The sequence below is a fragment of the Cryptomeria japonica genome, chromosome 3, assembly GCF_030272615.1.
Source record: "Cryptomeria japonica chromosome 3, Sugi_1.0, whole genome shotgun sequence".
Taxonomy (NCBI): Eukaryota; Viridiplantae; Streptophyta; class Pinopsida; order Cupressales; family Cupressaceae; genus Cryptomeria; species Cryptomeria japonica.
In genome coordinates this window covers 957,551,053-957,695,231 of record NC_081407.1, presented here as the reverse complement: position 1 = coordinate 957,695,231, position 144,179 = coordinate 957,551,053, and the positions used below count along the sequence as shown (strand labels likewise).

General features: G+C 37.1%; 1 protein-coding gene across 1 annotated transcript; it reads right to left on the bottom strand.

Moving 5' to 3' along the window:
* Positions 1-15,929: 15,929 nt before the first annotated feature.
* On the bottom strand, positions 15,930-18,739 carry LOC131035547 (UDP-glucuronate 4-epimerase 2). Its single transcript, XM_057967261.2, has 2 exons — positions 18,525-18,739; positions 15,930-17,682 (listed from the first exon to the last, which is right to left on the bottom strand). The coding sequence occupies exon 2, from the start codon at positions 17,519-17,521 to the stop codon at positions 16,193-16,195; it is 1,329 nt and encodes a 442-aa protein (XP_057823244.2). The 5' UTR covers positions 17,522-17,682; positions 18,525-18,739; the 3' UTR covers positions 15,930-16,192.
* Positions 18,740-144,179: the final 125,440 nt, after the last annotated feature.

The window sequence follows — 144,179 nt, the reverse complement described above, 5'->3', positions numbered from 1 at the left end:
AGTCCACAATATGATAGTGGTCTCTTCATAAGGTGACAACAAATGTAGTAAGATACCTTTGTAGCAATGAAGATGGTGGAAAAATCAAATGTATATGGTCATGTGAGAATCCTTGTGTGATTGAGAGTGTCCTAAATGAGAGAGTACAAAAATAGAAGTGTAGAATGCAACAACATAGTGAATGAAGTTCAAAAAGATGATTTAGAGCTAAAATGGAGATGTTTTGACAAAGGCAATCATGAAGTTGATGCAGGTTGGTAGAGGCATTATAGTATCATAACATGGCAAGTGTAATGCCCCAATGGCTAGCACAGTCATGGGTTTTTGTTGGATGCTAGCACATTGCATGGGCTATGTAGTGCACATGCATCTTAGTAAAAACCAAACCTAATAGTCAATAAATCAAACATGTGGGGTGATAAGGTATGCTTTGGAACAAGAGTAAGATTAGAGACTGTAAGTGTCTTAATTATAACTAAAGGGGAAGGTGTATATGATATGAAATTGCATGGGATGCAATTTACATTACTCTTTTCAATGGGAGAAAAGTTGTTCAGTATTTGTTGATCATCTTCAATATCTAGTGTTGAGCATCTACCAATACTACAGGAATCATTTTTGAAGAACACAAATGGACACTGAGACAGGAGTGAATCGGTGTATTTTAAAACTTTGAACTATGTGTGCAATGACTGAAACTGCAAATTAATTAAGAACATACACACAAATCAAACCACAACACAAATATACGAGGAAAACCCAATGTGGGAAAAACCTCGGTGAGAATAGTTGTTGGAGTCTACTGCTCCAATCCAGCCTCACAGTAATAACAGTTTACAATGTTTAGGCCACCAACCCATGGAACACCAACCCCTGAACTTTAGGGCACCAACCCAAGGAGCACTAACCCCTGATTTTATGAGCACCTACTCAAAGGAGCACCTACCCTTGCTCTGAGCACCCACTCAGAGATTTACATTAATGAAGAATTACAACTACATGTTGAGTACCTTGTTACATGTGACGTTTTGTAACACGTCGTGTTTTCCACACTTGAAACTGAAACTGCTCTTTTCAACTTACAGGCTTCGTCTTCTACTTTTTGATCTCTGCAATAGCTCTCTACACTCTATTTGTCTTTTCACCAACTCTTTTTATCTCTACAATAGCACTTTGCACTCTATCTTGTCTTTTCACCAGCTCTTCTTATCTCTATTCTGATCAAATATATGCTCTCTGCTTATCTCTTACTCTGCTCTACATAGTGTGAAATACACGTATTTCTCACTCTCTGTTTTCTTACTTCTCTTACGTCTGCAACAAAGCACTCAAGTTCTCCTGCTCACCATTGTGTTCTCCACGCATGTTGTAGTTGTTTCTCAGTGCTCAGTTTTTACAGTTATGTGTTCTCTGTTTTTACAGAGCTTCTTCACCTCTCTCTACATGCCGACAACTTTCCACATTGTCTACAACACATTTGTCAAAATAACTCCACTTAATAAAAACCCACTTTTCCTCTTAGAGTTTCCCCTCCAAAAGATAATTCACAAGAGATCTTTTGGAGTCTCAAAAAAAATCTTTTCAACAAATTGATTGGTTGTCGTCATTAATTTTATCTTCTCCGTTCCTTAGATCGAACTCTGAGTACATATTACTAACTTTAGTAATCTTCACCTACACACTGCAGTGATATCTTGTATGTTGAAGATCATCTATTCTTCTTGAGCCTCACACTCAGTCTTCTATAGATTCTACATTAAATGCAGTCACCTTCCTTAGATCTAGCTTCCATAGTGATCGGATTTTATCAAATGGGCCCCAGTGACAACAGTATCTAATTTGTTCTGTACATGCCACATTCTCCACGTCGTCATCATCGTCGAGTCAAAGTGTGGTCAAACATGAGCCAATTTTGTTTCGGCACCTAGTGATATACCCATCATGTTTTCAACATCGCAAACCATACATGTAGGATGGCAGGACTACGCACCTTATTCCTCCTTATTATCCCATGAGATCATCTGTCTTCAAACTTTATTGTTGCAGGTTGACGGGGCATTGTGCAAAACACGTTGTTTGATCTATTGCGCAAGAAATATCATTTTCGCCAAGACATCTCATGTTTCATAATGAAAAGATTCATATCGCTATAACACCAAGGGTCGACAAGAGCACAAATGCATTTTGCCGAAAAGCAAAGTCACATCGAAAAGGAAATCTTTATCAGTGTGACCCAAGGGTGTCGAGGAGACTTGTTGGATCTCTCACCGAAATACAAAGTCACACTGAAATCCTTGGTGATAAACACGATGTGATTTCTACACACTTTTTAGCCAGCCACCTTGGTCAACACAAACAAGTTGACCTACAAAACAGCGACCACACTTTGTTCTCTATTTGCGCATGTAGTGATAAACACATTGGGTTTGCCACAACCTATTTATAGAAACTTTATCTGTTAGGATTCCCAAAGATACTGAGAGGGGGGGTGAATCAATATCTGATCGGTATAATAATTTTCTTAACTTATAGCATGAAAAGCATATCAAAACTGTGTACCGGTAAACCAAAAATAATGCAATAAATAAGAGCAATAACCACAACATAAGAGACACACCATAACACAGTATTTTTAACGAGGAAATCCGATGTGGGAAAAATCTCGGTGGGATTTGTGACCCACAATATTCGCTTACTGGCCAATAAGAGAATATTACTGCTTACAATAGGGGCCTGCACATGCAAGAAGGCCAAGTGCCTAGAGCTCACTGCTCAATTACAAAAAGAAGTCACACTGACTTACAAAATGGATTATACAAATCCAATGTCTTGTACTGCTTCACATCAGCATCTACTATGCTAGATTCAGTACCGGTTTAAGCTCTACAATATACATAAACCCTTATCTAATATATGCCTTACAATTTGCATATTAGGTCTGCATTAATCCTTCCATCTTATATCTAAATTATCTACAATGATCTCATACTTATATGAGTCATATTACAATCTGCCAAGTCGGCTTACAAAAGATTTTACAATTAAATACAAAATACATTTAAACAAAATTCTTGTCGACCAGGGTGTCGGTAATCTTCCTTTAGGTGTCGGTGATTTGTATGTCGGTGTTGAGTCTGTCGGTGTTGGTGTCTGTCGGTATCATAGGATTGCAAGGTTGCCATCAATGACAATACCTTCAATCACCTACAATTTCTCATTGGAGTGTACATTTCCCAACAATCTCCCCCTTTGGCATTGATGGCAACACTCATTGGAAAAATCAAAAAGTGTCCAAAAATGATGTCCAAAAAGAATCTGCCAGAATATCTTACCAAAACTGTGTTGTCAAAAATGTATTCAAAAATGTATTCTCCGTATGCTCCCCCTGAGCTGATGATGTCTTCTTCTGATTATTTTTCTCATCTCACTACTCCCCCTTTGACATCAATGACAAAGGTTGTCATTCACTGTCAGTGGAGTGTGGTTCCTGCCTAGATCCTTGCAACCGGTGGGTTACAATCTGAAAAAGGTCTGCAAAAAACAAATTTAAACTGTCGCTGAATCTTTTGCTATCTGTTAGTGTTGCTTGTGTTTTCTGAACTGTACCAGTGAGTATGTGCATTTTCTCTTCTGGTGTCTTTAGTCCTTGAACAAGTGCCTCTGAGATCTCTTTTCTCAAAGAGATGAGGTAGTCCAATTTGGGACTGATTTTGCATTTAAGGTCTTTTGCCTTCCCTTTTATTTTATCTTTCTCTTTTTCAAATTTCTCAAGTTTTTCTTCAAGACTGTATATCTCCTGCTCTGTAACTAATAATGGTTCAGATGAACCAATGAGGTTATCAGCTATATTGTCAATCTCCTTTTGTACCTTACTGATTTCCTTGTCTATATTTGTTGTCAGAATGTCAGTTTTGCATGTATCCTTGTACAGTTTCTTGAAATCCAAAATTGTTTCTCCTAGTGTCGGTAATAAGGTTTCCATTTTCTCCTTATTCTTCTTCACTATTTCCTCAAAGAATTGTCTTTCTCCTTAATCATTCTCTCTCTGAATGTGTCCTCATTTATCTGATCAACTGTCAAAATGTTGTCGGTGATGTATTTAGACAATGTGTCTAGTTGACCTAAAGAATCTTTACTTCCCACAATGCACTTGGGTGCTATCAATTTAAGAATAGGAATTATGTCATCAATAGCCTTATAGGCTTGTGCATTACACTCAGTGATCTTCTTAATAGAATCCAATAATACCTCTGTCATGTTCATTGGTCTGAATTATGTCGTTGAAGTACCAGATGTCTGCCCAACTGTTTTTACAATTTTCATGTTGTCGGTTGTGGTAATAACTTTGCTTTCCTCTTTCTCAGGAGGATCTGTTTGAGTATGCATTTCTATTAGCAAAGGTTTAGGCTTTTCAGCTTTTGTCGGTGGCATTGTCTCCGTCTGAACCTGTACAGCAACCTGTTGGTGTTCCTGTTTCTGTTCCGGTTTCTCAGAGGATTTCTCTGAGCTCTCAACTGTTGGTTTTTCAAATGTAGTCTCTGTATGCACTTCCGGTATCTTTGTATTTACCTCTGATTGTTTTTCAGTTTCATTTACCAGTGCTTCAGATGGTTTCTCAGTGGTCTCCTCTGTCAGTTTCTTTGTATCTGTGCTTATATTTACAGTCTTACTAACTCCAACCTCAACATCTGTAGCTGGTGGCTCAATAGTCGCATCTTTCTTCTTGTCCTCAGTGGTCTCTTTGTCTACCACAATGTTTACCTCTTGTGTGTCTATATTCATGGTATACAAAATTTCAGACTCATGATTTGCATCCTCTTGAGGAGTCTCCATACTCTCTATAGCCGATTGTGTGTCAATTGTTTCTATCGGTGGAGTATCAGAAAGAGGTGGGGGTAAGTTATCAGTTATTTTTAGGTTCAGAGGTCCACCTTCCTTACCTTTCCCCTTATCCCAGTCCTTTTGATATACTTTGATAGTCTTAGGTCTTTTGAGTTTTTCTTGTTTCTCCTTTTCAACAAAGAATATGTCCCATTGGTTCGTAGTCTCTTCTGAAATTTCATTCATTCTTCCTGCCATCAGTGCTACATGTCGGTGACCGATTGAAAATACTATCCGGTTGGCTTCACTAATTAACTGATCTATTTCTTCAGTGGAGTTCACTGGGTGAACTGCAAGTAATTTCTCAATTTTCATTTTCTTATCCAGATCAACAATAGCTACCCTTCTAGCTTCAAGTCTTTTGTAGAGATCAGTGGGTATTTCATCAACAATTTCCATCAAAAATTTCTTGTAAATATCCAAGTGTAAAATTACACTATTTTCTATGCTTTCTTTGTCATCAGTGGAAAGTGTGTTATACAGTTTGCTAATGTTTTTCAACTTTCCATCCTCTGTTATTTCACTTAAGAGTTTGTCCAGTGGAGAAATGTCTTGTTTTACCTTCTTCTTCTTCGGAGTCAACTTCTTAACTGGAGGCCTTACTACCTGTTGCTTTTGTCTTGTTCTCCTAGGTGTGGGTGAGGGTACCGGTGAGGGTTTTCTTTTCCTTTCTACCCTTTTGAATACCGTCGGTATATCACTTTCAGAAGAAGTTGCAATCGGTGAAAGATGAGCTTTCAGTTGAAGTCCTTCCAGCTCACTTTCCTTAATACCAATTTGCTTTAATACATCTTCTATAATTGCTTTAGCTTGTCTAGTTCCCTTCCTCACTGTTTGTTCAACTTTCTTAACTCTTTTCTGTGACTGAATACCACTTTCAGTTGTTTCTGCATTTCCAAAGACTTTCTCAAAGGGTTCCTTTGGTGCTTCAAGGAGGGATTTTGCATAAGTTTCAATGATGTTATCATCTGTTTCATATCCCATTTCAGTTACCCAGATTGTCCTAGGGACAACTGCCTCCATTCAGATTTCATCTTTCTTAATTACAAAACATATTTCCTTTTGATATTTATCCACAATTGCTTGAGACAGCCTAATTCTTGTCTTCATTCGAGCCTTTAGTGCTTGAAAATGTTCATTTATGTTTTTCTCTCTGTTTTCTCCCATGTTGTTTAATGTATCCAATAGTTGCTTTCCTACCAGTATATCAAAACCAAAATCTCTCCTACCAATACCGGGTACTTGCTTAGTAATGTATAGCATTAAACATACAAGCAAATTTCCAAATCTAAAAGTTCCTTTCTTATCTCCTTTGATCTTTTTCAGATTGTCTATCAATTCATCTTTAAGCCATTCACACACATCTATTCTGGCATTATCATTAACCATGTCATATGCACTTTTAATACATAGGCTAGATATTGAGTTTAACTTGTTTGCATGTGTAGCCTTGTAGCCTAAAATCATACTGACAAATTCGACATTTATGTCCTTCACATCATTGACTCTAAGTGATCTCTTGTCAAATGTTGCGCCAGTTAGGTCCATTACTGTGTCATTGGAGACTTTTTTAGTTCTGTCAGGCCTGCTACCGGTGGAAGGTAACCCTGTTACTGCCTTAACTGCTTCTTTGGTGATCTTATGAACTGAATCCAACCAAAAGAATTCGCCATAAACTCTGCTTAGCACAATCCTTATAACATCCTTGGGAAAATCCGGGACACTGAGGATTTCAGTAAAACCTAGGGTTTCCACTATCTTATGTTCCGGTTTGATATTTCCAGATTCATCACATAAACAGTCCTATACATATTCTTGATTTCTTCATCTCCTAATTCCTATATTTGACAATGTATGTATATCCTAGGATCCTCTACATAAACTACTCCTTTAGGAATTTGAGAAAATGCACCTAGGGTATCATCTTTCTTCGCTATTTCGGGAACAAGTTTGAATATGGGTCTAGGGCGCTTGATAACCTCAATCACAGTAGGGTTTGCAATAAATTTAGGTGTGGATGAGGAAGCCATAGTTATAAATACCTCAATCTGCCTTAAGGATGAGTGCTTGGATGAACTGCTTCACCTTTTCGCTAAGGATGCCTTCGCTCGGGAATTTTCGCGCTCTTGAAGATTTGAATGCTCGGTGAATGAAAAAAGGTGCCAAAACACTCACTTTATAATGTTATTTTCTCCAACTACCACATTTAATGCTTGTCGGTTAAGTCACAACTTAACTCATCTGCCGGTAAGGAAGTAATTCCACTTCTCACCATCAATCGAGGGTATGTTAACATGTTTTTCAATTTGTTGCTAAACCCCCAAAGGATTTTCCTTCAGATGAAGAGTCTCCTGCCGATGGAGTGATACTATGTTCTACCGGTGGAGGAGTATTCCCATCAACATTCTGATCTAACTTTCTGATCCATTGTTTTGAGAATTCTTGCTTTACCTCTTCAACCTTTTCTTTACCTTTCAAGTTGGGTCCTTTGTTATTTGTCGGTGATGTCTTGCTTCTGCAAAATTTTGCAATATGTCCAATTTTGTTACAAGCATAACAAGTCACATTGTTTTTTTCTGAATAGCTTTCCCATATCCTATGCCGGTTTGTGTTCTGCATTGATTAGATAGATGTCCAAATCTTCCACAAACGTAACATCTTACATTCATTCTGCAATTTTTTGAATTGTGACCAACTTTGTTGCATTTAGAACATTGACCAGTGGGTACATTAGTGTTCTGATAATTTCTAGATCTACACCGATTTTCTCTATGACCATACTTGTTACAGTTAAAGCATTTCCCATTAAATTTGTAAGCATTAGGTTGTCTCACCGGTTTGCTATGATCATGATTGTTTGCAGTACCGAAGCTTTCACCAACTTAAAATCCAAGGCCATTTGCATCACCATTTGGTTTCTGATTCTTCAGCATGTCATCAAGTTCTTCTGAACTTTTCTTGAATTTTTCCTTGTGTTGATTTGCAGCAACCAATTCACTCTCCAAGATTCCTTTATGTCTCATGAGTTCAGTTCTATCATTTTGTGTATGCATCAAATTTGTCTTCAACGTATCATTTTCATGACTAAGTCTTGTGTTTTCATTTCCAGCATCATTCAGTCTTCTAACCAAGTCCTCTTCATTCTTCTTCTGATTTTTAGTTTCTTTGCAAAATCTCATAGTCATATCTTGCATCTCATTCGTCATTGTATTGTTTTCTTGTCTCAGTTTGTTTACCAGATCATTAAGAGTTTCTTTTTCATCTTCATCATTCTGCATCTTTTCACAAAGTTCTCTTCTCTTATTCCTTGCTATAGTGAAATTTTCTTGAAGTCCGCGAATAATATCCTGTGCAGCCTACAGATCATCCTCAAGTTTGATATTCTTCACTTTTTCTGCATCATAGTCTGAAAGAGCTGTTTCCAATTGCTTTCTCAAGTTTTCCATCTCTACCGATGTCAAGATCTTCCTCAAGTTGTTAGGCTTTTGAAAATAGAGGACCAGGCTCTGATATCAATTGTTAGGATTCCCAAAGATACTGAGAGGGGGGGTGAATCAGTATCTGACCGGTATAATAATTTTCTTAACTTATAGCATGAAAAGCATATCAAAACTGTGTACCGGTAAACCAAAAATAATGCAGTAAATAAGAGCAATAACCACAACATAAGAGACACACCATAACACAGTATTTTTAACGAGGAAACCCGGTGTAGGAAAAACCTCGGTGGGATTTGTGACTCACAATATTCGCTTACTGGCCAATAAGAGAATATTACTGCTTACAATAGGGGCCTGCACATGCAGAAAGGCCAAGTGCCTAGAGCTCACTGCTCAATTACAAAAAGAAGTCACACTGACTTACAAAATGGATTATACAAATCCAATGTCTTGTACTGCTTCACATCAGCATCTACCATGCTAGATTCAGTACCGGTTTAAGCTCTGCAATATACATAAACCCTTATACAATATCTGCCTTACAATTCGCATATTAGGTCTGCATTAATCATTCCATCTTATATCTAAATTATCTACAATGATCTCATACTTATATGAGTCATATTACAATCTGCCAAGTCGGCTTACAAAAGATTTTACAATTAAATACAAAATACATTTAAACAAAATTCTTGTCGGCCAGGGTGTTGGTAATCTTCCTTTAGGTGTCGGTGATCTGTATGTCGGTGTTGAGTATGTCGGTGTCGGTGTCTGCCGGTATCATAGGATTGCAAGGTTGCCATCAATGACAATACCTTCAATCACCTACAATTTCTCATTGGAGTGTGCATTTGCCAACATTATCAACAAGACTCGGGTGATCTTCTAGGTAGTCAAGGTATCTTGCATAAATAAGATCTCTCATCAATAAACTCAGGCGTGCAATGAGTAGTGACAAACACACTGTGTAGCCGTCATGAAAAGCTCCCGTGTATTAATGCCAACGCCTGAACCAACACTTCTCCCTTTGCATCTTGAACCTAAATCAACTCTACATCTGTGTATGTTGACATCAATGACAACTCAATGCCAACAATTTTGAGGGGAGGATGCATAGTTTCTCTTATCTTATCAATTTTTGGAGGAAGCATTTGCTCACATGGAGTTCACATTTTTTGGGGGGTAACATGACCTTCTATTCATTCTCTCTTATGAGGGGAATATTCTTGTACATTGTGATAGTAGTAGTCCTTGGGGGCTCATCATGGGTCATTCCTTCTATCACTTCTCTTCTTTAGAATTGTACATTTCATTTCATGCATCATTTCTCTTTTGGAGGAGTTTTATATTTACTAGGTTTTCTACTTATCTCCATTTTATGAAAAAATTGTATGTGAGTACCAAACATGACTTAGTAGGTAGGACTCGTCATCCTGCATATTACTTCCTAAGTTGCACTTAAGGGGTTGTTAGTGTAAATAGAGTCATCATGCACCTCGTTAGCTAATCACCTCTCTAAGATTGACTTATTCAAACCTAGCTTAAAGATACTTAGGCTATTTATCTCAATGCAAATGTGTTTTTGGAAACAAGCCTAATAAAACATATTAGGCTCCACATAAATAACCTTTCCCAAAGAGAAAGCAATGGGATGCAAAATATTCTAGCATAAATAGGGTAGGCCAAGAAACTCAAGCCATACTAGCATGAAAATTTATTTTCATTCAAGATTGTGAAGTCTCAAGTCTAGGGTTGAAAGACCAACAACGATAAGAAAGCATATGAAGGGTCATGCTTAAGGATAGCCTTAACATGGCTAGCATTAAAAAAAATGAAAAAAGAAAGAACCCCTTAGTGAGGTTTTGAACAACATCAAGCTTGACCCCATGCAAAGCACAATGTTTATTGACCCATTCTCAAAGCATGCTTTCAAGGGGATTTCTCCCCACAAAACATCTTATAAGAGTGGAATTTTCTAACCATCTACAAGTACTATCAAATTCAGGGATGGGAAAAACCACATTTGCTAGAGAATCAAAATGTGTACCTCGTGAAATACCTTAAAGACAAATTTTGGGGGAATCTTGCTTGAAGGAGCCATTTAGCAAAGACACAAAGCTACCAAAAGCAACATGAATTGTTGGGTTGAATTCATTTGAGGCCCTATGAGAGACAAACTAAAAAGAGCCACAATGTGTACAAGAGAAAAAAGAGTTTCATGTGCCAAGGGCATTGAGTGATATAAGGGAAGCCAAGAATCCAGAAAAAACACAAGCCATGGCAAAGTGTAACACAACCAAAACCCCTTTTAAAGTAGGTTTTTCATATATGTAGACCTATTCTTCACAAAGCTTTTTTAATTAATCATGATATGGAAGTTAATTTGATTGTGGATCTGAACTCTAATTGAAAATCTTATGTACCTACAAATAGAAATTCACCTTGGTGTTTGAACCTACAATAACAAACCACCAAAGTTGACTTGACACCTTTGAGAGCTTGCTAAATGAGGATCTTCTTCTTATGAAAAGCCCCAAAGTCTAATCTAATGGTTTTTAGTCAAAGCAAGGAAAATAACATGTAATGATCATATCAAGCATTGTCCTAAATGAGGGTAAATTGGAACTTAGTAATTAGAAATTGAAACAAAAAATGTAAAAAGAGAGGAGTAAAGACTAGTATGAAATTAATATTTTGAAACTTATTTGATAAACGGACAACGTAATTATAATATTGTTCACATTAAAAATCTTGTAACTAAGGTTTTCAGTCAGATTGCTTATTTTGCCTTTTCAGTTTTCCAACAGCACAAAGCGTACAAGACAATTGTCAGCTCGACATTACTCCCTCGATCCATATTTAGCGTTCAATTTTTGGAGTAATGCGACGGTGACAAATGGAAAGACGTTGCTAACTGGGCTTCTTTTTGGGGCCCACCTTTTAGCGCAGTAAGCAAGCGGTTACCCAACACCGTCATGTTTTGGCGGGTGCATTTCTGTTTGAAAGGATTTCCTAACTTGCCCCTCTGCAGTTAGCGAAATTTTATGACAGCATGAAGATCATTGCAGGCAGGGAAGGAAGTCTTGGGGCCGTTTTGCTAAATATGATCTTCAGGGCGACACGGCATGGTTTTTTGTTCAAGGGTGGTTATGCCTTTTTAGCGTGTTTGGGAGTTGTTTCCAAAGCCGCGGGCTCTATTTATTCTTGTTTTTTCCCTATTAGTAGGGGTTCAAAACTTTTCAAGAAGAACAATTAAGTTTGCTTAGTAGGAATTTTAGCCTTTTAAAACTATTATTGTTTTCTGGAGAAGGTTATTCAAACTGTGTCTGCGGCCTTTGTGATACTTCTTTCAGTATGCTTTGATGGTCTTTTCTGTGCAGTTCTATTAGAATTCCAATAACTTTGGGAATACATTTATCTAAGATTTTGCCGATTAAACTATGTTTTGCACTTGTTATCTGGTAAATGCATGATAAGTATTTCCTTATGTTGCAAAGAAATTTAATTGTATCTTGGCTATGTTCCTGATTCAAACTTGTAGATTGTTGAATGGGCTTTAAAATCATATGTACTTGGTTTTGTATGCTCATGTCTTCTAAAAATGCTTTGACGTATCGCCTCAATAGTCTAGATTTATTGTTTTAAAATTTATCTTCTTTTCCCTTTCCTCCAAACCCATAAGGAAGAGTCGGCTTCTCAATCCCGAAGGTCATTCAGTGAAACTCGCGCAACTGGTCCCCCATCACTGAATTTCCCATAAGGTTGTTCGTTTCCAAGGTAAAATTTAGAGTCAACAAATATACAATAGAGGCAAGAGTGATTCTAAAGTAATATGTGGTTTCGAAATAGCAAGTGATGAATGACTAGTAGATTGTGAATCTTAGATATTGAAATAAGCTTAAGGGTTATTGCATTTTTTATGCTTACACATAATTTAAAAGTTTTGGTACCTACCAATGTTAATGATGATGGCCATTACTTTATTATCTCAATTGCCATATAATTTCTTATGTAGGTGTGAAATGTTTATCTAAAGACTCTGGCCATCCATAAAAAATACAAAGCAATGAAACATTGATGTTACAAACATTAGGTAAAGTGTCTTAATTTACCTAAACAATTATAAAGAGAGAAGCAAAAATTAATAGAATAGAAAGAGCTCAAAAATGTACAATATATCAGAAAAAAAATACCTTTAAATAATTTATTTTTTTTAAAAACACATCACACACTAATTCAGTAAAAAAAAAAATTTAAATTACTACTATTTTTTATCAAAATTTTAAAATCCATGATTATAAGTTGGAACACTTTATATTACCTATACATCTAATTTTTCCGTTTATTTTAATTAAGTGACCCTTATCGGTACTTTAAATGATAATCCTAGAGTTGACTGATGGAGACAACCTTTAGTGCACATTTCTAGGTTTTAGTGCCTCATCATTATTATTAAACGCTATACCAAAGGTCTAATGATATGTGGAGATCATGAATAAATCCTCCATTATTTTATGTTGATGGGTAACCAAACAGAATTGACTTTCTTCATTATTAAAGGATTTTATGTACCTAATTTGATAATATTATATCAATCTAATTGAATTTACTATTCATTTCGTATATGGGTTTAGTTATCTACCCACGGATCAGATTGCATCTTTGACTATATTTTTTTCTATTTTTTAGTTAAATTAAAAATCAGAATATATATGCTTTCTGATTTTTAATTTAATTAATAAATTAAAAAAATATAGTCAAAAGCGAAGTGATGTTTGGATAGACAATGGTGTCTCAATCTCTCATATCGTGGTCAACAAAGTGGAATTTCTTGGAGCTAGTTTTGTTGTATTCTCTTTTTATTTGTATTTTATTTTGCTTAATATAAAAAACAAATATTTAAAAAAAGCTGTCAAATCTTTTAGTGAAGGAATGGTTGATAGATTTGAGAAGTGGGAGTGTTATTATGAAAGTTTGTAATGTAAATTAATGAATGGTCTTTATATCTTATATATTCCATCTTAGATGTTAAAATAATTTAATATTGAAAAGTATCGACAATATTAAACTGATCCTTGTATAATAATCATTAGCCCTCAAATTGTCCACTCCCTTCCCAGGTTTAAATTTGCACTCAAATTGTCCACTCCCTTCCCAGGTTTAAATTTGCGCTCATAGATTTAATCCCATGTAAATTTTACACCCACGAATTTTATCCATTGTATTGTAAACTCGCAGCTTGGACTCCTAAAATTTTATATTCAAATAAAATTATGAACTTGCTAAAACGACTCTTTTCGACCATCAGTACAAAGGAAGATTTGGTGGTTGTCCTCAACCAAGAGTGAAGCAACTTTAAATACTGTGCTATTTTGCTTTGTGGTTTTATATTTCTATGGTTTCTTTGATGGTCTCTTAAATTTATTTCAAGTGTCAATTTGTTAGTGGGAAAAAATAGTAGTTTAAAAGACAGTGGTAGCTTTTCTAGGTCACCTACAAGCTAGATACAATTAGGTGCATCACACCTGGCTTGTGGAAAGGATTGATTTTTTTTTTTTTGTCTTACATTTTTAATAGGTTAATAACATTAAACTCAAGACAAGGTGAGTTGGGCACTGGACTGGGTAGCAGGGATACCCTTGGCCCAGCCGAAAAAAAAAACATTAAACCCCATATCTACTCAAAAGTGCTCACCCTACCACCCACAAAGATGAGCCTTTTGTAAGGCCAATTTCACATTTCTGTGGGGTGCTTTCACAAGCCCTTCTAATGTGCAAAATCTATGCTTGAATTTCTAGTAAAGGGGCATATGGCTTGAATTTGGGACACTCTGTATTACCTTGGGTTATCACAGTTTGTAATCGATTCTGGCAGTTCACAGGAGCCTGTCTATGGCGTTAGAAATGAGAGTTCATCATGGTGGTGTTTCTGGGTTTTCTAATAATTTGGTGAGCGGTTTAAAGTGTGTAGTGATTTTAATTAACAGTTTAAAGATCCCTATCCTCTGTTGAAGAGCGTATATCTGCTTCCACCCTTTTTTAATAAATTAGATATTTTGATAAGAGACAAACGCACATGAATTGTACTTTCAATGGACAGATAAAAAGTATTTGAGAATAACTGTAAAAAGCTTATGAGAAGAATAACTGTAAAAAGCTTGTGACAGATGAGGACGGGCCTACACACGCTGACAGTTAACCTGTAAATATTGAAGTACACTGATAGCCACTCAGCATCTAAAATTCTAATACCTGATAGTTGTTAGTACTTATTTCCGCAAATCCCCACTACAACTTAGTCAACAGACTTGCTTTGTGGCAAATTAAAATTAGTACCTAATATTTCATATGGTGAATAAGTTTTATAATTAGTTAGCATGAACCAAGATTTCTTAGATATATTCACTCATGCTATTGGCAATTATGGCTATGATTCAGGAAAAATACAAGGCTTTGACAAAAATATTTTTATCGAAGAGCAAACAATCCATCGGTAATATCGGACTCTGTCAGCTTAGCTCCATGAATTGATGGTATCTTTTCTGTTGAATTTGTCCAGGGCCCACACTTAATTGAGCTGTCTATGAGACAGCTTTCTCACTAGTTGGACTTTGCCACAAAAGGAGTAAAGAGAACCAAAAACAGATGATACAGAACTAAATACAGAAGTGCACAAAATCCATTTTATGTCCTCTTCCACAAGGGAATCACACTTCATCTATCTTCTTCATTCAGAAGAATCAAAGTAAGAAGATCAAAGCAAAAATGCTGCTCAGATTTGTGTTTAACTATGTTTCTAAAGAAGAGATGTAAGCGCACAATGGACCCTATACAAAGAATCACAGCCAAAAATCTCTCTTCAAAATGCATTACAATAGAAAATACATTTAAATCTGACATTTATGGAAAGTCAAATGCACCTAGACTTGAACCAATGCCATCATGAAAAGTAAATAGACTGTCGCATTGATCTTAATAAGAGAAGATAATGAAGCATAGTAGCATAAAGGCAAGACTATCATCAACAATGACCTAAATCTTCCTCAAGGTAAAATAAACAGAACTATCATGATAAAAAGAGAACCACTAAATGGCATTCACCAGCTTAAGGCATTACAACTACTGAAAGACTTACCAAAAAGTGCCGTATGTTTAAAATGAGAAAATCTAAAATGAGTAGGCATATATATATATATATATATAAAAAAAATAATAATAATAACTCGTTAAAGGGGGAAACGACATTGGTAAACCTGTTAAAACAAATGCCGGAGCCAGGTAACATTCAATATAGAAAACTCCTGTAACAATTTATGAAAGTGGTGGTGTAATTAACACTAGATGATATGTAATGGATGTACATCCCTTAAAGTAGATGGCACATGAGAAACTACTCAATTTGAACTGTATCAAAACAATAATTACCATCGAGGGACTTAACTACTAACATATCCATAACACAAGCACGCCACAGCTTATATTGGACTAAATTTAATGAGTATGCACCAATAGTATAACCATTACAGCTGTAAACATTTATAGCCTCCGATTTTATCATATGAGTTGTGCAATTACATCCTCTGTAAATGTACAGTATAGTCTTGAAACAGATGCCAATAAGAATCAACTTCATTGGATAAAAATATGAATTCTTATACAACTAAGGCTTTAGCCTTTACAGACAAATCACCATAAAAACATACCATAAAACATATGATTGTGTGGGAGACAGGATCCCAAATAAACCTTGCACTGAATAACATTTTACATTAATAAAGACAAATCTCAGAAACAAAGATTTCTTAAGAATCAAAAATCATGAATATAGTTGGAAGAATGCTAGGATGCTAACCCACAAGATATCTGCAAAATTTAGCCTCTTGCAATCCTCCCGGGGACACCATAATAGCTCAAATACCATTTGACAAACTTCTTCAGACCTGTCTGGAGGTCCGTAGAAGGTTTGTATGCTAACTCTGCACGAGCAAGACTGACATTGGCATGGGTATATGGTACGTCTCCATTTGCCGGCATTTTTATAAGATTCCTGTTAGCATTTACCTTCAGTAGGCGTTCAAGTATGTTTACCAGATCTGGCACAGAAACAGGTGAAGTATTTCCCAAATTGTAAACTCTGAGTTGAGCAGGACCAGTCTTCTTGCCCCCAGTTCCTGTACTCTTCTCTGAAGTATCTAATGCAGCAACACATCCCTTCACAATGTCATCTATGTATGTGAAATCCCGAGAAACGTCAACATTATTAGGTCCTTGGAAGATAGGAATGGTCTTCCCCTGAATAATATCCTTGGTGAAAAAGAAATAAGCCATATCAGGTCTGCCCCAAGGCCCATACACAGTGAAAAATCTAAGTCCCGTTATAGAAAGGCCGTATATATGATTATATGTATGAGCAATTTCCTCCCCAGCCTTTTTTGTGGCTGCATAAAGGCTAGCAGGTTGATCTGTTCTATCATTTTCAGAGAATGGAACCTTTGTATTTAATCCATACACAGAGCTAGAGGATGCCCATATAATTGCAGGCTGGGGATTTGCAGATTTGCATACCTCAAAGATATTTACCAGCCCAGCAATGTTGCTATGTACATAGGAACTTGGATTTTCCATCGCATATCTGACTCCTGCTTGTGCAGCCATATGCATAACATGAGTGAATGGAACCACATCGAACAATTTCTTGAGCAAAGGTCCATCATTGATGTCTCCCTCTACGACAAAAACACCCTGTTTTTCAAGTAAGCCCTGGCGAGCTCGCTTTAGTGAAGGGTCATAATAGTCATTAAAATTATCCAGTCCCAGCACCCCATCACCTCTTCTCTTCAATGCCAGGGATACATGACTCCCAACAAACCCTGCTGCACCTGTAACCAAAACCACCACCCCATTCTCTCTCTTTACACGACAGGAATGCCTAACATGCTTTTCCCAATCATGACCGCCCCAAGAGGCACTGTGGAGAACCCTTCTAGTCTCAATAGGAGATGTGGACCTCATAAAGAAAACAACGATCAAACCAACAAAAACAACAGACCAGAAAAACAGTTTGGCCAGGGAGCTCTGCCACCGGTTGTTGCTCACTCGGCCAAAATAACCAGTTCTGTCTATCTTCACCTTTCCAGGAGTGGCAGGGAAGCCATCCTGGTTAGAATGTGATCCAGGCTTCAAATGAGAACTAAAAGACATTGCCCCTTTCTGCACAAGCGATACAAATCCAATCCCAAATCGAAATCGCCCCCAACTTGCTTAAGAATAACTGCAAACCACCTTCAAATCTACACGAAGCAAAACAACTCTTGCAATCCTCCACCTACTATTTCAAACCCATTTTGATGTCTTGGCACAAACTGCAAGAAATCAAGAAACGTCAAAAACCAAAGCAACAATCAATTACGAAACAACTTGCAAGCCTAATCCACAGCTGGATCATATAAATAAGTTAACAACCACACAACATCTCATCGGCAACCTAGATGCAATTTGCAACATAGCAGCACCACACTATAATCAATGTCATAACTTATGGCCAGAGCCGGCTCAGAAACAACCAATTTAATAAAGCCAAAACCACATGATTGCAATCAAGCAGCTTCCTCACAATGCTCACAATGCTCAAATCTAATACGATAAAAGGAAAGCATCCAAAACCCCGATTAAAAAATCAACCCAAGTTTCCCACAATTCCGATGAAATGCACCGCAGACGATATTATATAAATAACGCAACTCGATGCCGCCCCGTTACTTAAATATTAAAAACCCCAACAGCAAGAATCGAAACAGAATTTGGGGAATTTCTTTCCCACATGCTCCGCCGGCTGCCTCCAAATCCGGCAGAGCAACAAGTTAGACCAATCCAACAGAAACTTTCCACCGTCCGATTCCGCCATAGGAACTCTCACAATCCCTCTCGGCACCGGCTCAAACCTCTGCAGGCTCATGACGAATTGACGAACAAGACAGCAGGTCTATGTCTTGACGAATTTTCAATCATTTTAACTCAAAACCAAACCAAACACTAAAACTCATTCAACAATAACCAACAAAATCCTCAGCAGATCGACTCTACTGTAGTTTTAACAACCTAAGCAAAATGCGTATCTATTTCAGAAAAAATAAGTTACCAGAAACAAAAATAAAAGAAATTTAAAACAAGATAAGAAAAAAAACCATCAAAATTTCACACATACCTGAAATTTCACAACAGCGCTTACATGTGAGCACTGTGAGAGAATGTTGCATGTTTGCATAGTGCGATTCGAACCCGCGTCAAGTCATGCCCTTTTTCTTTTGCAGTAAAGATAATAGATGAAGATCGAAGGAAGCTTCATCTAGATCTCGTTACGAGAACCACAGTTTAGCCACTTAACCTAACCCTGGTTATAAGTCGGTTACGCGGCTCAGAATTTTTTATTTTTATTTTTCAGTTATGCATCCCCTGTGACAGAAGGCTTTGAACTCTAGGTAATTTTAAAACTATGAAAATTTAGGTGTGGGGCCTACCAAAGTTGGGACGACAGTATTTTCTCTCTCCCGCCTTAGATTTGCCAAAATTTGGCCTTCCTCCGCTAAATTTAGAGGCCGTACTTTGGCGCTCGCTAAATTTATCGTCCGTACCTGCACAAAATGTGGGGAAAAGGCCCTCTTAATAATTATTATTATTATTTTTTTTATTTGCATTTTACAAGGCTGGAAATTAATATAATAATAATTTTTCATTTAGTTGGATTCTGACGGTCCCATATATTAAAGCAAAACCATGCGCATAAACACCTCATGTGACCTACAAGCTTAATATTTTAATTTTTTTCTGTGCCGGAAACTTATTTGGTATTCATCCCTATGCTTACGATAAATCATTCTTGTCGTAGGGCTTTTTTCTCCTAGTTGAGATTTTGTTGCGTTATCATATCCATTTTTTTATTTTCATAAAATAGATTCATGAATGCATATAAAGAAGTACATATTAATCTAGATTTATGAAGTATATGTTATATTGATATATATTAGGAGAATGTAATTTGAAATAATAAAATATCAAAGTATAGAAACAAATGTATTTTGCATGCTCTTTTTCATCCTGATGATGGATCACAGAGTGAGATCCGAAACGTTGATGCAAAAACTCATATACAATCGAATTTGAAAACAACCAAGAACAATGTATTTAACTCTATTTAGTAAAGAATGAATAGAATTTGTTATGATCTTGAAATCTAGATGTCTCAAGATCAAGAATAAAACTTATTAGCCTCTAATTCGTCACATGACCAAATAAGTGGTATGGGAGAAGGAACTCAACTTTGCACATATTGATGCCATTTGTTATCATATCTAATTATTTACTTTCATAAAATTGATTTTTTAATTAAATATGAAAATATTCTTTTATTAGTGTGAAGCAATATAAACTTTTCTTAAACTTAATTTAGGATAACTGAATAAGATGTAAATAAGTACACATTAATCAAGTTGAGATGTATGAGTGTGTATGCATTATATTGATATATATTAGGAGAATGTGTTTTGGACTACTTAATATAAATTTCTTTAACTTTGTTAGTAAAGAAGGAATGGAATTTTGTATGTTATTGAAACCTAGATGTCCCTAGAACAAGAATAAAAGATGTTAGTCTCTAATTCCTCATAAAGCAAATAAGTGGTATGGGAGAAGGAACTCAGGTTTGCACAAATTTATGTCATTTGTTAATATATAAATGAATTGAGACACTTATAACATTGAAAATCACCTACATTACACTCTAAGTCTTGTGTTTCTACATTCATTTTAGTGGTTTTTCCCCTAGTGTATTTCAGGTCCATTTCCACTTAATTAGAGCCATTCCCATTATCACATAAATATATTGTAAGTGTCTCAAACCTTAGGAACTTGTCCTCTTACACCCTCTAAAATCTAGAATATCGTCATGGAAAGATTCTTGCACCTCCAACATAGGTATCTAGGTCACCTGCACCACCCAATGTAAGAATCTAAGTTTTTGAAATGAAAAAAATAATGTTTCTCACCCACTGTGTGCCTTGAGACTTATGTTTTCAATGGTAACTACTTCAAAAGCTTAGGATAGGTTCACTTATAAGCCTATTTTCCCTCCACTATATCATTTGTGTTAGTATGAATAAGGTTGTGTCCTAATCAATTCCTTAGTGTGGACCTTTTCAAATGTTAAGTTAACTTGGGTCCTAGGTGTCTTTCTAGAAGTCTTACTTGTCAATTGGATCATATCTCATTTAATTATTGTGCCCTAGGTAAATTTTATTTTAAGTTGTTATCTCATAACATAGAATTAAAACACATGTCAACACCTTATTTAATCTTTGTAATGTACTAAAATAGGGTTCACTAGCTTGTGCATGTAAAACTAGGAACAAGAGCTATTTCACAGTGATTGCATTAAAATAAGGATGAGCTCGATAGACTCAAAATCAATTCTATTAGGAAGAGGGTTAAATGTTCATTAGGTTCCACTCCTTTTGATTGAGTTGAAAATGAACTATGCAAATGTAAAGTGAATGCAAAATCTAGGGTAAGAAGGTACATGTATGAATTTGTGTTGGATTGAGTATGTTATTTGATACTAAACAAAACCTTCAGAACATGTATAGGAATGGAAAGGGAATCCAAAAGTGCACCTATGCTTGGAAACTAATTTGAAACTGACTAGATAAGGTAGCCTATAATGCTCGTCTTCTGATGATCCACTGCACAGAAAACATAAATCTTGACTTCTAAGACCTTGAACTACAACCCTGGTGAATTTGATGTTGTTCTAGGAGGACATTGGCACCCTAGGCACCCTTGTCTAGGACAATGGCACCCAGAACATCCTTGTCCTAGTGTTTTTGTCTAAGCTTTGGAGGTAAGGTTTGTCTCTATATCTTGAGCACTTTCTGATCTTTCATCTCTTTTGGGGACTTGATTGAACCTAAATTTACATACAAGAGGAGATGTTGGGTTGATAGGGGTTTTCCTAGCCTGTCAAACCTCGAGATTGGAATTAACCCTATAATTGAATTAAAAATGTAAGGCATTCCTTTAGAGGGCAGAAGCTAGACTTGAATTGAATTGCCTAATTGAGATTATTATACCTTCAATTGATGATGCAATGCTCTTAGGATTAGTCCTCCACGTGTTGATGCAATAACATAAGAAATCACATAAAATCCATCATGAAATCATAAACAAAAACATAATTGAAGATGCCTTGATGTAGCTTATTGTTCCTTAGACTCAAATCTACTCTTAAATTGGAGTGATAGCATAGAGGTGAGATGATAATGAGAGATGAGACGATGAAATGAATTAGGAGGGATCATGCCTTATATAGGGATCTCAAAGTAAAATCACCTTTAGGCCCACATAGAATTATCATATTTTTTTGCATCATGGATAGTTTTGGATAGGGCAGGACCGACATATTATCCTCCCAAAATTCTAATAAAAAATCATCGATTTATGGAGCTTGGGGTGATCCTATCCCGACAAATTAGGCCCAATTTTTTTAGGGTTGCGAGATAATAGGATCTTAATGCCAAAAATGTATTTTTATGAAAATATATAATGTTTAGATAAGGGAAACATGTCTTGAGATTAGATTTGGGGTAGGACTCATAATGAATTGGAATAATAAAGGATAAAGGGCATACTTTAAAATAAGGGCCCAAAAAATAAAGTGTTGATGTGTTAAAGTGAAATAGGACTCATAATATTAAATTAAATTTTAATTTAAATACGATAAAGGTCTTATAATGCATAAAAGAATGAGTAATAATTAAATGAGTGTTAGGAGAGCGTAAAATTGGACACCTTAATTAAAGGTGTACAATTTACGACACTACATTTAGTCCCTACTTTAGCGGAGTATGATCTTACGACCATACTCATGGTAAAATAGAAATGTTAAGATAGAGCATATGAGAGTGAGATAAGCCAAGGATAGGATAACGCTGAGGGATGATCAAGCTCCCAAGCATAGGATCCTATCAATTCACGCAAGTTACCTTCAAATATACACAAAGAAAACAACGTTAGTACTAAAACAAAAAGGTTCTGAGTCAACTAGTTGAAGAGACGTCAATAATCAAAATGTATCCACCACTAATATCATTCTCAACATGTTATTGCAAGAGAACAAGTGGACTTATAGGAATAACAAGGATGTACACCAATTGAGATTACAAGAAACCATGATCTTGTTGGGTGAAAATTTTCTAAACTAGGGAAGCTCACAAAATTGTGGTTTCAGCCACAGTGTGTGAGATTGAATCTCTCCTAATTGCAAGGGAAGGCTCCCCCTTTGCTTACTACTCTCTCTATTTGAAACACAAATTTAACTATGAATCATATTCTAAACTTGGGCAATACATCATCTTGTTCTCTCTTTAGAATAGATGTTATTATCTCCTCTTTTTTCAGGAAAGAATTAACAATGCAGAGCAATAATAATCAATATAACTTCAAAGTTACAAAGAAATAACTTAGAACATGTGAATGAATAATACAAATAAAGAAGAAAAGTTTCCATAAAGGCACAGAGTCCTACATTTCTTCTCTCGGATGAGAAAACAGTGTTCAAGTTCAAATTCTTGTAATCACTATAACCCACAACGTGTACCAAGATAACAAAGGAAAGCACAAAGTCTCTATCTTTATATCCTATTACAATTTTGATAATCTTTTTCTTGAAAATAATAAAATGAAGCTCAAAGTCTTCAAATCACCACCTCCTTACCAAGATAACAAAACAAAGAACAAAGTCTTCGAAATGTTATCTTATTACAATTCAGCTAACTTTTTCTCAAAATAGCAAGATGAATCTCAAAGTCTTAAAAATGTTGCCTCTTGCACTAATTACTAATTCTATCTAATAAGAGTTGAAAATGTAACACAAAGTTTACAAGCCAACACATATTCTACTCTTTAATATTTTATCAACTCAATGCTTTTATTTGATCACAATAAGATTTTATCACGAGAATGACGTAAGAACACACTCAACATAAATCACAATGAATCCAACACAAAGTCTGAATGCCAAAGGTGTCTTCTTATTTGATCAAATTTGCAGAACAACAATATGAACTCAAATTTTCACCTTTACTCTTCACTTCGGTAGAGTTTCGTTGCATAAGATTAAAGATAAAAATTACAATAAGCAACCTCATATGTATAGGTTGGGTGCAATGAGCAAATCTTTGAAAAATTATGACTAAATCAAAGAAGATTCCTACTTGACTTAGGACTCGTGCATGTTCTAGATGCAAACACTTGAATACAAAATGACACTTAAAGTGTCGAAGTTGTATTACAAAAATGCACCTATAGAGCTAGAAAATATGAAAAATACTAAGTGGAGGTGGTGCCCCTCCCTCATCAGTCCTTTGTGATTGGAGGTGTAAGATATTTATGAGACTTTTCTATGATGTTAGATTAATGTTTATGTTACAATAGAACCTGATTATGTTCCTTATGAATAAGTAATGATTAGGTTATATATATATATATATATATATATATATATATATATATATATATATATATATATATATATATATATATATATATATATATATATATACTATGAGATGCATTAAGATTTGATTTATGTCTCATGTATGATCCTGATTGTGGTGCGAGGGGGTGATGCCTTATCACTCTCTTCAAAGAGACATATGACATCATGACTTCCCTTCATCGGTGTGCGTGTTTATACACACACACACACATATATATGTATGTATATATACATACATACATACATACATGTACATATGTACACATGTATGTATGTATGTATGTATGTATGTATATGTATATGTATATGTATATGTATATGTATATGTATATGTATATATGTGTGTGTATAATATATATATATATATATATATATATATGTATGTATGTATGTATGTATGTATGTATGTATGCCATTTGGAGGAATTGATTATGTGTTGCATTGATGTTTTGTCATTGATGCCGACATTAGTTGTTTGGATGCTTTACTGACACCCTTATGGTCCTGGTAGGTTGAGTAGTTTGTGGTTCGTTTGGATTTGGCATGATCTGGTAGGCTCCGGTATGATTTGGTTATGGAATTGGCTTATTCATGATACTCGTGTTCATATTCAATCAGTTGGTTTTGGTCTAGTGATCAGATGCTATCCTATTTGCTTAGAAGCTTGGCTTGCGATTCTGGTGAGGGTTTCACCGGCAGATCTTTTGATGAAGATCTTTGATGAATTGCATAAGTGGTGTTGGTGCAACTTTTGGTGAAGTTTCAAGATGCTATTTGTGATCATGTTCGAGACTTGGCGGATGGAGATCATTGTTGTAGCGTGTGGACCTATATTGGGTCCTGGTTGGTCTAGGTTATGGACTGGTTTAATGAAGCGTGTGGATTGGACTTATTGATACGTTTCTGAGATGTCTTATGTGTTGGATATTATTTATTTGGTCTAAGGCTGACATTTTTTGTAATTATGTAATTGGTTTATTGTCTGGTGGTCGACCTGATTGTTTATGGTGGAGGGTTTGTATATATAGATGTAAGATCTTATTGTAGATTATCATATTGTAGAGATCATGGTCAAGGGATGAAATGTGCGAATAATGTAATATCATTCAGGCAGAGGATTTGGTCGATTATTGGAGATGTAGATTATCATATTGTAGAGATCATGGTCAAGGGATGAAATGTGCGAATAATGTAATATCATTCAGGCAGAGGATTTGGTCGATTATTGGAGATCGAATTGGGTTTATGTAAGAGGATTTAGTCCTTTGGTATTGAGATTAACCAAATCTGTACTCAAGCATAGGAGATATTATCTTTTGCAGTTCAACACTTCTTCGGATTGTAGTCTAGATTTCTATGTAGTCAGTGAGACTCCTTTTGTGATGAGAAGTGCGCTCTAGGTTGTTGGCCTTCCTGCAAGTGCAGGTCCCTCAATTGCAATTCACATAATTACTACAAAAGTATTATCTGATTGTGGATAGGCTTCCCACCATGGTTTTTCCCTTTACCGGGTTCTTCACGTATAAATATTGGTGTCATATGGATGGTATTTATTCTGTGATTATTGTTTATGCTTAATTGGTTTAACTGCTATTCTGGTATTTGGTTTAAGCATTATGGTATAATGTTTTGGGTTCCGGTATTAAATTTTTAATTGCTTAAGGTTCTGGTAATCTGTGACAACTGATTCACCCCCCCCCCCTCTCAGTTGTCTTTAGGTTGTTTGAATTGTCTAACAATTGGTATCAGAGCTCTGGTCCTCTCTGTAGAAAGCTTAACCGCTTGAGGAAGATCCCATGGCGACTAACAGTTCAAGTTCATCCAATTCATCTGGAGCTATCTTTCGACAAGATATTCCTAGGCTTGATGGAACAAATTACACAGTATGGAAGATTCGGATGGAGACTCATCTAAGATGTCTTAGAAAGGAGATTTGGGAGATCACACAGAATGGTGTCACACCTTATAATCTGGCATTTGGCAATCCTCCTTTGGCAAACCTAGATAAGGAGCTTGAGAATGATTGTAGAGCAAGAGAAGCCCTCTTGTGTGCACTTTCTGATCAACAAATAATGGGATTGACTGACAAATCATCTGGAAAGGCTATATGGGATAAGTTTGAGACTCTTAATGAATGTGACCCTACAGTGAATATTGCTAATCTTAATGGTTATCAGGTGAGATATGAAAACCTGAAGATGGAAGAAGCTGAAAGGATTATTGCAATCATGGAAAGGGTAAATGAGATTGGTATGGGAATTCAATGTTGTGGTGGAACTCTGAGCGATGATGAAATTGTTTCAAAAGTCCTGAGAGCCCTACCACTGGCTTACAAAATGAAGGCTATTGTAATTAATGAGTTGAGAACAATGGCTAATACATCTGTCAACAAAGATACCTTGGCTGGGAAATTATCTGCTTTTGAGCTTGAAGAATTTGGACCTTCTGGAGCTGTGAAGTCTGAACTAGCTTTTCATGCATCTGCATCATCAACCGATAAGCAAGATTGGAAAGCTTTATATGCAAAGGAATTGGAAGATATGAAGAGAGAAGATGAAGAGTTTTAACAACTTGAAGCACTATTTGCTATAAGAGTACCTAAATGACCGGTAGGAAGTAAATATAAAGGAAAAGCACCTTTTAAATATTTTGCATGTAATAAGATTGGTCATTTTGCATCTAGATGTCCTGAAAGGAATTCAAGATTTTAAGAAAGAGTTAAAAGATCATTTAATCCTAACCCTGGATATCAGAACAAGTATAAGTATAGGAAAAACATAGACAATTCATGCTAAATAATAGATGAGGAAGGCATTACTGATTCAGATGATGAACCGACATAAGACTCTGCTAGTGGTTCCGGCAATGGGAAGGAATGGGTGTTCTTGGCTATCAAGGAAGATGATCCAGCACTAGAAGAGAATGTACCTGAAGAGAAGGCACTTGTTGCTAAAATTAAAGACAAGGATGAATGGGTAATTGACAGTGGTGCTTCACATCATATGACTGGAGATAAAAGAAAGTTTCTATCTTTGCAAGAATTTGATGGTGGTCTAGTTAGATTTGGAGATGACAAAGCATGTATGATCAAAGGAAAAGGAACTATATCATTGGATGGTAAGAACAATACTGACAATGTTTATTATGTTGAAGGTTTAAGACATAATATTTTGAGTGTAGGACAATTGGTGGATAAGGGATTTCAATTACAGTTAAAGGATCGAAAATGTAAAATCATTAACAGATCTAGTTTGGAGATTGCAACTGGTACACAGACAAAGGGTAATATATTTCATTTGAATTCCGGTAAGAAGATATGTTTGATTACATAGATTGATGAGAGTTGGCTATGGAATAAAAGGTTGTGTCATGTGAATTTTGATTGCATTGTGAAGATCGGTTCAACTAAGATAGTTAGAGATATACCTGAGATTGTGAAGCCCTATAATCTAGTATGTAAAGAATGTCAAATGGGGAAACAAGTCAGAACCTCTTTTAGGAGTGTACAAGATAAATCTAATGATGTTCTTGATCTTATTCATACTGATTTGTGTGGCCCTGCTAGAGTTAAAAGTTTTCAAGGTGATAGATATTTCATTCTAATCATTGATGATTATTCTAGAATGATGTGGGTTACTTTTCTAAAACAAAAATCTGAGGCATTTGAAAAGTTTAAAATATTTAAGGCTAAAGTGGAAACTGAGACAGGATTGAAGATTAAATGTTTGAGGTCAAATCATGGGGGAGGACTCACATCCAATGAGTTTAATAAATTTTGTGAGAAGCATGGTATAAGGAGATAATTTTCTACTCCCCAGACACCTCAGAAAAATGGAATTGTGGAAAGGAAGAACAAAACTATCTTGGATGTTGCTAGAACAATGATGATGGAAGCTAGTCTACCTCATATCTACTGGAGAGAAGCAGCGAGCACAACGGTTTATACATTCAATAGAGTACATATCAAAGGAGAAACCTTTAAGACACCTTATGAATCATGGTTTGGAAATACACCTACATTTAAGTATTTTAGAATATTTGGTAGTAAATGTTATATTAGGAAAGATGATATCATTGGCAAATTTGATCCTAGATGTGATGAAAGCATATTTCTTGGTTATTCTAATGAAAGCAAGGCATATAGATGTTATAACGAGAGATTGCATATAATTGTGGAGAGTTCTAATGTCAAAGCGGATGAGTTGAATAGAAGTTGATGTTGTGGAAATGGGGACAAGACAACAACAAAGTTTAATGTTAATAAGTTAGTTTCAACCATAAAACCAAAACAAAGAACTAAAAACCATTCCAAACATATCAAAAGAGATTTCAAAAAGCATGAAAGAAGTTTAACAAAACAAAAGAAAAGAAAAGAGCCTCCCTAAGATGCTTCCATGATGCCTTTTGATGCTTCTCCTTTATTTCTCCCCTCTCCAAGTCCCAAATGAGTGTAGCTCTCAGCTTTTAGCACTAGCCATGGATACCATATGGAGATTCAAGATGGTTGGATACGATAAACAAATGCTATGTAAGTGTAGATAGTGATGCTATGAGAAAGCTCTATGCTAATACCATTATAGTAACATTACTCTAATGCTTCCTTCTTTGCTTGAGGAGAAGGGTTCTATTTATAGAAGAAATGGGGAAATGAAGGGTTAAGATTGAGTAATCTTAACAAGGGTTAGGATTGAAAGATATTCAATCCATGTGAGACTTTCAACCCAATCCCATGTTGACAAGTGTCACCATGAGGAGGCCTAAGAGGAGAGATAAGGAGCATTAAATGCTTGAGGGGACATGATGGTTACCCTAGGGGGTTGGGTTAGGGTTAGGTTAATGGATATTCCTTTTATCCAAGGGATAAATGAATGTGCAAGGGTTAAATGGTTACCTTAGTCAAAGAAGTTAAATGGTTACCTTAATCAAAGAAATAAATGCTTTGAAGAGATCCATGAGTCAAAAGGATGGTTAAGTTAGAGTAAAGTCTCTAACCAAAGGTAAAAGGTGAGTTAACCATAAATGGTTATGTAAGAGCCTTTAATGGTTTGGAAGACTTTAAAGGTTAACCATTTGAAGACATAAAGCCTTTAATGTTTATTGAAAACTTTGGAGATTTTTGAGAAGTGACTTCTTTTTATTTAGGAATGTGACAATGATTAGGATAGGATTAGGCTAAATTGGAAGTGATTAGAAGAATCTAGAAGGGGTTTAGGCATGCAAGTGGATTTTGTAGGAGAATGCAAGTGGGAGGAATTATGGGATTTTCAATTAAAATAAAATCATTTATTTCAATTAAATGGTGTAATTTGCATTTGGATAGATGTTTAAATATATATTAATTTTGTTGGTGTAAATAACTATTCATTATAGATATTATTACACTTTACTTAAAGTTAACGTAGGATAATGCTTCTCTTCGTAGTTTGGATTTGAGACACTTAGGGAAGTGTGCACATAGAGATAGAGCTTGTAGGAGAAATTCCACCTTTTGTGGTCTTATTTTGTTGTTACACTCCACATTCGGTGGGTCATCCACCTCTTGTGGAATATTATATTATTTCTCCTACCTACCCCTAGTATTTCTTACCTGCCCTTGTTTTTCATTGAGCCACATGTCATGATTGTGTGCTCGTACATCCATATGGCCTTGCCTGTATAAGAAGGCCTATATTCATTGTATGCGAATCTAGTTGATCATTTTCATATTGATGAGAATACAGTTTGTTCTTGTCATTATTTTGTCTCTATTTTAATACTTTTCATTGTGCCCTTGATCTTGGCAAAATCTCACAAATTTATTTAAATGTGAATATGAATTTTGGATATTATTTAAATAAATCGTATTTTATTTAAATGAGAAAAGGGGGGATAAAGCATTAAATGCTTGAAGACTTTAAGGGAAACCATTAAAGGCTTAAGAAAACTCTAGAAAGAAGTCATTAAGTTTGAAGACTTTAAGGAAAACCATTAAAGGCTTGAGAAGACTCTAGAAAGAAGCCATTAAGTTTGAAGACTTTAAGGGAAACCATTAAAGGTTTCAAGTGGGTGAGGATAAATAGGATTTTAAATAAATAATTTATTTATTTAAAATAGTTGTGCAACTTGCATTTGTAGGAAAATGCAAGTGGGTGGAGGATAAAGCTGATTTAAATAAATGTTAATTTATTTAAATGTGAGAGATGGGATTTTGGGGGATTTAAATAAATATTAATTTATTTAAATGTGAGAGAAGATTTAATTAAACAAATATGATTTATTTATTTAATTAATGGTCTGAATTTGGTTAAGCGAATTAAATCAAATAAATTGAATAATGTATTTAATTAAATAGGAGAAGAGGGTTAAAATAAATTAATTAAATATTAATTTAATTGTTGATCGATGGTTAAATAATCAAATAAATACTAAGTATTCATTTAATTAAGTGGATAGATTTGGGTGTCTACAGAAGTCAAATCAGAGTTTATGAGAAGGAACTGACAGTGGAAATGATTATATCTGAAATGGTAGCACCTTTACCGGAATAGAGTGTTGAACCAGTTACTCCGGCAGTATCAGAGAATTCTACAGTAACTGAAGAACAAGGAAGAGGAACAGAGAGTCAGAGGACTCCTAGGTATGTGAGATTGAATCATTCAGAAGATCAGATCATTGGGGATAAGAACAATGGTGTGATGTCAAGAAGAAGACTGATAACTAATGAGGTATGTTTAATTTCACAAGTTGAACCGGTATCAGTAATTGAGTCATGTAAAGATGAATATTGGTTGAAAGCTATGGAAGAAGAATTAGATCAGATTAAGAAAAATAATACATGGACTTTGGTTCCCTGACCTTAAAATAAGAATGTTATTGGAACTAAATGGGTTTTTAGGAATAAATTGAATGAGGATGGTCAAGTTATAAGAAATAAGGCTAGATTGGTTTGTAAAGGATATTCTCAGAAGGAAGGAATTGATTATGGAGAGACGTTTGCACCTGTAACTAGAATTGAAGCTGTAAGATTATTTCTTGCCTATACTGCTCATAAAAACTAAAAGCTTTATCAGATGGATGTTAAATGTGCATTTTTTAATGGGGATCTTGATGAGGAAATTTATATTGAGCAACCTGATAGTTTTTCACTATCAGATGATACAAACACGGTTTGCAGGTTAAGGAAAGCTTTATATGGGTTGAAATAGGCACCTAGAGCTTGGTATGCAAGGTTGGATACATATCTTTTGAAGCATGGTTTTACTAAGGGTAATGCTGACAATAATTTATATTATAAGATCACTGATGATAATATACTGATTATTGAAGTATTTGTTAATGACATTATTTTTGGAGGTGAAGATAAGTTATGCATGGATTTTTCTAACAATATGGAGAAAGAATTTGAAATGTCTATGATTGGGGAAATGAAATTTTTCATAGGTTTGCAAATTACTCAGACTAATAAAGGTATTTTCATCTGTCAAACTAAGTATGCTAAATAATTGTTGAAGAAATTTGGTATGGGAGATTCTAAACTGGTAAGTACTCCTATGGTTACAAGTGAGAAATTGACAAGAAAAGATGTTTCTGCACTGGGAAATCCTACAAGATACAAATCTATGATTAGAGGTCTACTTTATTTGACTTAGACTAGGCTTGACATAATGAATGTTGTTTGTATTGTATCAAGATTTCAGAGTTATCCTAGAGAAAATCATGAGAGTGCGGTGAAAAAGATTTTTTGATACTTGCAAGGTACATCAGAATATGGTTTGTCATACCCTAAGGATGATGACTTTACTTTATGTGCATATACAGATGCTGACTGGGCTGGAGATGTCGATGACCAAAAAAGTACTTTTGTTGGAGCTTTCTTTCTTGGAAAGAAGTTGGTTTCATGGATCAGCAAGAAACAATCATGTACTTCTTTATCTACTGTTGAAGTTGAGGATGTTGTTGCTGCTACTAACTGTACAAAGGTTATATGGATGAAGCAAATGTTGAAAGATATAAAGGTGGATTGTAATGGACCGGTAGTTATTCATTGTGATAACTCTATTGCTATTGATATAACAAATAATATGGTATTTCATTCTAAGAAAAAACACATATCTATCTGTATATGGTGAAAATGGATAACAACAATAACAATATTGAAAGGCTAAATGAATTCAACCACAAAACCCTAGCCTAACAATCAACAAAGATCCACCATAACATATGAAGATTACCTAAGATAATGCAAATCAAATGAAATCACAAAGATTATACCATCACATGTCCAATAGGGTTTTGATCTCCATTCTTCCTATCTCCATTGATCTTGCTTGATATATTTGCTCTCAGATTTTATGTGCACAAGAGCTCAACAAAGAACGAAATGTGGTTGTAAGTAGGATCGTAGTGTAGTCAATTGCATGAAAGATGATTAGCATGAATGATTAGCTCATTAGGGTTCGATAATGAAGGAAGCATCTCCTTATATAGAAGACACTATATGAAATGGAGGGATAAGATTGAGAGGTGTAAAAGGAGGTCGGCTATGATTAGAGGGTAGGTAAAAGAAATAATAAAATAATGAAAGGGGTAGGTAGTGTATGAATTAAGAGATGAATGACATGTGTCATGGGTAGAAAAGGTTAATTAGACTGGACAATTTTAGGTGTCTACATTTTGCCCCTCTTTGAGACAATGCAGCTTGTCGCGTTGTTTCAAAGAAGATAAGATGAATTGATACAGAGTTGCCCCAAGATGGGAATGATATGCCCCCTCGAGAGATTGGATGAAAATGTCTGAAAAGATTGCAGACAATCTCTCGATAAGAAAGAAAGGCTAGAATGGACTGACCGGATAAAGTGACAAAGTCACGGGATAACGAAGACTGATTCAGGAAATGAAGGCAAGGGCTAGGGTAGGCTATAAGATAGACCACGGGGGAAAATACATCCTCATTGTCATCTACACATCCACAAGAGCATATTGCAGAGCGAGAATAGAGCAGGAGCAGTCAACAGCAATGGCCTTCACTCACAAATTCGATCGCGTTCGTCGATTTCAGAGGCCAGCAGAGGCAGGAGAGCCGGTAAGTACCACCAAACCTCCTCGTACTTTGACGCATTTAATTTTTGTCATTAATGCATGTCGAATAGGGTCATAAATGCGCTTAGACTAGGGTCCAAAAAGTGTCAAAAAATGTTTAGGCGCGTCTGCGTTGGTGCCAAGCGCGTCTGTGTTCGCTAGGCACGTCTGTGTTTGTGCCAGGCGTGTCTATGTTTGTACCCGCGTCTGCGTCAATTGCGGCCGCGTCTGTGTTGTTTAGGCGCGTTTGTGCCAAGAAGGCGCGTCTATGCAGTCTTTGAGCGCGTTTATGTCATGTAAGCGTGTTTGCGTTTGAAAAGTATGAATTTGCATCTTCTAGGTCAAATCGGCAGTTCTGTGATGAACATACGGTGTCGATTGGATAAGCTGCTGAGAGGATACACTCAAGCAGGTCCTCTAGGAAGACTAGGATAGATCAAGGCACTTTGTGATGAACAGTGAGTACCAAGATAAAGTACTTTGTGATGAACAGGGAGTACGGAAAGATGAGCAGCACTTTGTGATGAACAAGGAGTGCAAATGTGAGCAACACTTTGTGATGAATAGTGAGTGTCACACACATAGTACTTTGTGATGAACAGGGAGTACCACTAGGATAAAAGCAACACTTTGTGATGAACAATGAGTGTCACTAGAGTAGGTAGCCAGATGCATTTAGATAAAGAGTAACATGTTGTGATAAATAGGGAATGCCACGATGACTGACATGATTGATTTGCTTGACTGCAGGAGTATTTGTCGATGCTAGAGTCACGGGAGAGATTCCCGTCGACGCAGAGGTTGCAACCTGAGTTGTCGCTCGAGGACAGAGCTGCCATCGAGGAGATGGGTTTGAGACATGTGCTATATGTGCCTGAGTTTCGGGCAAATATGGGTTTGCTGACTGCGCTGGCTGAGAGATGGCACTCTAAGACGTGCACGTTCCATTTGCCGATGGGTGAGATGACAGTCACCCTAAAGGATGTATACAGGATATTGTGGATACCGATCGATGGGGAGTTGATCCCATACGATCGAGATGGCGACAGAGAGGCCTTGAGACGGGTGTTCCAGGACCCCGGACTGGAGATGAGGGCAGGACATGTGGTATGGGACACCATGACAGCCACCGGGTTAGCATTGCCGACAGTGATTGGAGGGGCTATCAGTGGGTTCCTGTGTCCGGATAGGGCGACACGGGGTTTGGTTGTGGGCTGGGGAGGAGCACTGGAGACGCTGGCGACGCAGCACACCAGATATGCCTGGGGACCATGTGTGCTGGCCCATTTGTATTATGAGCTTCATCAGTTTGTTTATCATGGATCAATGGGATTGGGCTGTGGAGTGACACTGCTGCAGGTATGGGCCTACGAACATCTGTCGGTTACCCGACCGATACACTTCAGGGGCAGAGGTCATGGACGCAGCTTTGTTCATTTGTACGACATGATCACATCGCAGCCATAGATTGGCAGGCTAGAGCATTGGCGGCGGGTGATTGATGACATTGACGAGGTCATATGGCGACCATATCTGGGCTACGAGCAGTGGGAGGATGATGCAGTTGAGTTGCTGTACACCTTTCGGAGCAGGTACCTGATTGGGCGGACGCCCTATGTACTAGAGAGACAGCTTGTAGACAGGATTGGCCGGCAGTTTGGCCGGATTCAAAGGATGCCCCGGGGCTCAGGCTAGTATGCACACACAGTGAGAGATCAGGCATAGTTTGGGCCCTTGTTGTCGTATGATCAGGTAGTGACTCAGCTAGTGGAGATGATACCCCTACCCTGGGATATGTGGCCAGAGATCGAGGATGCCGGCATGGATGTCGAGTATACAGCTTATTGGGCAGAGCATCCGTTCCCACGGTTGACAGATCCAGGAGAGGCATTGGAGGGAGATGGGGGGGGAGATGATGAGGAGGGTGGAGGTGATGGGGGCAGAGGCCGACGGAGGAGGAGGGGAGTATTTGGAGAGAGGCAGGTTGTACCTCGGAGGGAGGGTGGAGAGGAGAGGCAGGCTCGGGTGGTGCGGGGTCGCGGTGGATTGCCTTTACAGGTGCCAGCAGCACAGGGTCCCAGGCAGGTACAGATACAGGGACAGGGACAGAGACAGGTACCAGTATAGGCACCAGTACAAGTACAGGTATAGGCACAGGGGCAGGCACCCGCAGAGGGGGAGCCACAGGCAGAGGCAGAGGGGGTTGACCCAGTGGAGGAGGAGTTGCTAGATCTGAGGGAGATCTGCCAGGGCCAGGCAGATGAGATTCAGGAGCTGGAGAGGGAGAGGGATCGGCTCAGGATGAGGCTCAGGGATACTAAGCGGGAGCGAGATCAGGCTATCCAGCGCTACACAGAGGTTGAGACAGCACTGAGGGCAGGGAGACAGGCAGCTGAGGATACAGTGGCAGGATACGCTTATGTCCTGCGAGCAGGAGAGGAGATAGCCTACTAGAGGGACCTCTACTATGGTGCAGTGCCAGCAGATCAGTGGGCGAGGAGCTTCCATAGACCGTCGCGTACAACGACAGCTACGGGAGGGAGCCGGAGGAGACAGGCATCTAGTGGTGGGGTTATGGGTCCTCCACCACCACTAGATAGAGGGGACAGGCAGGATGATCCTGGGGCAGGTCCTTCGGGGGCTCAGATTCCACCAAGGCCAGGGGGCTCCGAGGGAGGGAGTTCATCATAGCCTTAGAGGGCTCCCTTTGTATCAGTATTGTACCATTTTTGTATTGTAGACACCTGCGGGTGCGTTTGTAGCCATATGATTTTGACATCATTGTATCATGACACTTTATTTATATATACGAGATGATTCATTTTTGCAGCAGCTATATGCATGTGTACCTATGTGATGAGATGTTTTTATGTGATGTTTTATGCTATGGATGCAAATATGTATGTAATGCAATATTTTTGTTCTTTTATGTGTTTATATGTGTATGCATGATGCAAATGTGAATGTATGTAATGCAATATTTTTGTTCTTTTATGTGTTTATATGTGTATGCATGATGCAAATGTGAATGTATGTAATGCAAATGAATATGATAATGCAAATGCAAAATGTAATTTGTGCTAACAGTTGTTGTGTGCAGGATGTGATGCAATTGTGATATCTATATGTATGTATGAAATGCTTATATGTGGTAATGCAGGTGAAACTACATGAAATGCAAATGTTTTTGGTGTGTCATTATACTCAGTCATGTGATAGCAGGCTACGCGGACTCAAGAAGGACGATGGAAGTCGATCAAGAAAGGGGGATGAAAGATAGAAGATATGAAAGTGAAAGAGCTTCTTGTGCGTTATCATCATTGAGCTTTATTATGGCAAGTAGGTTATGACAATCGAGGCATATGTTCGACCCAGAAAGTCATTGTACCTGTTTGCATGGAGATAAGACAGTCACAAACAAGGAATGCCCCAGTTCACACTAGACTCACAGTGTCCTCATATCCTTGGACAAGTCATAGCATTACTAAGAGACAATCCACAGACAACAAAAGAAAATAGGTGACGATACCCCATCCTCGCCTTTCTAGTCAAAGACATCCTGGAAATAGAATCTCTAGTCAGAGACATCCCGGAAAAGCTAAAAGACATGTCACCAAAAGATAAAATCAAAAGAAAACCAAGACTCGACACCAACATCCACTGTAGTCCGCAAGTTTAGTGTCTCTTGTCACATGTATAAGTCTTATTTGATTGTGGTCACAATGTTTACTTTCACAGAAAGAATAGATAGCACTGAACCATATGTTGTTTGAGTCTGTTGAAAGATTTGATTTGTTGAAGCCCATTGTTGCTACTGTGTCTCATCTGAAACTGACTGAATCCATGAAACTGATACTTTATTGCGGAGAAGACGAAACTTTATTGCAGGTCTGTGATGCAAATGCTGCTTTATTACGGATTGTGCGCGGATAGACTGAAGAAAGCTGGAAGAAACTGTACTCCTCAGAACATGTGATGTTCTCAGTTCCACTCCCATTACTAGACGTAGGATTTTGCCGTAGCCACAGATAAGATCTGATTTATTATGGATGGAAAGGGATGAAAAGGGAGGTTTATTATGAATGGCTAACCAATCATAGGGAGATCAATAACAAGCCATGATGGGAATGGATAAGTTTATTATGGACGAATTGGTCGTGAGTGTGTGCAAAGTGAAAGGATGAAAGTGAATCCTGAAGGAGGGAGGAGAAATGTCTCTACGCATGGCGCTGGTGACCCAGTTTTCACCATGGTACTTGCCCAGGGAGCCACCGAAGTGGTTTTCACCGTTGGACGAAATTATTTCTCTTTACTTTTTTTTGATTCTTTAATGTTTTTTGTGTCACAAGGCACCTGTTTGCCAGGTTTTCACCAAGTAACGATTTTTTGTTTGTTTTACAATTTTATTTTATTTTGTATTTTTGATTTTTTTGTATTTTTGAATTAGGATATTCCGACGAGTTATGTGTAGAACCTGCGAAGGTGCATGTTGTTGATAGGATCCTCCAAAGGTTCACCTTATGTAGTTGAGAGCTGATATGCACCAGATCCATATGTTGTTGTAATAATGTAGGGACCAAGCCAGTTTGGTTCGAACTTGCCCTTCTTCTCTCTGTCTTGTTGATTTTTAGGATTTTCTCTGAGAACTAAGTCACCTACCTCAAATGTGTGAGGCTTGACCTTGTGATTGTAGCTGCGACTCATTCGTTGTTGGTAAGCCTTGAGATGATTAAAAGCAGTTTGTCTTCGTTCATCTAGTAGTTCCAGCTCTTGTAAGCGAGAGACCCTATAGTCTTCGTCACTGATGATGTTTTGCAAAGAAACCTGTAAAGAGGGTAGCTCGACCTCAATAGGCAAGATAGCTTCAGCGCCATAGACAAGTGAATAGGGTGTAGCTCCTATAGGTGTGCGGACACTTGTGCGGTAGGCCCAAAGTGTAGGATTAAGTTGGATATGCCAATTACGACCAGCATCGTCGACTGTCTTCTTTAGGATTTTAAGGATTGTTTTGTTAGACGCCTCAGCTTGGCCATTACCTTGGGGGTAATATGGTGTGGAGAAGCAATGAGAGATATGGAAGCGGTCACAGAGTTCACGAACATCCTGATTTTTGAAGGGACGCCCATTATCAGTGATAATGGAAACAGGAATACCGTATCGGCAAATGATATAGTTGAGGATGAATGTAGCAATCTATTTTCCAGTAACTTGTGTGAGAGGCACGACTTCAATCCATTTTGTAAAATACTCTGTGGTAGTGATAATGAATTTATGACCATTGGAAGGAGGGTGAATCTTGCCTATGAGATCGAGTCCCCATTGACAAAAGGGCCAAGGAGACGCCAGTGGTTGAAGTTCTTGTGCTGGCGCATGTATGAGGTCTCCATGAATTTGACATTGCTTACATTTCTTGACAAACTGATATGAGTCTTTCTCCATATTGGGCCAGTAATATCCAGTCCTGATGAGTTTCTTGGCCAAGGTAGGACCACTAGCATGTGGACCACATATCCCTTCATGCACTTCCCGTAATGCAATATGAGCTTCGTCGCTTTCTAAACATCTAAGAAGAGTGCCATCTAGACCTCACCGGTATAGGATATCAGCTAAAATGACATATCGAGAGGATTGGCGAATGAAAGTGCGACGTTGGTTATTTGATAGATCAGGAGGTAAAGTATTGTCATGTAGGTATGTGAAAATGGAACCATATAACTGGGATTCAGGACCGACAACACATAGCATCTCAGTAGGCATGATCTCATATGAAGGAGCCAAAAGGTTATCCACCAAGAACTCATAGCGAGTCTCGTTTGGAGGTAGATCGATCAGTGAAGCAATTGTAGCCATGGCATCTGCGGCGCGATTCTGCTCTCTCGGTATCTGCTCAAAGTCTATCTTTGTGAAGTGTTGTTTGAGATCATCCACCAGTTGTTTATAAGGCATTAAATTTTTATCTTTTGTTTGGTAATCATCAGTTGCTTGACGGATGACAAGTTGGGAATCCCCAAAAACACGAAGTTCTTGGATCTTCCATTGAACTGCAATTCGTAATCCTGTTGTTAATGCCTCATATTCTGCTATATTGTTAGTGCAAGGAAATGATAAGCGGTATGATTTTGGTATAGAATCCCCTTGAAGAGTTATGAAGAGGATGCCAGCTCCTGCCCCATGCTGTGTGTATGAGCCATCGAAGTATAGTTGCCATGGCTTTGCATGTGACATTGTTAAAATGGATTCATCTGGAAATTCTGAACTTAGAGGAACATCATCTATCATGGGAGCATCTGCTAATTGATCTGCGATGGCTTGTCCTTTTATTGCTTTTCTGTCCACATACTCGATGTCGAATTCACTTAGTATCATTACCCATTTGGCTAGTCGCCCAGTAAGTGTCGCTTTGTTAAGAAGGTATTTCAATGGTTCTATCCTTGCAACTAACTTAGTCTTATGAGTGAGCATGTAATGTCGTAATTTCTGTGAAGCAAAGACCACGGCGAGACATGCACGCTCAATTGGTGTGTAATTTAGCTCGTATCCCACCAATGTGCGACTGATATAGTATATTGCTTTTTCCTTACCCTCAGCAATTTGTTGTGCTAAGAGTGCCCCCAGTGTTGTTGGAGTAGCTGATATGTATAGTAATAGTGGTTGATCTGGAACTGGTGGCATCAGAACTAGCGGATTTAGAAGATAATCTTTGAGCATCTGGAAAGCCTGTTGACAGTTATCATCCCATTTGAATTTGATGTTTTTATGTAGCAGGTGCTGAAAAGGATTACACTTGTCTGCCAGTTGTGCTATGAATCGTCGGATGGACTAGAGTCTGCCTTGTAAGGATCAAAGTTGATTGATATTTCTTGGAGGTTGCATTTCTAAGATGGCCTTAACTTTTGCTAGATCAGCTTCAATTCCTCTTTTGGATACAATGAATCCTAGGAGCTTCCCAGAGGTTACTCCAAAGACACATTTTTTGGGGTTTAATCTTACTTTGTATTTTTCCAACCGATCAAAGACGACTGAAAGTATGTCCAAATGTGTATTTCTGTCTATTGATTTGCCTAAGAGGTCATCAACATAATCTTCCAAGGTTATGTGCATGAGATCATGAAAGATAGTAGTCATGGCTCTTTGATATGTAGCACCTGCATTCTTCAGCCCGAAAGGCATGACATTCCAGCAGAAAGTTCCCCATGGACAAGTAAATGATGTTTTGTGTTGATCCTCGGGTGCGATCCTTATTTGATTATAACCAGAGAATCCATCCATCAGTGATAACATTTCATGACCTGCTGTGAGATCAACAATCAAGTCAATATTTGGCAATGGGAAGTCATCTTTTGGGCAAGCTTTGTTGATGTCTCTGAAATCTGTGCATATTCTGATGTTGCGATCTGGTTTGCTAACAGGTACCAAGTTGGAGATCCATTCAGGATAATCAATTGGGCGTATGAATCCGACATTGAGTAATTTCTCAAGTTCTGCTTTGACTAGCAATGCCACTTGTGGGTGCATTTTTCTTAATTTTTGTTTCACTAGTTTTGCCCCCGGTTTGACTGTCAAATGATGCATTACCAAATCCGGATCTAATCCAGGCATATCAGCGTATGACCAGGCGAAGTTGTTTTGTCATTCTTTGAAGAAACTTATGAATTTTGACCTTTCGGACTCTGTCAGTGATTGAGCTAGGAATATGTTGTGTGGAACCTCTTCTGTACCAATGTTTGTTTTGATAGTTTCCTCTACCAACATGGATGACTTTTCCTCATATGATGCTGGGAGAATGTCGAGCCTTCCATCTTCGGGCACCTCGGAGAGGTTTTCACCCTCAGATACGTCCTTTCTTTTTACTTTTTTGGGGTCAGACAGCACCACAGTGTGGTTTTCGCCATAAGATCCTTGATTTGTTCTTATTTTCACATTTTTGCGACTAGAAGGTCCGACACCCTCACCAAAATATGCCACGCTATTGAGTTCTATAGTGTATCCTGCTTTATGGTCTCCAGGGGGAGATCGTCTCTTATGCCCAGATAGTCTATAAAAGCTTCATCATTTTGGAACGTATCAAACTGTGCAGGTCCTTCATGATCCCAGTCAATGAGTTGGTGGTGAACAAGGGGAAGGCCATTAGTGTCTTTGAAGTTAATGGGGCTAAGAGTGAAGATGTGGTTATATTCGGATATGTCAAGGTAATTATCAAGGTCATCGATGGCACTCTCCTCATCAGTCTCAATCGTGAGCGAATCCAAATTATCATCACTAGTAGTGCACTCTGGGACAGGTGTTCTCATCCTATGTGATTTCAACCTAGAACCTTGAGACAAGGACTGTGTAGACTCCTCATGGGTTGTTTCTTGACCAACTCTGAACTTGTTATAAAATTCCTCTTCTTCCGTGGGTTCATCTGGCTCTCTGAATGTCTCAGTGAGCTCGTAGTTACTGGAAGACTTGTCTGAACCCCATTCCCATTCGTTGGAATCTGTGGAATAGCGATTCTCTTGTTGAATTTTGGCAGCTTTAATTTGTAAGGCTTCTTTTGTCCTTTGGGTGTGGACCTTTAAGAAACCAAGTCCTTTCGAGCGTTCCTTTTTTAGGGTCAATTCCGGTTGTAAAGGTTCCATGATGCCTTCCTTTCGTAACCCCAGAGGGCTTTTTCCATCATACCCGAATTTTTGCAAAATTTTGAAGCCTTTGCCATATTTCTCACATGGTAGGTTGATGTGGTCTTGTGTTTCCTCTTCATTGTCCCTAAAAAGAATTTTGTATAAATCTTCCTCTTCTAGTTCACCCCATCTTTGAAAGGTAGTAGGGTCCCATTTGAGCATCACGATGGATACTTGCTTGTTAGGATGTGGTCTTCCATATTCTTTTGGGGAACTCATGACTTGTCTTAAGTACATGGTTTGATTGAAAGTATATTCCCCCATGCCTTTGTCCTGAAACTTGCCTTTAAGCTCACCTTGTTTAGAGGTCGAGGGTTTTAATGACTCAGGATCAATGTATGCCGACGAAGGAACAGCCTCACGATTACTGGGAATGATGGTCTCAGTCTTTGATTTCAGGTTATTGCAATATATGAATGGATTAGGATCCCCGTTAACTGTTACTTCCACTCCATTATGAGGAAAATTAATGCATTAGTGATATGTGGATGGGACTGCCCTCATTTCATGGATCCAAGGGCATCCTAGCAATATGTTATAAGTGAGATTTAAATCTAGGACTTGACGAACCACATCCTTTGTAACTGGCCCAACTCTGAGAGGTAAGATGACTGTACCCTTGGATGAATGCTCTTCATCATCATATGCTTTAATGGTGATTTTGTTTGTGGAATTCACAGCTTTATCAGAATATCCCAATTGTGTGATAGTGCTTAATGTGCAAATGTTTAGACCTACTCCTCCATCTATCAGGACTCTTTTTATTCTATGCTTGTGTATGAAGGCTTCAATGTGTAATGGTGCATTATGTGTCTGACTTACGGAGGCATCGTCGGCTTCTGTGAAAGTAAGGGAGTGTGGAACGGAAAGGTATCCCACCATGGCTTGAAATTGGTCCACGTTCAGATCAGTAGGAACGGTAGTATCTCTCAAGATTTTGTCAAGAATAGCTTTATGTGCGGGAGATATGCGTAATAGCTCAAGGATTGAAATGAGCGCGGGTGTCTTCCCTAACTGTTCTACAAGGTCATACTCAGGTTTGGTTGATGAGGAAGCGGTGTTTTTGGCTGGAGCACCTTGCAAAGTGATTTTACCTCGACGGGTTGTAACATGACATTCAGAGGTAGGTTCAGAAGAAGATCCAACACCTTTTAGGACAATTCTGGGTCTTTGGGTAGAATTCTCAGACGTTTTGTCCTTGATGATAATGGTAGAGACATAATTGTCCATCGAGATGTGATTGATGGTTGAATCATAATTATAGGATGCTCTGGTATAGTTGGTTTGATCCTCTGTGGCTTTAGCTTTTCCTTTGTCATGTTTTGGGAATGGTGCCTTAAACATCTCATGTTCTTGATTAGACGAATGTCCCTCAATCTCAATATCACCTCTATCAATGAGATCTTGTATGATGTTCTTCAGTCGGTGACAATTTCCTGTCTTATGACCTTTTCTCTTATGAAATTCACAATACTCATCATCGTTCCACCAATTTGGTTTAGCCGTTGGTTCATATGGAGGAAAATCTGGAATAGTGATTACCTTGTTTGCCACTAGCTTTTTGAAAACTAACTCAAGTGGTTCTCCCAATGGAGTGTACTTCCTTTGTGATCTGGAAGTTGTTTGAGTATTCACTTGATTGTTTGTAGAACTTGATCCTGAAAAGATGACTTTGGGTTGCACTGTGTTGGCATCAACAACACCATCATTGACTGTGTTCTTGTTTTTATTCCAAAATCTTGGCTTGTCTTTTCCTTTAAAGTCATCTTTGTTTTCCTTGAATACCTTAATGACTCCTTGTTCAATTAGGACCTTCTCTGTTGCTAAGCCTTTTTCAATGACATCCTTGAAGGTGGACAAGCAAGCTTTTCTTAGATCATAACCAATGTCTTTGTTAACATTCTGGGTGAACATTTCTACCATTTGTTTTTGTGGAATTTCACAAGAGCATCTGTTGGCTAGATTTCTCCATCTTTGTAAGAATGATGCAAAAGATTCTCCCTCCTTTTGCTTAGTATTGCACAAAGTAGTGACTGATATGTCTGTCTCTATGTTGTAGGAGAAATGTTGAATAAATGCCTTTGCTAAGTCACCCCATGACTTGATTCCAGGTGGAAGTTGGGAGAACCATTCCGTAGCTTGATCACCTAAGCTTTGTGGGAATAATCTCATCAAATATGTCTCTTCTGCTGCTACCTCAATGCAAGTTGTGAAAAATTGGCTTATGTGTGCCTTAGGATCCCCTTTTCCTCTATACTTATCAAATTTAGGCGTCACAAAGTGTGTAGGAAAAGGAGGCATTGGAATGCTCTTGCCAAATGGATAAGGACATATGTCTCTCATTGTGTAAGTTGGCTTTGGTGCATTTATGTCCTCCATTTTCTTTTGTAATTCCCTGATTTGTTGCTCCAAATTGCTCTTGGGTGGAGATCGACTTATTGGACCATATCCTATGTTTGAGGTACCCATTGGAGGAGGAGCATTGGAGGAGGAGCATGTTGCATATATGGATGATATTGATCATACACATGTTCATATGGAGGAGGTCTATAGTGATGCTGCATATGTGGACCACTTGGTATAGATTCATGTTGAGGAACACCATATCTATTTTGTGCATGTATACCATATTCTACAGGCATGTCATGTTCTATTGTATTGCCCCCAAATTTGACGCAGGGTTTCCTTGTGTCCAAATTTTGAGCATGCCTTTGCATGTCCCATTGCTTTGGTGGTTGATCCTTAGCATTGATATGTGATTGAACATGTTTTTCTCCATAAGATTTCCATAATGGTCTACGAAGGTGAGTATCATATGTTTGACCATGTGTATGTGGGACCTCTGGTTTTTGAAGCAAAGCTGATGGTGATTCAGGTACCATATATGGTCCTCTATTTCCTCCACTATCAAGTCTTCTTTGATCCATGTTGGAGTGATGTTGTTGCAAAGGTTGATTTTCCATTATTTGAGACATGTCAAAATCATGAGGTATCTTGGCTCCACTTTGTGCCATCATTTGTAAGAAGTATTGTCTATCCCTCCTCATTATTTCCTCAACCAATCGATTGAAATGGGGATTCATAATGGAATCTTCCACATCTACTGAATGTACGGAAAAGTTGTCCATATTGTCATTGTGTGTAGCATTGTTGTTTATAGTGTCCATGTTCTCAACATTTGGAATGTTTCTATAGGTATCCATGTCAGGTAATGTAGTATGATCAGAGTTGAAAAAGATATCATTGTCATACTCATAAGAACTCATGTTTGCGGACTCTTAAGCCTCTTTAGTTTCTCTCCTATATTTTTGAAGACGGGTTTCAACCATGAACTAGGTATTGACCAAGATGTGTGAGACTAGATGAAAAATGGAAAGAGTATGGAAGACCAAGAGTTGGATGGAATGTAAATGAATCTGAGGTGTACTTGCAATGTCCCAAGTGTAACACCAAGTATGTATGTAGTAGAGTAGGTGTGACTTCCAAAGAGAGGATAGTTTCTCTTGATGAGGTAAGTTGACCTTGACTCTAAGTAGGACCAAATGAGACCCAAAGGTAAGAAACCTTGATGAGGGACCACTTAGCAAAGTGTTGTTGTATGTAGTGTGTTGACAAAGTATAGTGAGGACAAGCAAGTGACCTTTTGACTCAAGTTTAGACAATTGTGAATGTAAAGTGAGATGTGGAGCAATGATGGATTTTGTGAGACCCAAAGACAGGTTGAATGCTAAATGAAACCCTGGAGAAATGACCTAGGAAGCTCAAGAATTCCGAAACTGACTGTGTTTGTTTGCTAGACGGTAACAGTTTTTCAATTCTGGACACAGACGCGGTTTCCCGACACAGACGCTGCTCTGTTTAACACAGACACGTTTCTAAGATTTTTTGCCAAATGCACTGTTGATTTTGTGGACACAGGCGCATTTCTGCCCTTCACAGACGCGGCTAGACAACACAGACGCTATTATGCCCGACACAGATGCGTTTCTGCAAATTTTGTGCAATTTTTCCAATCTATGAAGTAGTTTTGTTGTGACCAAATCTGACTGTTTGACTGTTTTTGTGACAAGAGGACACAATGCTGATGAAGACTCAATGTTTGCAAGTGTCTAGACTCAAAAATGACTCCAATGTTGTTTGATGTAAAAATGTTTTGCATACACTTGAAGACACAAAAGACACAATGTTTTGCTGTTTGGTCTTGAATGTTTTGAATGTTTAACATAAGTCAAGCACAATTCTTATGGCTAGCCAAGACAATAGTTGTTGATCCCACATGGGGTTTTACCCCCGAGGCTACGCTATTCAGAGCGGATACTTAGATGCTTGACCTCACTGGCTCCACCCTCGGCACTCACTTCTCAGGTCAGCCAAGCATCAGTCCCCACGAAAACTCCCTGTGGCGAACTTTGTATCTCTCCTAAGAACCGTATGTGTGTGGGCCGCTACCAGAGGTCCGACCTCCTGCCCCAACAACTAGAAGGATTTGGGCCTCTAAAACAAAATGGTGCTAGTAAGGGCATCCGCTCGTGTGGCCATACATGCGGCACTTTCAGCTCTGTAAATACAGAAGGCTCCCAGCCGGTAGGGGTTACGCCCTACAACTGATCAAATAAATTTGATCAAACGGGTTTATGGGGAGACATAGTGTCGGTATGAACTAATCAGCACACGTTATTCATAGTTTTCACCATGAATACATTTGTTTATAGTGGTTCGGATGAGGTGGGTTTTCCTCACTACCACTTGGGTCGTTCTCTTCTCACTAGTAGTCCTAATGACCACACAGGAAGACAAGCCCTCTAAAGATTAAACAAAAAGAGCCTATTGCTCAAGACACAAAAGACAATGATTCAATTTTAATGCACCAATGGAAGTGTTTGCTAGTCTATGACAACAAGGCACACAATAAAAATCCCAAAAACCCTTGCCAAGGACCTGCAACAAAGAGTTGTTAGTAGTTTGGAATGTTTCAAATGATTACCCCTTCCTGCAAGCACACAAGTTAGGTAAATTTTAAACCCAAAAGACTTTGTGAAAATAGGGGCCTTCAACCAAACGATTTATCTTTCAAGACAAGCTGCACCAATTTCGTTAGCTAGATCTGAAAATGTTAGCTCAAAATAAACCAGATCTGAAACCCTAGATGCGAAATCCGAAAAACTGAATCAATGAAAATCAAAAATTTTGAAACTGATAAACACAGACGCGGTTACCCTCAACACAGACGCGACTGGGTAACACAGACGCGGTTCAAGATGTCGCAGACACGGCTATAGAACACAGACGCGTCTTATGGACACAGACGCGACCAAAACCAGCGCAGACGCGACTTTACAACACAGACGCGTTTTCCTGAAACCTATAAAATAAAATAATGCCAGAACATAGACGGGGTTCAAGATGTCGCAGACGTGCCAGAAAATCAAAAACGCGATCCAAAAGTACACAGACGCGGAAATAACAAAATGCTGCCGAAAACGTCGGATTTGCAACTTCACATTACAAAATCTATAACAAGGATGTTAAATGCAAAAGGGACAAATGTCCCACCGGGCGTGCCAAAATGTATATGGTGAAAATGGATAATAATAACAATATTGAAAGGCTAAATGAATTCAACCACAAAACCCTAGCCTAACAATCAACAAAGATCCACCATAACATATGAAGATTACCTAAGACAATGCAAATCAAATGAAATCACAAAGATTATACCACCACATGTCCAATAGGGTTTTGATCTCCATTCTTCCTATCTCCATTGATCTTGCTTGATATATTTGCTCTTAGATTTTATATGCACAAGAGCTCAACAAAGAACGAAATGTGGTTGCAAGTAGGATCGTAGTGTAGTCAATTGCATAAAAGATGATTAGCATGAATGATTAGCTCATTAGGGTTCGATAATGAAGGAAGCATCTCCTTATATAGAAGACACTATATGAAATGGAGGGATAAGATTGAGAGGTGTAAAAGGAGGTCGACTATGATTAGAGGGTAGGTGAAAGAAATAATAAAATAATGAAAGGGGTAGGTAGTGTATGAATTAAGAGATGAATGACATGTGTCATGGGTAGAAAAGGTTAATGAATTAATTAAATAAATAAAGATTTATTTAATTAATAGAAGAAGTAGGATAATTAAATAAATAAGAATATTTATTTAATTTAGGAAAAGGATAATTTAAATAAATAATTGTATTTATTTAAATGAGAAATAAGGCTAGAAGAGGATAAATGAATTAATTAAATAAATAAAGATTTATTTAATTAATAGAAGAATTAGGCTTAGATAATTAAATAAATAAAATATTTATTTAATTAGACTGGACAATTTTAAGTGTCTACACTATCAAGTACAACTTTTTGAAGGAAAAGGTGGAAGCAAATGAAGTTAGACTAGTTTATATGAACACTAAAGAGCAAATTGGGGGTTTCTTCCCCTTCGATAGAAACTTGATTGTTGTGATTTAGCATCAATTCGTTATGCATTATCAGACATACTATTCATTCTGGCACTGATGTGGGGATGCTACTGCTCAGGGGGGAGTAGTCAACTTTGTGTTTCAGTGGTTTATGTTTTTGCTTTGATATTTTTGTCAAATTTTTGGCATTGATGTCAAAGGGGGAGAGATATTGATGTGAAAAAGAAACTTAAGGAGTTGTATACATTAGAGGGATACATTTATGAGCTTTTCAAAGATATCATTCACAGGGGGAGTTTGGTCTTTGTTTTAGAGCCTCATTGCTACATCTGTATGTGGGAGATTGTTAGTTGTCTTCCATTGGGGGAGACTTGTTTGGCATTTCTTGGTACTTAGATGTTTTTCACATCTAGTGTTGCCATCAATGCCAAAGGGGGAGATTGTTGGCCATTTGGAGGAATTGATTATGTGTTGCATTGATGTTTTGTCATTGATGCCAACACTAGCTATTTGGATTCTTTATCGGCACCCTTCTAGTCCCGGTAGGTTGAGTAGTTTCTAGTTGGTTTGGATCCGGCATAATCCGGTATGATTTAGTTATGGAATTGGCTTATTCATGATACTCATGTTCATATTTAGTCAGTTGGTTTTGGTCTGGTGATCGGATGTTATCCTGTTTGCTTAGAATCTTGGCTTGCGGTTTCGGCGAGGGTTTCACCGGCGAAGATTTTGATTAAGATCTTTGATGAATTGCATAAGTGGTGTTGGTACAACTTCTAGTGAAGTTTCAGGATTTTGTTGGTGATTATGTTTGAGACTTGGCGGATGGAGATCATTGTTGTAGCGTGTGGACCTATATTGGGTACCGATTGGTCTAGGTTATGACTGGTTTAATGAAGCATGTGGATTGGACTTCTTGATACATTTCTGGGATGTCTTATGTGTTGGATATTATAATTTGATCTAAGGCCAACATGTTTTGTAATTATGTAATTGGTTTATTGTCTGGTGGCCAACCTGATTGTTTATGGTCGAGGGTTTGTATATATAGATGTAAGATCTCATTGTAGATTATCATATGGTAGAGATCCTGGTCAAGAGATGAAATGTGTGAATAGTGTAATATCATTCAGGCAGAGGATTTGGTCGATCATTGGAGATCGAATTGGGTTTATGTAAGAGGATTTAGTCCTCCGGTATTGAGCTTAATCAGAACTATACTCAAGCATAGGAGATGCTATCTTTTGCAGTTCAACACTTCTCTGGATTGTAGTCTGGATTTCTATGTAGTCAATGAGACTCCTTTTGTGCTGAGCAATGCGCTCTAGGTTGTTGGCCTTCCTGCAAGTGCAGGCCCCTCAATTGTAATTCACATACTTACTGTAGAAGTATTATCTGACTATGGGTAGGCTTCCCACTGTGGTTTTTCCCTTTTTCGGGTTTTCCACGTATAAATCTTGGTGTCATGTGGATGGTATTCATTATGTGATTATTATTTATGCTTAATTGGTTTAACTGTTATTCCGGTATTTGGTTTAAGCATTCCGGTATTAATATTTTGGGTTCCGATATTAAAGTTTTAATTGGTTAAGGTTCTGATAATCTATGACAACTGATTCACCCCCCCTCTCAGTTGTCTTCCGGTTATTTGAACTGTCTAACAACATATGTATATATATATATATATGTATTGACTCCACCCGGTTTCACAAGTTTGGGCATGCCTGCATAATCCCAATGGAGGTTGTGGGAGATAGTATAATGACTCGATATCCCAACTCTAAACCTTCACTCAAAGTCAGAGCAATGATTTGAGTCTTATGTCAACCCGATTGGCTCGCCATTGAGGCAAAAACCGATAACTCTATTTGAATATGTATGTATTTGCATGAGAGATTATTTGTCATGTCTTTTGCATTTATTATTAATTGTAAACATTAATCTCATGAATTGTATTTTAATTAGTAATAATAAAATATATAAATGCAAATAATTATTTATAAACTTTATAACCTTATTATTAATAATTTAACTAGTTATAATTAGTTAATCTTAAGTATTAAATAAATATAATGTAAATAATTAAAAGGCCTAATTTTTAATTAATAACGAGTTAATTTAATAATTGATTTACCGTTCTTGGGATAGATGGTTTTAAATAGTTGAGGAAGATTTTAATCTGAAAAAAAAAGAGCTTTCTGAGAGGAGATTTCTTGGTTCAGAAAAAATAAGTAAATAAAATTTGGAAAAACGATGAGAGATAGGAGCAAGGATTGTTGATCTAGATTGAAGTTGTAGAGGGTTTGTTCGGGCTTTGGATTATTTTTGCATTGTTTCAAGTTGGTCCAATGTTTCTCCTGAATATGATTGTTGATTATCACTGTCTGTGGTTTTTCTGAACACCATAATGAAATTTAAGCATGTGTTTATGCTATGTTTGATCTGTTTGGGTGTTATGTCGTTATGTCTATTATGATAATTTTTAAATAATTCTTGTAGTCACATAAATCTGTCCATTTTAATTAAATGAATATTTCATATTTATTTGATTAAAAATCCACTAGCCATCAATTAATTAAATTAACATTTAATTAATTCATCTTCAAACATTCTCCTATTAATTAAATAAATTATTCAATTTATTTTAATTAATTCATTATACCAAATTCACAAATCAATTAAATGAATAAATCATATTTATTTCATTTAATCCCCTTTTCCTCTTTTAAATAAATTAAATAAAACATTTATTTAAATCATTTATCCCCCCACTTGCATTTTCCTACAAATGCAACTTGCACACATTTATTGAAATAAATTAATTTATTTTAAATAAAAATCCTATTTTCCCTCACCCACCAAATCCACTTGCATTCCTAAACCCCCTTCTAGATTCTTCTAACCCCTTCCTAATTAGCCTAATCCATCCCCTAATTATTGTCACATTCCTAAGCAACTTGGAGTCACTTCTCATTCTCAAAGACTTCAAAGTCTTTGAAAAGCATTAAATGCTTTGTGTGTTCAACAATTTAACCTGCAAAGTCTTCCAAACCACTTATGGCTCTTACATGACCATTAATGGTTCTTACATAACCATTTATGGTTATTTCAACTTGCACTCATGTGTCTCCTCAAGCATTTATTGCTTTGACCATGGTTATCCATTTTGCCTTTGCACAAAAGTTTACCATTGGATAAAATTTTTATTCTTTGAATAAAGAATTTATTCACTCAATCCAACCTTGACCTTAACTCCCAAGTTAACTCTTAGGTCATGTCAAGCATTTAATGCTTATTCCCTCTCCACTCAACCTATCTCACATTGACAATTGTCATCCTGGGATTGGGTTGAAAGCCTTCACATGGATTGAATATCATTCAATCTTGACCCTTGTTGAGATTACTCAATCTCAACCATCCATTGCTCCATTTTACCTATAAATAAAGCTCACATTCCTCATTTTCAAATCCTCAAGCATTTTGCATTCATAGTCATAATCCTGAAAACTTGTATGCATCTAAGTTATAGAGAATTTTATAGAGCATTTAGCATAAATCACTAATATCTTGTCACTTTGGTTTAAAATAAATCATTTTAGCATCATAGCATCTAGTATTAGCTTTTTATTCACATTTAGAGCAAATACTTCAATCTCAAACCTCCATAAGCATCCATAGTGCAAAAAGTTGTTGAGAGCTACACTAGTTTGGAATTTGGAGAGGAGAGGAACAAAGGAGAAGGAGCTAAGAGCATGTTAGGAGGCATTTGGAGATGCCTCATCATATTTACTTCCTTAGTTAAATATTCTTTCATGCTTTTAGTATCTCCTTTGATATGTCTGTTTAGAATAATCTTTTCTTGCTAACACTAACGTTTTTGCTCTTATGTGTGTGTTGTCTTCGAACAGATATTCTAACTCTTTTTGCAGAGCATCAATTCTCAGATCCAAACCTTATTATATTTTAAATTTGATTTTTTTTCCATCAGACTTATCCGCAATCCATGTCTAGATAGAAAGATTACTTAATTGTTATTCCTGATTTTTATTTATCAGCTTGAATTGTTATTTTTTTATTTGTCGTGCATGCTAGCAAATTTTTATTTTGGCCAGCTTGGACCCTTTCTTTTTGTTTGACCGTTCTGTGAGTGCGTAGTTTGAAGATGGCGGGGAGGGGGGGTTGCCTTAACGTGGGCTCTCCCATAGTAGGTGGAGACTTACCACCTGCGTGGGCCTTTCCGCGCATGGTGGGAGACCACAAGTTGTGGCTCCTCCCACGTAGTGTGGGGAACCATCCCACTTGTGTGGGGTGGAGACCCATGCTCTCCCACACATCCACCACCCTTTCCCAGTCGCAAATCCTCGCCCAACCAACATGATTAGTTTACCAGGCAATCAAATTATTTTTTGGGGTTTGGTTTTTCTATGATATTAAAATGTTGAGCATAATATTAATTTTAAGGTTCGTTATTTGTTCATATGAATGTATATTGCTATGATACTTGGCTATTATTATTTTCATTATATAAACTTAGTGGTATTATTATTGGTATATAGGTCAATCTTTGTTTTATTGCTATGGTCTGAATAAATACATTTTGATATTGGGTTTATTGTCAATTTACATATATGTGATTATTTTGTAATTGTAGGTTTGTATATATTTTAAATTAAGATTTAGTTTGTTATGTTTTGTTTTTCTTCTTTTTCGTTGGGATTATTTTGTGTAACGAATTGCCTTTTTATTAAAGTTTTAATGCAATGATGGTTAGGGTTCATGTGTTTTTCGAAAGAATTCCATTTGATATTGGAGTATTTTGTAAATTTACTTACATTTTCACTTAGAGATGTTTTGAGTAGTTAAATAGTTATTAAATTGTATTCTAGAATTGTATTATGCTTAGAGTAAATAATTTAAATTATAGATTACCTAGTAAGCTTCCTGGTTATGTCCGGGTAAAAATGAAATTGGGTTATAAGCTATGTATTCACTAAAAGATTATTGGTTGCATAGTTTTGTTATGATTTGTTATGAAATTGGGTTATAAGTTATGGATTCACCAGATTATGGTTGGGCTATGATTTTAGGTCATGATTGTCAGTGATATCATGTTCAAATTTTTGTTTGGGCTTTATTTATGGATGTCTATGTGGCTTATCAGTCTCTTCGTATTATGCCATTGCTTTCCTCAAGGGATCCAACCCTATTGTGTTCTTCGATGGAAGATATTGTACTTGAGTCTTATGGATGCAATAATTTATCAAATTTCTGCTATGAGACTCGTTGAAATCATATTATATAGTTCATTTGATGATGATCCATATTTCATCTTTTACTTGGATTAGGTTTGGGTAGGCATAGTGTCATAAGGGAGAGTGGCTCTCCATGGGGATCGAGATACTAAGTGGTTGCCAAGATAACCCATTGGGAGAGTTGATTTAATAAGTGATAACTTGAATTAATGAACATAGGGGTTTGGGTAGTATTACACATTGATCAAGATAATTAAGTTTTCATTGCCCATGTCCTAAGTGCTCGTATAGGCTTTGGAAGGGTTTGAGATGATTCTTGTCCATCTATGTGACATTTGGAGTTGGCATTGCTTGTCCGTCTAGGAGATGTTTAGAGTTGGCATTGCTTGTCTATCCATAGTACATTTGGAGTTGGCATAGTCTATCGCCTTGTCCTCATGAAAGGTTTTCAATATCGCATGTGTACCGTGGGAAGGGCCATGTGATGACACTCTTCCATTGTGAGCACTAGTGTGCTACTCTTGGGTTGTTTCTTGTAAATCCTTTGGAGTTGTCCTTGTGATGTTGTTGTTCATCTTTGTATTTCGTGTTTGCATCTTGTGGATGTAAGTAGTGGCCTTGTTTTTTTTTATCCCTTGTTTGTGTGAATGTGGGCCATATGTCTATCTCCTAGCACGGGGGATGTTCCTTCAGGGTCCACATGGTTAGGTGGAAGATGCCTTCTTCCATTGAGTATTTGGACTTGTTCATTGTGTGGTTTGGTGTTGCTTCATTCTTCAATAGTTTCTCTTGGGTATGGTCAGTGTTGTCACCAAGATTGCACCCATGATGCTTAAGCTAAAAGCTCAGCAATCTTTTGAAACATGGGACAATTTCCAGGCCTATGGGTTGCCTATGATGGAAATCAACCTCTAGAGCGAGTTGTTTCTCTTTGATGAATCTCTTGCAAACTAACCTCTAACAGGAAATGGGATAGGAAGAATACTTTGAAATAAAAAGACCTATCCTAGGAGGTGATGCACCAAATATTTGAGAAGCCTAATCAGTTGCACTAACTCGCAATACTTCTCAACAAAAGAGAGACTTTGTTTTATCACAACTCAACTAAGCATGTAAATACATAAATATTTCATAGAAAGGGTCTGATTAGAAAGCTTGTTTGAAGGAAAATAAACTATCTTCTCAACTTCAAACTTATCAAAATCAGATTACACAATCTATAACATGCTTTAATAATGCATCTTCATGAATTAATACTACTTGAAAGAGACAAAAATCAAAGGATCCCAAGAATGAATCACAGAAAAAATCATCAAATCTCTCACTCAATATAACACACAAAGTATTAAGATGGAAAAGTTGTTGTATTTATTGAAAATTCAAAGAGTTGTTGATACAACTGAAATACGTCCAAAATGAGCTACAATCTTCATGCCTTAATGTTGAAAGCCAAAAGGCAAAGAGAAAAGAACTAGTTGAGAAATGAGAAGAAGAGAACATCTTATAGAAAAAGGTCTTTCCTTGACTGGAAGATAGAACTAATCATGCCTCTTCAATCTCAGTCTTCAATTGGCTGCTTTCATCTTGAAATTATCCCCAAATTTGCATGATTGATTGGTTGGGATCAGATTTGATCTAAAATCATGCAAAAGAGGTGTCAAAATTGTCCCTAACTAACTGATAACTGCTTGAAAAGTAACCTCAACTGAATTCCAACTCATGGGAGGTCAAAATGGATGTAAAATTCATGCAAACACCTCCAAACTTCCTTTTTTTAAGGCTCAAACTATTACATGAGTACGATAAGTCCACCTTGCTTCTTCAACTGGCCTTTGAATCGATTGATGGCTTTCCAAAAGTATAGGGTCAGATATAAATGATTTTGTGTAAACAAAACCCTTCAAATTCTTTAAAAATGATTGAAAATAGGCTCATGTACATCCATAGCTGGTATTCCCATGGAACTTGGGACATTTAAATTAGAGCTCTCCTGAATAGGCTCAGTGTAAGGGTAGATTTGCTCAAGGACAAGCTCCTCAAAAGATCTAGGAGGGATCCCCTATCTGAAACTTGGAAATCTTCTTTTAGGGGGAATAGGAATGAATAGAGGCCTCTGCCTGCTTGATCTTGACCTCAAGTGCCGCCAACTACCTGATCTCCTCCTCCCTTGCAGAAGCAAACTACTCTGCAAGAAAGGCCTTGTGTTGTTGTTGAGTGTCCAACTCTTGTTGTTGTTTTAGTTGAGTTTGATAAGCAAGCTCCTCTTGTTGTTGTTGTTGGTAAAAGGCCTCCTCCTTTTGTTGCTCCCAAAGCTATTGCTTGATCTCATCAAGTTGTCCTATGTAATATATCATGGTGTCTCTTAACCCCCAAGCTTCCTGCGACACCATAGCCTTTGCAAGGAGGGCTATCTCATTCTTTCGAGATGGGCTAAGCTAATAAGAAGCCTGAGCAGGGGTGGGTGGGTGGCAAGCATTAGGGAAATACCCACCTACTGCTGGAGAAAAAGTATTTGGACTAAAACTAGGAGCAGTCCTAGTTTGTTCAAATTGGTAGGTTGGGGAGTGTTGATTGGCATTTTCACAAAATGGGGGTGCATAAAAATTGCACCCATGATATGTGCTCATATTGAAAGCATTTAAAAGATAACCTTTGTTACATGAAATGCTATGAAAAGGACAAAAGATTTGTCCTACCAGAGAGAAAAAGTGACATACCAAGATCAGCAAAATGGTTTGAAGTTAGGTTCTTGAAGAATGATTGCCTCCAAAGGCTTGAAACTAAAGAACACACCGAGTCTTCAGGTGTCTTGAGCACTGGACTGCATAACCAGTAGATTTCTTCTTTGTAGAGAGTCGCCAGGTATGTGATTTGCTGCCTCCAAAGGCTGAATTAATGATCCACACACCAATATCAACAAAGATATGACCAATGACTAAGAGTTTGTACCCCTGATGGTCATATATGAACTAAAAGTTCAACAGTCCCACCGGGCATGCCAATAAATTTTGTCACAAAAGTTTGCACCCTTGGTGCTCAAGCTTGATCACCAACCTTGTGAAACATGGAAACAACCTCTCAATTGTGGGACCTTGCGTTGTTGTGAGGTTGAATCTCCAAAGAAGGCCTACTTCCTCTTTAATTTGAAATGCAGAGTGTTGGACCAACCCAACACTTGGTAAAACTAATCTATTGATTCTCTAGGGAAAAGGGAGAGAGAGAGAAGGGAATGCATGAAAGAAGGGAAAAGGGTTTGCACCCAGACTGAAATGATGATCTCCCCTACCTATAATTGCACGGAACATCAATAAAACTACCCTAGGTATGCACTGATTTGTATCCTAATGGTCACCTAAATGTGAGTGAAGGTTAGAATTTTGAAAATGGCAAGAGGAACTAAAACTAGTTCATAGGTGCCACCCAAAGAGGAATCAACACTACACCTACAACTCAAGAAAACCAACAAGAATGTATTCAAACAAAAAGGTAAGGCATTACACAAATTGAGTGAAAAGAAATGAGGCAAAAAGACTAATTTTATTCATGAGAAGGCAAGGCAATTTTTACAAGTGCAAAGAGATAAAATCTTTCTGCAGAAGAAAAAGAAGAGGAGAAGATTCGATCAAAAGATTAAAAAATTGCCTTTATAGTTCAAGCATAACTCAAAATTGAACAACTGATGGAAACCCTAACCCCACCCGAGTTAGGTTACAAAAATATGAGAGAGGAGAAGAATATCAGATCGAGGATGATCTGATGGCATGCTGAATCTGGCCTCTGAAGGTGTCCTCTGCCTCTGAAGAAACAAAAATCCCTACAAACTAGGGAAAACCCAGCATCTGAATGCGTCTGGGGTATTGGATTGCATCTGTGGGCATAAAAAGTCTCTGAAATTCATTGAAGAGGGAATGGGTGGCGTCTCAAAATGGCCTGCAAGGTCACTTCTAAAGTAATGGTGAGCAAATCCAGTGGTTGGAGTGAGATCGGGTCCAAAATCGGGTGCCGACTGAGCAAAGAATGTCCTCGACCATCAGGTCGACAACCACCCTGCAAAAAGCATTCAAAACTCAACAGCCACTGCAAATTCAAACATCCACCATCAATCTCAGAGATTCCCGCGAAGATAGACGCACAATATCTCTCCACATAGGCATCCAACATGCCCAATTTGTGATTAAAACATGGTTGTCAGTGTCGACACTTAAAAATAATTATTTTAATTATTTTTAATTCCTCACATAATTAATTAATTAATTATGTTAATTAAAATTCTTCTCAATATTAATTAAATATAATTAATATTGTCACTATAGCATATGATTTATTTAATGAATCAATCCCTTTCTTTATTCTTCTAAAAAAATCAAATCCTCACAAATCTTCCTCTTAGCTAATTAATTTCAATTAATTAGTTAACCTACATGATTCCTACAATCATCTTCTTAATTCATCATTAACCTAATAAATTCTTCTAGAAACTCCCTAAACTCACTTAACTTTATTCTTCTAATTTTTTATTCCCTCCACTCATTCTCTCTCCTAGTCAAATTCTCCTACAAATATAAATCCCACCTAACATTTCCTCTAATCCCCCTCCTAATGAGTCGTTAATGGCTAATCATCATGATTAGCCACAAAGTCAACTCTTTGTCCTTTCATCCAGCCACTAGCTTTAAATGCTCTTTTCCTAGATGAATGTAAGATTTTCGAAATCTCACATTCCTCTAGGCATTTCCCTCTCCCAAGGAATTTTTAATTCCTTTTTATTCTTCTAATCCCCATAATATCCATTTTTGGAGAATTTTTAATTCCTCCAATGCATCTTGTAGAGTGTGGAGATACGAAATGCCTTTAAAGCATATTTCTTGGTCTCCACACCCTCTCTTGGACCTTGTGTGACCTCACAAGTAAATCTTACCCCTTCATCTCGAATTCATCCTAGCCATTCGTTTTCCTCTCCTCTTCCTATAAAATAGGGTTCCATCCCTTCATTCAAAACATCTTGAAATCCAGTAAGCTTATGCTGCCCTTTTGAGCCCAGGAAATCATCTTGGCAACTTGATCATCTCATCCTTATCATTCATCCTTATCATTTGTGCACAATATTGGAGAGCCATCCACATCCAGCAATCAAAGGAGCACATCAAGTGGAGCATTATCAAGGGGTGCCTTCACTTCATCAAGATCAATCCGAAGGAGAAGGTAAAATAGCAAGGTGAAATGGTCTTTTAATGATATTTTAGCATTCTACATGTTTATTTTGTTATGTTTTGATCAGTTTACCTTTCAAATCTATTTTCCCCTCTTCATTTTGGCACGCCCGATGGGACTCACGTCCCTGAGAACTAATGTTGTTTTTTTTTTTTAGGTTTTTGTGAGTTTTGAGACGCGGGTTCCAGAATAGCGCGATTGCAGAAATATATATATATATATATATATATATATATATATATATATATATATATATATATATATATATATATATATATATATCTTTTTTGCAGGTTCCAGAATCATGGCTCTACATTTCTGCGCGACAGCTCCTCCTTATTCTGTTTTGTTTCTATTTTTTTTTTTTATGTTTCTGCTTATGTTGTAGCACGACAGCTCTGTTATCTGATTTGTTATTTGATTTGTTGTATGTTCTGTTTTAGTATAATCTGTGTGAAAGTAGGAGAGTATGCTCTTGTCTATATAGACAATCAGAAATCCAGACCTTTCACTTTTCTATTCTGTTTAGCACGACTGTATGCTCTGACTATAGGAAAGTGTGAAAATAGGAGAGTATGCTCTTATCTATCTAGACAATCAGAAATCCTGACCTTTGACACTTTTCTATCTATGTAGTGCTACTATATGCTTTGTTAATCTGTTTAAAAATTTTAGGCGCTAACTGTAGTCTGCATTTAATTTATTTATTTCCTGTTATCTGCTCTGTTTAAATATAATCTATCCGCCCGCAGGAAAGTGTGAAAGTAGGAGAGTATGCTCTTGTCTATCTAAACAATCAAAAATCCGAACCTTTGACATTTTATATTTTATTCTGTTTAGTGTGATTGTTTGTTCTGTTAAATCTAGGGTTTTTATCTGCTCTGTTAAATCTAGGGTTTCTGTTTTGTTAAATTTAGGGTTTCTGTTCTGTTAAATTTAGGGTTTATGTTCCGTTAAATTTAGGGTTTCTGTTCCGTTAAATCTAAGGTTAAAAAAGTAAAAAAATTTCTATTTTTTCGCCATATCTTCTTTATCTTGACTCCATTTTCCTTCAAACTTCACTAGATTATCTACATTGCCATTTTCCACATTTCCTTCCTTGGAGGTCTTATCTCAAAAATCCACTTTTTCAAGCCCAAAATCTCATATTTCTCTATTTTTAGGGTTTGCCATAACTTCTTCCCTTTTCATCCAATCACCTCCAAATTTTTTCCATATTATCCATCTTCAACTTTTGCTTCTTTGTCCCTCTTGGACAAATTTTCCCATTCCTTCATCTCTCCTCCAAAATCCCCATTTTTCGCTTGCCTATCCCTTAGAAAGTGGTAAAAACCTAGTCAAACCCCATTTACCCATCAAAGCTTTCTTCAAAATCCACATTTGTCATTAGTAAAAAAGTTTTTATTCATGTTTTTCTATTCATTCCCAAAAAATAAAAAAAATTAATATTTTTGTCATTTTGTTGATTTTTGCAGGACGCTTGTTGAAGACTATTTTTCCAAACTACTAATCAAGTTGTTTTGCAGGACGCTTTTTGAAGACTCCATTTTTCAAACTACTAATCAAGTGGTTTTGCAAGTTGCCTAGCTGATTCAACCAAATATTGTGCATTTATTTAAATTAGGCACCTAGATATTAATTAAAATGGAATGAACCATTGTCTTATGTGTCTTTAAGAAAAGCGTAAAGGTAGGAAAGTATGTTCTCGTCTTACTAGACGATCAGAAATCCAGACCCTCCAACCTTTTCTTGTTTGATTGTGTGTTTACCTCTAGCAGGCCTGCCCTCCCAACTTGCTCTTTGAGAAGGTAAGAGGGGAATGACCCAAGTGAGTACACTCGGACCTAGGGTTCCCAACTCACTATAATAAATAGGCCATTGACTATGAAAGGGTTAATGGTTGGGGCTATATGAGAGTTCACTCTCACATTGGGTGCTTAGTAGGATCCTAGAGATCTCAATCATGCTTGCGTGACTAATAAGTTCTTGGTGCTTCATTGGGCTATAGGCCTCAATTGCGCTTGCGCAACTTCGAAGGGTAGCTCCTAACGGGAAGACTTACTAAACACCTTGTTCATAGTGGCCAAAAACCCTCTAGTCATTGGTGCAGGAGGTCGGACCTCTGAAGTGGCCCATATTCTTACGGCCCTTAGTAGAGACACAAAGTTCGCCATGAGGAGTTTTCATGGGAATTGATGCTTGGCTGCCCCGAGAAGTGAGTGTCGTGGAGGGGAGCTAGTGGGGTCTAGCATCTAAGTGTCCGCTCTGGGTAAGCGTAGATGGGAAACCAATTGGGATTCAATGACTATTGTCCTTGCCAGCCTTAAGAATGTTGTATATGATCATGAGTGTCTTTGAGATAATATGCATTTAATCGTTGTGTTTGCTTTGTTTGATACATACTTGCCAAGAGTAGACTAAAAACACATCACTATCCCCAAAAACTTTGCAAAAATATTTGTCAAGACACAAACAAATTGTCCAAGTCATTACCCACACCAAGTCCAAAATTGCGTCAAAACTTCGTCCATCCCATTTTTCATAAGCCTAAGAGAGAAGCTAAGAGTTTATCCTCTACGTCAACATTAAAGTTTGTCCTTTGAAACACCTACTATCGTCCAAATCAGGGTGGTCATATCCCTTCATACAACTTGTCATTTAAATAGATCCTTCATGTTCATGCCAAAGACAACCTAGTCATCAAGTTTTTCTTCTAAACCATCACCACCATACCTTCTTCATCAATCATCCTCAAATTTCTTAAGTCCTTTCATCCCCAAATTTCTTAAGTCCTTTCATCCTCAAATTTTTTAAGTCCTTTCATCACAAACTTCTTAAGTCCTTTCATCAACAAATTTCTTAAGTCCTTTCATCCTCAAATTTCTTAAGTTCTTTCATCACAAATTTTTTAAGTCCTTTCATCCTCAAATTTCTTAAGTCCTTTCATCACAAATTTCTTAAGTCCTTTCATCCTCAAATTTCTTAAGTCCTTTCATCTCCTCAAATTTCTTAAGTCCTTTCATCACAAATTTCTTAAGTCCTTTCATCCTCAAATTTCTTAAGTCCTTTCATCACAAGTTTCTAAAATCCTTCCATCACTAATTTTCTAAGTCATTTCATCACATTTTTCCTAAGTTTTTTCATCACAAATATCGTGTATGGTCGCAACTCGATCCTAAAAGAAAAAGATGGTTGATCAACAATATGGCATACCAGACATTGGTGTCCTATATGAAGATCCCACACAAGATCATACACAAAGTGGGCAACCAAGCGATCAAGATCAAAGTCAAAATCTTGACATGGTTAACCAAGATGAACTTTGTCCGAAAGTGCAAACTTTCCTAGCGGATTCTTATAACCAAGAGATGATGGAAAAGTTTATTAAACGCAATCCTACTGCACTTCTGAAAACTCTTCTTGAACATGGAGCTCAACTTCCACCTGAATTTAATAGATCCACTCTCGTCCAACAACCACAAGGAGACTTCGCTCCCACACAAAGTGTTGCACCTACTATTCAAACTCAATCAATTGCAGCCCCATCAATCATCCAAGCTCAATCAATGCCACCCGCGACACCTCCCACCATGGTCTCCATCCCGCCTTCTTCCTCCTTACCATCCATACCACTATCAAATCCAATCTCATCCATTCTCCAACAAACTTCTATACCGCCTCCTTCTATTCAACCACATATTTCTATTCCACAAACTTCCCTTTCTCCCAACAATGTCGCAAATTTTATCCATACCGCATTCAATCCCGTCACAACAATTGGCAGACCGCAACCAACTATCACACAAACCCCAGCGACATCAGTCATCATGTCCCACGTTCCCACCTCCTCATCATATCAATATATTGGTGGTGGTGCACCTTCTTTGGTTCATCCAATTCTTGCGGCAAATACAATCCATCAATATCAAAGTCCACAACAAGACCTCATCAAGGAAATTCAAGACATGAAGAATATCATCAAAAACCTGAAAGAAAAGACTAATAAAAGGAAATCTTACTCATTCGAAGAGTTTTTCCCTTGTCCTTATGACCCATCTATATCAGTTGCACCATATCCCCCGGGATTTGAGATCCCTAAATTCACCAAGTATGAAGGCAAAGGAGACCCCTGCGACCATGTCCGAGAATTCCACATCTTATGCCAAGAAGTCTCCTATAGTGACCTTTATTTTCGCAGACTCTTTCCCAAGAGTCTCACGGGAGACGCCCTGGCATGGTTCTCATCTTTACCACGAGGTTCCATTGTCTCTTTTCCAGATTTGGCAGAAAAAATTGTGGCCCACTATACATACAACATGGGTAATGATGTTTCTATGATGGACCTATGTAATAGAAAACAAAGGCCTGGAGAAAACTTCGCCAATTTCCTACAAAGATGGTGACATCTTATCAAAAAATTTCAATGGGACATGCCATAACAACATCAAATTGAACTATTTCAAAAGAACTTGGTGCCTGAACTTTCAAGACCTTTAATATCTCAATGTATCAAATCCTTCAAAAAATTGACCGATAAGGGCCTCGCCCTCGAACGTGTCTTGTTGGAGGAAGGAACCTTGAAACATTACCAGAAGTCATCACAAAGTTCTTCCTCTTATCATAACGACAAGCCAAAATTCTGGGCTAAAAATAAAAACGTGGTCAATGATGGTGTAACTGATGCAAAGCGGGTCCAAACCGTGGCCGCTCCCCCAAAATCCACCACCAACAATCAAAACAATTCAAATCAATCTCAAAAACCTCACAACAATGTCTCAATCTAGGGACGACCACCCCGATCGAATAACAGGACTCCAAGAGATTTCACTCCTCTTGCTGAGTCTATTGAAGTGGTGTTTCAAAAACTTGTCCAAGCAGGTATAGTGGTTTTTCCAATCACTCGCCCGTTTGATCCCAATCAACCTAAACCAAGATGGTATAATGAAAATGAGTATTGTGAATGCCATCGTATCAAGGGACATGATACACGAAAGCATATGAAACTGAAGATCTACATACAAGATCTCATTGATAGAGGTGAGATTGAGGTAGCAAATGCAAAACCTAGTAATAACAATGACAAACTCAAAATGTACTAGGAACCCTTCCCAAAGCATGATAAAGGAAAAGGCTCATCATCTAACGCAATGGATTATGACTACGCTAATCACGTAACCGGTTTTGATTTTTTAGTAAGTCGCATTGAACCTGCAGACAATCATGTCAATGTCATAACCATCCAAGGAGTTAATCCTCCTTCTTCCCAAAGCAGACCAAATCCGGCTAGAATAGTCATTCAAGGTGCCACGCCTTCCACCTCCCATTTCTAGAATGACTGTAATGCAACTACACGCCGAGGAAGAGTCACCATCCAAGGAGTTCCTCCCCCACCAAACCCCCCACCCATGTCTTCCACCCGCTGATATGACCTCCTTGATCAACTTGGGAAGACACCCGCGCAGATCTCCATTTTGGAACTTCTCAAGACTTCTCTGGTCCATAAAGAAATTTTGGAACAAGCCCTTCTCCAATCACGCGTTCCTGATAACATCAATGCCACCCAATTTCAAACCCTCATTGGAAACCTTGCTGCCCAGCAACACATTGTATTTAACTCCCAAGATGCTCCCGCAGATGAGGACCATAATAAACCTTTGCACATCAAAGCTCTCATCCACAAGCATAAGGTCAAACGTATCCTGATAGATGGTGGATCCAGGCTTAATTTGTGTACATACAAATTAATAAAACAATTGGGACTTTCTGAGGATCTGATAGACACATCAGGAAGGATCACAATAAAGGCATATGATGATACGGAAAGAATTTCAAAGGGCGTGATCATCTTACCTCTTCAAGTGGGCCCCATTACAATTGAAACCCCTTGCCAAGTACTCGATCTTGATCTCCCCTACAACATTCTCCTCAGGAGGCCATGGATTCATTCCTTGCAGGCCGTACCCTCCACCTATCACCAATGCATCAAATTCCCCTATAATGGAAAAGTGATCACTGTCAAAGGTGATCCCCAACCTTTTCAATATTGCAAACTATTAGAGGGGAAGCATCCGTATCATTGCCCACTAAATAGACCTTCGCCAACGCCTCCATCTGACACATCAAATGTTGCGTCCACATCATTCCAACCAAATAATCAAATCAAGATCTTGGACAATGGCTATGGAGAATACAAATTGGAGGACGTCTTATTAATAGGCAACCTCCCTCTCTCTCCTAAGTCATTTGGCAAACCAAAAGAGCTAAAAAAGGACCCAAAACCAGTCATGCAATGCCAAAACACCACCTTCCAGCAATGGGGCCCACTTGATAGTGAGAACCTCGAAGCAGATATCTCTTCATGGCTGTACCAGGAAGAGGATGATGATCCAACAAGAATATCCAAAGAAAAGTACCCAAAAGCATTTGCCATAGTTGAAAAAATGGGTTACAAAGGACACGGTCTAGGACTAGAGGAGAAAGGAAGAAAATAACTCATAAATCCTATCTCCTACAGATACAACAGAGGCTTGGGGTACACCCCGGTGCCTAAGATTACTATTGTCGGTGCCCCTTCTAGTCCTTCTTCGGATATCGAAAGCGCTGACGAAGAGGAATTCCACAAAATGCCTTATGAATACGAGAAAGATACCTTCTTCGATGCTTACATCAATACAATCACCCCCGTAACCCCTCCCACTTCACATGAGCTACATCTTGTCCATCCTGAACTCATTGACTGGGGCCAATGAGACAAACCCACTTTAGATATCTGCGCCGATGATAATGCTCTTATTGCTCTCTTAACAATGCAAAATATGGAAGATTGTAATAGAATTGAAGGTATTCAACTACACAAAAAGGGATACTTTGGTAGTCAAGTCAATGCCCTTATCCACAAAAAAGATAATAAAAGAAAAAGATATGATTTCCTAGGTGAAAACTTCCCTAAGATGCCTTTGGATGAACAAGAAATAAAAACAAAGGGCGTATCTGAAAGTGAAAACCTAGAAAAGGCACTTGATGATGAGGGATTTGACCTCCCTACCATTGGTTACCTTCCACAGGACAAATCAAATTTGTTGATAGAAGAAACATACAACATCAACATGGGCACCGAAGTCATTCCGAAAAATGTGCTTATTACCAAATCCCTCACCGAAATCGAGAAACAAGACTTCATCAACTTCCTTACAGAGGTTAAAATCAATTTTGCATGGTCCTATTATGATATGCCAGGGTTGGATCCTGCCTTGGTGGTTCACAATCTCATCGTCCGCCCAAATGCAAAACCTATAAAACAAAAACTCCACAAAATGCACCCGCATATTGCTCTCTTGGTCAAGGCAGAACTTCAAAAGTTGTTAGACGCAGAATTTATCAAACCCATAGACTACGCCGAATGGGTCTCCAACATTGTACCTATCAGCAAACCTGCTGGGGGCATCCGCATTTGCACAGATTTTCGAGATCTAAATATAGCTTGTCCTAAAGATGATTTCCCGCTCCCAAACATAGATATGATTTTGGATCTTACAGCAGGACATGAAATGCTATCGCTGATGGATGGGTTTTCTGGATACAACCAAATCAGGATAGCAGATGAGGATTAGCATAAAACCGCATTCACAACACCATGGGGTACTTTCTGTTACCAAGTCATGCCTTTTGGCCTTAAAAATGTTGTAGCTACATATCAATGGGCAATAACAACAATTTTTCATGACCTCTTGCACAAAATTATGAAGGACTACGTGGATGATCTGCTAGGAAAATCCAAGACAAGACAAGAGCACATCCCTATTCTAAAATAGATCTTCGAAAGATTGGAAAAATACAAACTACGGTTGAATCCAAAAAAGTGTGTGTTTGGAGTCACATCGGGAAAACTATTAGGATTCATTGTTTCCCGCAAAGGCATCGAGGTTGATCCCGCAAAGGTAAAAGCTATTATGGATATGCCTCCGCCAAAAACTCTCAGACAACTACACAGTCTCCAGGGAAAACTCTAGTCTGTCAGGCATTTCATATCACAGCTAGCTGACAAGTGTCATCCATTTGCACACCTGTTACGTAAAGATACAAAATTCAAATGGGATTGCCTCTGTCAAAAGGCCTTTGAAAAATTAAAAGAATATCTAGCATCACCTCTAGTTTTGATGCCACCTACCCCTGGAAAACCCCTCATTTTGTACATATGTACTATTACAGTGGCATTGGGGGCATTATTGGCGCAAACAGATGATCAAGGGAAGGAACACGCCATTTACTACATCAGTCGGACGTTGGTAGCATATGAACTCAATTACACCCCCATTGAAAGAGCATTTTTGGCATTAGTGTTCAGCACACAAAAACTATGACACTATATGCTAAATAATAAGACAAAATTAATTGCTAAAATTGATCCACTTAAATATCTCTTGTCCAAAGTTGCTCTCACTGGCAGAACTGCCAAATGGGTCATGCTATTAAGCGAGTTTGACATTGAATATGTGGATAGAAAGGCAATCAAGGGACAAGTCATTGCAGATCAGTTGGCTGAAGCTCCACTTCCAGGCGACCATCCTCTTCTCACAGAATTACCAGATGAATTCATTATGACTGTTACCACATCCTCCACATGGAAATTGTATTTTGATGGCTCCTACACTCAAAATGGATTGGGGGCAGGAATATTATTGGTCACACCTCAAGGAGATGGCATCCCCAAATCATACAAGATAGTTTTTGCATGTACTAATAACATAGCAGAATACGAGGCCCTCATCACAGGTTTACGCTTGGCTATCCACTGGAAAATAAAGGAATTACAAGTCTATGGCGATTCCCAGCTTGTCATAAAATAAGTCAATGATGAATACCAGACAAAAGATGATAAACTCCTTCCCTACCGTACCATGGTTGAAGATCTTAAGCAACATTTCATGGCAATCAAGTTTGATCAAATCCCACGAACAAACAACAGGGCTGCAGATGCAATGGCCACCATTGGCTCCCTCTTTCAAATGCCAGCACACAGTCAGAAGTGCGAGTTCTTGGTCGAGCAATTGTTTATACCGGCATATGACCTACCAGAATCTGAAATGGTGTGTGTTCTCGTTGGTCCAGAGTCCCCTTGGTACCAAGAAACCTTCGTTTTCCTCAAAGACAACACCATTCCCCCACATCTCACCAAAACCCAACAACAAACTTTCATCCGCCGATGTGCCCGTTACACCATCCTTGCAGACACCTTGTTCAGAAGGCATTTTGATGGTTCCCTCCTAAGGTGTTTAGATAAACAAGAAGCCGAATGGGCATTACGCAAAGTACATGAGGGCATCTGTGGGGCACACTCAAGTGGACTCACATTGGCTAAATTTTTTTTGAGAACGGGATACTATTGGCCTAAAATGGAAGAAGATGCATACAACTATGTGAAGAAATGCATCCCTTGCCAGCAACATGGTGACAAGATTCATGCACCGTCACAAGAATTGCAGCCATTCATTACACCATGGCCCTTCTCGCAGTGGGGGCTCGATCTCATTGGGAAAATCCACCCTTCATCTTCCAACGGACATAAATTCATTATCACCGCCACCGAATACTTTACCAAGTGGGTAGAGGCTATCCCTCTTACTTTCACCACCGGCAAGCAAATATCCAAATTCATCTTGAACTACCTAATCTGCCGATATGGCATCCCAAAAGTTATCATCACAGATAATGGTAAACAATTTAAAAACCAGGATGTCAAAGAACTCTACCAAAAATTCAACATCCAACACCGCTTCTCCACTCCATATTATCCCCAAGGCAATGGCCAAGCTAAGGCTTCTAATAAAACCTTAATAAAAATCCTCAAAAAGACAGTCAATGAAGCGGGTCGTGATTGGCACCTCCAAATCTATCCTGCATTGTGGGCCTACCGCACCTCCATCCGCACCCCCACAGGTGCCACTCCTTATTCCCTAGTATTTGGTTTTGAAGCTATCCTTCCCCTTGAGATCGAGATCCCCTCTCTAAGGGTATCACTACAAAACATCCTACCAGAGGAAGTATACAGAATTGCCCGCTTACAAGAGCTAGAATTGTTAGATGAAAAGCGCCTCAAGGCCTTGAATCATCTCCGGGTATATCAAAACCGTCTGTGCATGAGTTATCATAAAAAAGTCAGAACCCGAGAATTCCAAGTTGGTGATCTTGTCCTCATGGAGAATCAGAAAAATCTACAAGAAAGAGAAAAGAAAGGCAAGTTCAAGCCTAATTGGCTTGGACCATATGTAATCACAACGAAATATGGATCAGGAGCTTATCAATTGGCTACTCCTGAAGGTGATCCTTTGGATGATCCGATGAATATCATGCACCTTAAAAGGTTTTATGCTTAGTCCTCAAAAAGTCTTAATTTGTCCAAAAAAAAAGATCCTGAAAAAATTGTCACTTTGGTGCAAACCTGGCAAACGGGCACCTTATGATACAAAAAAATTAAGAAAAAAGAAAAAAATCAGAAAAACAATTCATGGTGCTATGGGCAAGTATCTTGGTGAAAACCTCTGTGCAGGCGCCAAGGTAAATAACAAGATCCACTGTCTATCATGTCGATACTACAAATCATCTGCCATCCAGCCCACCCATGCACAACATTCCTTCTTTTTCGCCTCCCAATAAAACATGTGTATGATGATGAGTCTTTGCCTAAGTCATGAACAAGAAATGCCCCAGTGAAACTGAGCTTTTATGCCTCTGTATAAGCTTCAAGAAGTCTTGAGAAACAATCCCAAGTCCATCCTAGTTCTACTCTTGGCAAGAGGTATCATTTGGTCGCAAGGAAGAGACTTGTTAGATTTTGTTAGATCTTTTCATATAGGCTTGCATCTTTTGCCCTACAATTGCCACTATTTATGACTGCCTGGGTTCTTCCATATCCAAGTATGTTATGATAGGTGCATACTGGGGCATATTTCATAGTATGGCATGTTTTGGATCCTTCTTGTATAAACCGGCGACCTGGTACTAGTGTTTATTAACACTTACCTTCTCATGTATAAGAGGTATCGGTGTGTTTGAGAGTTTCCTTGCACGAACCCACAACTTTGTATTAGTGTTTCTTCACACTTGCATTGTTGTGTGCAAGAAATTCCCGTTTGTCTGCAGAGTCAGTCCACGCCCTGGGTTTCTCATGGCATCCTGATTTCTATAATCAGTGGTGCAAGTCACTCAGGGCAACATCAAACTAGGTTGGCTCTCCACATTTATTGTGCACAAAATCTCACCATCATTCCATCAAATCCTAAACTCAATAATCCCATGGAGTTCTCAATTGCCCCCATTTTCCTCCACGGTCTCGCATCCCTTATTCTTCTTTCCAAATACCTCATGACTACTTCATATATCTTCCTCATTTATCCCTTCCACCCTAATTTTTCTTCCTCCATTTTTTTTTCCCTCACATAATCATTTCTGATTCATCTCTTATACAAGATGTATCCCTCCTGAAACCAGACGTTGTGATCTGATCATGTCTTATACAAGATGAATCCTTCCTGAAACCAAATGTTGTGATCTGATCATGTCTTATACAGGATGAATCCTTCCTGAAACCAGACGTTGTGATCTGATCATGTCTTATACAGGATGAATCCTTCCTGAAACCAGACGTTGCGATCTGATCATGTCTTATACAGGATGAATCCTTCCTAAAACCAGACGCTCTGATCATGTCTTATACAGGATGAATCCTTCCTAAAACCAGATGTTCGTTGTGATCGATCATGTCTTATACAGGATGAATCCTTCCTGAAACCAGACATTGTGATCTGATCATGTCTTATACAGGATGAATCCTTCCTGAAACCAGACGTTGTGATCGATCATGTCTTATACAGGATGAATCCTTCCTGAAACCAGACGCTCTTATCATGTCTTATACAGGATGAATCCTTCCTGAAACTAGACATTGTGATCAATCATGTCTTATACAGGATGAATCCTTCCTGAAACCAGATGCTTTAATCATCTTTGTCTTATACAGGATGAATTCTTCTTGAAACCAGACTAAATCTAGATCTTATCAATCAAATCAAATCAAATCTATCGGGATATCAATTTCGCAAAACTCCAAAGATCAAATACCTCAATTGATCTCCCAAGGGGGCATCACCATACCGTAATCTATAAATCAAGAGCTAGGGCATCCTATCAAACTAATATCAGCATCAAAACAAGACTATTCTTTGAATCAATGTGTCATCACACCTCGCTTCAAAGAGGGGCAAAATGTAGACACTTAAAAATAATTATTTTAATTATTTTTAATTCCTCACATAATTAATTAATTAATTATGTTAATTAAAATTCTTCTCAATATTAATTAAATATAATTAATATTGTCACTATAGCATATGATTTATTTAATAAATCAATCCCTTTCTTTATTCTTCTAAAAAAATCAAATCCTCACAAATCTTCCTCTTAGCTAATTAATTTCAATTAATTAGTTAACCTACATGATTCCTACAATCATCTTCTTAATTCATCATTAACCTAATAAATTCTTCTAGAAACTCCCTAAACTCACTTAACATTATTCTTCTAATTTTTTATTCCCTCCACTCATTCTCTCTCCTAGTCAAATTCTCCTACAAATATAAATCCCACCTAACATTTCCTCTAATCCCCCTCCTAATGAGTCGTTAATGGCTAATCATCATGATTAGCCACAAAGTCAACTCTCTGTCCTTTCATCCAGCCACTAGCTTTAAATGCTCTTTTCCTAGATGAATGTAAGATTTTCAAAATCTCACATTCCTCTAGGCATTTCCCTCTCCCAAGGAATTTTTAATTCCTTTTTATTCTTCTAATCCCCATAATATCTGTTTTTGGAGAATTTTTAATTCCTCCAATGCATCTTGTAGAGTGTGGAGATACGAAATGCCTTTAAGGCATATTTCTTGGTCTCCACACCCTCTCTTGGACCTTGTGTGACCTCACAAGTAAATCTTACCCCTTCATCTCGAATTCATCCTAGCCATCCGTTTTCCTCTCCTCTTCCTATAAAATAGGGTTACATCCCTTCATTCAAAACATCTTGAAATCCAGTAAGCTTATGCTGACCTTTTGAGCCCAGGAAATCATCTTGGCAACTTGATCATCTCATCCTTATCATTCATCCTTATCATTTGTGCACAATATTGGAGAGCCATCCACATCCAGCAATCAAAGGAGCACATCAAGTGGAGCATTATCAAGGGGCGCCTTCACTTCATCAAGCTCAATCCGAAGGAGAAGGTAAAATAGCAAGGTGAAATGGTCTTTTAATGATATTTTAGCATTCTGCATGTTTATTTCATTATGTTTTGATCAGTTTACCTTTCAAATCTGTTTTCCCCTCTTCAGTCAGATTAGGCCTTTATGAAGATCCAACGACCGAAATTGGTTAACATGGCACCCCGAGTCCATGTCTCTATGGTTGTGTTTGATCGTTGAGCTACTCTGAGAGATTGTGCAGGATAGCAAGGAACACCTTCTCCTTGTGATCTCCTACCCCACAGGCCACTTTACCTCCCAAGAAATCCCCTGTGAGATAGCGGGGAAGCATGCTTGTTCACTCTTTATCTGGCGAGGCCAAAAATGCTTCCCAAAAATCCTCGCGAGATAACAGGGAAGCCATTTGCTTCTCTTTGTTTACCCCGCACTTCCCTTTGATGCATCGCCTTTGCCATACGAGATAGCGGGGAATCCTTGTTCACTATATTCATTTACCCCACAATCCACTTTGATTTGTCGCCTTCGCCCTGTGGGATAGCAGGGAAGCCGCTCGCGCACTATTTTCTTACCCCACAGGTTATTTGTTTGCTTTATCCTTCCTCGTGGGGTAGCAGGGAAGAGACCTCCTCACTGTTCCCCCGCTATCCCATGTGCAACTTCATCTTTCTCTTTTGCCTATTCGAGGTAGCGGGGACCATTAGTTGGATCACTATCCCGCTATCTCTCAACATCATCTGTTGGCCTTAAAAAATCCAGCGGGGTGGTGGGGAGACAAACCACCATCGACTGGTAAGAGGAAAAAGGGGAACCATCCCACAAATGACAGGGGACCCTCCAGCCGATACAACTTAAGTGAGTTGACCAACCGACCCGGTCAACTCAAAAAATAGAATTTTGGATCTCGAAAAGGATGCAAGGGCCCCACCAATGCTAATGTCTTTCTAACCCCACAGGATAAGCAAAATTCTTATCATTATTTCTTATCCCACTATCCTGCATGGTCCTTTGTGAATCTGTTTTACTTCACGAGATAAGGGAAAATCCCACCCACCTTTGACTTTTCTTATCCCGTGAGACCCTGTTTCTTTTCTTCCTGTTAAGGTTGGTGATAGGAATTCAAAATATGTCTTGCAAAAAGTTTTGGTCACCTGGTAAAACTTGTTTATCGCTGGCTAAATTGGGTCTCTGTTGTACCTTTCATGGCTTATAGTTTAGGGTTCTCTTTCATTTGTCAAGCTTTTGTTTGTAGGCCCTAAGCATGTTTTATTTAGTCATTACCTTTTTGGGTTTTAAAGTGAGTTTGGTTCATTTATTCGTTGGCGAGGCCATGTTATGTCCCTAGGTTATTTATCATGTACCTCGGTCCCTTTTAGTCTTTAATTTATCCTAAGTCTTGGTTCACGACTTAGGCCTCCTGTGGTTGAAATCTCTTTAAAAAGGGACAACTTGAAGGTGTTGTTTTCGTTCCTAGGTTGAGCCCCCTTTGCATTTTCTTACCGAGTGTTTTGTGTTCTTTGCTAAGTGTCCCTGCAATGTGGCAAAGACTTTTGTTGACCATCCTATTCATTATAGCATCGCAGAGAACTTCCATCTGTCTCGGAGCTACCATGTGTCACAAAATGGGTGGCTGAAACAAATGTTAAAAAGAGCTTTTAATATCTTATTTTGTCAAAGTTCAATGTAAATAAGTTAAAGCTCGACCAACTAAAGGGTGTATCTTTTTGCATGTGCTGAAAATGGACGGAGATGTTTTAAAATCTGATCAAATGGTGCTCGAGTGTTAGCGGCCTAAGCTAAATGGTTTCCAAGGTGGATAGATTAAATATTGTTTTGATTGGACAGTCCTCACAATCCCACGATCAGAAGGTGCAAGGGTGTTAACCATCACGACATCGCGAGATGATGCCACGTGTCCATGTTGAGAGGTTAGAGATGAAGGTGGGGCCACAGGGATGAGTTGTAAGGCACATTGGTGCGAAGTCTTCTTATTGGACGAAGGTGGGGTCATATGCCAACACAGATGTCAATGTCAGATTGACTAATGAAGACTATTCGATTCGCTAGCATGGAGGCAGATCTACGATGAAGATTCAAACTCATTTCAAAAATATTTGGAGTCATTTCATCGCTCGGGCGAGCAGTAATGGTGGACGGGACGTAGGTCTGCCAACACAAGGATACTAAAAGAGAAAATTCTACCCATTTCCAATTACCAGAGGTAGTCAAACAAGAGAAAAGAGTGTTTCAAGAGCTAAAGGAAATTGTTGCAAGCTTTCAAAGCGCAGAATTAGGGTTCCCGATGTGAAAAAATTGTAAGTCAAAGCTGTAGCCTTCTTTGGTGAATTTCAAATTTTCGAGCATAGGGATTGCTTTAAATTTGTAGGGAAAGCGTTTTGATACGAACTAGGGTGGGGAATTTGAAGTAGAATTTTAATATCCTAGTTATATTGTAGTAGCTGCAAGATTTTTGAAAAGCCTTAGTTTCCTGCAGAACTTAAATCAAGAACCCTAGGTTTTCATAATGGTACCCCAAATTCCACACTCTTGTAATATTGAATATCAAAGGAGGAATCTATATGATGACTTCTTGGACCAATTGAAGCCATCAACAAATGATAAATACCAAGGGCAGAGGTTTGCACATGGACAGACCCTGGGTAACGGTTTAGTCAACAACGCTTATAAGATATCAGATGCAACGGTGCCTATGTCAGGGCTAAGCATGTTCATGATGTGGTTTGGTCAGAGGAATCTACTAGCCCTATTTTCACAAGCATGGCAATATGATTTAGGGAAGTTAGATGTATCTACTATATTCATGGATGTGGACTTATTAAAAGTAGTGGCAAATAAGTATGACCCAATCTCAAAGGTTGTGAGGGGAAGCAAAGGAGAAGTTTTGTCGAGCATCTGAAGGGAGGAGTTTCAGGAATTTTTTGACTTATGCGAACCTTCTACATCCCTGGAACCTATCAATTTGGAGGAACTGAAGAAAGAATATGAGAAGACAAGGTATTTAGTCAGAGCAAGATTGCTCCCATCTCATTTGGCTAAGGCGGCATATACTCAGTATTATTTTGGCCCAAGTGTTGAAGAGCCTTTTCCAATTGATGTCTTTGCACATTATTTCAGGGCTACCTTTTTCATGTTGTGTCAAATTTTAGGTTTCCACCCAAGCACAATAATCCCAAAAGCATATATGCACACGGCGATTCAGATTCAACACCCCAATTTTGTAATGATTTATGACTTTTCTCCATACCTTGTAGACAAGATACATGAGGGGTTGCTAAAGATTAAAAAGGGTGACACTAGTAGCTCATTCTACTGGTATTCCATGCTTATGTACATGATCTTGTACAAAAATGCAGATTTCTTTGCAGAAGAAATAGAGTTGAGAAGGGTGGTGGATGGAGAAAACATGCCAGTACAAGTTTGGAGCATGGATATGTCATGGGACAGAAAGGATGTAAGCTATGTAAGATTTGATAATTGCTTTGCATCCAGGCTTAGGGCTTAGTTGATAGTAAATCCACCAAGGATTCCAGTAGAGTTGTATGATTTTTTGAGGCCAAAGGAAAGAAGGCCAAAATTGAAACTTGAGCATAATTGGGGGGATATCATTCCTTATTATGTGAGCACAGTTATAAGAGTGTATGGCTTTCAGGTACAACTGCATGTATTTCCTTTCAATGTTCCACTTAGACTAGGATTTGCAAAAGTTATGTGGCAATTGGGCTGCATACATGAAGATGAGTTGACAAAGAGAGGTAAAGGCACCTTTTCCCCTGATTACACTATAGTCTCATATTTTGTAACTCTTAAAGGAGGATGGGTCCATTTTAAAAAGGTTATTTCTCCTTATTGCTTGAGAGTCAACACAAAGAGGCACAGTGACCCAGAGGGTTTTTATGCGATGTTTAGAAAAAGAATCAAAGGAACCCATCTGCCTCATCAATTCAATTTTCCAGAAGACTTGATCAGGAATGAATTTGATTTGGATAAACAAGAGGCTAGAAAAGAAAGATGGATGGCTTATAAGAAGTTTCTTGGTAAATTCCACAAATTGGATCCAAAGTATGATCCGTTGAAAGAATTCAATCCATTTTGTAAGAAAATTGATTATTTGATAGAATATTTTGATGAAGTCATGTATGACCTAATGGATGAGGTGGAGAAATTAGAGATAAGAAGCACCCAAGAAATAAGAGAAGAACATCCAAAATTAGTAGCCCAACAAAGGCCACTATCAAAGCCTCCACATCAAAGGCCCCGAGTACAAAAATTAGCATCAGCACTAAAAGGGGAACCAGAGGAGGAGAGACCTATTTACATGCCTCCAAGAGGGAGGGTTATTTAAAGAAGAGTAAGAGATGAAAGTGTTAATGAAGAGGAAGAAGAGATAAAGAAGAAGGGGAAGGGGATAATGAAACAAGAAAAACCCCTTGAACCTTAGCATGGGCTTCTTAAGGGGGTAATTATTATAGATCTTGAATCTCCACTTGAAATAAGTCTTTCACCTCCTCCATCTAAGAGGCAGAAAACTGACAAGCTTGAAGAACAACCTGTACAAGAGTCAGAGAAGGAGAATGTGATCATTCTTACTAATGAAGAGTTGTAGGTTGGAATCCCATCTCCACCAAGGTCATTAGATTGGGACCTTTCTCCACTGGACATACAAGGAAAATCCATATAGGATACAAGGAAAGAGGAAGGTGGCAAATTCCTAGAAGATGAGACATTTGTTTACAGCCAGGCATTTTTACAGTTGGTCTGGACAACTAAAATTGAAGGGTATAAAAATAAATGTGCTAAGAAGAAGGACCAAAATCCTAACAGAAGTGATAAGGAAGTTGAAGAAGACGTTAAAAGTGAAATGATGAAATAATTTAAGGCCATCACTCCTATAGAGGGAAGAAGAATTGTTGACCAAGTAAGGGTATTGATTCTTCCAGAATGGGATATTGCAGATGTTGTAGCTTTTGATGCAATAAGGAAATCTCAGTAGGCTTTGTATAATTAAGAGGAGGAAGTTAGATTGGCATTGCAAGGGTCTGCCTACAACCAAGAATATGCCACATTGGCAATATGGTTGTTAACTAAAGGGGCTAGAAAGCCTGACATAGCAAACATAAACCCCAATTTGATGGGAAGTCTGATTATAAAAAGAGCTTCAAAGACCTTGGTGGTGGAAGCAATTGACCTAATAGTGAATGTGGAAAGGTTGGCACAAGAAATAGCTAAGATGGAAAAGGCAAATAGAGAAGAATACCAAAGAAAATATGAACACGTATTTGTAGAGTATAACAAAGTTCAGCAGAAGAATACTGAACTAGAATTTACAATTCAATTATTGCAGCAAAAGTAATTAGAAGCCCCTACTATTTTGCCCTCAACATCTAAAACACCTTCATCCACCCCCATTGAGTCGGCTTCTAAGTCTCTAGTTGGAATTGGACCCTCTGTTTCCACATTGGAACCAATTATTGAGGAGACTACATATTTACTTGACTCGTCCAAGGCTCGGATGCTTGAGAAAATAAAGGAATTGGAGCACCAAATAAAAGACACAGACGAAAGAGCTATCTTTGAAAAGAAGGAGATAGTGAGTACAATTTTGAGCCATTTAAATGAGAAGATTGATAGTCGGTTACACAATATTCATTCATTATATTTTTTATTGTTTGAAGCCATAAATTTTTTTGACAAGGATTAAGAGGTAGTTGCGCCATTATTTGGTAAGTGGGTGCATAGAGCTAATGAACTAAAAATGATGTTCATGGCTTCCAATTTTTATGCTGATAGACCTCAAGCACTTCAACCAACCTATTTGTTGGTGAAGTCATTACAAGGATTTCAGACTCTGCCAGAGAATCTAGAGAAGAAAATCAGAGAATTCATGAAGGGTTTCAATGAACTGCAAGACACATTGTTGTGTGGGATTATGGATGAGAATGGAGATGTTAAACAATTGCAGTCATGGAAAGAGCAGGCAGAGAAGGTAATTAATTCTCAAGTAGAATTAATATGTGATAACCTTGATATAGATATGCTTGAGGATGGTATGGATAAGATCATTAATACAGGCACATTTTTTGAAATTTTTGAGAGGGAAGCCAACCAAGTAGCCGTTAAATATACTCCATATAGGATGAAGGAAGACGAGGTTATGAATTTTGAATGGCCACCAGAAGAGGAGTATAATAATTGGGTGAGAATGTACTTAAATGAAGAATAAGGTAGAAACAAATAGTTAGCTACTTATTGTTAGGAATAACAACTTGGTTCCCAGTTTTGGCATCTGGCAATGGTTATTACCTTGAAAAGTGAATCCAGAGCATCATGAGCCAACGCTAGCATAATCTTTGACAAATACTAAGAAGGTCAAGCATAAAGAATGTTTTAAGAGATAGTTAGAATATTTTGCCACTAAGGAATATTGTTGTAACAAGAATCACAAGCGGTCCAATTAGCTTGTGATGTGTTTTTTCTCAGGCCTGAAGCTTGTTTGCTCCCTTGTTTTATAAAAGGGAATCCAGGGTCGTGTATATGAGTCTTTTTTCTGGTTTTTAGAATTTTTGCGTTCTAGATGAGTCCCGGTAGAGAGTCATAGGTGAAGTTGAGAACAATTTGTTAGTCTAATATAGAGCAAATAGATAGAAAGTTCAATGTCAAATTCTGTGAAGTTGTTGAATCCTTGGAATGTATAATATTTTTGGTAGAGCTAGTAATTGAATTTAAAAAGACAAAATTTAGATCTATTTCTCTCCAATGTACAATTTTGTCATATTTTGAATGAAATAAATCAAGGGTTTCTTTTCATTCAGCTCACTGTTGTGGCATGTGTTATTTCTAATTCATGCTTTAATCTAATGGATTAATTAAATGCTTGAATAGAATTACAGATTGATAGGACTTGTGCAGGGATTTCAATAAGAAGTTTTAGGTTTGGTTATAAATGAGATTTATTGTAAGGAAATAATATCTTAGATCTATATACTGGGGTAACATTTTGTCATATATCAATATGCACTCTGTGAATCCAATCTCCTAATGGGACAAGGCACTGATCTAGGCTAAATACTACTCTTGTTATCAGTATTTTATCTATGTCATCTTTGGCTTGATATTTCTTGATAAATAATGAATGTCTTTTCATTTTTATACATGTTTGTTGTCATCTCATGCTCCAATTGGTTGAGGATCAATGCAAAATTAGCCATTTCTGCAACATTCTCCCTTTGTGTTGAGCCTTATCATATGAGACTATGTACTTTGTTGTAGTTTTATTTGCAACTATGGTGCAGAGGTTGTAGATTTGCTAAGGGATCACCCTCCCAGGTTTTGTAGAGTCGAAAATGCAAAAGGATTTGTCAGGATACTTGTCAGTTGGTCCAAGTCCTGGAGATTATTGAGTATTGGAGTTGGCTCCTCCATAGATAATTGAAAGATCAACTTGGTTGCTACATCAGATAGCATAAATCATGTTTGGAAACCAACAGTTGGCACAAAAATTGCCAACTAAAACCCTGACTCAGTCATTGAAGGACAGATCTGATGAATGTTGCAGCTTGACATATGAGAATGATCAGTTAAAGCTTGAATTGGTGCAAACAAAGAATGATGGACAAGAACTTGAAAGACAGATCATAATTCTGAGAGATGAGTTGACTACTGCTAATGAGTACAAAGAAAAATTCAAAGCTTGTTTAGCTCGGTTGGATGAGATGATGGAAAGTCAGAGACATGGAAAAGACATGCGAGGACTTGGATTTGAGAAAGGAGAATCCTCCAGTTCTGGTCAAAGCAATCAACGCCAAAAGGACAAGAAACCTCCGGTAAGATAGCCTAATGCTTACAAATTCAATGGTAAATGTTTTGTTTGTGGTAAATTTGGTCATATGGCAAGTCAATGCAAAAGTAGGATGAATAATGGAATGAAGAATAAAGTGATGAATAATGGTCCTATCTTTACCGGTCAATGTTTCATATGCAACAATTTTGGTCACAAGTCAAATATGTGCAAGATAGTGATAAATAAATTTTAAAACAAGAGATGTTATGCTTGTGGTATGTTTGGACATATATCTAACCAATGCAGGATGAGATCAAATCATATGAACTTCAAGCCTATGCATAGAAGTGTTGTTTGTCATGCATGCAACAAACCTGGTCATATTGCAAGATACTGTAGAAGTGGGAATGCTCCAATGAATAAGAACAAATTAGATGAAAAAGGAAAAGCTAAAGTGGAAGAGATCAAAGATTGACATAAGAAGATGTGGGTGAAAAAGGAAGATTCAAATGTGCAAAATGGCTCCACACCTGATTCTGGTGTAGGAACCTCATCTGGTAACTAAGGCATTTTGGCCTTAGGGGGAGATTATCATGCAGATATTTAAAACCCCCTTTAGGAGATCTGTAACCGGTCGAGGATGGTTGTAGATGATGAATATTAGTTGTCTTGTTGTTATCCAAAATATCTTGTGGCAGTTTGATAATCCAGTGAATGAATTCATGAAAAACAATGTATCCAGAAGTCATTAGGGTTGTGCATTTATTACAACTTGAAATTAGGTTTTCAAGGAATAAAAAGACATATCAATAGCTCATTATTCACAATGCAAACAAGAGAGAAGAGCAGAGCAGTAGAGAGAAAGAGTTTTAGCAGCTAAATCCGAGCTTGAAACAATTTATCAATGATTACTTGCACCCGGTTGAGAATCAAAAGGTATTTTTCATTTGCGAAGCTATCTTTTCATATCCATATTTTGAAATGACATCTACATCTACATCTGGTGTTGTGAATCTATTGGTGGTCAAAATTTTTGAGAGAGCAAGGCCCGTGTTCAAGAGGCACCCATTCAAATCCACAAAGAATCATCCGGAAGGTGCATTTTCCTCTGTCCCATATGGCGTACTTCACAACAAAGATATTAGGGCATATATACATTGCAACATTGAGGATATTGGGAATGTAGATATGCTCTCACTTTACACCAAGCACATGATGGATAGTCTGAGAAATTTGAAGCCGAAATTTAAGTCACTGCACGACAACGGTTTTATTCAATTTATTCACTTCCCTGTGTTCGATGAACCCGAATGGGTCCATACATTTTGAGCTGAATCCATGATGAATTCATGTGGCTGGATTGACCTCACAAGATCACCAAGCAATCTATCGAAGAAGTTACCTATTTAAGTGCAACCGATGAGGTCCACGGATTAAGGAAAATATAGAATACAACACTAACAAAGATAATTGGATCTCAGTTTGATAGTCGGTGATGATTATCAATGATATTATTGAGCATGATGTTAGATTTGCCTCAATGGTGACTAGATATAAGGTATATCAATCAAGCAGACATAATTGTGTATCTGACATGACTATATTTGGAGCTTATGAGATGCTGAAAGAAGGCAAGAGGTATGATCTTTGTTTAGTACTTCTTAGTGAGTTATTAAGAAACCTAAAGAAGATTAAGCAGGACAAGAAACATGTATTCAATTTTGGTTCCTTGGTAGTTTTATTGGCTCTGTATTTCCTAAATGAGATCCCTAATATTGGAAAGATTCAGTGGGGATATGATAAACTGGTGGCAGTTCAGATTAAGGAAGGATTGTAGGGATTATTTGATATTGTTGCTCATAAATCCACCTTGTGGGGATACATCAAATCCTTTCAAGAATCAATTAACAATAGGGAAATGATCCCTAAACAGATTGTAGAGAAGTATGAGAAAACTATCTATTTCATGGTTGACAAGGACCAATGTCATATGCAGGCAGTTGAGCTGAGAACTGTCTGGATCATGCCCATGGGGTATGAAGTGGATGTCGTCACACTTGATGCATATGCTCTCAAAATTTGTTTAGTCAACCGGTAGATGACAAGGAGGAGAGGTTCGATACTTATCACGAAAAAGACCTTGGTTTACACAAAAAGTTTACTAGACTTGCTAGGAAGAGGAAAGTCAGGAAAGAGGTAGAGGAGCTAGCAAAATAGATAGGTATATCCAAGAAGGTTGTATAAAGGGAAAGAGAACAAAACAATCTAAAGGAAGAATACATGTCAAAGCCAAAGAAGACTAAACCTATTTCCACCCCACTGAAATAGGCCAAGCCAAAACAGTCTTAGTCTGCACCTACTTCCAGTGTGCAGAAGCTCATTCCTCCACCCAAATCATAATCTACATCATCACCAGTGGGGCAGAGAACAGGAAAAAGGAGAAACCTAAAAGAGTGTATGTTTCTACCACTGCTGAGGACATAGAAACAGGGTCTGATGAAGTAGTAAGAGAAGTGAAAAAGACAGCCACCTATGCAAGAGTGGTGAATAAACCAAAATCCGGTGGAGCTCAGCCATCCAAGAAGCCAAGAGCAAAAAGTGAATCATCTGATAAGGCCAAGGCTAGCAAGAAGCATAAATCTTAGATTGATGCCACTCTGAAATCCGGTAAGATTGAAGGAACATTTGAAATAGTGCCCCCATTGAATTTCAAGGAGTTAATTGATGAAATTCTTAAGGATAGGAATTTGAATAATGTATCTACATATTATGAAAATTTTGATGGTAAGGATCAGAGGGTAGTTGAAGAAGCAATTGTAGAATATATGGATGTATATATTGAGACATCAATAGAACTTGCATCTATGATCCCTAAAAGTCTATATGACATTTTGGATGCAAGAAGGCTTATAGCTAGTCAAGAGGATGAGAGAATAAAAGAAAATGTGCTAGTAAATCTATCTTCTGTTACTTCTAGAGATAAGGTTATCATATTATTGAAGCTTGCCAAGGATAGATTCCAAAGCAAGAAGAGGGTGAATAAGCTTATGGTAGGGAAGAAAGATGAGGTGATAAAGGAGACTGAAACAATTTTGAGACAGTTTTTGATAGATCAAAGAGAGGATGTAAATTTGGAAGAACCAACTCAAGACTCATCTATTCTGGAAGTAAATACAGTTGTCCTTGATAAGCTAAAGGATAAGTCACCTGAGAAATCCCATCTAAAAGGATAGTCTAATGAGAAAACTCCAGTTGAAAATGTTGATGGAGCAAATGATACCTCTAGTGATGTTGTACAAGATCCTCCTGCTACAGGAGCTGTGTCAAAAAAACTAATTGAGGAGACATTGGATGTGGAGAAGGATAAGGGTGATGGTGAGAAAGATGGAAAGGGTAAGAGTGTAGAAGTTGTAGATAAGGAGAAAGGAGAGGAGAAGGAAGAGTGGCAAGAGACACTGGTGTTGTTAAAGGGAAACAAGTTGTTGTTGATCCAGATGATTTTGGTCAAGGGATGATTGACTTGAGTTCCTTATCTATCATTCAAGCACTTAAATTGACAACTCTAGCTCAAGCCAAAGCCAGTGAGGACCTACTCAAGTCCCATTTTGGAGACAAGGAATTAATATCATTGGCGGGGGATTTATTGGAGAAGATTATGCCATCTTTCAAACTGAATACATCTGATCCCTCTAGTAAGTTCAAGGGTTTGTTAAGTGTTGTTGGTTCTCAAATTTAGTCTTTGGAGAAGGCAACAAATATTAATATTTTGAATCAGTTTAATTCTATGAGGTTGAAAACATTTTTGAAGATGATTAAAGATAATTGAGTCAGTTTAGTTACTGCACTAAAGAATATTCAAGATGCAATTGATGAAGGAGGTAATATATACAGGTCATGACTGATTTTGCCCAAATTTATTATAGAAATTGACAAGAAGATAAGGGAATGTGAAGATACTCTGGCAAGTATATCACAGTCATACGCACCACAATCTGCTCCGGCTAGCAATTTTGAACCCCAAGTTTTGAGTTTATTGAATAAAATCAAGAGTCTAAACCATGAAAAGGATAGAGTTTTGGGCAAAGTGTCTGAGTTAAGAAGCCTCATCACTCCCCAGATAGATTCTTTAATGAGCAGTATGCAAGATGCTAAGGATTCTCTAGATTCCAATGTCTTGACAGATAGAAGAGGAGTTGAAACACTTGCTTATCTTTTCAGTGGGATGATCAACATTTTGGAGAGCTTGAGGAAAGTATGGGATAAACATTTATTGTCCCTTAGGACATTTTTTTGTAGATATCTTCAAATTTTTGTGAACAGTTGTATATACGTTTGTATATCAATTTTGGCGGATCGTTTATCTTTGGCATTGTTGTCAAAGGGGGAGAGAGCGAAGTGAAAAATGGTGTAAATTCTTAGGGGGAGCTTGCATACTCTTTTATATTCTTTGAGAGTTTGAAGATTTTGAAGTCTTGCAGTATTGAGTGTACAGTTCATTTTTCACAGTGTTGCCATCAATGCCAAAGGGGGAGATTGTTGGCAAGAGACACTGTTTCGGTGATGATTAGTGCATGATAGTTGCTTAGGGGTTGTCATTGATGGAAAATCAATTTGCAATTCACATCCGGTATACATAGAATTGGTTTACCAGAAGTCATTTTGATCATAGGCATAAGTCTGAAAGGTGGAACATAGTTACTGGTAGAACATGAGATCATGGTGCACATCTTGATTTCAATGATGTATTTTGGGTTGTGGTGATCAAGGCAGTTAGTTCATGGTTCGCGATAGATTACTTCGTGATCCTGATACTTGGTGTTGAATTTGTTGGCAATTGACACTCATTTGGTTTCTTATGTTATCATTGATGGTAACATTGGCAACATATTTTGGTTAACCGGCATCCGATAGACACTTTACCGACATCAAGGATTTCAAAGGTAACTAACAAACTAGGTATCGATATGGGAAGGTGACATCATTTGGAGATCTGGAAAAACATTTTATAATTTAAATATATTTGTAATGAACCGACATGTATTATCATTTTGTATGTAAGCTGACATATGGCATAATTGTTTGTAAGGTTATATAAGCCAGTCTATTAGGTCATTTAAGATATAACATTCGTGATAAGATCTGAAATGCAAAGTTTTTGTATGCGAAAGCTATATTTTGTAATGATTTGTAGATGATTTCTAAGGTACTCATAAGGTGTATGTTATTCCGGCAAGGGTTTAGGGTTTAAGAACCAGAACAGTCAGAGCCTTAACCAGATTTCAATCAGGCATAAAAGATGCATTATATGAGTTCAATTTTGCAGTTTTGTATCAGAAAGTGATTGTAGTCAGTGAGACTCTTGGTGATGAGCAGTGTGCTTTAGGCAGTGTGCCTTCCTGCATGTGCAGGCCCCCATTATATGTAATATCTCTTCATATGGACAGTGATATGATATTGTGGGTCACAAATCCCACCGTGGTTTTTCCTCATTGAGTTTTTCCACGTATAAATTCTATGTGTTATGGTGTTCATTTATGTGATTGCATTATTTGTTTCAGTTATATGTATTTATGCTTACCGGTTGATGAATGAATGCTTTGATAAGGCTAAAAATTTATATTCTAGTAGAACACTGATTCACCCCCCCCTCTCAGTGTTCTTGGATTCCAACAGAATTGTGTGCAAGTTTAGGGCTCTGATATCTGGTAATTCAGTTAGGACAAAGCTATTTTGGAGTAACGTGTATTGCGGATATGTTAGGATGATTCTGGTGATCAGTTTCGTGTTTGCGATGATTGGGTCGACTTATGGGAAGCATTTTGCCATTTTGATTTGGTTCGCATTTGGATTTGTGATCGGATTGAGCCAATTTGGTGGAACACGTTTCATGTTGCGTGTTATGTGGTTTTTGGAAGCAGACTTTGTAAATAATTAATTTTGATGATGCAGATATATAAGATTGATTTGGTTGATCATTTTAGTGTGTGTGGTGAACGAAGGAAGTCTTTATAAGCAAGTTTGCAATTTTGGTGGAGATTTTGTTGCTCTAGTATGTGACAGAACAGTTTTACATAGCAGAATGATGGATCAGTTGTAGGAGTCAATTAGAGCCTAATCGGAACTGTATTTTGGCATAGTTAGATGCTATACTTCAGTTCTCATACCATTGCAATCATTTTGTATTAGCCTCAAAGGCAATGAGCCTTCCTATGGGTTGTAGCCCCTTTTGTAATTGAGCAGTGAGCTCTAGGTAGTGAGCCTGCGTGCAAGTGCATTCCACCTTTGTAATATTGTTTCACTACTGGTCATAGTATAATAATATTGTGGGTACTCAATCCCACCATTGTTTTTCCCTTTCTAGGTTTCCACGTAAAAATCTTGGTGTTATGGTTGTGTGGTTGTTCATTTTATATTTTTGTACTTTGATTACTCTCTCATGTATCTGGTGGTATAAGAATTAGCTTGATAAGTTTGCTAAATATAAAACACTGATTCACCACCCCCCCCCCCCCTCCCCACCCACCCTCCCTCTTAGTGTTCATTGATTCCAACATTTATATCCTATTTTTACTTTGGTTTGCATGCCCAATCAACCTTTCCCGTGAGGGAAAAAATGATTAGTTTTCTTTTTCAAAGTTTAATGAACTACCACTTGTGTATTGTAATTTCCCCACGTGGGTAGTAAAACAATAGTTTGTTGGGGTTTTGAACTTTATTTATCAATATTTTAATTTTTGGATTTTAGAATAATTCTGCTTAAAATAGTATTATATATATATGCTAACATTCTGAAATAAAATATAATCGTTTAATTTTTCTAATCAAATTAAATACATTAACATATGAAAGCAATAGCACCATTATACAAAAAAAAATCTTTTTGTTTTTAACTGTCATTTTTCAAAATGAATATATTGTAAGAAAAATTGCATATCTATAAGCTATTTTTTGTCATTTAAATAATCATAAAACATAATCATCATGTAAACCATTCGTAAGACATAAGACACAACATTAACATTTAAAATGTAGGATGAATACAACTACATGTGTGTGTGGGGGGGATTTCCATCATGTCAACTATTGCCAAACAACTAGATTACCTCTACCTCAACCATGTTCTCATCTTCAACCTATTCCCTTCACTTACTCAGACTCAAATGCTTGGTCAATATGTTAGTGTACAAATTCATAATCATAATCATTTACATTTGTAATAAGTAATTCATCATCATTAAATCTAAACCATGCATTCTCAATAATCACATCTAATTACCATTCACACACATACATTTACTAATGAATCAAAAAACACATGTCAATTGCCCACTTTCCATTTATTATTAATGTTAATTTTATGCAAGCAAACATTCAAGATTTGACATTTTTGAGTGTTGAAATGTCAAGAGAGGGCTCACTCTTAGTTTCGGTTGGGTTGAATTATAAAGATCCCTAATCATCATCAATACACGTTTTGGAAGAATAAGAGGTTAGAATGGATTTAGAAGAAGCTTGGACAAATGAAACACATGGCTCCTTTGAGGCTTCATATTTGAATTGGGGGACTTTGTATTCTCCTTTAAAGGAGGGTGTAAAGTCTAATGGACCCCAATTTTTCTCTAAGAAAGCACCATCAATAGGAGATTGTGTTGTAGAAGGAATCATAGTGTTAAATAAATATATGCATCCTACTTCTTGGACACCATTAGAAGGATTAGGATTAGCCTTGATTGTGTAAAGTTGATTTTCACGTATGAATTTTATTGTGTGATGAAGAGTGGAAGGGATTTCTTATATGAAATCAATCCATGATCTACCTAGGAGAATGTTATATGTGAGATAATTAGGCATGACATGGATAGGCATGAGTAAAGTCATTGGTCCGACCATAATAAGTAATATGATTATACCTAGTTCAACTATCTACTAACATTATCTAAGCCATAGATAGAGAGGGAATTAGGTTGAATGACAGAGGTATGTATTGATTATGGCATTAGCACTGACAATGATAGCAGATCCAAGACATATCTCCTCTCTTGAAATGTGAGATCTCTTACCCTAGGGTTATGGAAGACCAAGTTTTGGCAAATCAATGGGAACAATGTAAATGTTTTCAAGGGGTTGCTAGTATTTTGACTCGTTGAGCTAGACTTGAGAAATGGAATCTTCGTATCTCCTCTTATTTTGACGATCTATTTTTGGTATTTTCTAGAACGAACTTGCATAAATCATACATAAAATAATACTACTCTAATTCAACAAGATATAATATAATGAACTATTCTAAAAATGATTATAAAATAAAAAAAAAAAGATAAGGGAGTGTGAGAGATGGGGTAAATGAAACTTGAATCAACTATTAGACAATGATAATCACAAATCAATTTGCTACACAAGACGATTAGATTATTTGTATGCCACCCATTGTAACTATAAGAAAAACTAGAACATTTAAATTAAGCAATAAAATCATATTCACATAGACTTTGAGCAAGAATATCCATTTTCAAATTAAAAATCAATGAAGGAAACACCTCTTGCAATTGAAATAACAACCAAAGTATCCATGGTAGTGATTATGGGTTATTGTATAATCATAGTGACTAAACATATAATAGAGTTGATTTTCTTCATACTAAGCTATGATTGGTAACATTGAAATTGAATACCCTTGCAATTGTATGCTATATTTCACACTCTCTTGGATGTCTACTTCTAAGGTGTTTTAGGCCATTTAGCCCTTTTTTAGGGCCTTCTCTCTTCTTGATGCCAAATACTTAGCCTTCCATCATCATTTTCAGCTAATCTAATGTCCCGAGTGTCATCCTTTTGTTATTCTATGGTGTTCAACTGATGCAGGAGCATCCCAAGTCTTTGAGCAATCTTGCATCAACCAAAAATATTTCCTTTCAGTTTTATTTTGTTCAAGTTCAATGTTTTAGTTTATGTGTTCTTCTGGTAGCTGGTTGCTTTTCATTGCGGATCATATTTTCAGTTTCTAGGCATGTTCTTATGCTTAAATCCAAATTCTCGGTCCATTTGGGTTATTTACTGGTGAGACGTGGCTTCCGGTTTGACTGTTTTGGTCCCCGAAGCAGTTTTTGGGCTAAATGGCTAATTGTTGATATTTTCTCGTGCGGAGCGATCTCTTGGTTTGTGGATCCATTTGGGGTCTTGCTCGATGATCCTTAATCCTTGGACAACATTCTTGTTGATCTGTGCTCCTTGGTTTTTCTCTTTCAGAGGAATTTCCTTTCATTTTGGGGCTGACCTATTTAAACGTTTCATTTTCCTGTCTTGATAAATGTAATCTTTTATGGCCGGCCTAGATATGTTTCGAAGGGTATAAATATTGTTATATGAGATATTTAGTAGGCAAGGAGAGGTTTATGAGTTCCTAGATACGAAATTGATAATTTGGACGTCTCTTAGAGATCCAAATGGATTGTATTCTGGCTAGCATGTAACCGGTTGTATTCTAGCTTGTTAGCCTGCATGTAACCGGTTGATTGCTAGATGATCTATGATGAATATATGGTGATGCGAAAATCTGATTCTCTAATTTTTCAATGTGTTGTTGTTGCTTCCGTTGTGTTACTCTTGTTGCATGATCTGGTCCGTTCTCCTGAGGACTCACCGAATCATGGCTGCACCAAGTGATATCAGAGAAGGTTATGAACCAGTTGGTGGAAGAGCTAGTTACGAACCTTGAGGCATTCCTTTGGGTGAACAGATCGCTGAGTGGAGGTAGGCTACGAGTGTGTTCAATAGATCACTGAGTGTGTGGTAATTGAAACTGACAGTTAGATCACCGAGTTGAGGCATTTCACCAGAGAAAGGGAGGAGATGTTGCCTAGAAGGATGAATCCCTGGAGGGTAGAGCAGGTGATGGAGGATTTCAAGAATGAGATGAGGAATGAGATCCATAAAGTATTGGTTGATTTGCGGAAGAATCCAAAGTCTGGGGATGAATATGAAGAAGCTGGAGAAGAGCTTGAGACGGAAGAAGCTGAAGGACCGGAAGACGGAAGAGAAGAAAGATTTATGAGAGTAGTGGCACAAGCAAGTAAAATACATAAAGTTGAGATTTCAAACTTTTTTGGGATGTTGAATCCGGAGGATTTGATTAATTGGATTGGAGAGTTGGAGGACTACTTTGAATTTGAGGATGTTAAGGATCAACAAAGGGTTAGGTTGGCACAAACTAAATTAAAAGGGCATGTTGCCTTGTGGTGGAAAGAGTTGCAGACAAACAGAGTGGAGAATGGTGAAATGAAGATCACCCGATGGAGATAGATGGTAGCGAGATTGAAGGCTAAGTTCATTCTGGGAGACTATGAGTTGGAGTTGTTCAAGAAGTTGCAGAGTTTGAAGCAAAGAAACATGACTTTGAAAGAGTATACTGAGGAGTTCTACAAAGTAATGATTAGATCTAGACATAGAGAGATGGATAGAGAAAAGGTGGTGAGGTACATAAATAGACTTGCATTTAACATTCATGATGAAATGAGTATGTTGAATATTTCCATAGTTGAGGAAGCTTACCAGTATGCTTTGAGGGCTGAGGAGAAGGTGAGAAGAAGACATCAAAATAACCCTAGAGGGAAGGAGAGATTCAAGGGGCAGGTGATTACAAAGAAGCAAAGTGTTGAATAAGAATCAAAACCTAAGTTGAATAAAGAACCGGATCAGAAAACACGGAGGAAAGGGAGTGGCAGTAGTAATAAAGAATTTTTGGGCAGATGTTTCAAGTGTGGAGAAACCAGACATAGATTTTATGAATGTAAGCAGGGAATGACAAGAAGTTGTATGGCAAATGAGGATCAGGAAGCTGAAGTTACCGGAACTGAATGTGCATCAGAGCAAGGAGAATCCCTTATATTCAGAAGAGTCATGATGTAGCAAAGCAGTGAAGATACCGGACCTACTCAGAGGAGTCTTTTCCAGACTGTGTGCAAATTAGGTGGTAAGTGTTGCAAGGTTATTTTTGATAGTGGGATTACTGATAATTTGGTATCTGAGAAGATGGTAGAGAAGCTTGGATTGAAGAGGCTTAAGCACCCTTGTCCTTACAAGGTAAATTGGTTACAAGATGATCAAAAGTTATAAGTAAAGGAGTAGTGTTTGGTGAGTTTTAATATTGGACCTTTTAGGGGTGAGGTCTTGTGTGATGTTGTATCTATGAGTGCTTGTCATGTCTTGTTGGGAAGACCTTGACAGTTTGATAGAGGAGCTATCTATGAGTGTAGAAGAAACCTGATCACTATTGAGAAGGATGGGTAGAAGTTTACATTGGCTTCTTTGAAGGAGAAAGAGAAGGAAATGAGGAATTTGAGTCTTGAAAAGAGTTGCAATAAGGAGAAATTGGTTGTTGAGGTTATACCAGAGGGTGGCATAGCATTGCAGAAGGGTCTGGACAATAAGTCTAATGTTAAGAAGAAACTGGATGGCAGTAAGGTTATGGTGGAAGACCAAATTAAGTCTTGTGGTGGTAATAAATTAGAGTTACAGAAGAATAAATTAGAGTTATAGAAGAAAGGGAGCATCAGTTAGAGACTGTGTGCAGGTTTGAAGCAGAAATAAAGAAATAAAGAGGGTCAGGAGTTAGAGAATCCGGTTGAGGTTCCAAAGGAGCTAAGAAAGAGATTTACAGATAAAGAAGATGTTTGGATAAGAAATGAGCATGGAGTCTATATCCCGAGTCCTTTTTGATGTTCATGAGTTGCCTCTCATGGAACATCTCTTTCTACCTGGGGTGTCTGATGCAGGAGCATCCCCGGTCTTTGAGCAATCTTGCATCAACCAAAAATATTTCTTTTTAGTTTTGTTTTGTTCAAGTTCAGTGTTTTAGTTTCTGTGTTTTTTTGGTAGCTGGTTGCTTTTCGTTGTGGAATGAATTTTTGGTTTTCAGGCTTGTTCTTATGCTTAAATCCAGATTCTCAGCCCATTTGGGTTATTTACCGGTGAGACGTGGCTTCCAGTTTGACTGTTCTGGTCCCCAAAGCAGTTTTTGGGCTTAATGGCTAATTGTTGATTTCTTCTCGTGCGAAACAATCTCTTGGCATGTGGATCCATTTTGGGTCTTGCTCGATGATCCTTAATCCTTGGCCGACATTCTTGTTGATCTGTGTTCTTAGTTGTTCTCTTCCGGGGGAATTTCCTTTCATTTTGGGGCCGACCTATTTACACATTTCATTTTCCTGTCTTGGTAAATGTAATCTTTTATGGCCAACCCAGATATGTTTTGGAGGGTATGAATATTGTTATATGAGATCTTTAGTAGGCAAGGGAAGGTTTATGAGTTCCTAGATATGAAATTGATAATTTGGAGGTCTCTCAGAGATCCAAATGGATTGTATTTTGACTTGCATGTAATCGGTTGGTTACCAGTTGTATTTTGGCTTGTTAGCCTGCATGTAACCAGTTTATTGCCGGATGATCTATGATGAATATATGGTGATGTGGAAATTTGATTCTATTATTTTTCAATGTGTTGTTGTTGCTTTCGTTGTGTTACTCTTGTTGCATGATCTGGTATGTTCTCTTGAGGACTCACCGGATCATGGCTGCACCATCAACACTAGTGTGAGGTGTATAAATCTACATGACACAATCAATTTATTTCACTAATTAACTATTTTCGATGTTTCTCTTCCCCACCACCCTTCTAGTTAGTAGGTAACCATACTAGAAATAAACTCAATGGATGCCTACCCCCTTCTTCTCCCTCTTTGTCTCATTTTGTACTATATATTTCAATCTATCACTCTCTCTTGGTAAATTTAAATTGTTTTCAAGTATTCCTCCATTGTTAACAACACTTTGATCTTTTATTGGCATTATGTGAAGAATCTTTAACGCTATCAAATATGTGGAAGTATAGAAGAAATCTTTAAAAAGTATTTTTATCTCCATTATCTCATTCAAAGTATTAGTGAGGTGACTTACATTGTATTTTTTCTCTAACTTCTTCATTTTCCTATTATTTTTATTGTTCAATCCCATTTTGTTTTACCTTTGGTTCTTGGGATCGGATTCTCCATTCACTGGAATTGGTATCCTAGTTGTTACACTCTATTTAGCATTGTTATTGTTATTTCACTCCTTAATTCACTTAGTATAAAGAGGACAAATATTTTCTCTATTAATATTGAAACCTAAGATATCTATGGAGGTTGGAAAACCTATATAGGGGCTTGAATTAGAGGTAAGCTCTAAAATAGCCACAAAAATATTTCATCGGAGAGAGGATATTTAACATTTTTGGATTTTTTCAATATCTTTCCATTTATTTATTATTTTTTATTAGTTCAATATTATTTATTCTCTTCATTCTATCATTGGTAACCTTCTCAAAAGTTTCTTACTTTATTATTGTATAAATTTGACACACTTTTCAAGATATATTTGCATTCTAGGCACATTCACCATATAGGACTATAGTGCATCACACATATGTTACGCTTAGCATTGTTGTCTAGTCCAAAGAGCTTCAACTTTTGATCCTACGTTATTCTCTATTAAGAGTTTCTAGTTTACTTTCATCTCATTAATACTATATTTTTTGTTAAACAATAATATTTTAGTTTCTTTTATAGGGTTTTTTTTTTATCGGTAATTTTGATTTGTATTATTTAATTAAGGAAGTTTACATGCTAGTTGTCCAAATTTTAGAAACAACCCAAAAAAATCCAAACCACCCTTCAAAAAACATCTTGTTTTCCAACCTACTAACCATCTAAGAAAACCACCCTGCAAAAACCACTTGAGCGCATAAAAACAACTCATTACAGTAGCCACCTACGATAATCAGTTTATATAGACTATACAAATCTTTTAACATTTCTAATAATAAAAAACAAGGATTAACCCTTGACTCAAAAAACAATGAAACAACTTTGAAGCGAGCTACCTAAAAGAAGGACTAGGGTCTGAGCGCCTCCTATTTGTCGGTCTATTCTCTACCTCTTTCATCTATGCTTCTTCTAGCACTTGGCCCTCTTCAACCGCTCTCTGCAACTCTTCCTCCACCTCCATCAAATTGACAAATGTTTTCAAAGCCTCCCAACCCACCTGTGCCTCCTCCCTGTAACTTTCTCTCGGCTAATAATCTGGCCACCTTAAAAATAGAATGTACTTATGCTTGCAATTCTATGAAAATTAACAATCCCTTCACACGGGTCGAAATCCTTACCTAGAATCGCCCACTTATACACTGTTTCCAGTCCCAGGCAGTAGTCTTTGGAAATAATGGCTTCCACCACCTTCTTAATTGGCCCCAACGACTGTTTGAATTCCAAACCCCATGCCACTATGAGGGAGTACGCATCCATGTTCGTCCAGTATTGATGCTCCACCACACCATAATTTTCACACAACAACGGTTGAATGCACTTGACCAATAACTCATCTTGATACAAGAACATACCATTTAATCTCCGCTCTAAAAATGGCTCGAGGAAAGGGCAAAGCTGCTTTTTCATTTTTAGAGTAAAATTTGCTTCCATTACTGGATTACTTCACCAACTCGCCATAGGGTAAAAACACATTCAAATTCATCGACAAAAGGAATAACACCCATCATAAATGGTGAAAAATGTGCATTTAAATCCATAAATGCCATTTGATCAGAGCGTCGCCTTTCTCTCTCAAGAGTAAAGTTTGCATGCTTCCCTAGGAATTAGCGAAAGCTTGCATTTAAAGCCTGTACTCCTCTAGAATTGAAAAACATGCCAACAAATATTTATCCATTACTCCCATTATCTCCCCTGCCTTGGTAAGTCTTTGTCTGCACAAACACTTGATTACACTTCTCGTACCTCACCTTACATATTCGAGTAGTCTCAGCCAATCATTTTAAAACACTTAAGCGCCCCATTACACTTCTTCATCTACACTACCCCACCACTTGGTCACATACTGGTCCAATCCACATGCCACATTGGACAAATAATCTGCCACCCCATTACCTTCTCTTTTGATATGTGAAATTCGAAAATCATGGAAAGTGCCCAACTTTGAGAAGATGATAGAAACGAATTTGCTAATTCATCAACATGGGGATGATCCCTTCACAATTGCATCTACAATTGCTTGTGAATCCCCTTCCAAATGTACCTTCGAGACCTTCAAATTATTATCCATTTTTACCACAAGCAAAGTTGGTTGCACTTCTGCTTCGTTATTCGTCCCATTTTGCAACCACTAAACACCCTTAAGGAGGACTTTACCTTCCTCATTACACGCCACACATCATGCACTTGAAATGTTTGGGTTTCCCCTCGAAGCTCTGTCAAAATTGATTTTAATCCATCCCTGTTTTGGTTTTGTCCAAACATCCACCGACTCCCCAACTGCACTAAGATCAACCTTAGAAATCCCATGAACGGGTCTTCTTTTATAGGGTTTTACTTTGCTTGGCTAATAATAATAATATTTCTCAATTAAATTCCATTAGATTAATTAAAATAGTATACTTTATTTATTAGTAGACTAGGTTCCTTAATTAAAAAAAGGCTCCTTAATCTAAGTGTATTTTAGCAAGATCATTTGATAAGGGAGACTAATCTTTCTTTTGTCAAGTCAAATTTTGTACACCATAGATGTGCAATATTGAATTGATTCCTACACCAAAAGAAAGAATATATTTTAGTACCTTATATAATTAGGATCTAGGCTACTTCAATGTTATAACTTTTCTAGAATTATAGTCCAAATCTTTGCTCACCATAGCCACGATCAAAACTCTCATCATCATAGCCATGATGAATCCAATGACCATGCTTGTGACCATATCAATCCTCACAAAAAACCTTTAGATAGCATGAACCTTAGTGATAGAAAGACCAATGATGCCACACATAATGTCAATGTCACTCAATATAACGCTCATGGTAGAGCTCACTCCTATCAAGGTTATCAATTTGTACCTAACTAAAATACCATTTCCGTCCACAACCTAGACACAATATTTAATCAAGAGTGTATCATAATGAAAGATATCATTAAATTACTACAAGATGGGTCCTCTAAACACTACATGATAAGTTTGAGAATTTATGTCCTTATCTACTTGATAGGTCACTCTCTCAAACACCCTTCCCTTTATACTTTGAAATCCAAAAAATTGACAAGTATAAGGAAATGATAGATCCCTGCAATCATTCTAATAATTCAACATGACATACCAATAATTTTCCCATACTGATAACTTCCTAATCCACCTATTTGTAAGAATCGTAACAGGATTAAGAAGAAATGTAATAGAATAGGTTAATAGCATAGATGGATATTTTAGAAGCACAACACTGCTCACCAAAAGTGGCCCAAAACTAGACAAAATTATAATAGAATAGACCAAAGGCACAACAAGATGATCCATAAGCACATAAGGATAGTTATTCTAGTTAGATATACAAGATATTAACCTAGAAGCACAATGTTATAGCTTATATGCATTACGAGAAAGGCTAAAACCGTAGTTTTTCTACTAAATGCAATTTTCTATATGAGAGTAATGCTCCAATAGTCAGTTAAATCACACATCTTTGTGAGAAGCTAGTTAATCATGCAAATGTCCACACATAGCGCTTCCATCCAAGAAAATTGGACTAAAAAAATGGATTTAAATACATTCTTTTATAGAAATAATATTTTAATATTATCATAGCATGATTATGATATTATATTTTCTCATTCTAAAGAGTAGATTTTTTGTAGTGTAAAATTGTAAGGGTGTGCAATTTTTGACACTACAAGTTCATATAGGATTCAATTAGGATTATGATTTAATTACAATTCAACAAGGGTAAGGGTTAAATTATGACTATGGTTAAGATTAGAGTTCAATTACAATTAAGGTATAATTAAGGGTTGGGTTTAATTAGAGTTAATTAAAATTATAATTTAATTAGAGTTTAAATTTGGGGTTATACTTTGGTTATGATTAGGATTCATAAAGGGTTCCATTAGGATTACAATTTACTTATGATTCAATTAGGTCTAAGGTTAAATAAGGGTAATGGTTGGTTTTAGGTTTAGGATTAGGATTCAATTAGGGTTACAATTTAATTAGGGTTCATAGTTAGGTATAGAATTTAATTAGGCTTAGGGTTCAGTTGAGGGTCAATTGAAATTATGGTTAGGGTTAAAGTTTAGTTAGTCTTAAGGTATAATTAGGGATAGGGTCTAATTACAATTACAATTTATTTAGGATTGAATTAGGGTTATCATTTAAATTATCATCGTTCTATTATTTAGGTTTAATTTATTAAACATGATTTTTTATATAAATTAATTAAAGTCTAATTTATTAATGTTAAAATTAAATTCACTAGTTATATTATTAAATACATTTATTAAATTTAAATTAATAAAATTAAATAAATGTTACTATTGTTCATTTAATTTTTTACGTGTTGTAACTATAGATACTATTAGCATGTATATTTTTAACAATCTATATAAAGTACTCTGAGATGTATCCATTTTTATTTTTTTTGATCGGTAATTTTGTTATATTGATTTTCAAAAATAGCTACATTCAACCAGGGCCATTCAGATTTCAACATCAGCCCAAAATTTCAGTTCAAACCAACTTTGCAGAGTTCCAACTGGAAATAGAAGTAAAAACAATACTGTGCAGTCATGCACAAAATATTACAGTCATCCAGAAATATTGTTTTTTTTAAAAACCATATAAGCATAAAACAAAAAAATAGATTTTTGGCACCGTGATCGCTCAGTCTGAATCGCTCTGGTTCGGCTTCTTCACCTCCTCGTCTGTAATCTTTGCCAAAGCTTTCCCTTTGGCTGCTTCAGTCTTCATCTTCGGAATGCAATCCAGGTTCCTAAAGTCTGGGTCACCTTCGAGGCTAGCTAGGAACTGAACCGCTCTCCCCTCCTCGAAACGGTCACGAAGCTCTCTTCCCACCTCCATGCACGCCACCACCTTGAGTGCCTTTAGGACCTCGTCTGTTTGTATCAACTTGACACAGAGCTTCATGGCTTCCCAGCCAATTCGAGCTCATTCCCTGCATTGCTCCTTTAATCGATTCTTTGGTCCTCTGACAAACGGTAGTATCCTCCGCTGCCTCTCCTTCTCGGATACGAATTCTGATCTGAGGGATTACCCATTCCAGGATGGAATCAAGATTAATAAAGTAGTCCCCGTCAACAAGCTTTTTCATTGTAAGCTTGACTTTCTCCACTTCGGGTTCAAATTCGCAAGCCCAGCCCATTATCAAAGAATAGACCTCCATGTTTGTCCTGTACCTAAAATGGATATACACCAATTCCTTCCCTAGAATTAGCCAAGCCGCACTCCACAACTTTTCTTCCTTATATTTAAAAAGGCCTTGCATTCGTTTGTCTGACACCATTCCTAGAAAAGGAACTGATTTCTTCTCTATTCTGAGAGTGAAATTAGCCTCCATCGGACCTGCTCAAACCCTATTGATACAAAAAATAAACTGCAGAGACACAACAAACCTTTATTAATCTAGTTTTTAACTAATACATTACTCAAAATTCAAAATGGTTATAAATCCGCCATCATTTGCACCAAGCCATCAATGCATAATCTGTGATATTAATGGAAAGATATTTCATGGCAGATTTACTGCCCACCACCATTGTCTCGAACAACTACTTCATGCTTTTGAACTGCCACATTAATTACGATGCCTGTGATAGTGATTACTCGTCCTTGCTAACTATCTAGCTAGCTTACTGGTTTGTGCTTCTCTCTGAAAGGGGATTAGCCCTCTGGGACCCACTAACGGGTTTAAAAGGGTTTGAACCAAGGATGTAAGCACTACAGGCCAGAAGCCCCACTATTTCTCCAAGGTTCTCCCTAGGGTAAGAGTACTCCATTTTTAACATGGTAGAGGCGAACCCGTGGGGGTTTGAACCTAGGTTGTAGGCACTACAGGCAAGAAGCCCCACCATTTCACCAAAGGGTCATCCCCCAAAAGGGTTTATGGTAACTAGTGAGAATTGAAATGGAGTTGATGCGTAGCACTAGGATCATTAGCCTAACACTACGCCTCATGACTGGCCTTCACACCAACTCGGCTACTCATGCGCCCCTTAAAAGGGTTTATGGTAACCAGTGAGAATCGAACTAGAGTTGATGCGTAGCACCGGGATCATTAGCCTAACACTATGCCTCACGACTCACCTTCACACCAACTCGGCTACTCATGCGCCCTTAAAAGGGTTCATGGTAACCAGTGAGAATCGAACCGGAGTTGATGCGTAGCACCGGGATCATTAGCCTAACACTACGCCTCATGACTCGCCTTCACACCAACTCGACTACTCATGCGCCCTTAAAGGGTTTATGGTAACTAGTGAGAATCGAACTGGAGTTGATGCATAGCACCGAGATCATTAGCTTAACACTACGCCTCACGAATCGCCTTCACATCAACTCAGCTACTCATGCACCCTTTTTCCATTTAAAGGGTTTGAACCAAGGATGTAAGCCCTACAGGCCAGAAGCCCCACTATTTCTCCAAGGTTCTCCCTAGGGTAAGAGTACTCCATTTTTAACACGGTAGAGATGAACCCATGGGGGTTTGAACCTAGGTTGTAGGCACTACAGGCAAGAAGCCCCACCATTTCACCAAAGGGTCATCCCCAAAAGGGTTTATGGTAACCAGTAAGAATCAAACCGAAGTTGATGCGTAGCACCGGGATCATTAGCCTAACACTACACCTCACGACTCGCCTTCACACCAACTCGACTACTCATGCGCCCTTAGATATATCCATATTAAGGCGTTTAATTTGTCTAAATTTAATTATGTAATTTTATTTAAATAAAATAATGAAAAAAAAATGCTTCAATATGGATATTTCTCAATACTTTATATAGATAATTAAAGATATATATGCTAGTTACCTATAACTCACAACTCATTCTAAATCTACACAATACTTTGTTAAACTCACTCTTTCTTTAAAAAGAAGAAGATATTTTTACAATTTATGAGTTCCCTTTTCAATATCTTCACACTCCTATAGATTCTTCATTCCTTATTTTATTGTAATTATTTCTTTTTTATTATGGACAACTTGATATCTCAAATCAATGAAAATATTACAATGAGAATCATCAATTTCTCATACTTCCTTGAAAGTCGATGCCTCACCTATTGCCTACTACTTCATGTGCCCATCTTCTCATTGAAAGGATACTTTATTATACTTAATATAAATAATTAATTTTAATATATATTATATAATTTTTTAATAATATTATCGTTCACTTTATATAAATCTCAAATAATTTTTTGATAATTTAATTATTTTTGAAATAATGATATTAATAATTATTATTCATATTAGTTGAATTAATTGAATAAATAAATTTATGAATTGAATTTTTTATTTTTTAAATAGGTTTTATTTTATTTTTAATTTTTAAAATTGGCTTCATATGTAATTTTTAATATAAAAGTTAAAATTTAGCTTTAACAATCCCTGAGTCTATATGACCCCCTTATCAAACTCTACTAGCATTAAATTTAGGTGAATGAAACAATGCTGATTATTTGTGGGACAATGTGTAAGGAGAATCAATGAATAATATTATCACCAACAGACAAAGTCCTAAAGATCATAGCATTGAGACACACACCACTAATGTGTGCAACAAAAAAGTACTAAAGATAGAGACAAAAAATAATTTATCATACCATTATTGAATCCCATGTAGGTGATGGACTTTATATTTAAACTCTATAAAAACCTTGTGGCAAGGTTTGTGACCTTCATTGTTTGTAGGTTTCAAGTGTTATGGCTTTCTAGAATTTTACTTTTCCACCAACATTGTTGTGATGTGTGGGATGCTTAGGAAGTGATGGGGAGGTTACTCAAAGAGAGCTTACAACTTGTCTAAGGTCAGTCAGATGTTGTCCTAGTGGGCTTCATGCTTTGTTCATATTATCTTCAAAACAAATTGGACACTTAAGCTCCCTAGGAGTGCTCCCAATACAGATGTGCTCCTTGATTGCTCAAGCATGGTTGAGATTCACCAGGGTAAATCCAACCTTATACTCTAAAACTCCTCACAAGTACTTGCAGGGGTTGTAGTAGGTGTTTGTAATGTTTTCCTAAGTCAATCGGTTGGTTTTGAGTGAGGCTTTCATTCTTTTCCCCATCGTTCCTTCTTTTTTTTGCTTTCTAGGCCTAGTAGCCCTAGAGCCCCAATTAGCCCTACCAAACCGGTTTTTGTGAATTTTCTCCCAACTTCTCCAAAGACCCACACAAAATATTTGCTGATCAGGATACCCTTTTGGAATTACTTTCCAACTTCTTAATTTAAGAAACTCAGTCTGACCGTACAAGTACAAAAACCCGAGAAATGCTTGTTTTAGGTGGTTTTGGGTTTGTTTTGGTCTTTTTTCCAAGGGTTAGGTGTCTTCCTTGATCTTCCACACTTCCAAATTCACACATATGTTCTTCCACACATCACTTGTTCATCCCAAACACTCTGCAACTCCAACCTTGCTCATTCTTGCAAACACTTGCATAATCTCATTCATTTCCTAATCGGGCTATGATTGAGCTCGCCTAGGAAATGGTGCTCATTGGCCTTTCAATGACCTCCAAAGGAAAATAAAAATTATATACACTGTACAAAGGTTCCATGGCTCGAGTCCCAAGGGTTATTGAGAAGAACTCAAAGGACTTCAAGCAGGAACCATGTATGGGCCTCTCAAACCCTTACTTAGGCCAAGAGCTAACAAAATGAGAAACTCAATCCAAACCTACAAATAAACTAATAAAATTGCTTCTTGAGTACTACAAGAACATGAAAAAAATAGTAAGCAAGGTACAACAATGCAAACAATCCATTAAGTACGGATTGCTGCTCTAATTCTTGACAAGATGCAATGTAAAACCTTAAAATTGGTCTCAAAATGTATTCCAATCTATTCCAGGCGTTGAACAACCTCATTACATTGATTCTCAAAGCTTTTATATGCCATTTTTTTCCTAACTAACTCTCCATCTGTTCTCTAACCAACCTTTTGCACCAAAAATGCAAAAAGTTGCTCAACGTTAAAAAAAGTTGTCAAGCAACTTTGACAACTTTTGCCAAAAAGTGCATTTTTGTCTTTCATGCTTGGTTCTCCCCTTCAAACCAACTAAGATGACTAAAAAAAATTACATTGACATGTCCCAATGCCAAACAAGTCTATGAAAGGCATTTTTCATCAAAATGCAAGATTTTGCCATTTCAGGATTACAAGGGTTTACAAGCCAAAATTGAGAAAATGCATTGTCCTAAGGACATTCAACCTACCAAAGCACTAAAAAAACATATTAAGACATAAGAGAAGACTATTATTCACCACTCCAAACTAAACTATGAACAAACACACCAAAATGTAGAAATTGGACTCAAAACTAGCTCAAAATTAGGTGCTCCTGCACCATACTCCACCCAAAGAAAAGAAGTCAAGTGACTCCTTGAGGCAGGAAAGAAAATGGAACTCCATGCTCAGAGAAGTATGCCTCAGGTATCCAATTAGCCTCTAATGTTGGGAGGTGTTTCCACTTGACCAAGTGCTCCATGTAGGTGGTATGCCTTGTTTTCTTCAAAATTCTTGAATCTAACACCTTCTCGACTTGGGGAATGGGTGCAGCTGGTAAGGGAAGGTCTAAGAGTTCTTGAGAGACTTCTGAAACTCTACTATCTTCTGCTGGAAGTGTGCCCTTGTACTACACCAAATCTGCTACATTGAAGATTGGTGACAAAGCCATATCACCGGGTAAGTCTACCTTGTATGCATTGTTGCCATACTTGGCCAAAACTTTGCAAGGACCTATCCTCCTCATCTGAAGCTTACTAGAGACACCTTTCTAAAGTGTTTCTTTGTTCAAATGAACCATCACCATATCACCAACAACAAATTGGATATCTTTCCTTTTTTCATCCACTTTGTCTTTGATCTTTTGAGTAGTGTCCAATAGGGTTGTCCTAACCTACTCATGAACCTCTTGCATTGATTGGGACATGTCCAAGGCATGTCCACTCTTCTATCCCTTCGTTCCCACATCTCTGAGTTCCAAAAATCCTCTAGGATGAATGCCATACACCACTTCAAAAGGACTTTTACCGGTGGACCTATTCACACTATCATTGTAAGAAAACTCAGGTTGATGGATGATCTGATCCCAAGCTTGACCATACTCTTTTGTTAGGAATCTAAGTAGGTTCCCAAGTGTTCTATTAACCACCTTAGTTTGACCATCCATTTTGGGATGATAGGCTGAACTGAAAGACAAATTAGTTCCTAATCTTTGCCACAAAATCTTCCAAAAATGACTAATAAACTTTGCATCCCTATCTGACACAATACTGATAGGTAAACCATGAATCCTAATAAATTATTTTGAAAACAAGTGAGCAATATGGCTGGCATCATGAGTGACCTTGCATGGAATAAAGTGAGCCATCTTACTAAACCTATCTACCACAACATAAATGCTATCAAAACCTGATTTGGTTTTTGGCAAACCAGCCACAAAATCCATACTTACACACTCCCATGGTTGGTTGGGAATAGGTAAAGGCTAATAAAGACCAGCATTAGAAGATGTACCCTTAGCTCTTTGACAAACCACACATTTCTCCACATATCTACTCATATCTCTTTGCATCTTAGGCCAAAAGTAGAATCTTTGGACTAGTTCCAAAGTCTTGTTCAAACCAAAGTGTCCACTCAAACATCCATTATACTTTTCTTGCATCAAGTTTTCCCTCATAGACCCTCTAGGCACACATAGCTATCCTCCTTTGAACAAAAGGCCATCTTGCAAGGTGTAGGTTGCATACTCACTGTGGAAATGGTTTCCAAATCCTTGGCGAACCTTGTAGGCAGCAGCAAAATCTTCATCTTCTTCATACAAATTCTTGAAGCTATCCACTCCAATGCTTTTGAGTTGCACTTCTTGCACTGTTAGTAACCTCCTACTCAATTCATCAACTACCTTATTACAATGTCCTTTCTTGTTCTTGATGGTAAAGGTGTATGACTGCAAATACTCTACCCATTTAATATGCCTATGGTTCAACTTTTCTTGTGAATTAAGAAAGCTAAGAGCTTGGTTATCAGTGTAAACCACAAATTCCTTAGGTAAGAAATAATGCCTCCACTTCCTAAGTGATTGGAAAAGTGCATACAATTCCAAATCATAGGAGGAATACCTTTTCTTTGCATCATTGAGTTTCTAATTGAAGAAGGCAACTGATCTATTGTCTTGTGTAAGAACCCACCATAATTAGCTCAACAAAATTTACCATTCTTTTTTTTTTGTTTAATTTAATCATTGTGTTTGATTCAATCGCATACTCTGGGCATTCATCCATTTGGATTAGGCATTCATCCATCCGGGATGAGCATCTAACCATACGAGTTAGGCATCTATCCATACGGGACATAAGATTCCATCTATCCAATACGGGATAGGCATCTACCCATATGGGGTAGGCATCTATCCAATCAGGATAGGAGGTGCTCTGGCTAGAGACTTAGACTCATCGGGACCATTTGGGTCCTGAGCCACTCACTAAGTACTATACTCTTCTAACAAAAGTGCACCGAGGTCGCCGTCCTTAGGAGTAATTAAATAACATAATACAAGCTTGAATTCTGCCTCGGAATTTGGCTTAAAGCCTCGGAAAGTCAAGCGAATCCATACGGGATTCCTTCCGAGTATGCATTGAATTACTTTTTCCATTTTAATTATCTTTCAAATTAGGATTCTATTCAATCCTTCTATACCAAGCCTAGAACCCACCCACGAACGCCTGAGTACTAGGGACAACTTCGTCCCAAGACTACCTACATACCCGTTTCAGCACGGGATCAAGGCGTAGAATATGTAGTTCTATTTTCTACTCTAAGGTTTGATGTAAACTAATTAGTGGGTACGCAACCCTTTCTAGGGTCAATGTCCCAGACAGTTTCTCTGCGGTTGCTACCCACGGTGGTAGCACTTAAACAAAGGCTCAAGATGGCCTATTGTTTGTGGCCTAAAACAATTGCATCCTAACACCTATCATAAGCGTCACCCTTGACCAAATTGTTGATCACCAATATCTCTTCAAAAATTAATTTCATAAAAGCATTTTACTTAACCAACCCTAAAGGGGGTTTACTATGGTTTAACTCAACGGATGTAAAATCATTTGAAAATTATCTTATTAGATTGTCGATCCAAGGGGGATTACCCACCCCTTGGATTTTAACTTCCAAGTGTCCCTTATTACTCCCCAACGATTTATAGGGACGATGCTATAGACGTCTTATTAGGCGTTAAGTGCAGTAGTTCAACACGATGACATTACCCGTAAGCATGACCCAGAGGCATCGTATATACCGAACGCTACTAGGTTTTGGTTTTCCAACTGCCTTTATTTAATTTTCTAACTAAGAAGCTATGAAACATCATGCTTGAAAATAATCACGAAGTGAATGTACATAATTAGACATTTCAAAGTTTAATTATTTGAACAACTACTTCGATAGCAACCAAGTACCATTTGATAAAAAGAAATATCATTCTTCTACAACTAAACTAAAATATATAATGGTATGATAATGACAATTATGAACTCAAACATGTAACTTGCATGAAGATAATGGAAAGGTAACTTGCTCATCAATGAATGCAATTTAACATATAAGCAATGTGCATGATACAAAAATAGTGACATTTACATACAACATTAAGTAATGTTTAATTTGATCGTGAGAATATTTAAATTTAGAGTTGCTAGTTCCAATTGAGTAATTAGTTTATACCTTTGGAAATTTTTGGATCAAATCATGTTAATAAGACTTATTTGTTTTTAAGTGAGCCTAAAATCACCAATCAAGTAATCCAATAAATCCTTAAAGGGATTGAGACAATAATTTAAATTTCAACCCTCTTCACAATAATCCTAATTTATTAACTTAAAATTTTACTAAAACAATTAATAGCAATTAACTAAAAATTTAACTAAAAATTTAACTAAAACAATTATTAGCAATTAATTTAAAATTTAACTAAAACTTTTATTAGTAAATAACTTAAAATTTAACCCAAGGTAATTGCTAAAATTCCAAATTGAAATTTTAAAAGGAATGTATAAAGAAAAAGGGCGAATTGTTTTTTTGTTTTTTTTATAGCAAATAGGGGGTGGGGACCACGAGTCCCATCACCCTTGCGGTCCTGCATGCGCAGGCCCGTAGGGTTGAGGGGACACCGCACCACCCCGCACTCCCCTGCGGCCACTATCCTAACAGTGACCGCAGGGGTAGTGGAGGGTACCACTGCCCCCCTCCGGTGGTTACAATAACCGCCCCCTGTACGCCATGCGTTATGCGGAATTTTTTTTGAGGCCGTGTCATATTAATCTCTGGCGACATTAATATATCTTTAACATTCGAAATAAATTATATATATATAAGAGTATTCATTTATGAAAATAAGAACATGAATAAAATAGATAATCAAACAAGTGTTTTGGATTGATTTTACAGTAACAGGAGGTTAATATTTCCAATATTCACAGGGGGGTAGTCCAATATTCGTTTCCAGTATTCACAGGAGGATTTTATTCAACTAATATTCACAGAGAGATCTAACAGGGAGATTTATTTAACTAATAATCACATAGAGATTTGTTTAACTAATAATTACAGAGAGATTTGTTTAACTAATAATCAAAGAAAGAATTATTTAACTAATAATCAGAGAGATTAAAGAATGAGATTCAGATTTCCATTCGAATAACCAGAGAAATGAATTGGAGGGAAGAGATAAAGATTAAGATTCAAATCACACAAGGAAAATTTTAATCTCAGAAAAAGAGATTTTAAACAATTAAAGGGATATAATTTTTTTTGCTAAAATCTTTGGAAAAAAAAAAAAAGCAATATCATGTGCATATTTTCTTAAGGGAAATAAAATAAATAAATAACTATCTTTTACATGCACTACATGAAAGCATTATCATTATTATTTATCCCTAAATAAAAGATTTACAATCTAATAAAAAAAATTCTTTATATAAAGGAAGATCTATAACCTTTTTTTTTTTTTGGTAATACGAATTCCTCCTAAGTGAATGTGAAATAACAAGGAGAGAACCTGGTTTATCGAGCTTGAGGTTGAATCCACTGGTTATCCTTTTGATCCTTGCTTGCAACTTGAGAGAAATCCTTCAAACAACAACTTAAAATTCCTACAACGAAAATGAGACTACGAAAGAAGATCTACTTCTAAAACTTGGGAAATTTCCTTCAAAAAAACATAATCAACTCCCTTCTTTGAAACTTGCATACAATTTTAAAAGAAAATTCCCTCCATTCCACTATCTAGAAAATGTAATTAAAAAAGAGATTCTTTTCCAATATTGGACTCACACAAATTGATTAAACTTAGTGGGGGGAGTTACATGCAAGGTGGTGGAGATTCATCTAAAAGCTTCTTATTCTTCCTACAACATGTGCCATAATTGGGAGTGGAAAATAAATAAATAAAAATAATGTATATTCTCCATGTGTGTGTGTGTGTGTGTGTGTGTGTATTATTATTTTCATTCTTTTTATAACATTTATTCAATCATTTAAATAGCTTATCCAAAAATATAATAGAATTGTATTTAAATCAAAAAGTGATAAAGGAGGGTTGTGACATCCTCCCCCCCTTAATTTGTGCATCGTCCTGATGCACTTATTGAACGCATCCAAAAGAATCTATAGTTCATGATTAAAACAAAAAAGGAAACAATTGTTGCATTTCCTTAGTATCTTCCCGCGTGGCATTCTTCTCATCATACTGGTTCCATTGTACTTTGCATTGATCAACCTCTTTGTTGTGCAATTGGCACCGACGCCTCTCCAAGATTTTGAATGGCTCTATCATTATTCCTCCCATTTCCTAGACCTGTAAAGCATCCCAATTCAAAATGTGTTTCTCATCAGGTACATACTTTTTAAGAAGAGATACATGGAAGACATCATGGATTCGGCTCAACAGGGGAGGTAAGGCCAACCGGTATGCAACTGGATCAATCCTTCCCAAAATTTTGAAAGGCCCAACATAACGAGGTGCAAGCTTAGTCTTTTTCCAAAATCTTATGGAACTCTTGTGTGGCCTAACTCTTAGGAAGACTTTCTCTCCCACCTCAAACTCCCTTGGTGTCCTGTTCTTGTCTGCATAACTTTTCTGCCTATCTGAGGCTTCCTTCAATCTCTGTCTAATTTCCTTAGTTTTCCTTTCCATCTCTTTCAACATGTCTGGCCCAATAATTACTCTATCTTCAAGACTATCCCAACTCAAAGGTGTTCGACATGGCCTACCATACAATGCTTCGAAAGGTGCCATTCCCAAAGATGTTTGATATGTATTATTGTAAGCAAATTCTACTAGAGGTAGGTACTCTTCCCATTTCCTCTCTTGGTCCATGCAGTACATGCAAAGTAGGTCTTCCATAATCTGATTTGTCCTTTCTATCTAATCGTCGGTTTTAGGATGGTGTGCAATGCTAAAATTTAGTTGAGTTCCCAAAGCTGATTGAAGAGTTGTCCAAAACCTTGAAGTGAATCTAGCATCTCTATCTGATATGATTTTCTTTGGTATTCCATGCAACCTAAATATTTCCTTAACAAAGCACCTAGCCAAGGTAGGTGCATCATCCGTCAGATTCCTTGGTATAAAGTGTGCCACCTTAGTGAGTTTGTCAATTACCACCATTATTGTATCATGCCTCAAAGGTGACGTGGGCAACTCTTGCACGAAATCCATGCTAATAACTTGCCACTTGTGTTGAGGTACATCATGTAACTATAATAATCTAGCTGGATGTCTATGTTCTGCCTTTACTCTTTGACACTCCAAACATTTAGCCACATACTTGACTATGTCATTCTTCATCCCTTACCAAAAGTATAACTTCTTTAGATCTACATAAAGTTTGTTAACCCCCGGGTGCCCTAAGTAAGGGGCATTGTGAGCCTCTGACTAGACTACTTCCCTTAAGTCTCCTAAATTAGAAATATAGATTCTATTATTTTATCTGAGCAACCCATCTTCGTCTAATGTATACCCTTCAATCTTAGGATCAGTTGGATCATTTTCTAATGTCAATTTGACTTTCTCATACCATGGGTCGGGACCCTGCTCATCCATTACTTGCCTTTTGAAAGAAGTTTTGAATGTTGCTATAGTCATCAAGTGTCTCCTCCTACTCAAAGCATCTGCCACCCTATTTTCCTTCCCCTTAATATATTCAATTTCAAAATCATATTCACTTAGAAACTCTAACCACCTTCTTTGTCTGGCATTTAAGTGGGGTTGGGTAAAGATGTACTTTAGTCCTTGGTTATCTGACTTCAACTCAAAGGGCTTCCTTAGTAAGAAGTATCTCCATTTCTATAGGGCATGCACAATTGTTGCTAACTCTATGTCATGGGGTGCATAATTAACTTCATGAGTCTTCAGCTTCCTGGATTTGTAAGCTACTACCCCTTCATCTTGGACAAGTATTCCTCCTAAACCTTCAATAGAAGCGTCAGTTACGAATGTGAAGTGTCCATTCGGATCTGGCACCTTTAGAATGGGCGTTGAAGTTAGTTTCCTTTCAAAATTTGGAATGCCTTATCACTTTGTTCTATCCACACAAACCTTTTACCCTTCCTTTGTAATGAGGTGATGGGGTTTTCTATCTTAGAGAATCCTTCCACAAACCTCCTATAGTAACCTTCTAGCCCCATAAAGCTTCTTACCTCTAAAACATTTTTAGGGATCAGCCATTCTACTATTGCCTTTATCTTATCTGGATCAACTGCTATTCCTTCCTTTGATATTATATGCCCAAGGTAGTGAATCTTTTCCTCAAAGAAGGCACATTTTGACAATTTTCCATATAACTTATGTTCTCTCAACCTTTGCAAAACAATTTGTAGGTGTACTAAATGTTCCTCCTCATTCCTAGAGTAAATCAATATGTCATCCATAAATACCAAAACAAATTTATCCAAGTAGTCATGGAGTACACTATTCATTAGGTTCATAAATGTAGCTGGGGCGTTGGTTACACCAAAAGGAACTACTGTGAATTCATAATGCCCATATCTAGTCCTGAAAGTTGTCTTCGGAATGTCCTCCTCCTTAATTCTGAGTTGATGGTATCCTGATTGGAGGTCTATCTTTGAGAAAACTGCTGCTCCTTTCATTTGGTCAAAAAGATCCTCTATGCGATGTAAGGGATACCTATTCTTTATTGTGACCTTGTTCAACATCCTATAGTCGATGCATAGCCTTAAGGTTCCATCCTTCTCTTTAACAAACAAAATTGGTGCTCCCCATGGTGATACACTTGGCCTTATTAATCCCTTAGCTAAGAGTTCCTCTAATTGCATTTTGAGCTCTTGTAATTTAGTTGTGTTCATTCGGTAAGGTTCCCTTGATACTGGTTCAGCTCCTGGTAGTACTTCAATAGAAAAGTCAAACATCCTTTTAGGGGGTAAGTTGAGTAATTCTTCTGGAAAAACATCCTTGAATTCTTGTAAGAAAGGGGTATTTTCAAAGGTCGAGGTATTTTCCTCCTTCCCTTCATCAATTTCAACCATATAGATTAGGCCTCCTCTTCTCCTTTCCTTCTTTAATTGCATGGCTGAGATGGTTTCTATATTAATGGGTTTAAGCTTTCCTTGGATTTTGACCTTTTTCCCCCCATCATCCAAACATTCAACAACTTTGTTATAGCAATCTACTTTGGCTTGATGGTCTGTCAACCAACTCATTCCAGTAATTACATCATATAATCCTAGGGGTGCCACATAGAGATCTACCCTTGTTTCACACTCAGGAAATTGTACCCTTGCCCTCGGCAAACACTTAGTTACTTCCCTAGTTGCCTTATCCCCATATTGAACCGTCCATGATGACTCCATTTGATTAACTTTTAATGTATATGTTAGAATATTTAATCTTTACTTAGCTTAGGTTTATTTTTATTTAATTTAGGATATTCCTTTGGAATTCCTACATGTAATTTGTCCTCTAGTACATGTGTGAGGACAAGTCATTTCTTTTATTTTCCTTTATTAAGGAATATTAGATTTCCTCCATAAGAGGATGTGGACACATGGCACACACATTTTATGAATGGTGGCATTCATAGATTTGGGAGTTACTTTGTAACTCCTCTCCTCATCTCTATTTAAGAGATGCCTCCTCTCTCATTTCTTCTTAATGACAATATTGTAAAGAGCTTCTCTCTCTCTCTCTCTCTCTCTCTCTCTCTCTCTCTCTCTCTCTCTCTCTCTCTCTCTCTCTCTCTCTCTCTCTCTCTCTCATTTTTAGGCATTGCCTCATTCATAATATCACAAGGGGTTTTTCTTTGCTTTTCCCCTTTCAAAAGTTCTTGTGCCTCCTTCTTCACATTTGGGTGATGCTCCAAGGTCTTTGCTTTTCTCATGGTAACAATTACTTCATCATAAACTTTCTTGGATTAATTTTCCTTTCCTTGCTCTTTTATTTCCTTTCAGTATATTTGCCTACTAATTCAGGTGAGATGAAACATTCAGATGATCTAGTGTCAATTAGAATTGAAATTGGTTGTTCAAATAGTGTACCTATAGTTTCCACGGAAACATTCTGGTATCTTCCTCTTCGATTCCTAACTATTGCATGAATCCTTTGTTGGGGCCCTTGTTAGGGTTGATTGGCCCTAATCTAGCCTTGCATCTTGGGACACTCTCTAGCAAAATGGTTTCCCCCACACATAAAGCATCCACCTGGAGGACCCCTCCTGCCTTGATTCCTAGGGGGATCATTTCTTGTTTCATTGGCCCTGGGCGGATAAGTTATCTAGTTCTGCTGGTCATTCCTATTATAGTTGCCTCTGTTATTATTACCCGTGTTATTATTGTTATTATTTCCATTCCTCTGATATTGATTAGGGGGTGGCCTTCTTTTGGAAGAATTATTCCTTTGACCTTTGTTGAAGTTAGTGTTCCCATTGAATTCCTGCTTCCTTTTAAATGAGTGGTTCCCATTATAGTTTCGCCCTGCTAATGTTTGAATCTTCCTCTCTTGCCTTAGGGACTTTTCAAGTACTTCGTTCATGTTTTTGGGTCCATGCATGTCGACCTCTGCCCCTATGTTGGTATTTAGTCCTAAAATGAACTTCCTTGCTTGGCCTTCTTCATCTTTTTGGTACATTGGTACGTACTTAAGCAATTTGGTGAACTTATCCCAATATTGTTGAATGGATAGGGGCCCTTGACGTAGATTATGGAATTCTGTCACCTTCTCATCAAAGAACAATTGAGGGAGCCACCTCTCTCAGAAGTGGTGAACAAATTGATCCCATGTGACCGTTTCCCTGCTATACCCATTTTGTTCCTTGGTATTGGTCCACCAACTAGCTGCCTCCCCTGTGAGTTGATAAGAACCCCATAAGGCTTTGGTTGTTTCGCTAAAATCTCTTAGTTCAAAATACTTTTCCATTTCATTTAACCAATTCTCAGCTCCTTCACCAATTTGCCTCCCATCGAACTTAGGAGGGGTGATTTTCTTTAGATCCTTGGAGAGTTCCAATATGTTATTTTCTTTTCTATTACTCATCATATTCCCTTGATTGCTACCAAGGTTTCCATTTTCAGTAACACTTCGATTTTCAAAGTCATTCTGCCTTGCCCTAAGGTCCTGCATTGATTGTTACAAGAAGTTTATTTTATCTCTTTGCTCAGTTAGAAGGTTGATTATAGCCTCGACCCCATCTTCATTATTTCCTGGGCTATGTTGATCCCCTTCATGGTCTTCCTCATGGTTTTCTTCATGGTTTTCCTCGTGGTTTTCTTCCCTTTGACTCCTAGTGGTACTACGTCTTCCATTACCCCTTCCTCTTCCTCAAGCCATTTTAGGTTTTTACCTAAAAGTTAAATTATGTAGTTATTTCTTGGTTTAGGATTTTAAAATTTAATTTCTACCATTGCAAAACATTCCCTTAGTTGTATAAATTGAAGTGAGCACAAGGCCTAGATTTGAACCTTTTCTCTGATACCACATGTAAGAACCCACCATAATTAACTCAACAAAATTTACCATTCTTTTTTTTTGTTTAATTTAATCATTGTGTTTGATTCAATTGCATACTCTGGGCATCCATCCATTTGGATTAGCATTCATCCATCCGGGATGAGCATCCAACCATACGGGTTAGGCATCTGTCCATACGGGACATAAGATTCCATCTATCCAATACAGGATAGGCATCTACCCATACGGGGTAGGCATCTATCCAATTGGGATAGGAGGTGCTCTGGCCAGAGACTTAGACTCATCGGGACCATTCGGGTCCTGAGCCACTCACTAAGGACTACACTCTTCTAACAGAAGTGCACCAAGGTCGCCGTCCTTAGGAGTAATTAAATAACATAATACAAGCTTGAATCCCACCTCGGAATTTGGCTTAAAGCCTCGAGAAATCAAGCGAATCCATACGGGATTCCTTCCGAGTATGCATTGAATTACTTTTTCCATTTTAATTATCTTTCAAATTAGGATTCTATTCAATCCTTCTATACCAAGCCTAGACCCCACCCACGAACACCTGAGTACTAGGGACAACTCCGTCCCAAGACTGCCTACATACCCGTTTCAGCATGGGATAAAGGCGTAGAATATGTAGCTCTATTTTCTACTCTAAGGTTTGATGTAAACTGATTAGTGGGTACACAACCCTTTCTAGGGTCAATGTCCCATACAATTTCTTTGTGGTTGCTACCCACGGTGGTAGCACTTAAACAAAGGCTCGAGATGGCTTATTGTTTGTGGCCTAAAACAGCTGCATCCTAACACCTATCATAAGCATCACCCTTGACCAAATTGTCAATCACCAATATCTCTTCAAAAATTAATTTCATAAAAGCATTTTACTTAACCAACCCTAAAGGGGGTTTACTACGGTTTAACTCAACGGATGTAAAATCATTTGAAAATTATCTTATTAGATTGTCGATCCAAGGGGGATTACCCGCCCCTTGGATTTTAACTTCCAAGTGTCCCTTATTACTCCCCGACGATTTATAGGGACGATGCCATAGATGTTGTTGATGTAGCTTTATTAGGCGTTAAGTGCAGTAGTTCAACACGACGGCATTACCCGTAAGCGTGACCCAGAGGCACCGTATATACCGAACGCTACTAGGTTTTGGTTTTCCAACTTCCTTTATTTAATTTTCTAACTAAGAAGCTATGAAACATCATGCTTGAAAATAATCACAAAGTGAATGTACATAATTAGACATTTCTAAGTTTAATTATTTGAATAACTACTTCGATAGAAACCAAGTACCATTTGATAAAAAGAAATACCATTCTTCTACAACTAAACTAAAATATATAATGGTATGATAATGACAATTATGAACTCAAACTTGTAACTTGCACGAAGATAATGGAAAGGTAACTTGCTCATCAATGAATGCAATTTAACATATAAGCAATGCACATGATACAAAAATAGTGACATTTACATACGACATTAAGTAATGTTTAATTTGATCGTGAGAATATTTAAATTTAGAGTTGCTAGTTCCAATTGAGTAATTAGTTTATACCTTTGGAAATTTTTGGAAATTTTTGGATCAAATCATGTTAATAAGACTTACTTGTTTTTAAGTGAGCCTAAAATCACCAATCAAGTAATCCAATAAATCCTTAAAGGGATTGAGACAATAATTTAAATTTCAACCCTCTTCACAATAATCCTAATTTATTAACTTAAAATTTTACTAAAACAATTAATAGCAATTAACTAAAAATTTAACTAAAACAATTATTAGCAATTAATTTAAAATTTAACTAAAACATTTATTAGCAAATAACTTAAAATTTAACCCAAGGTAATTGCTAAAATTCCAAATTGAAATTTTAAAAGGAATATATAAAGAAAAAGGGCAAATTGTTTGTTTTTTATTTATAGCAAATAGGGGGCCGGGGGGGGGGGGTGGGGACCACGGGTCCCATCATCCCTGCGGTCCTGCATGCGCAGGCCCGTAGGGTTGAGGGGACACCGCCCCCCCCCCCCCCCCCCCCTTGGCCACTATCGTGATAGTGACCGCAGGGGTAGTGGAGGGTACCATTGCCCCCCTCCTGTGGTTACAATAACCTCCCCCCTGTACGCCATGCGTTATGCGGAATTTTTTTTGAGGCCATGTCATATTAATCTCTGGCGACATTTATATATATATATATATATATATATATATATATATATATATATATATATATATATATATATATATATATATATATAAGAGTATTCATTTATGAAAATAAGAACATGAATAAAATAGATAATCAAACAATTGCTTTGGATTGATTTTACAGTAACAGGAGGTTAATATTTCCAGTATTCACAAGGGGATAGAGAGTTTATTTCCAGTTTTCACAGGGAGATTGTTTATTTTTAGTATTCACAGGGAGATTGTTTATTTCCAATATTCACAGGAAGATTGTTTATTTCTAGTATTCACAGGAAGATTATTTATTTCCAGTATTCATAGGAAGATTATTTATTTCCAGTATTCACAGGAGGATTTTATTCAACTAATATTCACAGAGAGATCTAACAGGGAGATTTATTTAACTAATAATCACAGAGAGATTTATTTAACTAATAATCACAAAGAGATTTATTTAACTAATAATCACAGAAAGAATTATTTAACTAATAATCACAGAGAGATTAAAGAATGAGATTTAGATTTCCATTCGAAGAACAAGAGAAATGAATTGGAGGGAAGAGATAAAGATTAAGATTCAAATCACACAGGAAGAATTTTAATCTCAGAAAAAGAGATTTTAAACAATTAAAGGAATATGATTTTTTTTGCTAAAATCTTTGAAAAAAAACAAAAAGCAAGATCATGTGCATATTTTCTTAAGGGAAATAAAATAAACAAACCACTATCTTTTACATGCACTATATGAAAGCATTATCTTATCCCTAAATAAAAGATTTACAATCTAATAAAAATATTTCTTTATATAAAGGAAGATCTATAACTATTTTTTTTTTTTGATAATACGAATTCCTCCTAAGTGAATGTGAAATAACAAGGAGAGAACTTGGTTTATCGAGCTTGATGTTGAATCCACTGGTTATCCTTTTGATCCTTCCTTGCAACTTGAGAGAAATCCTTCAAACAACAACTTAAAATTCCTGCAACGAAAATGAGACTACCAAAGAAGATCTACTTCTAAAACTTGGGAAATTTCCTTCAAAAAAACATAATCAACTCCCTTCTTTTTAACTTGCATACAATTTTATAGGAAAATTCCCTCCATTCCACTATCTAGAAAATTTAATTAAAAAAGAGATTCTTTTCCAATATTGGACTCATGCAAATTGATTAAACTTAGTGGGGGGAGTTACATGCAAGGTGGTGAAGATTCATCTAGAAGCTTCTTATTCTTCCTACAACATGTGCCATAATTGGGAGTGGAAAATAAATAAATAAAAATAATGTATATTCTCCATGTGTGTGTGTGTGTGTGTATTATTATTTTCATTCTTTTTATAACATTTATTCAATCATTTAAATAGCTTATCCAAAAATATAATATAATTGTATTTAAATCAAAAAGTGATAAAGGAGGGTTGTGACATCTTGACTCAAAACTGCTCCAACCGCTATGTTGCTTGCATCACATTCAATTGTGAAAAGTTTGTCAAAGCTTGGTAGGATAAGTACCGGTTGAGTATCCACCTTTGTCTTCAAGAGTTCAAAACCTCGTTGTTCTTCCTTTGTCCATGCAAACTTGGTTCTTACACCTCCCTTGATTGTCTCAAGCATGGGTGCACATATTTCACTGAACCCTCTGATGAACTTTCTATAAAACTGAGCCAAGCCATGGAAAATTCTCACTTCACTTGTTGTCCTAGGTGTAGGCCAACTGATTATGGCTTCCACCTTAGAGGTATCCATCTTCAAATCACCTCTTGAGACTACAAACCCAAGGTACAATAATTCCTGTTTCATAAACTCTCATTTCTCCAAATTGATGGTCAGTTGTTCATCACATAATTTACTCAAGACAATTTCTATATGCTTAAGATTCTCATCTTTAAACTGGCTAAAAATTAAGATGTCATCTAAGTAAACAACAACAAATTTACCAATGTAGTCCTTAAGTACTTGATTCATGAACCTCATGAATGTGCTAGGGGCATTTGTGAGTCCAAATGGCATAACAAGTCATTCATAGAGTCCTTCTGTAGTCTTGAAGGTTGTCTTCCATTCATCACCCTCCTTTATTCTGATTTGGTGGTAACCACTCTTAAGATCTATCTTAGTGAAGTATTCATCACCTCCCAAACAATCCATCAAGTCTTCAATTCTTGGGATGGGAAATCTATATCTGATAGTAATCCGATTTATAGCTCTAGAGAGTGCAAAGTCTCCAAGTACCTCCTTTTTTTGGAGCCAAAATGGTGGGTACTACACATGGGCTGATGCTCTTCCTGATTAGACCATTATCTAGGAGTTCTTGTATTTTCTTGGCTATATCCTTGTTTTGATTTGGTGTCATCTTATAAGCTGCCTTATTGGGTAAAGAAGCTCCGGGTATAAAGTCTATTTGATGACTTATAGCACGTTGAGGAGGCAATGTAGATGGTGTTCCATCACTAATGATGTCCTCAAACTGATTTAGAACCTATTGCACTTATTTAAGAATGCTCATCTTCTTCTCCTCACTATCCTCTTTTGGCTTCACAACAATGGCAAACCCCACTCCTTCTCCCTCCTTGAGTGTGTTGATGAACTCTTTCTCACCAACCAACAACACATTAGGACCTTTGGATCTGCCCTCTACTTGGTCTCCTAAGGACTGGATTTTGTAGGTGGTTTCATCCTTTTGGAAGGTATAAGCATTCTCCTCTCCATGATGTATTGCCTTTCTGTCAAACTGCCATGGCCTACCTAGGAGTAGGTAGCAAGCATCCATGGGTAAGATATCACATAAAAAATTCTTTGTAACCTCCAATGGTGAACTCAACCCAAGTTTGTTCATTTACAAGAACATTTTGCCCCTTGTTGAGCCATGTAACTCTGTAGGGATCACTATGTGGGACTCTTGGCAAATTAAGCTTACTCACCGCTTCCTCTGACACTATGTTGTCTATGGATCCTGAATCCACTACCACTCTACATATCTTTCCCATGATCTTACATTTTATTCTGAACAACGATCTCCTTTGGCTAGGTTCCTCCTTAACCGGTTCTTTAATCAAGACTCTCCTTATCATGAGGTTCTCTCCAACCTCTGAATACAAGCTTACTTATGATGCTTTCATGTTTGTTGCATCCTCATGAGCATAATTTACTCTCCTCTCACCTCCTTGGTATGAAGAAGACTTCTCAGGGCATCTATAGGTCGGGTGTCCAAGTTGATGGTAGTTGTAGCACTTCATGGTGGCAAAATAGGACCCTCTTCCTGATCCACTAGACCTTCCTCCACTAGAGTTTCCAGATCCCCTTCCTCTATAGCTACTCTTGCTATTGGAATCCCCACTTTGCTCAACCAACTTGGATTCCCCTTGGGATCTTTGGTCTACGCTTCTTCCACCAAAACTACCTCTCTGACCTCTGCCATCTCTTCCCCTACCTCTGCCTCTGTTGCTTTGTTCTTGTTTCTTCTTGCTCTTTTCTTCCACTCTTAGTGCCAACTGATAGCACTTGTGCACGATGTTGGGGCATAAAAAACTTAATTCCTCTTGGATATTCCATCTCAATCCATTTAAGTATCTAGCTACCTTGATGTTCTCATCCTCTACTACCTTGGATCTTAGACACAACTTCTGAAATTCCTCAGTATAGCTACTCACATCCAAGTCTCTTTGCCTCAAATTTTGTCTCCTGTTGTGCAACTACATCTCATAATCCTCAGGGATGTATGCCTCTTTCACCTTGGCTAACATGCCCTTCCACGTAGCTATGGGGTTCTTGCCCTCTTTTTGCCTCTCTTCTTGGATAAATTTCCACCAAGTCAATGTTGCCCCTCTCAATCTAGACTTGGTCACCTTCACCTTCTGTGCCTCACTGATTCCATCACATTCAAAGTGATTCGCCAACCCCTCTATCCATTCTAGGACTACCTCAGTCTCCATTTTTCCATAAAAAAGTGGCACTCCTTCTAGGGATTTTCCTCCTAAGGATTTAATTTATTTAAGGAAAGGTTCTTCAGGTAGAATAGGGTCTGGTTCAAAAGTCTTATCCTCTTCTACAACTTCTTTGCCCTTCCCTTCATTGACCTTGATTGTCACTTTCTCAGTTTTATCTTCAACTGCATCTAGTTTACTCTCCAGTTGTAATAATATTCTCTGAGGAGCCTATTTTCTTCTTCTTGGTCTTCTACCTTCTTTTCTAACTCTGTATTGGTCACCATCCTTAAACTATTCTCTCCTACTGATTCACTATCTGTCATATGCTAGCTTCTTCCCAAATCTTGGAAGCTCTGATACCACTATGATGGGGAGGTTACTCAAAGAGAGCTTACAACTTGTCTAAGGGCAGTCAGATGTTGTCCTAGTGGGCTTCATGCTTTGTTCATATTGTCTTCAAAACAAATTGGACACTTAAGCTCCCTAGGAGTGCTCCCAATCCATATGTGCTCCTTGATTGCTCAAGCATGGTTGAGATTCACCAGGGTAAATCCAACCTTATACTCTAAAACTCCTCACAAGTACTTGCAAGGGTTGTATCAAGTGCTTGTGATGTTTTCCTAAGTCAATCAGTTGGTTTTGAGTGAGGGTTTCATTCTTTCTAGGCCTAGTAGCCCTAGAGCCCCAATTAGCCCTACCATACCGGTTTTTGTGAATTTTCTCCCAACTTCTCCAAAGACCCACACAAAATATTTTCTTCTCAAGATACCCTTTTGGAATTACTTTCCAACTTCTTAATTTAAGAAACTCAGTCTGACCGTATAGGTACGAAACTTGAGAAATGCTTGTTTTAGGTGGTTTTGGGCTCGTTTTGGTATTTTTCCAAGGGTTGGGTGTCTTCCTTGATCTGCCACACCTCCAAATTCACACATATGTTCTTCCACACATCACTTGTTCATCCCAAACACTCTGCAACTCCAACCCTGCTCATTCCTGCAAACACTTGCATAATCTCATTCATTTCCTAACCAAGCTATGACTGAGCTTGCCTAGGAAATGATGCTCATTGGCCTTTCAATGACCTCCAAAGGAAAAAAAAAGTTATATACACTGTACAAAGGTTACATGACTCGATTCCCAAGGGTTATTGAGAAGAACTCAAAGGACTTCAAGCAGGAACCATGTCTGGGCCTCTCAAACCCTTACTCAAGCTGAGAGCTGACATAATGAGAAACTCAATCCAAACCTGCAAATAAAATAATCAAATTACTTCCTGAGTACTAAAATAACATGAACAAAATAGTAATCAAGGTAGAACAATGCAATCAATCCATTAAGTACAAATTGTTGCTCTAATTCTTGACAAGATGCAATGTAAAACCTCAAAATTGGTCTCAAAATGTATTCCAATCTATTACAGGCATTGAAAAATCTCACTACATTGATTCTCAAAGTGTTCATATACCATTTTTGGCCTAAATAACTCTCCATCGGTTCCCTAACCAACCTTTTGCACCAAAAATGCAAAAAGTTGCTCAACGTTGCAAAAAGTTGTCAAGCAACTTTGACAACTTTTGCCAAAAAGTGCATTTTTGCCTTTCATGCTTGGTTCTCTCCTTCAAACTATCTAAGATGACTAAAAACCATTACATTGACATTTCCCAATGCCAGACAAGTCTATGCAAGGTATTTTTCATCAAAATGCAAGATTTTGCCATTTCAGGCTTACAAGGGTTTACAAGCCAAAATTGAGAAAATGCATTGTCCTAAGGACATTCAACCTACCAAAGCACTACAAAAACATATTAATACCTGAGAGAAGACTCTTATTCACCACTCCAAACCAACCTATGAACAAACACACCAAAATGTAGAAACTAGACTCAAAACTAGCTCAAAATTAGGTGCTCCTGCACTAGGAAGCTACATGGATATACATGTATAATTATGAAATAATAAAGAATTAATATTTTGACCAGGGGGATTAGGCATCATTGATATCATTATAAATTTACAATTTAAAATAATTATATAATTGTGATAAAATTGGACTCATCAAATAAATTGGACACATTACGACACACATCTAGATAATATATTTTAAAGTATATCCATACTAATTAAACTTTTTGTATTGAGTAGTATATAATAATCTTCAACTATTGTTTATCTTTTCATATCTTTTACATCACAAGTATGGAGACAATAGATTTTTTCATTTCTTACCCCCTATATGCAAGAAACTTGTAATAGTGTAAATTGGAAATAGTATGATTGCAAAAAGTAAGCATCTACTAACCTAACATGATACCTCTAATTGATTCATATATTATATAATGATACAATTTTATTGGAATCTCAGCTTCATCATCATCAAAATACTCCATAAATGACAATTTAAGATAATTTTGAATGTATCCCTAAGAATTATATAAACTAATAATATTCTTGTAATCAATCCTCAACCATATGTTATATCTACAATCATGTATTAAACATAATATTTTCTCCTTTCTAACCTAATATATCTAAGCATAACCCAAAATCTAAAATAACAAGCTTGAACTCAAACAACATATTCCAAACACTAAAATTGTGCTTAGGTCCATAGAATGATTATATGCAAGCTATGATGTTGACATGATTTTGAAAGGAAACTATGAGGTTTTTATTTGGTCGTGTTTAGATCCCTATAAGTGGATGCATATTGGTTTGAAACTATCACTTCTCCATTCAAACATTAATCACACAAACAAAATGATTTGCTAAATGGTATATTAGTTGTTCTCATTAATTGTGTAATTGTATACAAAGAAATAAATCATTTTATTTCTAAAAAATCTTCCAAACCTATTCGACGTACCTATTGCACATCAAGGTGTGATTACTAGTTTAGCTTATGCTTTTACTTTTTCTCCATTGCACTATTTTTAAAATTTAAAACACTACAATTAGTTCCTTAAATACCTCGACCCACTTCCTCATTTTTCTAGATAACTATGTTATAGACTTGAATTATAATTTTCTTTTACTATTATTTTAATTACTTATTTATTTATCACATTATGTAATTAATTTATTTTAATTTAAATTATATGATATGATATAATTTAAATTTTCTTTAGTATTGTTATTAAAATTATCATTGGATGAATATCACAAATTAATTAACTCAATTAATTTATGTTCAGATTATATATTTTTAATGTAATTATCCAAATACAATTAAGGAGCTAAGAAGGAGGATTGTGTCACTCACATTTGAAACTTCATGATGAAATGGTGATACGTAATCACAAACTCTCTCTCATGGGAAGTCAAAAGTAGTGTGAAAATAATTTTTGGGATGATTCTTGGAAAAAACATTTCTTCCATCAAGATTATGAGAATCTCAGGGATATCAAATTTTTTCTTTGTAACATATGAGGGATCTTGATAAGAGATTATATTGAAGCATACTTTGTGGATGGCTTGCAACTTTATGGGTGGAATAATTTCTCCTTCCTACTTGCCCCTAGGGACAAAATTCTTACTCTCAAAGAGTTCTTGTCATTGAGAAAGATATTCATAAGTAAATGGGAGGAAGATCTACTTTAAACATGCTCAAAATATGCTACATACTCCACAAAAATGAGATACTTCTCTTTGATGAAACCTCTAACAGATGATAATAACCTTTCAATCAATTGTTCACACATAAGGATTTCCTTCCCAAAGTTGAGGCTTTCACTTAGACTACTACTCAAAACATGGTGTTAGCTAGGGATATATTAATGAAATCAAGATAAATAGGTCCCTTTAGATGTCATCATTATGAACAAATGAGGAGATGGGGGATCATGTTTCTCATATTGCCCTTTTGCATAGAAATAACATTTTTTATCCACTTGCTTAAATTAGCATAGTGACTTCTTGGTCAACCTATCAACCTTTATTAAAATTGAGCACTCTCTTCTCTTGCCTTTGGGTTGCAAGCCCCTTAATGATAATTTGGCATATATGAAATGAAAGGAATTAAAGGATCTCAACACTCTTCTTTAGATTGGGCCACTTTTGTGTCAAAACTATATATTTTTATTTTTGTATTGGTTATGAATAGATTCATATTCAAGGCAGACAAATAAATTTATTGTTTAAATAGATAAATAAATTTATTGTTTAATCTTGGGATCAAGACATTATGATGAAATGTGAAAATATGGGCTTGACTCTATTTCATGGGATTTATATCTTCAAGCACCCACCTCAAAAGGAATTTGGTTAGATGGGTTGCCTATTAGAGGGATCTTTCAAATTAAACTCTAATAATGCTTTAAGGGGAAATACAAGGCCCTTAAGAGAGAACTATACCATTAGGTATTCCAAAGAGGGTTTGGTCAAGGTGACTTCTAAAAAGCTCATGTAAGGGACAATAATGAAGCCAAAGTTTTAGGTTTCACACTTAGTCTTCGACTAGTAAAGTCTTGCAACATAGATTCAATAATAAGCTCTAAGGTGATTCTATGAGAAGAATCTTGAGCCTAAGAAAATGAATATTTTTAAATTAGAAAATAAATAACATCATATACGATGCTTGGGAAAAATTGGTCTATAAAATTCATCACTCTTAAACATTACTATAGAGATAGAATTAAAGTAGCAAATTTCCTCTCAAACAAAGGGATCAACGATGAAGTGGACTTGATTGTTGAATAAGATTTGTCTATGGGATGCTCTAGTAAATCATTCTTTCTATTGAAGAAGGTCATAAAAAAAGAACACACCCAAATCACTTTGAATTGATGGATTTATTTCATGACATATAAATTGATTGATGATTTGTAGGCCTAAGGGGTGAACTAGTTAAACATGCTAGATTTGTGAATTTCTAGAAGTTGGAAAGAGGTGGTTTTTGTAGGGGGCACAATTACTTAAAGTAGAAGACAACATTTTAACTTTGGGTAGGAGGGTAGTAAAAAAGTCAAACTATGCTCAATTCCTTTCATCTATTGGGAATTTGGTCTAGTCTTGACTATGAATTTTGACTGTAGAATGTTCTAAATCTGGACAAATGGATGCCTTAAATCAAGGAATTGAAATCCTTTTTTAAAATTACATAAAGTGATGGCAATTGGATGCTTGGTGGAGATTTTGAATGTTCATAATTTATGCACATGGGCAAAAAATATTTGGTTAGTTGATAGACTGAAAAATATGGTACTTTGAATCAAATATACATGTTTTATGCTCACTTCAAGCCATTTATAGGATCTTGTTGCTAATAAAAGAATGAACCAATGACACAACTCAAAGACTAAGGCTCCAAAAAGGAGCATTGGTCTTTGCAGCCGCTTCACAAATCTCACTTTTTCATTTAAAATGAAATGAACATTAATAGCAATAAAATAAATTCACAAATCTATTTCAAAGAACTTTGAATATATGTTTAAAAATTTTGACATACCACTTTTTGAAAAATATTTTGGACCGTATAATGAAAGTCTTTTCTTTTGAAAACTTGTACAATGAAAACTCCCATGATCATCTACATAATTATAAGTATATCATCATTTTTCAACCATCAAAATAATTCTAATTATTTAGCCAAAATCTTAGAAAACTCATAAATCTTCACATTTTACAACTAGCTTTAAGCAACTTTAAATTAATTTATTATCCCAAAACCTTACAAATGCTCAACAAAAATAATCCATTCACTAAAAATATGAAACATCATTTCAAAAGAAGATTATAAAATCTACAAATACACCTTCAAACCCTTTGCAAACCTCAGATTTGGCATTGGGATTTTCCTCTACAACTTCTCTTTGCAACTTTATTGTTGAAGACCATTAAAATTTTCTTTCATGTACCTGGGCATTAACTTCTATTGTTCTTGGTTGCAATTAAACAAACCAACAGTCCCAAAATTATCATTAGAATCCTCATGGTATCCACTTCTTGCAATATGTCAATTCTGGAAATGTAACTCCCCAATTACATTCAATTTTTAAATTCTCGAGCTACATAAATGCTCCTATAATCATTCCAGTAACTGCTTTGATGCCCAATTCAACTTTGATGCTCAATTGAACCCCCAACATAGGTTGGATGTGGGAACACTCTCCCAAACAATTAAATAACATTTCAACATTGATTTTTGGCCTCAAATTTCAATTTTGACATTTTTGGCTTTTTCGACACATAAAAATCTACATTTTACAAATCACCAAATTACAAAGTTTGGGCCAATAAATAAAATAGTAGCTACAATAATTCCTATTTTCCAACTTACTGTAAAATTAATACCAAAAATTACCCAACCAATGAATGGACACATTTTCTTATTCTTAGAGGGTGCCTGAATTGAGTGCCCAAAAAGTTGCCTGGAACTGAAAATCACAAAGAAAAAGCAACATAAAATAAAATAATGTTTGGTGATGCAAGATTTTCATACACCCCTAGATTTCATCAATCAATATCCATTGTCCTCTATTTTAAATAATGATTTAAGTGAGAGAGATGGACTATATAAGATCTTAAATTCTAAGAGTATACAATAAAAATGTAAAAAGGTGAAATAAGAAAATGAAAAAATGAAATCCATTCTTATTCTACACCTAAATGTACCTCTGATTGAGTTTGCAAAGGTAGTGCACTCAATGTTGAAAACACTTACACAAGATCTCTCAACACCTCTTGTTGTGCATCAAGGGTGTGTATGTGCTCATTGATATATGATTGATATGTTGATGCTCTCTAAACCAATGGCATGAATTACATCTGTGAGCCTCTTTTATTTGGCTTAGTGGAGGTTTGATTTAAAATTGAGAAGATTATTGGGGTTGACATTAACCCTTGAGATCAATAATTGGGCATGATTGAGAGACTTGGCTGAAAGAGAGGCCTTCAACTGGTGGTGGCACCTTGTGATTGGTGCACTTGGAGAGGACAAGGATCAAAAAGATTTGGATGGTTAAGATTGATCTAATTTGGTGAATAGGTGGAGATTTAAAATTTATTACATGTGTGTAAGAAGGACAATGAGGATGTGAGATTGAGGCATGTAAGTTTATTCACATGTTTGAAAAAAACATGGATCTAAGATTGGACAAGTGATATATTTCACACGTGTAAGATGAAAGGTGATGATATTTTAGGATAAATATATGGTTAGGATTTTGTAGACAAGTGGGATGGGTGTTACAAATGAATAATTGGATTAATCACATTTAAAAATGTGCAAGAGGATTAATTAGTTAATTAATTTTTAATCAACTAATATTTTGTGGTGGAAATTGAGGGATTGAATAAATGGTTTATATTTATTACTTTTTGGAGGATAGATATATAAAAGATGAACTTAAATAAATAAATGATTAAGGATGAACTATAGAAGAAATGTGGATAAATGACAAATAGATCAGATAAAATGACTTTTATTTATTTATCTAAAATTCATCACCCTTAAACTTTGCTATAGCGATAGGATTAAGGTAGCAAATTTCCTCTCAAACAAAGGAAGCAATAATGAAGTGGACTTGATTGTTGGATAATATTTGTCTATAGGATTCTCTAGCAAATCATTCATTCTACTGAAGAACCATAACAAAAGGACACACTCAAATCACTTTGAATGGATGGATTTATTTCATGACATATAAATTGATTGATGGTTTGCAGGCCTAAGGGGTGAACTGGTTAAACATACTAGATATGTGAATTGTTATAAGTTGGAAAGAGTTGATTTTTGTAGGAGGCACACTTACTTAAAGTAGGAGGAAATTTTTTGAATTTGGTTAGGAGGGTAGTAAAAAAGTTAGACTATGCTCAATTCTTTTCATCTTTTGGGAATTTCGTGTAGTCTTGCATATGAATTTTGACTACAAAATGTTCTAAGTTTGGGCAAATGGATGCCTTAAATCAAGGAATTGAAATCCTTTTTTAAAATTACATAGAGTGATGATGATTGGATGCTTGGTGGAGATTTTGAATATTCACAATTTGTAATGCTCGCCAAACTACCCTAGATAAATATAACCATCTAACATGCAAATAGAATTTTTTTTTTTTTTAAAGATAACTAATGCAACACATATAACTCAAATAACCATAATATCATCTAGTAATGATTTCAAATGTTATATACATCATCTAAACATGCACATAACCAACTCAAACATAATCATAAGGACATAAGTACACAAGCAAAAATATCAACATCACATGGATCAACCTTCCCTAGGGTATCTCAATGCCATCACTTAACATGACACTAAGAGTATAAAAAACATCACAAAACTTAGCTTATTATTTGTTACAATTAAATCATGAGAATATATCCATTAATCTAAGTCATTACCATTATATTTACATTAAGTATATCCCATCAACTTAATCCATTTCCTAGAAGATAATTCCATACAAATATAACACATACCTCACATCATCATTACACATGATAGAAATACTTAGTCTATTCCAACAAAGAACCAAAACTCTATTTACAAGAATAGCAATCTTCTAGAATACAAAACACGTCTCACAAGGGTATCTTTTCCATAATATTTCTAGTGATCATCATAGAAAACATCCATTTAACTAGCCACATGCATATACACTAAGCACTTACATTCCAATTACTTCTATGCTATAGGTTCATTTTAGAACACCAAATTCAAATGTTCCTATTCTTTTATCCCTGACCATCAATTATCCATACATTTCCAAACATCAATTCCAGGGCATAATCATTTCCCATTTTCTAATAGAAGTTCCCACACTAGTATAAAGCACAATTCTCAATTCAATAACATAAGATACACATATTTCTAATTCAAATAGCATCTTTTATTCAACCATGAATCGCAACCTCTAATTACATGAGTAGTGGATATCCAAGATACATAATATAACTAACAAGGTCACAACAACATCTCCTACTACAAGATCCATAGTCTCTATCCATAATTATCATCCTCCAAATTATATATAATTTCAATAATGCCTACTAATTACAAGATATGTGAAATTTGCTCCACGAATCCAAGAACATGATGAAAGGATAAGAATATACATCCACGCATTCAAACATCTAATGAAGAGGAAAGCACATCCCAATGGAAGAAGGAATCAAACCACCCAACCATGTGGAACCATAAGGAACCACCCCTTGTGCTCTGGATAATGACACCAAGTCCCACACACACTCTAAACCTAGGTTGACACCTAACAAACAAAGGAACTCAACCACACAACCACCGCAACTAAAATGCAACATCATAAACTAATAATTCAATCCACATCACAAGGCTAAATCAAAAACATAAAACCCCCAGAAGATAATCAATGACCATGGCATAAGGAACAAGGAAACATGTAGGGAAGAGTGTCATCACATGCTACCCTCACAAAGAAGGGAATTCCACACCCATGATCTAGACATGTGGAATTGCCTCGGCCTATGTGAGAATCAAGGCAGTACGGTTTGCCATACTCATGGCCTTCCCAATCATCCTAAGCCTGTACTAACACTCTAGGAATGAGTTGGGGCCCAACACCAATTTATTATCTTGATTAGATGAATCCTAAATACCCAAATCATCTTATTAATCATTAAGGTTATCACTTGATTAAATAAGGAAAACTTTCAATGAGATCCTGGAAGTCTAGATCCACAAGCATCCTTGCAAGGAACCTCTTGGTGGCCTATTCTCACGTGACCTTGGTCAACTCATGAAAGCCCACTCCCCCTAACCATGTTCCAAGACCTTAGGCTAACAAAAATACAAACAACAAGGAGGCTCATTCTAATCCACATAATAACATCCATATATAACATATTCCATTCCAAAACAATAGCCAAATGTCATAATGCCAATTCACATAATATATCAAGAGCCTAATGGTCTGCTAATGGGCTTTTGAGGGCTAATCCTCAGAGGGTGGGTGAGGTAAGATAGAAGTGGAGTCCGCCAGATAAGGGTTGGACTAAGGTCAATTTTGATGGCGCTTCAAGGGGAAATCTCGAGGTCTCTGGTGCTGGGGTCATAGCCCGGGATGATTGTGGTAACATCCTAGTCATTGGAGCTAAAAGATTGGTGGATGGGTCAAACAACGATGCTGAGTGTCAAGCGTCTTTAGAAGCCATTCTGATGGCTAAGAAACTGGGAGTGAAGAAACTCCACCTGGAGGGAGACTCTCAGATTGTGGTGAACAGGATAGCTAGAGTTCAAATGGAGGCGTGACATCTAGACAAACATATTAGAAGAATAAAATTTCTTTTTTGTGGGTTTGAAGACTTTAAGGTGACACATGTTCTCGGGGAAGCAAATGTCGAGGCTAACAAGATTTTGAATGTGGGAGCGAATGGTTCTTTGGATAACAACTTTAGCTTATTTGAGGACTTTCGAAATATATGTTCTCATGAATTTGGTTGAATTACTTAAAGAAAGGGAAGAGAACCCAATTTGTTTTTGATATGGTTAATTTTACAACTGGACTTGTGGGAAGTAATGTCCCTCATGGATTGTGATCTAAAATCATGTTGCAAGTGGCTTTGGAGTGACGATGGAGGCTATCGACGAGCTGTCCTGGTGATGATGCGTGGATTGATGCACTTCATGTGGAGTACTTATGTCATGTGATGGCGCTGTCTTTTTAAAGGCTTTGGATTTTGTTTCCCTGGCATTTCGAAGTTGCTGGTTTTTGGCTAGCTAGTGTGTGTAGGTTTTGGAGAGGAGGAGAGGCTAAATGGAGGCAAATTTCTCCTTATCGACTGATGGTTAGATGCCATCTTTCTGCGGCCTGATTTTGAGTAATAAACTGATGAATGTGTTCATAGTGGATGGGGAGGTTTTTTGGACGACAGTGCGGTTGATGGTTGGGGAGGAATTTATGGTGTCTGATTGTCGTCCTCGAACTAACCTTGACATCTCATCGTTGTTTGTTGCTTTGGCCTTGTCGATGGGAGGGTCGACGGAGGAGGTGTGACGAGTTGCGTCCTTGGTACTACGACCTAAATGGTCGGGTGGTTTGGATGGCGTGGTGGCTCGAGTTGTTGTTGGTGAAGGGCTGAGGATGCTGGAAGAACCATGGTGAAGGATTGGCGTAGAAATGGGGGGGCTACAACCATTCATGATTTGGTTGGCTTCTCAACCTGTTGATATTCAACTTGAGAATGCAAGGAAGGGTTGGAGGGATGTGGTGAATTTTGTGCGAGAGTTGGGGCCGACTGAGAGAGTGAGGATACGTGGGAAGAGAAGACCCCAATTCGGTCTGAAGCTCCTCTAGATGAGGAGGGGAGGCCTTTGGTTTGCCATCAGATTCCATGGAAGCACATGAAGATGGTGGAGTGCGGTTCGTTGCGTGGTGGCAGACCAGGTACAATGCTAGGTGAAGGGAGGGAGTTGCATGTTGCAGGCCCCAGCTAGGGCATTCCGAACTTCTCAAGGGAAGAGGCCTTGGGATGGTTTCGGTAGACAGATCTTTTGGGCCTGTCGGGTTTTGTGGGGGTTGTGTGTATGCATGGTTGGTTTTTTGTGGTGGTTGGTCCTGTAGGTCTGGTGTCTTATTCGGGTTCAGTTGGTTTTGTAGGGGCGGGACCCATGTAGTGGCAGGCTGTTTAACATCTTTTTGGATGTAAACTTTCCTTTTTTAAGCAATATAATATCCTGGTTATCGATAATAAAAAAATTATATATATATATATTAAGAGCCTAATGAATAACCATATCAAAGAAAGATAAAATGATCTTTCTCAATCATAAATGCCAATGATCCATGTCTAATCACAAGTACAAATCTAAAACAACATAGGGAATCCCAAAAATAGCCTCTGGATTAAAACACAACCTAGAAAATTGACTCAGTAAGCCAAAACTGACCCATAAATAGAAATACAATAGTCTAGTGGATACACCAAAAATTACAGCGCATTCAAATAATAGTTTAGCGCATATAAACAATTTTGCAATGCATATAGCAGATCCTACAGTTCATTCATGCAGTCTTGCAGCGCATACACAACATCAAATGGCACATTTACACAATAGAACAATGTATACATATAACTTTGCAATGCATTCACATAACACACTCGCACATTTGTCCAATCAGACAACGTATATAATCTATGAACAATAGTGCATATGTTCAAAGCTACAGGGCATTTAAAATAGAGGCAAAATAAACTCAGAAACGAAAATGTATATTCATGATAAGGTCCATAAATACTCTAATTTCATAGAAACGTCGCCCAAGCTAATCAAATGAGTGCAATACAAATAATATAAGCCAATAATATACAATAGTAAAATAATCAAATGTAAGGCATAACACAAGCATCTCGACATAACACAGAAAAAAACTTTCGACACAAAAGATAGATGCAAAGGACCATTATGGCAGCCAAAAGCAACAAGAATTACCAACAAATAAATAACTACATAAACCAAGATGCATAGAGCATCACTACTAAGGAGAAGGCTAGGGAAATCTCAAAGCAAGAATAACTCGCATATAAAACTCACGACAATCACAGGAACAAATACAAAAGCCATTCACAACAAGCACAAATCAAATCCAGTGTCCCATAATAAATCAAACTGTATAAAATACAAATAACCCAAGGTTCATATATATATACAAGTATATAATTAATCCATATAGCTAATCTCCATTTCCCATACCTGCAAACAATATTTTCCAAACAATCTTTTCAAAATCAAAGTGCAAAGAAGGATAAAACCTCCAGCCTGGTAATAGAAGTAACAGACAATGAAATTTGATGAAGCACAATCCAAATCTAAGTTCCAATTCCAAAATCCAAATCCAAAACAAGCTCCAAATCGAAAAATCCAATTGTTCAGACAATGAAATATTTTCAGCAAGTGAACCCCTGCCAATGCTTAGAAAACTCAATTTATAAAAAATAATCAAAACTATAGCTCAAATCCAGTCAATAAAAAAAATCACAAATATAATAAATCATACCTACCATGCCCAAAATCGAGGAAGAATAATATAAAATAATATTATTTAAATCTCCCAAACCTCACATCCAATCATAAAATAGGGTAGGTAAGGTAAATAATAAATTAAATGGGTGAAAGGAAATAACAATAAGAATAGCCAATAATTAAATAAACCATGAGAATAATTAAATATAAATGCCCAAATAAATATAAAGCCACAAAACACCATAATATAAAATCAACAATAAATAAATTAATAATAAATCTAATAAATCAAAAGCTCAATAATATAATGCCCAAATAAACATTAATAAATATTAACCCTCAACAATTAAACACAGAATAATAACTAAATATCAAAACCATAATTTAAATTTATTTTAATTTTAATAAACTATATGAATTAATTAATTATCAATTAATAAATAATCACAACTCACAAGGCAACCCGACATAGGGTTGAACGACATACCACAAGACACTAACATGACGTCACACACAAAGACACTAATTGACAAGGGTATCAACTTAAGCCTAGAGTGTGTAGAAGAAACTCATGCCACCTCCGATCAACTTGTAATTGGGATAAAGACACGCTAGACCTATGAGACTAAGTGGAGATGATGTCTAGTACTTGCAATCCTAAATCCACCAATAGCCGCAAGACAATTTATATAATAGCATATATCATAAATAATCAAGCAAGTGAAGAGAATCACAACATCATATTATGCTCGTAATGAGTGATATGACATCATCTCTATCACAAAGACAATAGTAAGCAATCACAACAGTCATATCATCATCTCATCCAACATGATCATGAAGTGGGGTTAGCACTAACAAGGTACCATAATATCATCATAAGCAAATATAAACCTCAAATGAATATGTAGCGTCATAAATTGTACACCCTTAATTGGGTGGTACAATTCCACACTGAGGTTAGCACCCACCTTAGTGTGTTTGCATATTGCATATAAAATTCCCTTTAAGCATTTAATTAATTAATTTAATTAAATCTAAGGTCTTCTTTTATTCCTCTACACATCATAAAATTGGGCCCTTTACCCTAAGTGTGCCCCTTTTTATTTTATTCTCCCAATTAATCATTTCATCAAATACCCTAATTATGTCCTATTTCAACCTTCAAGGCCCGATTTCGCATATCTAGACATCTCAAATTCCCACATACTCCTGGAGTTTGCTTTAAAATCACAATATCTTGTTTCCTCGAAAATTTGGCAAAAAGTTGGTCGGACCATGTTGGTACCAACATGGTTCCAAATTTTTCTTCCAGAATTTTGGGAGCATGTTTTTGCGGTATTTTAATATTCAAATCCAAGAGACAGGTGAAAAATATTATTTGTAGGTCGGCCGATAACTCGAAACAAAGTTAGGGTCTCCTACATAAAGCCTTCATTTCCTCATTTGAAGGATCTAAGATCTAGCGATTGAAGGAGCCTCTTATGAAGTGAAAGTGCTAGTTATGTGAAGTCTACAACAACAAATCAAGCCTCCATCAATCATCTTCAACAATAATTAGGAGCTTTGAAGACATTGAATAATAATAAGAGATCACTAGTTGTTGATTGGCTTGTACCTCTCCCTTAGGGTTTGGTATGGTTTCATGTTATTTTCATGTCTTTGTATGAGGTTCATAATATTCATTTTCAGATTTAAATTCATTCTTTAGATCCATTGTGACATTTGTGATTTGAAGCATTTGCATTTACATTCATTTAGGGTTTTCTCTCCAAAGCGTAGGGTAGAACTCTAGATCTACTTTTTTATTCATTTAGGATCTTGCATACACACAAGATTCTTGCACACATTTTCAATACATTATCGGCTATTTGTGGACGTAGAAATCACCAAAACAAGGGGTTTGACTAAGGCAGAACCCTATTCAGCCACCTAGACACCATTTTTAGTTGCAGGTGCAGGTACAGGAATCCGACGAACGCACGAATTTCAGGATCGACGGAACAGACAGGTGCAGACTTAGCTTTAGAAGTAGATCCCAATTTCCAAGGACCGGGGCGTGGCGCCCTGGTCCCCCCTATTTTGCAACATTTTTTGGTAGTTTTGCATCCCTGAGTCTCAGGGTCTCAGATCCAGAAGTTTAGCCTCCTGTCAGCACAGGGACCAAGGCGCCCAACACCCTAGTCCTACACAGTCAGCTCCAAATTTTAGTGCCAAGTACACATCAAAATTTCCCTCCCTGCTCTGTGCTCAGTTTCTCAGTTTCAGTTCTGTCAGATTCTGCATTTTTAGCTTAAACTTGTATCTTTGTTCATCTCCTAGTATAGTTGATTGAGTCATCATATTTTGAACATATACTCTTCATTTACATCAAAGGAATAGAAACTATAAGATAACTATCTCCCTAGGCTCTTTCATATTCCAATGTGTGTACATGAGAGTGGAATTAGGTCTTAGCTACTTGGTTCCATTTTTTATGCCTCACATTTAGGTGAACCCGATGTGAAATCCAACCTTCTTCAATATTCATTTTATTATTAGATCTTGTTATTGCATGTTTCATTTCTATCAAAAACATAAAAACCCCAATAATATTGTTATATGAATTGTGTGTTCATTTCTTAAACATATAGTTCATGCACTTTTATGGTTGCATTTAGTGTATCACATAATTGCTTTAATCTTAGACACCTAGTTTACTTTATTTTCTTGCATTGCTTCTTTCATTCCATTTTGTAAAAAAAAAAGGGACATTTTCAAATATTTTCATGCCAAAAAAAACATTTGGGCCGCTACCCTGAACCCCACTTTACCTACATCGGCCTTCGGCCGACTTGTTCTTGCATCATGAGAGTTTCTTAGGCCTTGTTATAACACTTCACCCCTTTCCTAATGAGCCTATTAAGGACATTTTGAGGCAAGAGGATGATTTCAATAACACCTTTATTAATGCTCTTCTTCTTAAAGATGACGCATAGATAAATAGTGCTATTCCCTGTCCCAAAATTGACCTTACCCATAAGGACATCATTATGAAAGAAGATATCTTTAAAACTCCTCCTAACGATCTCACTATTTGGGATGAACCATTGGATGATGATGTTGATTATTCTCTTAATTTGTTTCTCCCCAATGAGAGTACCTTGGTCAAAGAGGATGAAATTATGATAAAAGAGGATGATATGATTGACAATTCCCTTAATAACACCTCACCTTCTATTGATTTCAAAGATGAAGCATCTCCCTCTCCCCAACTTGGCTCCAATGATTAAGATACCCTAGTTCAAGAATTTGTTGTTAATATTTCTTTCAAAGATCTCCCTCTCAAGGATGAACCTTTGAAAAGTAATCATTCTCCTAGAGTGTACCTCCCCCATGTGGATCCTTTTGAAGAGGAGGAAATTATAGCTACCTTTCTTAGTCACATTACACCTTCTTTTGATGAAACATTAGTAGCTAGCGATATTCCTTCTCCCAAAATTGATCCTACCCATGACAACATTTTGGTGCAAGAAGAGACTATCAACACTTCCTTCAATAATTCTCATCATATAAATGATGTCGATCCTTCTCCTAAAATTAACACCCCTTGTAAGGATACTTTGGAACCAGAGAATGATCTTACATCACAAAGGCTTGATATCTTTAATACTCCCTTCTATGAAGATCTCCCTTTCATCAAATCCAAATAAAAACCTATTCATGAAGAAATGTTTAAGGATGATAAGTCTATTTATGAACCATATCATGATTTTATCTCTACTAGATCCTCTTTACACGTTCCCAAACCTTCTTCAATCAATATGGTGCATGTGAATGGCTATGAAACACATAATAAAACCCTCTTCACAGTTCAAGGTGCTAGTCCTTCTCCAAATTATCAACCTTTAAAGAAGCCTCTCTTGGTGGTTCAAGGTGGTTATAGTGATGATTGATTTCGCACTCCTAACAAACCCGTTATTACTGTGCAAGGAGGATATCCCACTAAGAGTCCTTATGAGTATGATAAACAAATCACTCAAGAGAGTTACAATGTGGTTTATCACACATATAATACAAGGAGCAATAGGCAATTGAATCCTTCTCTAGTTATCCCTTCTTCACTTCCCACTTCTCAACCTATTCTTCCACCAGCACCTCATATATCACAAACCCTTAGTAAGGAGTATGATCTTATTGAATAACTTAAAGCTACTCCTGCTCTCTTTGGGATTTGATTCAAACTTCGTCAACACATCAAGGAATGTTACAAGATGCTTTAAAGAACTTAGATGTCCCACGTGTAGTGCCACCTAATAATATGGCTTCTTTCATTGATCCTATATAATAACTCCTAAAGCTCAAATTATATTCACACAAGATGAGTTGCCCTCCCATGAGATTCAACAAAATTATGATCCCCTTATTATTGTTGTTATTATCAATGAGAATGATATAAGAAGAACCCTTGTTGACAATGGATCTGGCCTTAATATTTGTAGTGTGGATTTATTGCATAAGATTAATGTGGATCATTCTCTTAGTCAACCTGGTCCTCTTACTATTTGTGGCTTTGACAATGTTGCTAAACAATCTTTAGGTACTATAACCTTGCCTATTAAGGTGGGACTTGTTATTTTTCCTACACTTATACATGTCATGCCCAATAAGCTCACCTACAATCTTCTATTAGGATGACCTTGGATTCATAATATGCAAGTTTTCCCTTCTACTTTGCATAGGAAACTTAAGTTCATCTACAATAATAAGATGTATACCTTGTTGGTTGATACCAATTTAAATGCTCCATTGCAAACCAAATCTTCTTGTTTAACTAATTCTAATCCTTCTTCCAATTCTCCCACATCTTCAAATATATCTATTTCCTTGAATACCCTTATTCCCTGTAGTGATTCCAAGACTCCTGAAAAGGATTTCTTCTTAATCTGAATCCCCTCCCAAAGATATCTTTTCTCCCAAAGGGGCACTCTCAGATGACGACTGGGGATCTCTAGAATTTAATCCTACTTTTGTGGGAGAATATATGGTCTCTTGGAAAGGGTCTAAAGTTGAGAAGGATAAATATAAGGATGAACCTAAAAATCAATAGACTTTGTCTAAACAATTAAGTAACAATTTTGTGGCTGCTTATAATTCAAACAATTATTCACAATCATCTTCTTATTCATCTAATTATGGCATTGAGACTTATGAGGCCCCACCATCTCTTTCCAATTTGCAATCCCTTTATGGTCCTGGTTTTCACATTTTAGCTGTGGATATAATGGCAATGATTGTGGCACAAATGAACAAGGGATCAAAGTTCCTTTAGACAATAACATACGTGAAGCTTCATTTGGACTTGGATATAATCCTTCAAAGCTCACCAAAGCATCTAAAATACCATCTCTCAATGTGAATGTTATATTTAGTAGTGATGATTGTTGGCATTTGGCATAACTGATGCAGATGAGGTGATGTCATTGAAGTCTGATGACTGCATCGGTAAACGATAGAAGTCTATTTGTGATGAAGAGACTGAGATTTTGTGATTAGATGCCTTGATCAGTTATTTGTGTTTTCATTGATGGCAACTGATGTCAAATGATGTTCTTGATGTTTTGTTTTGTCATCTTAGTGATTTGGTTTACCGGAAGATAGGGTTTACCGACAAAAAATTGAATTCTGTGAAATAGGACTTTAACCGGTAAAACAAAGATGTTTTGATTGAATCCAATGATCAGCGATGATTGGTGATTGAGGTTTAGATGGTGAACTTATATCATGGAAAGGTGTATCTGATCGAAACCGGAACTTGTGAGGATTATCGGAAGGTATGTTTCAAATTTCTGATGAAGTTTTGCTAAGGTTTTAGTAGGGTTTAAGACCGGTGAAGAAGTCATCAAACCGGTAAAGATTTTTGTTATGACGATGATCGAAACCAAGACTACATGAAGTTGGTAACATGACACAACCCATATGAAAAGATTTGATTGTTGTTTTGGCGCGATTCAAGGAAGAATTTCTTGGGAATCAATGAAACACTTAATAGAGTGTTTTAAGGTTTTGACTTTGGTACAAATCAGATTTTAGTGATGGGTTACGATCAACCAACGATTGATATTGCATTTTAATATGTTGTAATGATTTGTATATCGATCTATGATGATCTCTTATGATTTGAATTATAAATTCAAGATGTAATTAGGGTTTTGTGGCTGACCTAGTTGAGGTGGCTATTTAGGATGGCACAATTGATGTTTATGATGTCGGTGGTCTTAGAGAATGTGTCAAGTCATCCAAGTGAAGTGCGAGATCTACCTGAGAGTTGAAGAGTATTGTGTATAACTGGATTTGATCAAGCAAGCAGAGAAGTGCAAGTAACAGATCATTTTCTTACTGTTGTTCCCTAAAAGTTGCAGTAGGTTAAATCCCTTGACCGGGTAGGTCCTAACAGGCCTTAAACTTTTAAGTCCCCTAACATGGTAGATCTCAAAAGAGTGTTAAATCCTCTCACGAGGTTGATCCTAACAGATCATCAAAGCTCCTAACCAGGCTGCTAAACAAAACCCTTAACCGGGTGACTCATAATAGGGTATGCTCCTAACCGTGTTGCAAGGTGTGTGCCCTTGGTCTCCTTGTGTTGTGCAACGTAGTGCTCGGGTTTGTGACATGGCTTAATCACCTCCTATGGATTCTATAAGTCTATTGGTTGTATCGGGCATTAACAGGTCGATCTTTTGGTGCAACGGCAAGCGCACTTGTAACAAGTGGTATCAAAGCTTGGTCACAAGTTCAAACCCCTCGCTTGCACTAGGGGGGATTGTTACAAGGTGTGTGCCCTTGGTCTCCTTTTGTTGTGCAGCGCAGCGCTTGGGTTTGTGACATGGCTTAACCGCCTCTTGTGGATTCTACAAGTTTAGTGGTTGTATTAGGCATTAACAGGTCGATCTTTTGGTGCAACGACAAGCGCACTTGTAACAAGTGGTATCAAAGCTTGGTCACAGGTTCAAACCCCTCGCTTGTGCTAGGGGGGATTGTTGCAAGGTGTGTGCCCTTGGTCTCCTTGTTCTGTGCAGCGCAGCGCTTGGGTTTGTGACATGGCTTAACCGCCTCCTGTGGATTCTATAAGTCTAGTGGTTGTATCGGACATTAACAGGTCGATCTTTTGGTCCAATGGAAATCGCACTTGTAACAAACCAGACGTATTGTAAGCTCCTAATATGGCATACTTCAAAAGAGTACAAATATTTATGGGTGATGACTCCCACCGTGGTTTTTCCCTATTTGGGTTTCCACGTCAAAAATCTATGGTGTTCGTGTGTGGAATGTTTTTCATGTGATGTTCTTGTTTATGTTTCATTTCATGCATTATTTTTGAGACACGGGTTATGATGTTTTATCATACATTTATCAGAGGTTATCGATACTGATAAGGAGTTGTTTGAGAAAGTATTTAATATGATTGATAAGGTTACTGAGTTGGTAAATGATCAAGTTTATATGATTGCTTTGGTGGTGAAAGTATTTATAGTTGTGGTAAATGATTTGATTAATGTGTTAAGAAAATCTGATATAGAGGTTATTAGATCCGATTAAAGAAGTTGATATATTTGTTAAATGGTTTCAGATCTTATATAAGTTTGATTTTGGGTTTAAAGTTTCAATTGGTCTTAATACTGATTCACCCCCCCCCCCCTCCTCAGTATTAATCGGATCCTCATAGGATTAACAATGATAAATTTGCTTCAATTAGATCATCCTCTATATATCCCAACACTCATCCCCCTCATAAGGAAATTATGGTGATTGACAAGCCTCTTTATGAATCTCCCCAAGAGATTTCCAATCCCACTTATGAGGCCTTATCCTCTATTCATTCTACTATTCTCTCTTCTAGAAATAAGGCCCTAATGAATTATACTTATCCCTCTCCTAATGCTTCTTGTGTGCAAGAGGAAAATGACTCGGTGGCCTACTCTTCTCCTGCAAATTACTCTCTTAATCAATACTTTTCAATATTTATCATCTCATACATGTTTTTAATCTCACAGATGGTAGAGCATGTAACATGTCATATTCAAATTCTTCATCCAATCTGTCATATCTTCAAATAACATTAGTGATTATTATGTTGCTTATCATTATGTGACATTGGTAGCTCATTTACTAGGGGCTCATTATCATTCATGATAGTACAATTTCATGTGAAATCATACTCTAGAAGCAAAATAATAGCCCATTTTTGTCCCATCTCTTGTCTCTATGTATGGGGAGCAAGGGTGATTTCAAACATCTCTCCTTCTCAAGGTTAAAACTTTCCCCTTTGTGAAGTAGTGTCTTCTATAAGGATTTCTTATCGATTATAGAGGTGTATATTCCTATTGGGAACTCCCTCTCTCATATTGGAACAAGTATCCCCAATGAGGATCTTTAGTACATATCCTTAATTGGACATGTTCCTTAGTGTAGGAAGTCTTTAATCATTCATCAAATTCTTTGCTTCATTGAGTGGTATCTTTTATAAGGAAGCCTTCTATGTTGTGAACATGTGTAGCCCTGATGAGGATCTCTTTCCTTCTCTTGGAAGAATGTTTCTTTTATAAATGATCTCACTTTGATGTCTTTGCCTCTATGCTTGGGGGGCATGGGTGATATTTCTATCTTCTATTCTTTCTCCAATGATTCACCTTTCATTTATTGAGTTTTATTTTTCATTTGATGTCATTTCATGCATGAAATGTCTATCTCCTTATCTAGGACCTATTCTCTGTTTGAAATGATACATCTTTCATGAACAATCTCTCCTTAGTGAAAGTGTGCAATCCTTTGCTAAGAATCCTCTTTTCCTCAATACTAGAGAAGGTGTGTATTCTTATTTTCCTTATCCTCTCCTTAAAGATGCCATCCTTATCAAAGATACCCTCTATTCTCAAAAGTGGATATCTTTGAATAATGATCTCTTCCTCCATTGTCACAATTTAAAGGTAATTCTTTTCTAAACCCTAATTTTGCATTTATTTTCCATGTAATCTTTCATCTTGTGTTAGAGAGCTCCAATCCTCATACTCTTGGTTGTGTTAGAATTGGGTTTAGTTCTCTTTCTTACCAAATGATCCATGATGCGCTTCGATCTTTTATCAAGCTTTGTTGTAAGCATTTGTCATCACCTCTTTTCACAATTTGTTGTGGTAAACATGATACCTTGTTTCACCTCACTAAATTAGCAAGTCGAAACAGGGGGGCATATAGCTACCCGCAAATTTCATCACTTCCTTAGTAAACATTAGGTGATTATGTGATTTTATCTAACATGTGGTTTTGTAGGGTGTGGTTCGCTTCGTCCGACACCTTATGGATATATCCTTTTTCATAAAATGTTTACTTTTCCATACTTTAGCTTGCATATGCACATAGTGTCATATGATTGCTAAAGTGGGGGCTAAATGTAGCGTTGTAAATTGTACACCCTTAATTGGGTGGTAAAATTCCATGTTGAGGTTAGCACCAGCCTTAGTGTGTTTGCATCTTGCATTTTAAATTCCCTTTAAGAATTTAATTAATTAATTAAATTAAATATAAGGTCTTCTTTTATCCCTCTACACATCATAAAATCGGGCCCTTTACCCTAAGTATGCCCCTTTTTATTTTACTCTCCCAATTAATCATTTCATCAAATACCCTAATATGTCCTATTTTGACCTTCAAGGCCCAATTTCACATATCTAGACATCTCAAATTCCCACATACTCCTGGAATTTTCTTTAAAATCACAATATCTTGCTTCCTCGAAAATTTGGCAAAAAGTTGGTCAAACCATGTGTTGGGACCATGTCGGTACCAACATGGTCCCAACTTTTTCTCCCTGAATTTTGGGAGCATGTTTTTGCGGTATTTTAATATTCAAATCCAAGAAATTGAAGAAAAATATTATTTCTAGGTCGTCCTGTGACTCAAAACAAAGTTAGGGTCTCCTACATAAAGCCTTCCTTTCCTCATTTGAAGGATCTAAGATCTAGAGATTGAAGGAGCCTCTTATGAAGTGAAAGTGCATGTTATGTGAAGTCTACAACAACAAATCAAGACTTTATTAATCATCTTCAACAACAATTATGAACTTTGAAGACATTGAAGAATAATAATAGATCACCGACCGTTGATTGGCTTGTACCTCTCCCTTAGGGTTTGGTATGGTTTCATGTTATTTTCATGTCTATGTATGAGCTTCATAACATTCATTTTCAGATTTACATTCATGCTTTAGATCTATTGTGGCATTTGTGATTTGAAACATTTGCATTTGCATTTGCATTCATTTAGGGTAGAACTCTAGATCTACTTTTGAATAGTAGGGGCCCTATAGGGTGGGAGGGACTATAGTTGGAGGCCCTTTACTATATTGGGGATAAGGGGAAAATATTTAGCTCCCACATTCTCAGATCGACTACTGGTGTTGGATCGATTGTTGGTGTGGGGTATGAACCAACTAGCTCCGCTGCTAGACCTGAAACTGTGACCAAAGCTACTGGGACAGGAAGAGGTGTTGGACGTAGGGTAGAACTCTAGATCTACTTTCTCGTTCATTTAGGATCTTGCATACACACAAGATTCTTGCACACACATTTTCAATGCATTATCAGTTATTTGTGGAGGTGGAAATCACCAAAACAAGGGGTTTGACTAAGGCAAAACCCTATATAGTCACCTAGACACCATTTTTCCAGTTGCAAGTGCGGGTACAAGAATCTAATGAATGCACAAATTTTGGGACCGATGGAACACACAGGTACAGACTTAGATTCAAAAGTAGATCCTAGTTTCCAGGGTTTGTTTTGCAATATTTTTAGGCAGTTTTGCATCCATGAGTCTCAAGATCTTAGATCTAAAAGTTTAGCCTCTTGTCAACACAGGGACCAAGGTGCCCAACGCCCTGGTCCTGCACAGTCAACTTCAAATTTCAGTGCCAGGTACACATCAAAATTTCCCTCCCTATTCTGTGCTCGGTTTCAGTTCTGTCAGATTCTATATTTTTAGCTTAAACTTGTATCTTTGTTCATCTCCTAGTATAGTTGATTGCATCATCATATTTTGCATATCCACTCTTCATTTACATCAAAGGAATAGAAACCCTAAGAGATATTTTGTGGCTCTCTCTTCCTCACAAGAAGTAGCAAAAGTGAACTATCTCCCTAGGCTCTTTCGTATTCCATTGTGTGTACATGAGAGTGGAATTAGGTCTTAGCTACTTGGTTCCATTTTTATGCCTCACAGCATAATGAGCACATATAAATCACCAATCCTAAATCCCTCATCATAATAGTCCTAAATATATTGTCAACCACATAACGCCATAGTGTCTCATCTATCAATATGAAATGTCTAGCTAGCACTTGAGATAAATCATCATAAGAGATAATCATGAACCACATGTCTTAAATAATGCAATAGTCACAAAGCTCAACATAGTCCTAACTTCAATATTCAAACTAGAGCTTGAATCAACATAGTAATCATAATGAATGTGTAATGGTGGGAAAATGGTGAATGGTAAATCAAGAGGAAAACTACCCTTTCCCTCAAAGAGAGATGAGAATCTCACTATTGATTACCCTTCAAACACTTTTCACCATGTTACATTAGTAAGAGGAGAGGATAATTCACTAGATTCAATCTCTCCACATGAAGATGGCAGATTGAATTTTGAATGAATGGGAATGATAAGTTGATCCCCTCTTCCTTGTTTGAAATGAAAAGGAATTGATTGAATTATGTAGTGCAAAAGTGACAAAGAACTGATTATAACTTGAGATCAAGATATGAGATGAAGTTGTGCACCTATATTTGGTAGTAATATGTCGAGACAAATTCGCCCTGCGAATTTGAGGAAAAGTTGCCCGGACAGTGGCGGGAATGTACACGGTCCTTCGAAAAATCCACGAAACGAAACAGGTTTTTTCGCCTCTGCAAATGGAGCCCGAATCCGAAAGTACAGCTGCGCACCTACAACCTACACACATAAAAAGGAGGAAAATGGGTTGGGATTGGGGGTTTGCCTTTAGGTCAAACCCCAGTTTTGGAATTAACCAAGTAATGAAAGAAAGTACTTGCAAGTAGTTGTAAATGAAAGACTGAATTGTAAATCACCTCAAGGGAGGTTGTGATAGCAATATTGATAGAAGTGCTTGTGTGGAATTGAATGTTGAAATCAATCTTGTCTTCAATGGTTGAATCCTTGACTTGAATGCAACACCTAGCCTTGAAGGGAGACTTGAGAATGCTCAATGCTGGAAAAGAATGCTTGAATGCTTGAATGCTCTCGAATGCTTGATCGCTTATGCAACATGACCTTATCGAAATTCCACCTTATGTAAATGAGAGGACAAATGGCCCTTAAATACATGATACTAGATTTGATTTTCATCACGGGCCGACCTTGGGGGAGTTTCCCACCCAATGCACAACCAACAATGCAACCCTAGGAAGGGTCCTACCCCAAAATAGGGCAGGGACAGGGGCGCCACGCCCCATTCCTAGGAGGACAAGGGC

What these genes read in the sequence shown, in the direction of transcription:
- LOC131035547 (XM_057967261.2), bottom strand. Translation starts at nt 17,521, where the DNA reads ATGTCTTTTAGTTCTCATTTGAAGCCTGGATCACATTCTAACCAGGAT.